Below are 121,973 nucleotides of genomic sequence, written 5' to 3'. Positions count from 1 at the left end.
TACAGAACTAGACTGATATACTATCGGTAGCACGAAAGCCTCCGTGCTATCAAGTTTTTTTTAATAATGTGATTTTCAAATCGACGATCGGCTCCGTTAAACTTGATCTACACTATTGAAAGTATTTGAAACTAAATTTCATAATTTTTCGATAATATTTGGCTAGTGATCAAAAGGTCTCAAAATTAACAATTTTAATGACTGATGTTGTCCGTTTATAAATTTAATGGCGTAAAATAATTTAAATCTGATGAAATTTTTATAGAAATTTTTTTTTACTACTTAGAGTAAGATTAGTACCTCTGATCTTAAATTCAAGTCTTTTATCATTATTTTTTATAATATTTTTGTTTTCAGCCGTTCATTTTTAGACTACTCGTTTGGTAGATAAATAATATCGAAAAATTATGAAATTTAATTTTCAAATACTTTGAATAGTATAGATCAAGTTTAACGAAGCAGAACGTCAATTGGAAAGTTGTATCATTAAAAATAACTTGGTTGTACGGAAACCTCCGTGCTACCGATAGTATATCAGTCGGACTCTCTCTCTCTCTCTCTCTCTATGCATATATAGTTAGGTTCCTACGATTTCAAAAGTACGTAGGTCTTCGTGATTATATGTTCTTTTTGATGATGGAGTATTTAATTTGACGATCGGCTCCGTTAGACATGATATACACTATTAGAATTATTTAGAAACTAAATTTCATAATTTTTTGACTTCATTTGTCTAGTAAAGGACTAGCCTCAAAATTAACGACTGAAAATAAAAATCGAAAGCATTGTTCTCGCTCTCGCTGTTAAGTAGAATTTTTTTATTAAGTTCTATGTAATTTAGAATCTTCTACATCGTTGAACTTACAAACATGCCACATCGGCCATTAAATTAGTCATTTTTGACCCATTTGATCACTTGATAAATGATGTGAAAAAATTATGAAATTTGGTTTCTAAATAGTTCTAATAGTGTAGATCATGTTTAAGGGAGCTGATCATCGAATCGAACGTCCCATCATCAAAAATAATTTATAAGTATGGAAGCCTCTGTACTTTCGAAAGCACAGGAGACGTACTCTCTCTCTCTCTATATATAGAGAGAGAGAGAGAGAGAGAGAGAGAGTTGAGCTAGAATACTATTAATAACAAATGGGCTTCGTTGCCACCCATTTGTTTTTGATGATAGAGCCTCCAAATCGACGATTGGCACCGTTGAACATGATCTATACCACTTGAAGTGTTTAGAAATCAAATTTCAAATCTTTTTGACATCATTTGTCTAAAGATCAAAGGGTTTTAAAATTTGTAATTTTAATGGTCGATATGAGGCGTTTTTTCGTTTAACGGCGTAAAGATATCCAAATCAATTGAATTTTTGTTAGAAAATTCTTTAAACTATTTAAAATAAGATTTATACTCTTGATCTTGATTACAAGACTCCTATCATTATTTTTAAAGAATATTCATTTTCAGCTGTTCATTTTTTTGTCCACTCGATGGATAAGAGAATAATATCGAAAATGTATGAAATTTGATTTCTAAACACTTCAAGTGGTATTGATCATGTTCAATGGTGCCGATCGTTGATTTTGAGGCTCCATTATCGAAAACAAATGGGTGACAACGGAGTCCATTTGCTACCGATAGTATTTTAGCTCAACTATATATATATATATATATATATATATATATATAACTAACTCACATAAAATCTCCTTTAAAATATAATGTTACTATGAAAGATTAATTACCTCCAATATTAATATGCTCAATGTTATTTTCTTCAATTTAAAATTCGGAGTGATCGTTATTTTAAATTACCTAAAGAGTATGTTTGTTTTACCGAAACTAGACTTTGGGTTGATATAGAATTCGGTGAAAACTTTTTTTTCCCGTTGTTTGTTCACATCGATTAAAGAGTGAATTTTATTAGTTCTGCTATTTTATTTTGGTAGAAGTATTATTAATAAACTATAATTTATATATAAATAATAAATAATTTAATAAATAAAAATAATATAATTATATTTTTATATAATTAAAATTTAATTGAAAACAACTAAATTATTTTTTTATACATAAATTATAGTAATACGACAATAAAATTATAAAGTAAAAAAATATTAATACTTAATTAATCAATTTTTATAATATTTTAATTATACAAACTAAATAAGAAAAATATTAAAAATTAACAAATCAATTTTTATCATAATTTAAATATGCTAACTAAATAAAAGAGTAATTAATATAATAGTTAAATATATTTACATATAACTATCTTTACCTAGTATCATAATTAAATATATTTTATAATTTTTTCTTCATCTTCCTTCACTATAATTGATTTTGGCCCACAATGGGCCAAAATTAATTACGCTATTTCAGATTAACTCGAATTTCGACCGTAATTGATCAGAAGTGATCGTTTATGGCAAAAACGATTTTTTCCCTCTTCACTTTCATCCAAACAAACATGCCCTAAAAGTTTTTACGGATACACTTTTTTTCTTTTAATTATTTTATTTTCCTTCTTGGGTCTTTTGGTGGATCATAGGCTCTCGTCATGCATATATATTCCACTTCTTTTTTACTTTCTTGCAAAGAAGAGTTAGTGTTATTCTTTAAAGCAAAATAACTAAAAACATTATTATTATTATTATTATTATTATTGTAAACCGGGTTATATCCCACTTCTTTTCTAAATATTGTACCAAATACGCTTTTATTCAACATGCATGTTTTGTAATGTACGACTTATGTAATGTACGATTTATAAGAACATGCGCACATGCATGTAGATCACCAATTCAATTAATGTACTCTATGGAGAAGCATAATGATTACAAAAATATAATATAAAATAAAAATTAAGAGCTAGCAATTCTATATATCTCCCCAATCATCTTTTCTTGTAATCCTATAGTTAATTTGTTCGTACGTACTCTCATCAAAGGCCATAAATTTCACATGATCAGTTTTTTCTTTAATACTGAAAATCTAACAATAATTGGCTAAACCCGAGAAGGATTATTGTTATAATCTAGTAGGAATTTATATAGATTAATTACAACCCAAAATGGGCTAGCTCCTTAAGTATAGCATTTCTCAAAAAAACAAACGCTCGATCGTGTGGGCCTAGTAGTAATTAATTAGATGTGTACATATCTTATCGCGCCCCATGTGCATCTTAAAAGAGAAGGGAAAAAAAAGAAAAATTCCGAAAGTGAATTGCTTGTAGGCATAGCATTATATATTATATACATTGTTTTTAGAACACACAAGTGTGTAAAGAGAGAGAGAGAAAGCAACAGATGTTGAAAGATCATAGCGAAGAACCTGCTTCACATGGTACTTAATAGAGTTCCCATTGATGTGCGTGTGGAGTGAAATGCAAGAGCATTTGGTCAAAAGAATTAATGGGAAAATGAAATGAATATATAGGGGTTGGGATGGGGGGGTTGGAGAATAAGTTTTTATTTGATGGTAATAATTGGTGTAGCATAAAAATGCATGAAAAAGTTGAAACAGATTAAATCTGATCGAAAAAAAGCCAACTAAGACTAGTTCTAGATTTGCGTCAAGCAAAACAATCACGTATAACCGACCCTAGAGCAAGTGACAAAGGGTTTGGTGGTTGGTATCCGAGACCCAAGTTTGAAACCTAGTTGATTCATATTTCCAGCTAAGTTTATTTCTAAATGAAATAAACGAAGCGGGTAGCATGCTACATTTCTCTCTCAAAAAAAAAAAAAAAAAAATCACGTATAACTTTTTCAGTACTCAGGTTTGTTAACTTTTAATTTTAAAGCAACTTTAATTTCCAGTTAGTGTTGGAGGCCAAAATATAGCTTTACCATCTATTTTACCTCCGAATCTTCAAATTTTAGTCGTTCATGTTTTTTTTTTTTTTTTTCTTTTTAATGAATGAAACGGATGACGTGCTATCTTTTTTTTTTAAAAAAAAAAACATTAATTGCATTTGGATGGTCTTTAACAATAATAAGTTTTTTTTTTAAAAAAAACATTAATTGTATTTGGATGGTCTTTAATAATAATAAATTCAGCATGTGTTAACTTAACTTCCTGTTGGTCGACAAAGAGTCCACAAAATAAGCCCCAATTAACTCCCATAATTAATATCATCTAATTAAGTCCTTGGTTTTCACCTAATTTCTACTTAGAAATTCTGAGTACATGAGAGTTTGGTAATTCACACAACAACTACAAGAAAAGGAATAATTAAGAATTATGAAGCATAAAATGTTAAGTGTGACATATAAATATATAAATATACATAAAGCAGCTAGAAAAATTTTAGCTGATTGACTAAATTCTGTATGAAATAAAAAAAAAAAAATTCATACACATTATAAAAAAATAATTAATTAACTAATTAAACAAATTAGGTTTGAAAAATTAAATGGTTTAAAATTAAATGGTCTATCGAATAGATAGCTAAAAGTTCGGCATTTGGGATTTTTTTTTTCTTTTTAACTTTGGTGAGAAGCTAAAATATGAATAGCGTTATTCCAACATTACTTTCCATATATGAAAAATCTCCAACCATTGTTGAAGAAAAAATGACTGAAATAGACACCGAGAAATGGAATATAAATTCAAGGAGAATGGTAAGGAATTTTCTCTTTTTTTTTTTTGGGATATTGTGATTTTCATTATTTTTCGTGTGAGGATATTTATATATATATAGAGAGAGAGAGAGAGAGAGAGAGAGTAGGACTGCTATACACTTATGAAAATAGAGCCTTTCGTATTGATAAATTATTTTCGATAATGAAGCTTTTGAATCGACGATTCACTCCGATATATATGATTTTGAGTATTTGAAATGTCTAAAAAATAAATTTCGTAATTTTTTGAGATCATAAGAAAGTCTATTAAGTGGGTATAAAATAAACGATCAAAATTGAACGACGTCCTAAAAAATAGATGATTGTGGATCATTCAGTTTAAGATTGGAGTTAAAATTGTCAATTTTGAGATCTTTTGTGAGTTCGGCTACTATACTCTTACAAGTACGATCGGTTCTTATACTTATAAGTCGTTTTCAATTATAGAGCTTTCGAATCGACGATCCATATCATTAAATATTATCTACAGCATTTAAAATTAAAAAAAAATCAAATTTTATAATTTATTGACATAATTTGTCTTACGATCAATAGCTCATAAAATTGACAATTTTTAATGGCCTGTATGACATACTTGCTAGTTTAATGGTGTAAAAGAATTGGAATAGATTGAAATTTTGATAAAAAATTCTATTCACTGCCTAGATAAAGATCAATAACTCTGATCTTAAATTGAAGGATCCGATCATCTAATTTTAGGACGTCGTTCGATTTTAACTGTTCATTTTATGCCCGTTTGATAGACTTTATTATGATTTCAAAAAATTACGAAATTTATTTTTTAAAAGTTTCAAATACTCTAGATCATATTTAACGGAATGGATAGTCGATTCTGAAGCTCCATCACCGAAAACAATTTATGAGTATGAAGGGCTCTATACTCATAAGAGTATAGTAGCCCTACTCTCTCTCTCTCTCTCTCTCTCTCTCTCTCTATATATATATATATAGGTAAAAGTATTTTTAAATACCATTACCTAAAGGCCATTTTTATAATAACACCTCTAAAACTTTATTTTTTTCTATTAACATGAATTTTTTAAAAAATTTCTTTTTATTCTAGGTTCAGATCTAAATGCTTAAAATTCTAAGCAGTATAATACTACTAACTAGTGGCTTTTATGAACACGACAAATCCATGCAAAAAAACAAAAAAAATTATTTAAAATGCAGAATAATAATCGAGCGCACTCAAAAGGATCAGGCCTCAGAGAGTAGGCATATGAGAAGATTTACAATAACTTAACTATGAAGTACTTGAAGACATATGAGAAAACGCCATTTTTATGTAAAATATATAAATTGATTAGTTAAAAACTAAGCTCTAAAATTGGAGTTTATAACAACTAATTAAATGGATCATGCAGCTAATGGTCACTGCTAGTATATATATAATTGAAGGGAATCTTGATTGGTTGGTGGTTAGATCTTATCACTCACCATGCATGCAACTAAAGATTGGTATGTTGGTGGGGAACCCCCATGGATGTAAGCATGTTCTTGCAAACAAGAGAACCACAACTTCATTAACTATGATCTTAACTCACAGTTCCTACAATTACTTAATTGGCAAGGGAAATAATTTGGGCCACCCACAAATGGTCCCCTATGTGTATATATATATATATATATGTGAATAATAATGCTGGTATATATGTTCGTAATCTTGCGTGACACTTTGAATTTTTGCACTGCAGAAAATTTAATTTGCTTTTATGATCGCGTCCTATGAGCTTGACTTTTAGTTCATTGCGGAAGTTCTAATTAATAGACATAATTAATCACAAGATAATGTTATATTTTGTTTATGAGACGATTAATTTTGTTCTGAGAAAGTAAGTTAATTATAGAGGCCGCGTATACTGTGCTGTTGTACGTAGACTAATTATTATCTAATAATTTGGGTAATTTATTTACGTCTTCTAATTGTACTTCTTATTTACAAACTACACTAAAATTTTTGAGTAAAGAAAAAAAAAATGATAATCGAAATAGAACCAGAATAAGTTATCCAATCTAATGTGATTGCAAGTAGAAAGTTTGATTTTTTAGGTTTTAAAATGCCTTGTTATCCATGATTTAATTAGTAGAATAATATAATTTACCTACAATGTAATTAATTTATCGAGTAGGGTTACTATATACTCTTATGAGTATAAAGCCTTTTATAGTCATAAATTATTTTCGATGATGAAGTTTTCGAATCAACAATCCACTATGCTAAATATGATATAGAGTATTTGAAACTTTTAAAACATAAATTTCGTAATTTTTCGAAATCATAATAAAATCTATCAATCAAGCAGGCATAAAATGAACGGTCAAAATCAAACGACGTCTTAAAAATGGATGATTGGATCCTTCTATTTAAGATCGGAGTTATTGACCTTTATCTAGATAGTGAATAGAATTTTTTATCAAAAATTCAACATATTCCAATTTTTTTACACCGTTAAACTAGCAAGTATCTCATATTGGCCGTTAAAAATTATCAATTTTGTGAGCTTTTGATCGTAAGGTAAATGTTGTCGAAAAATTATAAAATTTAATTTCTAGAAGTTTTAAATGCTCTAAATAATGTTTAACTGTATGGACCGTCGATTCAGAAACTCTATCATCGAAAACGACTTATAAATATGTGGGCGATCATACTAATAAAAGTATAGTAACTGTACTTGTGATTTATCTTATTCTGATAAAATAATTTGAAGATCGAGTATGATATATTATTCTAAATATTTGACCACACTTCTTATAGTCTAAACATTCAAATTTCTTAATCGAATTAAAAAATTATACCGAACGAAAATATTTATTCATCCAAACAGAAACTTAAAATTTTCGGCGCCATAAATACGGATACGGGCACATCAACAAATAGTCATTAGGAAAGGGATAGGTGGGATGTATCTTCAGAGGTGGCATGGATTGATCCTAATCAGAATCAGAATGTACTACCATATATCTGGTATGGACAGTCCCCAATCCCCATTCTCCGTTTTTAATGCTCGGCAACAAACCTAGTTGGTATCCGAGACCCAAGTTCGAATTCTAGTTGATTCACATTTTCAGCTAAGTTTATTTCTAAATGAAATAAACGAAACGGGTAGCATACTACCCGGCAACGAACCAAGTTGGTGAGATCCGATCTTCGGAAAAACTGCAAAAAGGAAACATAAAAATTTTAGAAAAAACTTCATATAAGTAGTAACCCTCTAAAAAGTTTAGTTAAAAAATGGCATTGGAAAAGGGCACGGAGGTTTTTGTACTCCTTAGCTGTTTTTGATGATAAAATTTTCGAATCGACGATTGGCTCCATTAAATTTGGTCTAGTGTATTTGAAGTTTCTAAAAAATAAATTTTATGATTTTTCGATATCACTTATCTAGTGATCGAAAGAATTCAAAATTAATGATTGAAAATAAAAATTTCACAAAAAGTGGTGATACAGCATTAAATTTTTCGATTGCTGATATTAATCTTGGTGTATATAGTATAAAATTTTTTTTATTAGAACTTCATCAAATTTGAATACTTATATAAGTACCATTAAACTTGCAAATAACACACATCAATCATTAAAAATTGTTGATTTTGAACTCTTTAAATTATTAGGTAAATAATATCAAAAAATCACAAATTTTATTTTCAAGACATTTTAAATATATTAGATCAAGTCTAACAGAGCCGATCGTTGATTCGAATGTTTTATCATCGAAAATGATTTAGAAGCACGGAGGCCTCCGTGCTCCTAATAATTAACACATGTACAAGACCTCTCTCTCTCTCTCTCTCTCTCTCTNTATATATAGTGGATTGGTATGCTTATGGAAGCACGAAACCCTCCGCACTATATATATATATATATATATATATATATATGCTCCTAATAGCATACAAAACCTAGCTCAATTTCTCGCATAATTAGAAGCACCGAACTAAAGCTTTTGCTAAGCTCGGAATCTTATAACATGTACTTTCTTAAAGGGTAGCAGAAGTTTTAATTTTTTTTAAAAAAAAGGAATTGAGATGTTTGTTTTGTTGTTTAATGTTTTTTTTTATTTTAGTATTTTATGATATTAACTGTATCACTTAGGTATTATGTGATTTCTATGTTAATACCTTACGACATTAACTGTATCTCTTCGATCCGTTAAATTCAATTCGTCATATACCATACACATGTTTGAAGAGTCCCTGACACAAAAGATGCGATCATGTTCTAACAGTAACTGTTGTTTTCTAACAGGAGGTTCTTAGTTGGAGTCCCTTCGGATTCCTATTAGTATTAATATCTTTCTACTTAAATCAAGTCTCTTCGGTTTCCTAATAGTATTAATATCTTTCTACTTAAATAAAGTCCACGTATTAAATCTATAAAACATATACTTTAAACCCAAATGTGAGAAAGAGAGTGTTGAATGTGAATATTCAAAATACTATTCTCTAGTAGCTCAAGCTTTTGAAGTAGAGAGATTGTTTCATATAATTCAATATGCGCGATACATAACAGTTTTAACGAAAAAGATAACGGAGATGCTAACGACTGAAAAAAAGAACAGAAACTACATAATACCTTAAGTAGTACAGTTAAGATCACATAATACTTTTTTTTAGAAAAAAGGTACTATGCTGCTACCTTCATTTATTGGAAATCTGAACTAGACTATAAGGATGAGATAATAGGCCTCAGTCGAGACAACAAAAGGAAAAAAAGAAATGAGGATTAACAAAACACAAAGTAGCTATTTTGCCGAGATGAATTCCTCCAACAGGTTCTTCAGATAGCTGATCTTATTCTCTGCTGAAAAAAAATCCGCATTAATCTTTCTACATGGTAAAAAAAAAAAAATAATAAATCACAGAACATTAATCAAAAAATAGCAAGCTACGTACACTGTGAGTGTCTGAAACTTTTCTTTTTATTTATTTATATATTTATTTGTGTATACCAGAAGCTTTTGGTACTGAAAAGAACGGCAGTTTAATGTAGAAGCGAAAATAAGTAAGACAAACGTACGCTGAAATGCCAAAACAATGAAGAGCCGATCCATGTATTTAATCAAACCACCGAGTGGACGGTGGCCATTAATAGAGCTTACTTATTATACTCTGTCCTTGCTCATAAATCTCCCCTACCCTGATCTTATGCCTACTAAAACCACAAATAGTTGTCTACGTGATGTAGCTACACAAAACTACAAAAGTGGATCTAGCTTTGTTGAAAAAAAGAAAGAAAAAAAAAGATTGTGCGGTTCGCGATCGCGACAGTTTCGTAACTCTGGGATCATGCATGTGATTGTGCTAGATGACCGAACGCAGGATTTAGGGTCAGGTTGAGATTGCATGGAATGCATGTTTCATGTTTTCGTACCAGAAATAGCACGTTGTGTAAATTGTAAAGGTAAGCTAAGATATGATTTCTGCAATCTTACAAAGAAGGCTTATTATTTCAATGCGCATGTTTTCTCTACTCTCTTGAGTCAAATGGATCTTAACGTGCGCCCTGTTCGTAGAGTTGCTTTTGTGATCGGCCAACTTCTCGTGTGCGTCAGGCCCGTCGGCGGCTAAGAGTGGATCAGACGGAATACGGTGAGAAAGTAATGTTCCTGGTACGGGTTTTAGCAATTAGGAGGCTTCAAAGATAATAAAGTAATCATTCTAGAATGAGTGGCATGGGATTCAAAAAATTTTATATCTATCCCATCATACCCACTTGGACCGGTCCTAATTTTTAGCACTTTCAAATTGTTAAATTTGATATCGCTTTCTCGTTTTATTCTATCAAATTTAATTCTGGGCGAAGATCTAGGCTAGAAATTTCACTAGTACAAAAATTGCAACTTGGGCCGACCGGATTCAACTGGTCTGATTTTGAGTCCACCTACATATAAATTGGGCCGCGGATGTCGGCCCAGCCCAACAAAATTGGACTCGACCTGGGTTTCCATTTGCCCTCACCAAACCAACATTTGTCTGGATCAGCCGCCGCTACCTCGATTATATGATCGGTTTAATCGGTATCCTTCTCGGCCGAAATGTCCCAACCCAAATTTGGTAACGAGTGTTTGTGTGATCAACTGACATCTTAAACAAATATATATATATAGAGAGAGAGTCCGGCTACTATACTATCGATAGTATAAATCTCTTGATGCTATCGAGTCTTTTACCGTTAAATCTACCATTTAATGATCTCTACTCGTTAGATTATACTATTTAACCAAACCACCCACTCAACCCTAGGAGATCACTATCATCCTAACCGCACATCCTTTCGGGTCCGTTTGGTTCACGCTATCTTTTTAAGATTTCTAATAATCCAATAAGAATAAAAAAATATAACGGTGTTTGGCTAAACGCACTAAGTAATCTAGTTGGTAATATTGGATTTATTTGGGAATGAGATTCATCCCAAAATACTAATCTCATTCCTTTGAGGGAGGGTGGGTATCCTCATATTAATGGATTCGGGTAATCGTAATATGTCTAATCTCTTTCTTTCTCCCTACCTGTCGGCTAGTTCGTTTTATTTTTCTTTACACTCTAACCTCATATCTCTCTCTAAACTTATATTTTTCTCTCTAAACTTCAAATCTTTTTCTCTCTCTAAACTAAGCTCTCTCTTTTCTTTTCTTTTTCTAAAATCTCAACTCTCTCACTCCCTCTAACCTCGACTCTATTTCTCTTTCTATTTCTTTAATTATGCTCTCTCTATCATATATTCTCTCTCCCTTTTTTTCAAAAAGGATGTTGAAATTTTTGGTATCATTATCTAAAATTAATTAAAAAATAAATAAATAATTGTATATTTTTTGTAATCTTAAATAACATAACTAAATAGTATGCCTGAGCGAACCAAACACAGGAATGACACATTCTTAGTATAATAGGATTAATAGGAATAAGATTCTCGGACATCTTTTTATTCCTAGTAATCTTTTATAGTGCGAACCAAACGCACCCTTCATGTTATCCAATAGCTGAAAACTTGATAACACTAAGAATTTGGTACTATCGATATAGGAGCATAGTTCTATATATATATATATATATATTTGCGGTCACCTAACCTCAACTTATATTGCAAAGAATCCAAATGGGCTAGGCTAGACCATTAGGACATGTTTGGTTCATGATTAGAATAGGAATGGGAAACGGAATTGGGTTGCTTTGGAATAAGAAATGGAATGACGGATTATCTAAAAATGTTTGGTTCATTATTGGAATGGAAATCGGAATGAAAATTTAAAATTTTTGAGAAAGGATTTTGATTAAGAGAAAGAAAAATGATGAAGGGAGAGGAGATAGATGTTGATAAAAGATGATTTTGAATAGTTTACTTTGAAATGAGCCAATCCGGAATTCAAAGCTGGATTGGATAATAAATGAATTTGGCCATTCCCATTCCAGAGTGGAATGAAAATCGGAATTCGATTCCTATAAAACAAACGGTGACTATCGGAATCCATGAATTTCATTTCGATTCCATAGTCTAAAATAGGTGAACTAAACGTGCCCTTAGGCTAAATCCGAAAAATGACAAGAACTCGAATATTCTTGTAGTATATATTTGTGATCGATTTTTGACCTAATATTTAAGATTATAAATGTTTCTGGGTGAGAATCATGCCGATCTTTGTTTATAACAGAAAATGAAATATTATTTTGAGAGAGGACCATGCCAATATTTTTACATTAATTAATTAGCTAACGGTTATTATTTAAAGATTATAAATATTCTTATTCCCACTAATTCAATTTAACTATTCAAATACTATTTTTCTTATTTTGAAAATAACCTAATTTGCATCTAAATATAAAATTGGTCAAGTTTCTATTTATTTCAACAATTGTATCTACACCAGAAATAAACAAGAACAATTTATTTCCGAACCAAATGATATCTAAGTGACTAGAATCATATTTGGACTTGAATCTTCTTCTCTCTTGAAAGGACGGAGCTGGATCACAATTTAGGTATAAGTTGCTGAGTTTGGGTCGAACAAATTTATAATATCTAAAATAATTAATGTACTTTACTCACCAAAAAAAAAAAGAAGGAAAAACACCAATCTACCTAACTTTATTAGGCATAGAGCCCGAAAAATTTGTGTAAAACAAACTAAATATTACATGTTTAATGTACCAACTCTTCTTAAATAGGGTCTTAGCACCAAAAATAAGATTTTTATTGTCTATGAAGGAACAAGAATGATTCAATTAAAAATTAATTTCATACAGGTCCTGCAAATATATTTCTACAAATTTCAACTTTCATATATCATTCCTACAAAAGTTTTAATATTTTCAAATATATCCATATCGTTAAAATTCGTTAGTTAACTATAAGTTAAATACTTAAGCTGGTTGGTTTTTGACATTTTTATCCCTCTTATGTTATACTGTTATAATTTTTGGATAAACATATTTGTAAGGCAAAATTGAAAAAATATAAACAGTTTTCTAACGATTTTCTAACGATAATAAATCAGAAGGATATATTTGAAAATATTAGAACTTTTGTAGAAACAATATATAAAAGTTGAACTTTATAGGAATATATTTGTCGTTCACTATATTTGTAGGGACCTGTATAAAATTAATCCTTCCATAAATGATATTTGGATTAGTAAACAAATGTAATATGCTTTTAATAAACAGATTTAATTTTGATCTGTCACATAAGGTGCAAAACTAGTCACATCAAACTTTCCACAATGCTATCCCCTTTTTTTTTATCTCTCCTATTATTTAATTAAATAATTATATTCCTACAGCTTGTGTTAATTGTGGAGAATTGTTATTTTGTTATTATCATAAGTTCTGTGAATCATGGAGACAAATTCAATATTCTACATGCACACGCTGCATGAAGGTGACATTTGACTTTGACATGAGCATGATCTCAACACTCTCCTCCTCTTTTTCTTTTTCTTTTTCTCTCATACTCTTCCTTCATTTACTTTTTTTCTTTTTTCTTTTTTTTTTGTTTCAATCACAAGTTAGATTATTTTGTTTGATCACATTGCTTCTTGGTTATAAGTAAATTATTTTCTTTACACCACTTGAGTAAGTGAAAGGAAATTACTCAATAAAGACTCTGTTTTTTTTTTTTTTTTCCTACTCTTTTCTAAATTGCTTTTCTTATAAAGCGTGATTTATAAAAAAGTCGCTAATAATACAATCTCGTAAAGTTGAAGTATTGTCGACTAATATAAATCAAACAAATTGAAAAATTAAGGAATCGAAACAAAATAATTCATAGTTCAGAGTAAGTTCTATACGTTTATATCTTTCTGAAATTTACTAAAATTATATTACTATTACAATTTTACTTATAGATAATAACTCAACTGCTGCATATCGACTTATAAGTAATGAAGCGTAAGTAAAAATTCAATTTATAGTCAAAAAGTGTAATTCTATTGTGAAAATAAGAGTTTGGTTATAATGCCATCGATAGTACCGAGCACTTGGTGCTGTCAAGTTTTTTTTCTTTTTTTGATTATTTTTATCCGTTAGATCATACTATTCAACCAACCACCAAGTCAATATTAGAAAATCACTATTATCCTAACCGTACATCGATCGCTTCATCTAAAAACTGAAAATCTAATAGCACTAATGTTCTACCCTAGTTCGTGAAAATAATCTTACATATTCAGTAATCACCTCTTATACAAAAAAAAAAAAAAAAAAAAAAACATTCCTTTTCTCCATGTATAATTTTACCATCCCAACATATAAATAGTAAAATCTACAAGCAAGTTTCTAACTGCGAATTTTCAAGGGTATTATTAGGAAACACGCATTTTAACCCCTTCTCGTGTTTCTCGTTCGCATGCGTGGCTCAAGAAAGGTTCTTAGAAGAATCAATCAATCAAGTAAAGCTAATAAGGATAAAAAGTAATAATGAATGAATAGAATTTATCTGAATTATAAATTACTTTAAATTATTTATTTAATTTTTAAAATTTTTAATTTTTAATTTTTAATATTTTTTAATTTGAATTGACCAATGGTATTTTAGTTTTAAAATTTAAATTTATTGTTTATTTGTATAGATTTAATTAGTATATTTTATGCAATTCTCGTAACTATTAATTTATTAAAATAATTAATTTTAGTTTTAAATCAAAAAAATATTGAGTGATTCAAATTAAATAATTTAAAAGAATGGATGGTAAATTTAAGAGTTAATTTCATACAGTTTTCTGTAAATATATCGAATAACAAATATATTCACACAAAGTTTAATTTTTCATATTTATTCCTGCAAAAGTCCAAAGTTCAATCATACTCAAATTTGCCCCTTAATTTTTTACCGTTAGATTACTATTGATTTTTCAACAGAAGATAAATAAAATAATATTTTTGCTATCATAAATATGTCCCTTCAAAAGTTCCAACTATTAGGATTATACAGAAAAATCCTCCTAAAAATTTTCAACAGTCGTCTTCTTCCGCTCTACTATCACAAATAATATAAAATAGATAAAAAGGTTAATTTACTCTATTCACTAATCAGGTTTGAGTATTTTACCTGTGGTTAACTCCATTTTTCTTATTTTAAAAAATTAGGACTTTTGTGGAGATAAATATAAAAAGTTAAACTTTGTAGAAATATAACTGTTATTTGATATATTTATAAAAAAAACTGTATAAAATTAATCATAAATTTAAAATAGTCTAATTTTTTAAGTAACTACTAAATAATATTTTCAGAAAAAAAATCATGTAACTATTACGTATGCTGACATGTGGGCCCCACATTTTTACACGGCCCCACACGTGACATGTCCTCCTCCCCGTTCCGTTAGGCAGGGCGCGAGGAAACTTCCTAATAAGATGACTCAAATAAAAATTTTAAAAAAATACCAAAAAATAATAAAAATTTAAATAATGAAATATAATAAAAACAAAAGGTGAAAGCTTAATAATTATGCCTAATATATATATATAGTACAATAAAATTGTGGGTCCAAATGTTGTTGCCTATACCGTGGTGCACCGTACACCGATTTCTTTAAAATTAAGCTTGGTTATAAAAATTTTATTTGTACTTTAGCCTTATACCTCAAATACCCTCTTGTATAAAAAAATTATATCAAGTGTTATTATTATGCATTTTATATCTATCTCAAATAAGTATAAAATATGAGATATTGAGTTTGGTTGTAAAATCATATAAAATAAGATTGCAGGTAATATTAATTAACTTGTTTTATATAATAAATTTTTTCTCCATCAAATTAATTTAGCAAAATGTTAGAATTTAATAGTTTATTCCAAACTTTAAATTCCATTGGCATTGTAATATGGTGAAAATTAATACAACTCAGTGCCGAAAAGCAATTAAGATATTGACTAAAATGTAGGACAAAATTTTGGTTTTTTAGCTCAAAGTTATGTAGAGAATTTTGTGACTCTTTGATCCTACTAAGGAATATAATATTATTTGATTAAATACTATTTAATAAAATATTAAGAAATTATATTTTGTTTTTTTTTGAAATAATATTAGAAGGAGATTGTTTTGACTTTTTTTTTGTCAACTACTTTATCGGTGTCTGCCAGTAAAAATAAAAGTAATATTCATTAAATGACTGTTAAAATATATTTCATAAGGCCCAATAGTGCTATATATATATATATATTTTTACAATAATGTAAATTTTCAAAAAGTTACAATTATTGAAACATTTATTATTTACATGTTCCAAATCACATCTAATGGTTTATTTAACCAAAAATATATGTGCCGGTTCTTGGCTGACGTGGCGGACCCGGTCCACGCACCAAGTCCAACTCAAAGAGTGAAAAAAAGAAAGGGTCCAACGAGCCCAGATCTCGATCGTTGGATTGGTGAGCCACGCATATACGCCACCAATATCAACCGTCCAACCATAAAGCTAATAATAACACAGAAATTGCACCCTTTAATTGGACCAAGTCCCACGTTCCTCTACGTGCAAACCACAACCTCGCATGTAAGAAAATGTGGGACCCACACATGTTAAATTTTGGTGTCAAATTTCTCGGTCTCCTCAGAGCACGAATTTTTATAACACCAAATAATAATAATAATAATAATAATAATAATAATAATAAATATTTTCACATTTATTTTTCCTGTTTTTTTTCTTTTTTTAAAGGGATAAACTTTTTTTTTTTCCTCTCTATATATAAGGGAACGGTGAGGGGCTTAAGCAGCAAACGAGATCTCTCTCTCTCTCTCTCTCTCTCTCTCTCACTCTCTCTCTCTTTGGGTTTTTGCTTCTTCTTCGTGCTTTTGGTGATTCGGGCATTGCAATCGTTGAGGTAAAGACGTGATAATCACAAAAAAAATTCGATCTTTTTCATGTATTTTGTCAAATTTATGGTGGAAACTTTGAATGGGTTGCGTTGACTATGCCTTGTGGTGGATTTGGTTGTGTTGTATTGAGGAATAGTTTGATTTTGGATATTGAGTTCTCTTTTGGAGCTTTTTGAGTTCAATTTTGGGGGGCAAAGGATGAATTTTTATAGATTTTTCGCTTTGTGGAATGGAGAACTTGGGTTAAAAGGGTGAAAAAGGAATGATTTTGTTATGTGTGTAATGTAGTTTTCTAGATTTCTTTGTATGTTCTTAAAGTTGGGTGGTCTCTCTCGTTCTCTCTCTCTCTCTCTCTAATTTGATTCAAAGTTATTCAATGAAATTAGTGGAAGGAGTTGTTTTCTGTTTGTATTTTCCTTTGTTTTGATCTTGAAGCTGTGATATTAACGCCTTACATGTTATGAATCTGCATTGTGTAGTATTAAGTTATTTATTTCGCCACAAAATTTTCTGATTCTTTCTCTTTCTCCAAAAAAAATTCTCTGATTTAGTTAGTAGCTTCTTACTATTCGGTCAAATTCTTTTCATGAAGTTGAATTTGTAAATTAGATACTCATGTGAGCAGATGTTTTATTTGGATGGTCTTTTTGGTGTTGAAATAATACTCTTGCATGTTAGGAGCATCAATTTCGCCAAAAATTGCAGTTCAAGTTGATGATAATAGAGATTGAATGGTTTAAAAGCCACTCTCAAATCTATGGCTGTATGAGATCCTTCTTATTAGTTTTTATTCTCTAATTTGATTTGGAGTTATATGTGTCAAGTTTCTTGATCTTTACTTCATGAAGGCTGTAGAGTTGTGTTTTGTTTCCTTTTTTCCTTTGATTCGCAATCTATGGTGACTTTGTTTTATTGCCTTTTCTATCTATAATTTCTCTTTGATGCAAAAATGATATAATCCACCGCTTGAAAGTTTAGAGTTGTCGTATTCGTTTCCGTTACGAATTAGTTCGGAATTGTCGTACTCACTTATATTATGGCAACTTACTTCATTTACGCCACATACTGTGATTTAACTAAGAATTATGCTCCATTTAAGCGATGTATGGTTGGCTTTGAGTGATAGAAAGGGATCAGTTGATTGTTATGTAGATCAATGTCTTAACATTCGGCTACCCATTCTGTTCATCGTATTGTGTATGATAAATTTTGTTACTCTTATCTCATTCAGTTGAGTAATTTTTAAATTGTAAACTACAGAATGGGGGGCGCGGAAAATAACGGAACCAACTACGGCGAGTACACCTACGCAGAGCTAGAGAGGGAGCCCTACTGGCCATCAGAGAAGCTGAGAATTTCCATAACAGGCGCGGGTGGATTCATCGCGTCCCACATTGCGAGGCGTTTGAAGAGTGAAGGGCACTACATCATCGCTTCCGACTGGAAGAAGAATGAGCATATGGATGAAGACATGTTCTGCCACGAATTCCACTTGGCGGATCTCAGGGTGATGGACAATTGCCTGAAGGTCACTGACGGTGTGGACCATGTTTTCAACCTCGCGGCCGATATGGGCGGGATGGGTTTTATCCAGTCAAACCATTCGGTGATTATGTACAACAACACCATGATCAGTTTCAACATGCTCGAAGCTGCGAGGATCAACGGCGTGAAGAGGTTTGTGCTTTCTAGTAGCTATATGTGGCTCTTGTTTTGTATCAGGTTAAATTTTGCTAAAGTTTGCTTCTTGTGCAGGCTTTTCTATGCCTCGAGTGCCTGTATTTACCCTGAATTCAAGCAATTGGAGACCAATGTGAGCTTGAAGGAATCTGATGCTTGGCCCGCCGAGGTTCATTGATCTTAATCTTTTTCAATTCTGCATGATCTTTAAAGTTCACAAAGAAAGTTAACTAATTCTGCGTTATGCTGTGATATGTGTAGCCTCAAGATGCTTATGGCCTGGAGAAGCTCGCAACTGAGGAACTGTGCAAGCACTACAACAAGGACTTTGGCATCGAGTGCCGCGTTGGGCGTTTCCACAACATTTATGGCCCATTCGGAACATGGAAAGGTAGTTCATGACCTGAGTATAGAGCACGAGCGCTTCTTTCGCTTGACTTTTTGAGCAGCTTCTCTATTCTGAAAAGCAGATGTTAAATGTTTCGCAAACAAAAAGCTCAAAAGTCACTCATGTGTCTTTCTAGATATATATGATTTCACCAATGTCGATATACATTAAAATACTCAAAACACCCTTGAAAATAATGTTAGTGCACTTGAAAATGCACTAAATGCCCTCCAAAAGGGCATTTTTGAGTAATTTCCTTTTCTATGCATGAACATTTATGACAGTTCAAACATTTGAGGGTCATACATAAAATTTTGGTGTTTTTGAGGTTTGCCTGAAATTAGTCCAACAAACAAAATCCTGAGCTTTTGCTACAGCATGAAGCTCAAATAAGCTTTTCAGGCTCTAAAATTGAAGTTCGAATTTGGTGCTTCTTCCTCTGCTGTCGCAGGACGCAGCAAAGATTTGAATGTAGGGAAAAGGAAAAAAAAAAAAAAAAAAGATGCAGTGCTTTTTCGAATATGCAGAAGCTTCGACTGCGCTTATCATTGTCATACTAATCATGAAGACTTTCTGTGATTTTTCTTCATAGGTGGGAGGGAGAAAGCTCCTGCTGCTTTCTGCAGAAAAGCTCTCACTTCTACTGACAGGTTTGAGATGTGGGGTGACGGACTGCAGACTCGATCCTTCACTTTCATCGACGAGTGCGTCGAAGGCGTCCTGAGGTAAACAATTTATTCTTGCTGTCTAGATTCTCAGATCATTGAGAAAAGGGCCTTTTTTTTTGGCAAATTTCACCCTGGATATGTAAGAAATTGTGTAAATACTTCTTTAAAGTTCGTATTTATGCATGCCATGCTGCTATCGCGGTATGTGAAATATAGTTTTCGTGTGCATGACCCTGGCAAGAACATGAATGAAAATAGTACATATGGTTTGCAAAGGCATATTCGCAATTACAAAACTTGTATATATTTACAGGTTTATTGCTCCTATATTCTGATTAAAGTTTAGTTTTCGTGTTACTTCGAAACCTAGATATACCATATTCAAGAAAAGAGCTTCCTCTTATTATTTTCAATTTTCTTGTTATTTTGATTTTGTTTTTCAGGTTGACGAAATCGGATTTCCGAGAGCCGGTGAACATCGGAAGCGACGAAATGGTGAGCATGAATGAGATGGCTGAAATAGTTCTCAGCTTCGAGAACAAGCAGCTTCCCATCCATCACATCCCCGGCCCTGAGGGCGTCCGAGGCCGCAACTCCGACAACACCCTAATCAAAGAGAAACTTGGTTGGGCCCCGACGATGAAACTGAGAGTACGCTCGGAATCTCCTCCTGTTAGATATAAAAATATTTAAATACCGTTCTCCACCGGTTTAAGCTTTTAGAGAATAACGGTTGTTTCGTATTTATTTAATAAGTCTTGAATTCTTTCAACTTTCTCGATCTTTTTACATCGGCTATATTGCATTTTGCTCTTCGAAATTTATATTTAGTTATGTCTCTAAATAGCTAACATGGCTACATTTTGTAATCCCTTAGGATGGGCTAAGGTTCACATACTTCTGGATCAAAGAACAAATCGAGAAGGAGAAAGGTCAGGGGCTCGACATCTCCGTCTACGGCTCGTCCAAGGTGGTGCAAACCCAAGCGCCGGTCCAGCTGGGCTCGCTTCGCGCCGCAGATGGAAAAGAGTGAACCCTACATATTACTGAGCTCACCAAGTTCTCTATTTGGTTCGAGCCATGTAGTTTGCGATCCACCTTTCATTTGAGATGTTGGCTAAACTTGCGGTGGTATTCGTAGTTAAATTTATGTTAAAATTTAGCAACTCCGGTTAAATGAATATGTTCTTCTCCTGTTCTTGAGCTCATGCCTTAGATGTTTATGGTGGTATTGTTTTTTTTTTTATATTTAATTATTACTATGGAGGAGTAATGAGATACATTTATAATGAATAATGAGCTTCAGTGTTGATCTTATTCCATCTTTTTGGCTTTATGTGGTTATGTAAACATTTCAATATTTCAATGATCCTTTGTTTTATTTTGTTTAATTTCTTGGATATTGCCCATACATATCTTTGATGCAATTTCTTTTTGAGAACTTCTCAGATCTCTTTGGACCATTTGATAAAGTGACTGCATGAGGAAACATGATCACTTATTTTGTGGATGTGCTCTAAATTTGATATAGACATATAAACTTTTTACTTTTTATGTGGATAAGCCTCTCACTGCATGTGCCCCAAAGAACATAAAAGAAAAGGCCAAAAAAATAATCTCATTAATGCACACTGTATAAAATGCTCGAGACATAAATTATAATAAATTAAAATTTGAGAATCAAAATACGGCATCTCATAGTTTGATTGGCCCAGCCCACAGATGATGTGGCGCACTTGGTCTATGCAATAGTTTGGCGTTGTTGGCCCAAAATAATGGGCCGGGCTTAATTGGGGCCCAACACAAGTAGGCCATTTTTTAAACGCTCGGTTATGAAAAGGTAAAAAATGTATGGAGACCCCTCAACTATCGAACATTTTGAAATCAGTGGCTCAACTTTAATTTTTTCTATCGAGACCGTCTTTATTTTCAATTTTTAAAATTAAGTTATTCTAATTATTTCAATTTAAAATTTGATAAAATTTACTTTATTAGCTATTAATTATTCATCAGTTCACTTTTAGTTATTAAAGTGTAATTAAATTATTAATGAATTAGATGAAATTCCATTTTTTTAAGCTAAAAATTAATTTAACTCCAAAATATTGAAAGTTAAGAGAGCCTCAATTAGCTACTCATTAAAAAGAAGGTAGAAATGTATGGACACCCCCTCACCTATGGAACGTTTTGAAACAGCCCTCTCAACTTCTATTTTTTTTTTATTGAGACCCATCAAATTTAATATTTTTTGAATTTTTATAGTCAGTCAAAGTTTTTTAAAAAAATCACCAATGTCTAATAAATATATTAGTTATTAACTATTCATTGATGTAATTTTATCTTCTAAAAGATGATTAAAATTATTAAATATACTAAAATCCACTAATAATAATAATTTGATAAAATTCCCAAGTTCAAAAAGTTTAAAGTTGATGGGGCCCTTTCATAATTCCTTATTATTGAGGGTCTGCGTACATTTTCACCTTAAAAAAATTAGAGAGCAAAAGTAAAAGACGATGATGAACCTTTTTAAACGATACACATAGTTGAGGGGTGTTCGTACATTTTTACTACAAAATCGCCAACGAAAGCCGATTCGACCGTCGCTTTGATAGGGGAAAAAGGTGGGTGAGAGAGAGAGATAGAGAGAGCTACGATCCTTTTCTCCCGACTCGCTTCTTCGGATCTCTTAGGGTTTCTCCCCTCGATACCGCCATTAATTTCTCTTTACTTTGCTCTGATCTCTTCGCTTCTTTACTCAATTCGCGCTTCGTGCTCGGATTTGGTTTTTTTTTTGCGATTTTTTGAGGATTTTTTGTGATTTTTGGGTGGATTTTAGGGGGAGAAGAGGGGGAGTGGGAGAGCGCGATGGCGGGGAAGGGAGGGAAGGGGCTTTTGGCGGCGAAGACGACGGCGGCGAACAAGGATAAGGAGAAGAAGAAGCCGGTCTCCCGGTCGTCGCGAGCCGGTCTCCAGGTAAACCCTAGTAGATCGCCTCTTCTTCATCATCTTCTTCTTCTTCTTACTTGATGTTTGAGATGTGGGGGAATTTGGAGATTTGTCCCAGGAAAGTTGGGGAATTGTGGGTTTGTTCGTGTACAGTTCTAGCTCTCAAATATGTGCTTCACTGTTCATGTAATGTTCCAAACGTTACAGATTTGACTCTACTAGTTGACTAGATAACTAATTTTTCACTATCACGACCGTTATGCACTTGATAAGAAATTAACTTTTTAAGTGCTTTTCCAAAAGTTAAAGGATTGAGGATTCACATAGGAGGGAATGAGAGATGGTGGGAAGACACTAGATGTGAAAAATAACAGTAAAAAGATTTTTATTATAAGTTAAACAGTGATTTCTATGGAAAGGCCAACTTTAAATTATATTATGTGGTTAAAATTAAGACATTTGAGGGAGTAATTAGCAATTTCACTACTTCGATGGCATGGATGGATGGGAAATTATACCTGTATTGAGACATGACGGCTAAGAGTGACTGATTTGAGGAAAAACAACTCATTGACATATTGATCCTGGCTGACTTTTTTTTTAAAAAAACTTTTGTATAGACGGGGCTTGTTTTCTCTGGTTTCCTGTGTAGTTGTAATAGAGATTAAGGAAAATAGATACCCCATAGAAGAACAGTAATAGATCAGGGAAGCGCTCATAGGTTGACATTCAGCGAGTTTTGATACTAAAGCATATTGGTTGTTAGTAACGCTCTGCTTGACTGCCTCGAACCCTAGAATTCTAAGCATTTGGAATACAAATTATCTCAAACCTGTTGCTTGGAACCATTAGTAAATGATATTTTAATTGATGTGAAATGATCTTGTGGCATCTCATTGTAGAACTAACCCAATCATGTCATTTGCTGTTAGTTATTAAATAATAATAGCCCCAGAGTGCTGCTTCTTGAAAAAAATCATAGTGGCTTTTTTACAATTTAAAAGGGTATTTAAGTCAATTCCAGTTTGTTCCAAACAGAAATATTTATTTCTTATACAAATGAAACTGAATTCCTACAAACTGTTTGATTGTAATCGGTGTAAAGATTGTGCTTTCTCTTGGGTTAAGAATGGCAGCTGCTTGTTATCATTTTACTTTACGAGTTATGACCTGACTTTCTGACTTTTCCGGCATGAGAGGTCTTGTCTCTTTACTGTCCTGATCTCGTCTTTTAGTTCCACCTTCTTTCAGTTGTTTCCATCGTATCTTACTTTTCAGATTTCTTTTTTACTTGTTTTTTCACGGACTGAATTCTTGGTTGTAAACTTGGAACGTAGTTCAGCTTGTGGTTATTAACTATCTTGGATCTTTCGTATTTCGGCGTTTAGTTATGCTGAGGGAAAATACAACATGATTGAAAATGAGAAGACATTGATTTGAAGGAGCATAAGAGGGAGATGTAGCTTTGTTATTGTAAGTTTAAATTGAAGGCTAGAGGGCAAACAAATGAGAGACAGTGGATGACAGCCAGCAGTTAAAGGGACATTTGGCAAAATATTAGGCTGCAGGTGTTGTTATAATAGGTGGAGGTAGGGATGGTATGGGTATGGTTTAGTTTAGGAGGTAGGGATGGTAAGTGTGCATTAGGTTTAGTACTTGTTGTAGTTCAATGTCGTTCTTTTGAGAGATAACACGGAGTGTTTAAGTATCGTGACGTAAAGGAGAATCCAACGTATAACTGTGAATAGGGCAAACATGTAAATTCTATTGATGTATATTCAAGTACTTATGGACGATGATCTATAATGACTTATAGTTTACATCTTTTCCATCTACTATGTATAGTGATTCCTTAGTCAGTCTAGTAATAAATCTTATGGTTTTTTAGTTGAGCTGTTGAAAACTATAAATTTAGGGTATTTGGTAAAATTGGATACAACCTGTAACATTCATTGTATTTTTGAGTTAGCTGATATCAACCTAAAGCTAGCCTAAAACTCTTTTGGCCATCAATTTTATAGATAAAAAGTTGTTTCAGCCGTGTAAAACCTATTCATGAAGAAATAATCTGAATTAAGCAATTATTCATGTGAGATCAGTTGATCTTTGGAAGGGGTTACAAGCATTTTGAATGTTGCACTAACATCTAGATTTGAAAGACCCGTGTTAGGGAGGTAGCACCCATCTAATTAAATGGTCCAAGTTGACCTGTAAAGATGACCTATTTGAGTGGTCAAGTGATTGTAGCCAAGATGATGGAGCCAAAGTGCTGTTGCGGTACTATAGCCACAGTACTGTAACACGGATACTGTAGTGCGAGTTATTATAGCAATGCAGTGGGGAAGGAAGGGAGAAAAAAGAAGCAATAGAGAAAGAAGAATAAGAAAAGAAAGAGAAATACGCGGCCAAGCAGGCTCAGATAGAAGGAGAAGAGACGGCCAATCCACGCTCAGAGATAAGATAGACAGATAAAACCCAAAATTATGAAAATTAATTCATCCAATAGACACCTTGCAAGGCATATTTTTAATTACTTTTAGCTTATCCCCAATCTAAACAAATCCCTTAATTTCGGGATTTTCTTGTACCTAATAAACTTTATCTTAACAAAAATATCCTCTCTAACCTATTCAACAAACTTACCAACAAAAAATAGCACACCCATATCAATTGTATATATATATGTATGATTTGACTCGATATGGATCAAAACTAAGTCAACTTGGATTTGAATTACATAACAACTTCTTGTTGGCCTTCTTTAGACAATTGACCCTTTTTATCTAAATTTTTTCAAATGTGCAAATTTGAGAGTACAAAGAGGTACAACCTTGTTACCATATATTAATTATTCCATTTCATCTGAAACTTATAGCAAGCAGAACTATTTATCTTTCTTAGTCATAAGATTTAACTATCACCAATCACCAAATTAAGAGGAATTAACTACTGACAATTAGACAGTGTGGTATCTAAGATTTTGGATTTTTTTAAACAGAATTTTAACGACTTGTGATATTTTACTTCTTCAGGATGGGGGGTGTTGAAGTAGGAACTAATTGTTAGTAGAGGATGTAGCATGAGATTGAGATAAGCGCTGTAGCAGTCAAGGGGAGAAATACTATAGAGTGGAGGATGGGGTAGGGGGCTCACAATATTATACAATTATTTTACAATCTGTCTTCACCTGTCTGGCACTTTTCAGTCAATATGGGGCTTTCTTAGAAATTCCAATGACCTTATATTATCATCTCTATACAATTTTAATTTTGATTTCGTAAGGTGCTAATTGCTTCTGCTCAGATGACACTGAAAAATCAAAATCATCATTCTGCCCTTTTTTGAAATTTTTTTTGTAGCCACGCTTGAGCCTTATTGATACCTAAATCTGGCACGTATGTCACACGATCATCATGCTACCCATACGGACCCCCTTTGCTAAAGGAGCTTATATGTATATATATATCTTCTTTTGGCCTTGTCAATCATTAGCCTCCTGGCTACATGACTTTATTTTGTTTTCATTCTGTTTTTTCATTTCTTTTTATGAATAATTCTGGAGTGCAATTCAAATCCTCCATTTTTGCTGACATATGCTGAACTGACCTGGTAAATCTCTGGCTATATGCTGCATTGTAGGGAGTGTTGGGAGTGGATTTAAAAATCAATAGTTTGTCAATCATTCATGGATTTAAAAAAAAAAAAAAATCAGAAAATATTGTGACTAAGATATATACTAGTACCTACCATTATCACCTCCAGGTAGGAAGCAATTTTTTATATTTGTTAAAATTTTCCAATTGCTGCTTTGCATGTTTCACTTCGTTCTGACTAGTTAATTTTCACTATTTCCTGTTTAACTTTTTCTTTCCTTTGGTACCTGCAAATTTGCAGTTCCCAGTCGGGCGAATCCACCGTCAATTAAAATCACGCATTGCTGCAAACGGACGCGTGGGGGCTACCGCGGCAGTTTACTCTGCTGCAATACTCGAATATCTAACTGCAGAAGTGTTGGAACTTGCCGGAAACGCCAGCAAGGATCTGAAAGTGAAGCGCATAACCCCCCGCCACCTCCAGCTGGCGATTCGAGGAGATGAGGAGCTTGACACACTCATTAAGGGCACCATAGCTGGTGGTGGTGTTATTCCTCACATTCACAAGTCCCTCATCAACAAGTCATCCAAAGAGTGAGGTATAAACAAAAGTTGTTTTGATGTTTAATCTGGGTTGAGCATTGCCTTTTATGTGAAAGTTTGTGTTTTCTCCAATATCTAATTGTGGAACTTTGTGTAGCTCTTTTATTAGAACTTAGAACTAAAGGTAATAGTAACTTGGTTTAGTTTATTTGTCATTCGTATTGTGAACCGGTAGCGGTTCTGTGGTACATTGGCATGTAATTTCCATTAACTTAAGTTGTTAGTGCTCTTTATAGTTTTAAGAAGTGCTCTCTTTTAGTCTAATTTCTAATTCTAGTAGTTATGTGTGTTGTTATTAGAGGTCGAGGTGGTAGTAGCTTAACATGTTTTAGCCTCATTTGAATTGTGTTGTGAAATATAGTGCCTAGTGCTAAATTATTGTGCAGTGTGACTGTAGTTGTGACTGTTTTATATAGCCTCAGCAATTGCATTTTTTTTTTCTGGGTTTTTTTCCTTTTTTTCCTCCTTTTCTATATTAGCACTCTATATACTGACAAACAGTAAAGATTATCTCAAGTTCACACTCCATATGATACAATTGATCAATATGCGAATATTTGGATTCTAACAACTCATCTTTTTACCTCACTTCTTTGTCATGAATGGGCTTGGGAAGTGCTTAGGAAGAGTCGTGTATCTACTTAGGTCAGAGTATGGTTACCTTCAACAACATAGGAAAATTCGAAACCTCCGGAACTTTACAGCTGGTGGATAGATTCATATCGACAAGAGACCAATACTATGCTTGTCAAATTAGGTGCTTGTACATGGAGAGAGCATTAGTTTCTATGTGAAAGCAGTTTTGGATGAACACCTATGGTGACTTTTATGTGCACAACCCAATATAGCCTTCTCTCTCGTCAGAAAAATACAGTAAAGCTAATAACTAAGGTTGAAGATGGTACATGTTCTTCCCTCAACCTTTTGATTCAAATAAAGGCCTGTAAGTTGTAACTCAACCTTTACCAACTTTTGGCTATCGTAATGTTATGTTTTTGGATACACCTTATGCGACTTCCAACGATACTCTTTACGTATTAGTGGTGTATCGAAGCATGTCTGTGAATCTATCAGTACACATCATGTGTGATTGCCAGCATATCATCAGTCTTTGAATGTTCGCATGATTCTGTGCAACCTGGGCATGTTGAGGGTATAGTTGATAAAACGTAGACAGTTGCTATCATGAACATCATACACATGTTCATGTGCAAATGGTATACGAATCTCAATGCAGTATCTTACAATGCATGTATAGTAATCTTCCTCATTATTCCCCACTGCCCTAAACCCAATAGGAAGTATTTGTTGGGATCCTGGTACTTGCTTTGATATCAGATTTTGAAACCCTTATGCGACTTCCAACGATACTCTTTATGTATTAGTGGTGTATCGAAGCATGTCTATGAATCTATCAGTACACATCACGTGTGATTGCCAGCATATCATCAGTCTTTGAATGTTCGTGGGCATGTTGAGGGTATAGTTGATAAAACGTAGACAGTTGCTATCATGAACATCATACCCATGTTCATGTGCAAATGGTATGCGAATCTCAATGCAGTATCTTACAATGCTTGTATAGTAATCTTCCTCATTATTCCCCACTGCCCTAAACCCAATAGGAAGTATTTGTTGGGATTCTGGTACTTGCTTTGATATCAGATTTTGAAAATCCGTAATTCGCTCTGATACCGAATGTTATAGTTTCGGTACCGATTGTTGAAATTTTACAACGAAAGCGTCAAATCGAATTTGTCATAAACTCGTCACTTCAATAAAAATTGATACAATTACAGAGAAAAGAAAATTAAATAGAATGTGTACGGATAAAATAAGATTTATTAAAATAAAATTTTGTAATAAAGCAGATCAAATTCGAGTTTTTTTTTTGAATCTCTTCGGGACTTCTCTCGTCTTTTATAAATCTAGAAAATTTCTCTTGTTTGTTGGACGCATCTGTGCACTAGATGCATGCAACCACGACTTTCCGGCTATGTTCCAACATAGCCGTACGGGGGCCGGAAGCGTCAGCGTGCGCGTGCACACCCTGTGAAGCTTCAACTTGACCGTACAACACTCAGCCGAGGTTTTTCACAATTGCAAACCATGAAGCTATATACAAAGCTCCCCTAAAGCATTACCCCAATCTTTTACTATGATTAGAACTTTCATTCTAATTAATATTTAAATTTATGTTAATTTATTTCTAATAGATTTAAATATTTATTTTAATCTAATTAGGAATCATCTACAAATTCTAACAAAAACTTAATAATATTGTTCCTCTCAACACTTTGGATGGAGTATTTCAAACCCTAGAAGAGCCATGTGCTGTGGGCATGCCCTATCATATTATATATATATATATAGTAATTTTGAGGGAGTAAAATATAGTGGTGGTTCTTATACTATTTTAGCTTTGTCACTTAGTTCTTCTTTACTTAAATATTTTAGTTATTGAAATTATATATTATATGAGAAAGAAAGTAACTTTTCTTATAAGACGACCATTGACTTGATAAATAACTACACTGTCAAAAAAATATTTCATTACAAATGAAGTTTAAGAACTAAAGTTGTATAAATGAAAAGTACATGAATCAAATTGCAATATGGAGACAGTTAGTACATGAACTACCCATACATTTTACCCTAATTAGAAAGGGGTTTATTAATCTTTGCCTACACTTTCTCCAAGCAAGAGAGAAATAGAGTAGAAAAAAAAAATTACAAAACAACCACTTAATCCATTCAAAGAGGTGATGATGCAAACATGGGACCTTTTTGGCCCTCATGTTTTCTTTGCTTTGTCCTCATTAGCTTTCACAGTGAAAAAAAAGAAAAAGAAAAAGAAACCCTACACTCTCACCATCAATAACAGCAGAGGCTGCAGGATGAGGGGATACATGAGATGGCCCTCACTCCCCCATCAGTCAATCACAGTCATGTTTATATGTGATGCTATAATAGTTTATTTCCTTTTTTCCTCAAAAGATTCCCTTTTATTATTATTAACTTTGCTTATGTCATGCATCTTTCCATCGCATGGTCATTAAAGGATGGAAAATACTAATAAACATACACCTCCTCTGGAATATATATATATATATATATATATATATATATATATATATATATGTGTGAATTAAGAAGACAACTCTATAATAAAAAAAATAAATAAATTGTGATAGTCATACCGAGTAATCTGGTGTTGCCAATCAATTAAATTATTTTTTTAAATTTATTCATTTCATCGTGATTTATAGAAAAATATTTTTATAGTATATTTTTTAAAAGAATAGAAATGTTAATTTTTAAATAAGATGATATAGGAGTAATTACTACCCGTGGACTTCTTCGTCATTAAGATGAATAATATATATATATATATATAATATAATATATATATATATATATATATATAATATTGATATTTATAATTTTTTTTTCCCCATTGGTAGCAATGGAAAAAAATTAGTACGAAGCCCAAGCTAACAAATAAAGCAGAGAGAAGAGACACATGGATTGAATTAAACAACCCGAGAACAATAATTTATTATGTCCCTATTCAATTTTTCTTTTGATTCGAGAATGCATTTAGTTGACCTAAAACATGCACTTTTAAAGTTAAGAGGATTTAACGAGAATGAAATTTTAAAAAAAATTTTATTCTGAGACTCCTACTTTGATTTTATGTTAAATAAAGAAATAAATGTTAAAATATTTATAAAATTTAAATTGGTAGAGAATATATAATACTTAATTTAATATTTGCATCTTCAAAAGAAATCTAGCTTGAAGTGGTTGAACTAGAGTATAGTATTGATCCAATGCATACTATATTCCTTCTTGAAGTGAGAATTCCATTACCAAGGTTCTAACATTAATAGTACATTTTTGGACTGCTATTTTGACCATATATTAACTGATGAAGTGTTCTACAGTGAATGAAGGCATGGATATCTTATAAGAGATTTTTTTTTTTTTTTTTTTTTTTTTTTTTTTTCTGAGAGACAGAAAGCTAATGAGTTATCTATCCAGTTTATTCATTTTTTATAAAAAGTTCTATAAAAAAATTCAGTAAAAAACGTAAAATAATTAGACTTTGAACTTGTGATTTTCGGTACCAACCATTAAGTTTCAACCAACTGTATCATATAAGGTCGTTATCTTTAGAGAATCGTTAATATCAAAATTTCATGATTACCATAAGGCTATTGTGATCATGTGATAATATATGTTTATTACCAATGTTTTAAAGTCAATCATAACTAAGTGTTTGGCCATTGGATTAAGAGATGTGCATGTGGTTAAGATGATATGGGCCTCCTAGGATTCAGTGGGTGGTTGGTTGTATAGTATAATTTAACGGGTAAAAATGATCAAAATGGTAGATCTAATGGCGAAAAATTTGGTAGCACAAAGTGTTTCGTACTATTAATAGCATAGTAACCGAATTATATATATATATATATATATATATATATATATATATATATATAGAGTTGAGCTAGAATACTATCGAAAGCAAACGGGTTCCGTTGCCACCCATTTGTTTTTGATGATGAAGCATTCAAATTGACGATCAGCACCGTTGAACATAATCTATACCACTTGAAGTGTTTAGAAATCAAATTTCATATATTTTCGATATTGTTCTCTTATCCATCGAGTGGACACAAAAATGAACGGCTGAAAATGAATATTCTTTAAAAAATGATGATAAGAGTTTTGTAATCAAGATCAAGAGTATAGATCTTGTTTTAAATAGTTTAAAGAATTTTCTAACAAAAATTCAATTGATTTTGATACCTTTACGCCGTTAAACGAGAAAATGCCTCATATCAACCATTAAGATTACAAAATTTGAAACCCTTTGATCATTAGGCAAATGATGTCGAAAAGATTTGAAATTTGATTTCTAAACACTTCAAGTGGTATAGATCATATTTAACGGTGTTGATCGTCGATTTGGAAGCTCTATCATCGAAAACAAATGGGTGACAACGGAGCTCGTTTGCTATCGATAATATTCTAGCTCAACTATATATATATATATATATATATTCTCCGGTTGACTTACCACCGTGAACAAAACTGATAACACAAATTCTAGTGTATTAGATTTCTTTTTTCATCTATCAATTTACTTTCTAACCTATTTATCAAACTGTTGTACTTTTGGGCCTGATTGATTGGACCATGACTACACAATAATTTTTCCTTTTAGAAATATCTTATGATGAAAACAGAGTGTAATTTATATGTTAATTAAACAGGCGCGACTTAACAAAATAAAAAAAAAAAACCTAGATGTCCTTATCTTTAGTACGATCACTACAAAAAAAGAAAAAAAAAAGAATTTTTTTTAATATTTCACGACGCTTAAAAGCATCTCAATATAATTTAGTGTTATATTTGAAAGTATCGATTAAAATATCAGTAAATTAAAAATTGTCATATATATACTAACATATACTAACACTTATACCAAATATCAATAAAATATATACATGCACTTTAAATCGTTAGAATTTTTAAAATCTTGACGCTTTAAAACATCAAAAAATTAAAAATAATAATAAAATTTATTATTTAATAAATTAATTTCATACAATAGAAGGTTTATATAACGATGCTTTTTGAAGCATCGGTATTTGTTATGTCGTAGAGACGCTTAAGGACGCTTTTCTTCTAATGTCGTTTAAAAAATATCTTTATATTGAAATTTTCTTATAGTGTTCACAAATGAGTTACTTTTAATCACACTTTTAAACATGAATTTTTAGTTTAAAAGTACTTGGTTCTTATATTTGGTTGATCTAATTTTAATCTTCTGAAACATATATATATGGCAGATGGGAAAGAACTGCATCACATTGAGTCGAAGAAAATAAATAAGTTTAGATGCTTTTCTTTCTCTAAAAGTAAAATTCCCTGCATTTTGTAGTTACATACCTTTAACTATCTTTGTTTACTTTTTATTCATACCACATGCTCTTCAATAGTTCATTTAGCAAAGAATCTTAAATTAATTGTTAATATTAGATTTTTTTTTTTACAACTTTATTGTTACAATAAATAATTAATTAAAGGTTTTCTCTGTGAATTTTTTTTTTTTCCTTCTTATGAGTGTCTCACAAAGAGGGTTTTTTTTCTTTCCTTTCTTCAAATGTACTGTATATGTATTGTTGGAATGTTATAAAAAATGTATCTGTATCTTTTTACTTGGAAATTTTGGGTAATATATTACAATATGTGTTTTTGCCAACATACCTAAAAATATATTTCTCTTTAAAGAGCTCTGTCAATTAAATATATACACATATTCCATTCATGCCACCAACCACTTTATATGTCATGAAATTAATTCCATGATCTCATACTTTACTCACAGGAAGGATTATATTTCAAGTAAAATAGAGTGCCATTTTAGACCATTAATAATTCCCCAAAATGTCAAATAATAGATTAATTAATGGGACCCCTATAAGGTTGGTTAGCTAATTGTGGCATTTTGATGGTCACATATTCTTTAGGCTATAATTCTATCAATAGCGTATACTTAATTCTTTTAGCTAAAATTAATTTGTTGAAGGGGTAGGTTATATATTAATTAGCCATAATCCAAGATGTTGCCCATAGTTAATTCACAAGAGTTATCCTGCGTTGAACCTTGACACCAATTAAGGAGGGGTTTGGTTCTTTGAAAAAGTGTAGAAAAAAAAATTTGTCGAGAAAAGAAGTTTTCATAGAAAAGCTCTTTTTAGTTTTTCGTCTGTTTATTTCTAAAAAAGTTAGCTATTTTGGAAAGATTTTTGCCAAGTTTTTTAAAAAATTAGTATTTTCTTTTTCACATTTTTTTTTTTTTACAAAAGTAAAAAGATTAGTTTTTCATAAAATCTGGAAAGAAGCATTTCAAAATAGTTAGATTTCCTTAATTTAAGAAATAATATTTTATAGAATATTTTAACCCTTATATATATATTTTTTTTTTATTTTATTTTTTCCATGAAGGGTGCATGTTTTGTTTTTGCACCTCATAGTAAGAACATGCCACATGCTAGCTTTCTATTTCCAATACCAAAGACACAATGCAATGTGGAACTCTTTGTTTAAATATAATAATGAGGGCAACTCATACAAACCCTAACCCTAACCCTAGCCTAGCCAAAGGCTATAATAAACCTACCATGCATCTTAAGTACTACAAACAAATCTATTGGTGGCCTTGGTAGGAGTGTGTGCATATGCATAGATGTGAGTACTAACCCAACCATAAAAGCCTCCCTTATGATGGTAATCCCACTGCCATGCATGCATGCATCTTCTTCCCCCACCATTAATTCCACTAGCTAGATCTCCAACAAAAGCTCCTACAAGACAAAATTAAGATCAAACACAAAAAATATTGTTGTTGAGTACGTTAGATCTCCTTGGTTGAATGTGGATCACAATTTTAACAATAAGAAGGACTAGCTAATCTCATTGTAGTACTCCCTAGAGTAATATATATTCTATTCCAAACCCATGCCTAGGCCTAGCTATGTTTATTTCAATCCATGGTACAAGGGAATGTGAGTAATAGAAGATTTAATTAGAACTAATGCCATGTATAGCCTTATTACAAAAAAAAATTCCCAATCTAATCTCCTTTTAAAAAAAATTCCTAACCTAGCCTTCTTTTGATAATTAGAAAATAAAAGATAACTTTAATAGTATTTATATGCTAATTAGGAGAGAGAAATTTTTTTCTCTCTCTCCTCCCACCCTACTAATATTTAAAAATAATTAATTTTTGTTATAATAATATTAATTAAAAATTAATATTTAATAATAATAAATATTATTATTACTGAATGTTTTTTTTCAGAAAGATAGCATGATGCTACCCTCTTCATTTATTTTTTTTAGAAATAAATTAATTTAGCTGAAAGTATGAATCAACGAAAATGTGAATTAACTATGATTTAAACTCAGAACTTCAAGTACCAACCACCAAGCCCTTTACCACATATACTAAATACTAGTAATAATAATAATAATAATAATAATAATAAAATTATCATTCAGTAATAATAATATCATTATTATTAAATATTAATTTTTAATTATTGTTATTATTATAAGAATTAATTGAGAGGAAAGAGAGAGAAAATTTTTCTCTCTCGTAATTAACATATAAATGCTCTTAAGCCATTTTTATTTTCTAATCTATCAATAGAAAGGCTAGATTGGGAATTTTTTTAAGTAGAAGGCTAGATTGGGAATTTTTTTTCTCCATAAGGCTAGATGTGGCATTAGTTCATTTAATTAGAGCCCTCTTTTTTAAAAGAGAAGAAATAAAAAAAGAAAAATGACAATGTGAGCAATAGTCTCTCAGAGTTAAAATAACCTAGAATACAATATAGTTAGTGAGATCCACATTTTTACATATATAGTACAATAAATTGATATAGCACCTAACAACACTATTGCTTGATTTTGTTTTTGGCTCATTTTAGACGTGGCATGCTACATGATCATCAAGTTTTAGAAATTAACTACATATTAGACACAATCTATGTAAGATAAATGTCGTAAATACCTCTCAAAATAATTATTAATTATGTGATGATTTGCATATGTGCGTGAAATATTAGCATGTCAGCATATGCGCAACTCAAAAGGGTGATATATATATCTGTGTACCTATAATGCATGTATGCATGATATTCTTTACATATATAATGGTACTTTTCCACTTTATATATATATATAATTTTATTATTATTATTTTTTTGTGAGGACTTTATATAAGGCTAAGGGGAGCTTACTTAGAATATTTCTGTGAGGGCTAAAGTGGGCCGAACCGGTTTGAGCTTTTATCAAGGGTGGGGTGGTCAGTGGTGCACGTTGGAGCCTGCATGTGTGCATGTGGGAGGGATCAGAGAAAGAAAAAAAAGGAAGGGGGAAAAAAGCATAAAATAAAATAAAAAGAGAGAAAAGTTGAATGAGAAGTACTACATATATAGGGGGAAAAAGCCACAAACTAGTCATCTTAAGTGTGCTTTTTATAAAAAGCTTTTTCATGTTGTCGCGAGATGCATCTAAAGAGGTTCATGTAGTGGTGACAAGACCCATCTATGAAGGAAGGGAAAAAAAAAAAAAAAAAGATGCACAACAAAGTAGCAATGGTGATGTAGTGATGCTTGAATAAAGTAAAGTAAAAAGTATGTTGTACATATTTGGGTAAAGACCTAACTTTTTCTTCATTGAGATCTTCTCAATTGTTTAACTAGCTTTTCTATCAAAGATATATAGAAACAAAAAATTTGAATCTGAGCCTTTTTTTTTAGTCTCAAAACATCCATTTGGTTTCAAAATCACACTTTTTAAAAAAGACTTTTTGAGTCTCAAAACCACTTCTACTTCTCTACACAATGGAAGCTTTATATTTTTTTTGTTTGTCAAACGCTTTACTAGACACGACTGAAGCTAAAAATAAAAACTGTGCCAAATTATACGAGAAGTTTGTATTTTTATTTTTTCACATAACCATAACGGTTTTATATATACTTGAAGTTTTAATATATTAGAAGCCAAACAAACAAATTCTCTGGCTCCCCACTATATGTTATAGTACTGTTTGATAAAATATTCTTTGAAAGTATTATCATGAGAAATAGTACTACATCAAGTTTGGAGCTTCCATTTTCAAACATCAAATTAAATTAATCACATTTCAGCTCTCCCCGCACCGATTTATTGAATTGCCAATTAAGCACTGTTAAAAGCGACTGCAATTAACTGAAGACAAAAACAAAAGCACTGGGGCTAATTAAGGACGTCAAACATGGCAGTAGATTTTTTGAGAGATAGGTAACACGCTACCCGCTTCGTTTATTTCATTTAGAAATAAACTTAGCTGAAAATGTGAATCAACTAGGATTCGAACTTAGGTCTCGGATACCAACTACCAAGCCCGCCCTTTGCCACTTGCTCTAGGGACGGTCAGTAACATGGTAGTAGATTGGTTATTGAATAATAATAATAAGCTTGGTTAGCCCACAGGAGGGGCAAGGGATTGATAGTGGGGTCCTTCCCCCATCCTTTTGCTTTCCTTTTTGTCTCATTAGGGTATATATATATATGTAAGAGCTTCTCCTATATACACATGAGGAGGATGTGGTGTGAGATCCAAATTAAACATATGCCAGGCCACCACCCCGGCCTGAACTAACGCTTCATCACTATTTATTTAGCTTAGCCTATGACTATACTTTGGTTTGTTGATGCTAATTATTAATCTTAAAATTCGAACGATTAAAAATACGCAATTAATTCACTTAAAGCATGCAGAGGTATCGTTCACGAATCTCGCTTGTGATTCGGTTTAAATTGGTGAGCCTTTTTGAAAATTTTGTATTATCTGAAAGCTCAGAATGTATTTTATTTGGTATTTTATAGTTATTTTTTTTTCTTTTTCAAAAATATTATAGATAAATTATCTATCGCTTTCTCGTACATCTTTAAATATTACTAATAATTAATTTATTGTTTCAAACAATCAATTCTATTTTAAAATAGAGTCTTTAAAATAAGTTTATTAAAATATATATATTAAATTATTTTTAACTTTTTTTATTATTTTTATATGTATTTTAACTCTATATTGTCAAATTAAATAGAATACCTATTCTATTATTGTCAACCAATACACTTTAACAAAACTACTGGCTTTTAATAAAATACTATAAAATTTATCATATCGTACAAAAATTAAAAAAATAATTCAATAATTTCTTAAAATATAATACCTTATGTAGGTGTGATTTCCTATACAGTAGCATTACATCATTTATGTATTAAGCCAATCAATTATTTTAATAAAAAAACACAATAATTATCTTTTAAAAAATTTATAATAAAGCCGATTTATTCTATAATTGATTGCGACCATGATGATGCAATGCTTCTATCATATTTTAGATTTTTCACTTTTATCAAACAACCCCTTAAAATGTGTGTTTTAATTATTTTTACATAAAAAGTTTACATTATTGTTGTATTTTTATTACTCTATTAAATAAATTTAAAAATTCAAAATATTTAAATATTGAATATATCGATACGAGAAGAGTACGTCATGAGCAAAGAGTATTGCGTATCACTTTAGTCACATCACTATTCTAGTAGATGCGAAAAGATTTGGGGATGGTGTAAAACTGTACCGTAAATAGTTATTAGTGTGACGCCACTAAAGCGTACTCTCTCAAGCGTTACCTTCTAAACTCTTTTGTAAATTAATTTTTATACAATAGTAATAGAAAAAATACAAAATTTTATTTAACCTATAAAATTATTTTGATCAATTTACGTTAAAAAAAAAAATTTACTAGTTTTGAATTTTTATAAAAATAGATCATCTTTTTCAATTTTTTAGATTCAGATCGGCCAAGCAAGTAGTGCAAGTCTGTAAAAAAAAAAGTATATTGTTAGTGAACGGTGTACTCCTGCCGTCAATGTTGCACAACTTGCTTGGCCGTTTGGTACCGTTTTGCAGATGAACGGCTTGCCTCCCTTCTCCCTCATCCACTTCCAGACCTTCAAGCTATGTCACTCCCACACGAAAATATTTCCTGTGCTAACGTCGAACACGGCATACAGTGCTAGAATAGTTGTCAAACTTGTATGGAGAAGAGTGCTGGAATAAACTCCCTACGCTTCTTACGGTTTAGAAAAAAAACTACCTAACTGTCTTACGGGGGAGTGGGATATTACCCTGATGAGGGAGAAGATTGAATACCAGCGTTGCACATATGAGCGGTGGAGTTTACACTGGTGTACTGACTGCAAATTGCACTGTTAGAAGGGTTGTTGCACCATTTTTTTTCGCGTTGCTCTTTCGTGCTGCACTATTATTTCTATTATCAGCCGTATAGTTTTTGTCATATAGCTTCGACATATTTAATTTCTAAAAGCCGAATAACAAACACCGAAGCCGGCGAATAGTGTGGCCGATTTGGTTCGCATTCCGATGAGTGGAAGGTTGCGTAACCACGCTTCGGGCGCATTTAGTGCCCGTCCCGGGACCGTAATTTGTGATATACGTATCTGAGCAAATACGAATGAGGCGAATTGAGACTAGGGGCATTTTGATCAGACGGTGAAAAATTTGACCCAAATCTGCAAAATCGAAAAATGTAGCCCACTTTTGTGAAAACTCAAAACTAGTGAATTTTTTATGCAAATTAACAAATTATTTTTAAGTATTTATTAATTTTTTAAAATTGTAAGTTTACTGTCTAGTCTTTCAGCTTATTTAATTTAAGTCAGTAAACAATACTTTAACTTCAAAATTAAAAACAATTAATTATTTAATAAATTTATAATTATGTATTTGAGTAAAGCATGCTAAATAATTTATAAAGATAAATAATATATTCAAATTTTAAAGTCAATGTGTCGTCAATTAACTCACGTCTAATAACTTGAAAATTGGATGATAAATTAATTTTTTTTTAAAAAAAATAAAATAATCAGTTCAAAACAACTCACAATTCAAACAAATTATATATGTTTTCATGCATGATATATCAGTATATCAGCACATTAATATTTTTCTCATATGCCCCATAAACTACAAATATGGGACCGTTTAATTGACACACAAATTGTTCCATACCAATTTATAACAGCTGCTTAAAATGTATATATTTTTTATTTATCTTGCTTTACTTATTTTGCTTTATAGTTTTTAACCCGTATGAAATTAGTATTAATCCAGCTCATGCAGATTAATCAACTCATTAATTTGATACGTGTCCTTTGTAATTTTTATATGTTTGAGAATTGCAAATGACAAATCATATTCATTGAATGCGAATGAAAATTAGACAAAAAATATGTTAATGAATCCATCATTTAATAGCAAGTTTTAATTTGTTACTACAGCTATATACTATAACAAAATAGTATCCAATAAAGATAAGATAATTAGAGTTCGGCTACTATACTTTTATGAGTATTGACTTTCTTATACTCATAAATTTTTGGCTCTTAAATTTATTTCATTGATCATTTCTACCTGTTATATCATACTATTTAACCAACTACTCACTCAATCCTAGAGAACTACTATCATTCTAAGTGGGGACCACCATCATCCTAACCACCCATTCTATCAATCAACGGTTAAAAATTTAATAGTACAAGAGGGTCTGTACCCGTAAGAGTATGGTAGCCCCAGCCCAGATTAATTATATTATGCTAATAACAGTTGTTTAAAAATAATATACAATAAATATTCACAAAGTAGTCATTATTATTTATTGACATAGTAAATTACACGTAATCTAGAAATGTTATTAGGTGGATTCTGGCTAAATTCAATGCACTTTAATCGTCCGTAATTCTAAGCATAAATACCGAATTTATCATCTAGAATAATGCTTTGTCCAGTTTTACCAGTTTTTTGCTTATGAGCTGCCACTTAATACACCAAATTAAATTTCAAAATGTAAAAATGTTCAAAACCGACACGAACTATTGACCAGAATTTGACTATCTAATTTTTCAAAGTTGTAATTTTACTATCAAAATTTTTATTTTTTTTTCACTTGAGTCAGTCAACGAAACTTTGATTTCAAAATCTGAGTCAAAATATCGTTTGCTAATTGAAATCGAATAAATTAAACAGTTGAATAATTAAATCAAAATTTTGAAAGGTGAGGTAATCAAATCCAAACGATCCATAATTCAAATAAATTTCATACTTTTTTGACTTTTCAAATATCACTTAATAAATTAAAATTTTAATAAAATTTAAAAATAAGTATTTAAACTGACAAATCAAACCTGAGTTTTTAACCTAACTCAATTTAATTTTTGGTACCATGAAATTGACCAGGACCTACATATGGTTTGGACCGAACCGAACACGCTCACTCATTGGGGAGCGAATTAACCACACTACATTTATTTATGCATTTATATATTTATTTATTTATTTATTCTACAGTGGTCAACGTGAAATGGTCGGCGGGGCCACAAGGACAGTTTCGTCCTTTTAGCCTTTTTGAGAAAAAAATTTAAAATACATAAGTTATATTGTTGATATGATGTTTATATTAATTTTTTTTTTAATTCATCAGGTCCATCATAATTATTAAAAAATATTTTTATTATACTGTGTATTAAAAGAAAAAATATAAATGGTTAATTATTGATGATATAGTGTAACTGTAATATAGTAAATTTCGTCTCTTTTGAAACTGTTTTAATTTGGTCTTAGCTCGGAAGGCAAGTGGGTCCTCTAATCCCTCACGAACGCTGGTGAGAATTTTTCTCTCCCTCTCCCTCTTTCTCTTTCCCCTACATAGAATTCCTAACTATTTTATATGGAATTCAAAACAAGTAAAACTAATAGGACTTTTTCGCAAATTAATCTTCATAATAGTAGAAAAATATTATCTACACACTAGGCGAATTTACTAATACAAGATACCATTCATTCAATAGATGAGGTGTATTAGTACTTCGAACCTTTGCCTAAATTTTTTTTTGACTCTTATTTTTTAAGTGAAAATATTTAATGCCCTATAACAAAAAAAGTCAACTTAATCTATTAAAAAAAAATAACAAAATATTAAATTTATTTTAAAAGAGTAATGTACAAATATAATACTGTAATGTACAAATATAATACTAAGAAAAGTTAGGAGGTATTCGATAAAATTATTCTAAAGTTTAACTATGAGCAAGCTTAAGTATACTCAAAAGAAAACAAAAATGCTCCGGATGCCTCAATAGGAATGTCAATGGATATGAATACCCGAAATATTATCCGAACCCGAATTCGAATGGGACGGATTTATCCGAGTTAAACGGGTATAGATTTGGTTATGGGTATAGAAAATAAAAATCCGACGGATATGAATACGAGTATGGATTTTGTATTTACCCGACCCGAACCCGAACCCGAACCCAAACACGAATAAATTATATATATACATACTTTATTTTTATTTATTTATATAATATATAAAATATTTAATAATTTTTATCCCTTAGATCTTCATTTAACGGTATGGATTTTTAAAACCGGCCGGGTCCGAATCCGGGTCCGGGTTTGGGTTTCGAATTTTTGGTCGGGTACGAATATGGGTATAGATTTTTAAAATCCGCCGGGTTTGAGTACGGGTAAGAATTTTAATTTGGTTTTCGGGTTCGGGTTCGGATTTTTAAAAATCCGACCCAAACCCGACCCGTTGAGGGCGTGGGAACGTTTTCTGGCTCCGAATCTGTCCTCAGGACTAGGGGTTTCTAGTAAAATTTAATATTTATCATTATCATAAAAAAGTATAAAATGCACTGATTATATTGCTGATATGATGTCCTCAATCAATAGAATTGCTCTCCTGAATTCACCGGTCTCATTATGATTAATAAAAAAAATTATTTTATTTTTTTTAAAAAAAATATGATTGATTTATTACTGATGATGATGTACCTATGTGGTGCAAGTGTGTCACTGGACCGGTTCGTCATTTGAGCGAATACTCGAGGGCATCGCCGTAATTTTAACCTCCCACGGCTCTTTATAAGGCCCTCGAAAGCGGGAGCTTTTTAGAGCTCGCATACAAGGCTCGTGTGAGCGCGACACACTGGTACGAAGCAAAGAAGAAGCCGAAGGCGCCGAAGAGTAAGAGAGAGAGGGTCGAGAACTCACCGGAGAAGATGACCCGCGGCGGCGCCGGCGCCGCAGGAGACGACGACAACCTTGAGGCGCGGATTGAGAAGCAGATGGGATGCATGACGGGGTTCCTTCATCTAATCGATCGCCACCACATCCTCTCCGGGAAACGCCTCTTCCCCTCCGCGGTTGGTTTCTTGATCTCGCCCCTTCTCGATCTAGGGTTTTTGTGCTGTGCTTTGATTTGGGTGGTTTCGAGGATCTCTAATGGCGGTTTTTTTTTGGGGGTTTAAAGATCCCCGGGTCGACCTCGCCATCGGAGCGATGCGATTGCCCCTCCTCGCCGGAGAGCCGGCCCCCTCCTTCGTCCCCGGCGAGGTTCTCAGCGTTCGAGTTCGAGGGGACGAAGACGCCATGGAAGCTTCGGGAAGCTCCTAGGTTCTCCCTCGACAGCCGCCTCCGATCGGACTCCGGCGGCGAGGGGCGGCTGCGCCGGTCGCCGAGCGTCGTCGCGCGGCTGATGGGGCTGGACGCCCTCCCGCCGAGCGCCGCCGCGGAGTCGAAGCCCCCCGAGCTCCGGCGATCGGTGTCGGAGTCGCGCGTCCCGCGGGATCCGGCGCACCGCCGGTTTCTCGACGCGGGATTCCCCAAGAAGCACTTTCCGGATAAGCCGATCCCTGGGGAGGCTAGGGTTACCAGAGACGCGAAGAAGCCCCTACCCCTACCCCACTCGCAGAAGCTTCCGCCGCCTCCGTCGATCCAGAGGAAGAGCTTCTTCGACGCGGAGGACATATTCCCGGAGCCGAAGCGGAGCAGCGGCGGGTCGACCGCGCTCTGCGGCGAGATCGAGCGGCGCCTCCGGATGCGGGGCATCGATGAGCCCGCGAAGGATCTGGAGTCATTGAAGCAGATCCTCGAAGCTCTACAGCTCAAAGGCCTCCTCCACCCCTCCAGTCCCTCCCACCACAGCCGCAACCTCATCTTCGATCCTAACCCTAACCTCAACCTCCGCCGCGCCCCGATCGTCCTCATGAAGCCCTCCGCGTCGCCTCCGAGCAGTCCGAGCTCTCCGTCGACGAGGCGGAGGTCGCATATAAATGCCGAACCCTCGAGAAACTCACATCCGCAGCGTGGAGTCTCCGCCGCCCATTCCCCCAGGAGAGTTGGATCGGACCCCACCACCGTTCGATCGCCGAGGAATCGAAAACCATCAATAAATAGGATACGCTCACCCGCGGAGGACGATACCGCAGTCTCTACCGCCACCCCATCCCACGAACTCAATCTCCAGGTAGTAGTATTTTATTATATTAGATTCTATTCCCCATTATTCTCCCACATTTCGCGAATTTTAAGGAATCAACGGACGGTGGGGATGCGTTGCAGAGGTCGAGGGAGGGGGAAGAGTACAACAACGGGTCGGGGCGGAGCCTCTTGGAGCGTTGCGATAAGCTGCTGAGTAGTATAGCGGCGATAGCTACGACCGCGGGGGCGGATCAGGCTACCGCAGCGGCGGAGCAGCAGCAGCCGAGCCCGGTGTCCGTACTCGATGCCTCGTCGTGCTTCCTCGGAGTAGGCGAGGGCTCGCCCTCGCCCTCGCCCTCGCCCTCGCCCGTTTCCGCCACCGCCAAGCGCGCCATCGACTTTGTTAGAGGTGAGAGTCACTCGCAGTAAGAGCGCGTGATAAACGAAATATTTCGTAGATAATATCGCGTTACGCATTGTGCAGTGTAATTAGTAATTAGTGATTAGTAGAGAATAATATGTGTTTTAAACAAGCGTTGCTGTTCCATTTTCCATGTTGTGTGATTTAGCCCTTAAATTTTTTTTTTGTTACTTCTAATTCATTGGTCCATAAAACTGTAAAATGTTGCACTTTAATTTCCGAATGCGACAGTTAACGAAGTGCGGGTAGATTTTAGGTGAAGTAGAGAAGGGCATAGGAGCTAAACTGCAATAATGGGGTAGCTAGGGGACCGTCAATAAATTTTTCACCCGTTTCGTTAAACCATGCGCAGCTTAAATTTTGATTAGTGCTAGGTATTTACATTCTCACTTGCGGTTAACCAACGGTCGTGATTAACGTGTGTACACAGATAAGTTGGCCCCTTATTGGGAGGAGGACCAGTGGAGCCGCGAAACACAGACCGTCGGATCGGACCCCGGAGAGGGGGGGGTCGAATCCGACGATCAGGAGGACTACATCTACGTGGCCGAGATCGTCCGAGCGTCCGATCGGCTCCGCGGCCCATCGGACGCCTACGCGCTGCTCGAGAAGCGCCGCCAATGGCCGCCCTCCACGCGTCCCCGCCGCCGCCTCCTCTTCGACGCCGTGGCGGAGATCCTCGACCGGATGCGGCGCCGCCACGCGTCACCCTGGGACGCCTTCGCACGCGCCGGAGCGCCCCTCCCCCCGTCCGCGCCGCGCTCGCTCGTGCGGCACGTGTGGGGGGAGGTGCGGCGGATGCGGGAGCCGGTCGCTGCGGCGGGAGGCGGAGAGGACGTCGACGAGGTCACGTGCGGGGCGATACGCAGGGACGTGGCGGATGACGTGGCGTGGGCCCGCCCCTCCGCCGAGCTCTCGGACGCCGTGCTCCGGATCGAACGGCTGATATTCAAGGATCTCGTCGCCGACACCATCCGATGCCTCGCTGACGTGGCGTCCCTCCCTCGCGCGCACCTACCCCGTCGCAGGCTCGTCTTCCCCTGATCTCTCTTTCCCACCAAACACCTTAAAAGAGAATATAAAATAAATTTTTTTTTTTAAAAAAAGAAAAATCTCATATATATATATATATATATATATATATATATATATTAGAGGTTATTATAAAACGCAAGCGAATGAAGAAATCAACGGCCGGGATTTTACACGACTGCATGATGAAGGGGGCTGGCACAGGGATCCGGGATTAATTCGCACTAGGGTGGGTCAAGTGGCCCAATGGGCCCAATTATGTTTGCATCTAAGTTCCTCGTCAGGGGCCCCTTTTGAATTTTGGTTTTAATGTAATCTCAAAATATTCACGGAGTTAGTATGACATAGTCTACAAACTGAACCCGGATAAGGCACCAGTAAACATTGTCCGAGGCTTCGATGGGAAATATAGGATTTTGTTCGTGTGTGTGTGTGTGTGTGTGTGTGTGTGTATATATATATATATATAAGTACAAGATGATGAAACGATCTCCTAGGCCATAGGAGATGTTTGGAAGGTTAACTAGGAAGGATAAAGTGTCTTCACTGGAACTAGACTTTGTACACGCATTCACTTTAACATTCGGAAATTAAATTACTACTCTGGTTGTTATGTAAGCCTTAAAACATGCTCTGCAACATTTTTACAAATTTACATCGTATTCTTATTTGATTGATAGAGTGAACATCGATCACTAGGAAGTGATGGTTGTGATTTACAAAACACTGAAATTTGTTTGTGAGCATATATAGTATTTTTCGACTTTTAAGTGACTGATTTTGAGGTCGGAGGTTTGATCTGCCTCGTGCTCTCCGATCAGATCCAGTATATAACCATAAATACATTAGGTTCCTAAGGGGTTTTCAGGCTGCATCCAGGGGTAGCGTCACTAAACAACAGCCGGAAAATGCTTCCGAGTCTCTTCTACAATGTTACTCGGTAGTTAATATATTGATAAATTTTTATGTAACTTTTGGAGTGAGTGTATTAGCCAATTTAATCCCTCTACATTAGTAGTGTCTACAAAGTAACAACATATAAGAGTGTCATTAAGAGAGACATGTAGCAGTACTACTAAAGTTGAGATAAAATTTTTAAGCACTGGGAAATAGTAGCAGGATTACATTTTCTACAACTCTATGCATAGAAATTTTCTGTGCACGGAGGAAATTCCGTCGCTCTGGTCCCTTTTGATAGCGTGGATAAACAATCGGGATCAACTCCATGTGAAAAATCTATGCTGTGCGCAAGTATCAGCGGTAGGATCAATCCTGTGTGCCGCACATTTGTGTTGTTAATTTGATTCGAAATTGCTGCAAATTAGCAATTTGTTAGCATTTTACTTAACCCAAACTTGTTGGCTTTTATCATTTTATCACTTCATGTATTAAGCATGTAAATATTTTAGTGCATTTGCATAAACACACACAAAAGTAAGGCTATATATATATATATATATATAGAATTGAGGTAGAATATTTTTAGAAGTATCAACCCCTTGATGCTTTTAAGTTTTTAGCCCTTTGATCCACTCCTTAATTACTAATACCTCTTAGATCAAACACTATTCTATCTATCATCATCTATTACCATCTTCTTAACTCTACATTTCTCCATCTAATGGTTAAAAATTCAAAAGCACCACCCCCTTGGTGCTTTTAAGAGTATTCTAGCTCAACTCTATATATATATATATATAGAGAGAGAGAGAGAGAGACACACACACACACACACACACTGGTTACACTGGTCCCTCAATGTTCTTCTCTTTGCTCTATTTAAAACTTATAATATTTTATATTCTGCAAATACTTCTCTTAAAACAAATAATCATAAATGCATTGACTTAGAGAAACAACAGAAGAATCAATCTTGATCCATTAGCAAAAGAATTTGAATCATAATCCCTATTTGTTGGCTTGCATTGGAACTCACTGTTTCAAATTCATAGATGAGAAAAAGCAGGGGTAGGTTCTAGTGCTTTTGGATACTGATGATAACGAATTGTGGAATCTTGTAGAAAAAGTTAGTGGAGTCATCTCAGATCCTTGTAACAGTACAATAATACTTTCTTTATTATTTTTTATTATTTTACTTTTTATACAGCTTCTATCTTTAGGTTTCTCCCTCTAACACCCTGGGAAAGAATTATAAATTTTCCATTTTTCTGAAATGAACTTATGAAGATTCCATACATCTGACCTTGTGGATAGAACTAAGTAGAAAAAAATCTACTGTTGCTGAGTAATTGTTGAAATGGCATAATAATACTATTTTGAGGAGTTGTGTTGAAATACTATTAATAGTATTATGGTCTTTTTACTAAATTTATTATCTTTCGATGAAAAATTTTAAGGTTTGAATGATAATGGTCCCTTACAATTTACTGACGGTTCTTCTGGGATTTAGTGGGGGATGGGTAGAATAGTATGATCTAAGAGTTGGAATTGATCAAGAGATAAGATCTAATGGTGAAAAATTGGATAACACCAAGTGTCTGGTATTATTAATTGTATTTCAGTCGGACTCCTATTTTGAGATATCGGTTATATATCCCTGCTCAATAGTTGAAAATTTGATTTTTTAAGACACGTTTTTCAGAAACTTTATTTCTTATGTTACTAAAAAAAATTTGTCGCCATTTGGAAAAATTAAAAATTATCGCAATTTTTCCGCATGAATTGGATGCATGTCCAACTTATGAATGAAGAATATTTTAGAAGAAACTGTATTTTTGCTGAGTATAACTGTTTCCACACTCTGGAATTTAATTCGCAGTTTTTTTTTTCTTCTAGTGGTACTATACTTGCTTAAAATAATATTATATTGTTATTAAAAAAAATTGCTATTTAAGGTGTTTGGATCATTCCAAGCTATCTTGAATTTTACCAAAGAAATGCCTCATTTTTACAGATGGTGGGAGCTGAGTGGCTAAGATGTTTTACTTTTACCATATTCCAAAATTTCATAGGTTTGAGCTCTTTTTCCTGTTTACCTCAAAATTTATATAGGGATGGGGTTGCTCTGTTGTATGTTTTAATATTACAAAAACCATCCAAATATCTTTTCTGGAAAAAGATGGAGAACTAGTCAAATACCCAAGTTTTAAATTTTTAATAACTATTCTACTTTTACAAGGTTCCCAAAGAGGGAGTTTTATGTAAAAAAGTCCTTATGTATTTGCCACAAGGAAATTTTAGATGGCATTAATGGTTTATTAATATTTTAACAGTAACCATCATTGTGGATCATAAAATTTAGTTCGAACAATAAATATTAGCTAGAACCAAGGGCTTCTTTTACATAAAGGGCAAAAAATAAAGGTCGTTCTTTGTGTAAAAGTGATCTTCTATATACCGATATGAAGTCTCTTTGTATATTTTAACTTTTTGGTTCATCACTTGGAACAATTGACCCCATGTGTTTGCTTCGCCATGCCTGCAAAAAGTAGAAATATATAATTAGATCATTTAGGAAAATAAGATTTGGTACATATATATTTATGTGTTTGTAATGTAATGTTCTACTTTTTAGTAAATAAAAAAGAATATAATTTCATTTACATAGTGTTTGGTAACATGGTTGTTTCAGTGCTGGATCATCTTCGGGGGGTTCTTGTCCAAAGATCATCTCACAGCTCATGTCTTCAAAATCTGAAAGTTTTTTGGAGGGTAAGATACACAGCTTAACTAACATATTAATAGAAATAGAAAAGAATTCTTTAAAAAAAAAAAAAAAAACAAAAAGAGTACAGTTTCAAATATATTACCTTTGCGTGTAATGAAGAATCTGATTCTTAGCTAAAAATAACCGATATGTGAATTAGTTGATCCTTTTGTGCCCTAGTAATTAATTTGGTTACCATTGCTAGAAATTCTTTTACTGTTGTTTTAAACTAAACTGCACATATTATTTGGTTTCACCATACATTATATGGACATCTTATGCTGCAAGTGCTTGTAATGAGTAAAAGTAGATTTTGTATTACATGAGATCAAGGTATATTGGTTTGTCCCAAAATAAATAAATAAGTAAAGTGAAAGAACCCGTGTATATATTCTGATTCATTGGAATGGATTATTGGAATAATCACATGTGGCTCAGTGAACAGGCTTCTCACACTTTGTAGGATCTCAATAGGAGGCAAAGAGACTCACCTTTTTCACCATATTATATATTTTAGTGACCTACAGATGGTGTTGCACCATTATATCATGTGTCTCACTTCGATCTTTCCTGTTCCCTTAATGGTGCATGGGCCCCTCCCTTCACAAGAGCAAGCCTTCTTTTTCTCAGGTAGCTAGCCTTGTGTAAACCCTAGATATAGTTTTACTATATTTGGCAATAGTAGATGCTTTTGTTTAAGCTGGTTTACTTTGACATAGTAAGTTAGATTCAATTGCCCTATCAATTACAAGAAATCTGGGAGCTCCGAGGGTTTCGGAGAGATAAAGCGATCCTCGCTAGCTTGCAGAGAGATCAGGTAGCCCCTCCTGATCAGTAGGCGATTTTTTTGTCTCACTGAATGATATTGTTTTTCAGGGCACGGTCGTGCGCCGTTTGCGATGTTCGGACGGTGATCTCAAATTTGAGAAAGTTGTGAGAAGAAATTTTTTTGACAGATTAGTGGGAGAATAAGAACTTACTAGGGACCATGTTGATGGGCATACCAAGAGAGTCCTGTATGAATCTCTGAGAAGGGATCTTGCACATGTTTCTACACATTCCCACACAGTTGGTGCTCTCCAAAAACCTACAAACACCTCTCAATTGGTAAAACTTATAGGGGTCTATCATATATATATATATATATATATATATGTAGGGAAAGGAATAAAGAATAATTCTAGTTATTAATTTCATGCATGCCACTCATTGTGACTTTGATGTTACCTGCATTTGGGGATGTAGACCACATTTTTCTCTCTCCTCCCTTCAACTTCTGACTCCCTGACCTTATTTCGTAACACCACAATCTCTCTCTCAGAACACATCCAAGTTCATACAAATACTACAGCATCATTAAATATGTTTTTACACAATTATGAACTAGATTAAAGATCTCTCTCTCTCTCTCTCTCCTTTCCTTTTACTAAACAAGAAAAGTTTTCCCAATCAGATATCTTTTTTGTCACTCACTGTTGTATATGTTTGAGTGTTTAGTACTATATGCTTTGAATGAAAATGGATTTCTAAAAAATGAACTACTTTTCGTGAATACTATTTTGTATTAATCAACTGAAATACGTAAGAAAATGAAGATTTTAAGATCATATGAGAAAATTTAGCCGAGTATACCTCGCATGGTCCAACTAGCCAGGCGAAAAATATCGTCGTGAAAGTGGCGAAGAACTGCCTCGATAACTTTGAAGGCGGTAGCAGGAATTTTATCTGGAATAATTGCATGTAAGTTCCTAAATTTTAATTGTTAGTGCTAATCATGGTGTGAAAAACTAATCAACAATAGAGGATTTCAACTTTGCATGCTTTAGCATCACATAATTATCTCTTATTAGTTATGAAATTATTGTGATGTACTCTAATTTCAAATAGGGTATTTTGTTTTTCTTTTCCCCCCCCTAATTGTAGATCAAAAATTTGATAAAATGTGCTGAGACCCCTCAAGTACCCCTCAAGTAGGGTACGTTCCAAAACAGGCCCTCCACATTTTTTTTACTTTTTTTTATTTAATAGTCGAGGATTGTGTTACATTTGTTAGATTTGATGGCTCTACATGCATAGTAAAATTCTCGATTATTTGGGTAAAATCACGGAAGTCGGAAAAGTCGGAAGTTGAAGAAGGGGTGTCAATAAAAAGATGGTGTAATTCATTTCCAACTTGCCTAAAGTTGAGGTGGTCTCCATGTAAATTTCTATTTTTCATATATATATATATATATATATATATATATATATATGAAAGGCACATATAAAAATTCAGAATTTGCAAGGGTGCATATGTAAATAAATAGCACTTAGAGCCTGTTTGTGTGACTTTCTAGGGGGTTATCCATTTTAGGACTATTCTCATCCTAGCACGTTTAACTCTCTTAATTTTTTGGGCCTACCCACCATCCACACCCATCCTAGAACTATTCTTATCCTAACACGCTTAATTTTCTTAACTTTTTGGGCTTAGTCACCATCTAAAATGCTTAAGTCGGGTTAAAAGTATTAGCCTTATTATATTACATATATAGAACTATCCGGGGTCTCACATTTTCCCCCTCTTTAAGCCCTGACGTCCTCGTCTGGTTCAGACTCATAAGTATCAGGCGATGTGAGACTCGTCTCGCTAGCCTAAAACGACTTTGTGGGGTAGCTGCGATCTATCCATAACAGTCAATAGTATGAGAGCCTCGTTCTCCCCGCCGTATAACCCTGACTCAGCCGAGACTCATCTTACACTTCCAGCTGGTAATTGGCTCTGATACCAACTGTAACGCTCCAACTTTTCAGGGGGTCACCCATCCTATAACTACTCCCGTCCTAACATGCTTAACTCTCTTAATCTTTTGGGCCTAGTCATCATCTAAAATATTTAAGCCGGATTAAAAGTATTAGCCATATTATATCATATATATAGGACTATTTGGGGTCTCACAGTTTGATTCACGATTTGTAATATTCCTGTAAGCTTCTATATTTTCGGTAGAAAACATCCGAGTCATTACCATTCAACTAATGTTAGATAGTTGTAAAACGTGTCAGCGAAGTAGTGAAATCATTATATATTTCTAGATAGTAGGAATACTAGATTATCATTAATTAAAAGACATTTTCATTTTCACGCCGGATGAAAATTATTAATTGTTCATTATTAATAATGTATCGGTTTTTGAATAACCTCCAAATCCATCTGGCTTGATATTGTTTGTAACAAATTTGCTATTTCATATATAAAATATGCAATATTTTTAAAATATTACAAATCTTGAACCAAACGGCGGCCCTTTTTAGAGTATTGCATATGTGATTACATCTATTAGCTGAGTGGAGGTTCTGTTGAATGTGTTATTGTGGGTCCTTTTTCTCCTCCCCTGGTCACTACATTTGTGCGTGGGGTGTCCTGTTACAAATCATGGTGGATAACCAACCAACTTGGGAGTATCTAATTTGATCTACTCCTCTTTAGAGGTGAGGTTTTTGTTATAGTCATGTCATTTCAAAATTTGGAACTCTATATTAATCTCTTATTAAAAATAAGAAAATCAAATCCAAATGATCAATTTTTAGAGAATATTGTAAAACTCATTCTAATTTTTCGATAGTATTTCGCGACAGTTTAATCCGACGGGCTTGGTGCATGCGCATAACAGTTGATGCGACTGAATTCATGAGCATCTCTGGTTTGATTCGTGCAGTTGTTCTTTAGTGGATATATACCTGCTTAAGTAACCATGACTGTTCAATGTTCATAACACGATACTGATAGTAACTATATATTACAAAAGGCGAAAATTAATACACGAAAAGATTTACCATCTCCAGTATGAATCTGGGAAAAGCGTTGCTGAGCGATTCGATCACCACCTCCTGCTGTCTCGCAGCGTCGAAGCTCCTTGAAACCATGATCGCCGCCTCCGTCAAGCTCTCGTAGCCGTCCTTCTCGCTCCTCATTCCTAAAAGAACCAAGTTTATAGTTATAAAAAAAAAGAGAAAATACGTTCTGCGAATTTCAATACATGAAAATACAAAATTAAGAAACTGGAGGAAAAAAATCATTCATGTAATACTCTAAGGTATATTGATATTATTTTTTTTTAAAAAAATTGTTAGAATATTCTTAATCGAAGCTTAATTATACTAATTAAACTTTTTCCTTGTAGAAGACCTATATATATGAAAATGCTATCAAATCATCATTGTATCTATATTGTACTATTAGACCTCATCATTACTAGGAAGAGATTCCTTAAACACGTACTACACCACTCAATCTTATAACCACAAGTGTGTGTTTGTGTGTGTGTATGTATATATTCCAATTAAACTTAGGTTTAATCTATGTTAATCAACATAAAAAAAAATTAACTAAAACTAACCTGATATTGAATAAAAGTAAGTTTAAGCACCAAAAACAACAATAATAATAATAATAATACAAACCTGCAGTCTCTTGTACACTACTGGATAGATATCGGATGGCGAGGCGGTCGAACCAGTTATCTTTGTACACCGTCCTCCTGGTCGGCCTCGCGATCACCGCCTTCGCCGGCGACAACAAAGACTTGGGCTTCTGGGTCGGCCTCCGACGGCCAGACGCGGCTTCTCGAGCCGGTTTTCGGCTTGTCGGAAAAGCTCTTAGGCCCCCGTATGGGACTAGGAGGGTAGTTTCCATTGAGAGAGAGAGAGAGATATATATATATATATATACAGCTAATTAAGCAGAGATATATAGAGTTTTATGTGTGAGAGATCTAGTTTATGGGCTGTTATTATGCGCTACAAAAGAAAGAAACAAAATGGTTCAAAGAGCATCTCGGAGAGTGTAGTCGAGAGAGGAATCATGGGGATTGGCGTTGATATATAGAGGAATGAGCACGAATTTTGACGCCATCTTAAGATGCCTCCACTTTGTCTTTATAGAATTGCGTTGTTTTCCATAAATAAGTTTATGTGCTTATAATAATAAATTAATTACATGGCCGGCACGGATAAACAAGTAACTGAGCACCGTCCGATGGTGGATGAGTCGTGATCAGTGTTTTGCTTTGTACGATCGAATTGAACCGAAATACGCAGGTTGTAGCAAATTACTACGACCTGGTTTGCAAGGGATCTGCGAACAGTGGTCGAGAACTAAATGCGTTCTTCGCGAGCAACCTAACTCAGAAAAACGTACCGTATATACTTCACATTTACGCCGTACATTGAAAACCTCTTTCAATTCGTTGCTATTGAGATTCTCAGGTAAAATAGAGTTAAAAAAATGCATATAAAATATACCTTTTTATTTTTCAATTTGCAAAAAATATTATTGTAATTAACTTACTGCGATACTAAAAATACGATATGCATGTAATATAATATTTCCGTAATTTTTATTTCTTTGATAGATGTGATGGGATAATGGACTCAACTTTTACCCTTCACATTTAATAAATTAAATATTCTTTTTTAATTGTAAGATATTATATTTTTATTTTTTATCTTGCTCTTGGCCTGCGTTTTTTTATATTCATTATGCACGTGACATATTCTAAAATATTTTGCCATCAAATCGGTCCTCACCAGTAGAGAAATTATAGCTTGGTATGGCCTTACACGTAACGTGCACTGTATGTAAATTTTGATTATTAATATCTTAATTTAAAATTTACTTTAATAGATATGATCTTCACCGTCAAACACAGTGTCCAATTCGTAAAAAAAATTAAAGATTTCAAATCTAATATTATAACATAAAACAACCTCGAAATTAGCTGTATAGAAACATATTATTTAAGTTTTTTTAAAAAATAATATCCATATTTTATAATTTATATTATAAATCTTTTAAATAGTATAATACACGTCCAATTAATTAGATTTAAAATTTAAGATTTACTAGATGTACACCTGGTGCAGGCAATAGTTCCTCCTTTTAAGAAAACCCCTTATGTGCGTCCCTTTAGGTAAGTACGATTTTAAGTTAGGTTCAAGTCCCCATCATCAATAAAATTATGAACCTATGAGTACTTTCTTAGAGCCGATTCAGATTGAAGGACTAAAATTAATGCCACCAAACAAGTTGTCAAATGAAACCAAACAAGCTGCAGCAACTATACTGGCCAACAATAATTCTGACGAAATAATTAAATTGCTATCAAACTTTCAAAGACTAAAAGGGCGTGTTTGAAGAGCAATCTCGCAACTTCGCGCTCGTCACGTGCGAAGTCTGAGTTCCCCTATAGAGAGAACTCGACGAACTCGACGTCTACCGTGGGGTGGAGCTGCGTAATAACAAACACACCCTAACTCAAAACCTAAACTCGATGATCAAACAAAATAATTGTTGCAATTTCTTTTCTTTTCTTTTCTTTTTTTTTTTTTTCTTTTTCGGGTGTTTCCTCCAATCGATCAAATACAAACGCGGTGTGTTCATTTCAGTGTATAAAATTAAAAGAACATGCTGGAAGCACACGGAAAAACCAAGCTCCCAGCACTCTTTCAACGACCGGGTTCTTTACGCAGACACCCTTTAGAAATCATCTATTTACATATATATACCCCTGCCAAGTTCCGGGTTTTCATGCATGCGAAAGAACGCCTCAGCTTACGGTAGGAAGTCGAGCAATTCTCGGAGGATGTTGGTTCTGTGTTGCTGCAGGTTTTCGAAGAGCAGCATGTTATACATGAAAATTCAGGTTTTACAGGGGTACGTACGCAATAGGATAAGTTTTCAGGCGTGAGAATCGAGTGCCCAAACCGTCGTTTCCGCTCAGGCGGGTGTAGGATTGCCGGTGACTCTCTGTGCAATCCACCCGAGCCCGTCGTACAAACCCTCGCCGGTGAGTGCGCAGCACGCCTGGATGTGCCAGTCATGGTTCTTGATGCTGTGCAGGGAGAGGGCGTCGGTGATCTCTGCTGGCGACATGGCGTCCTTGAGATCCTGTTTATTGGCAAAGACGAGAACGACGGTGTGCTCAAGGTCACCGTGCTGGAGCAGTCGGAAGAGCTCTTCTTTCATGATCGAGATTCGAGCACGGTCCGTGCTATCTATCACTACGATGACCGCGTGGGTCCCGCGGTAGTATGTCGTCCATGACGGTCTCAACCTCTCTTGGCCTCCTAGATCCCAAACCTGGGTTTTGGAAAGTTAGTATTTGATAATAATCATCAATCATTTGCTATGACTAGTAGAAATTGAAGGGTTTTTCTTTTGTTTTTTGCATAAATAAATGGTTCATATGTGTGGAATCGTGCAAATATTCTCAGAAAGTTGGTTATATATGTATGCTAAAACAGTTTTTGCATAGACATTCTAGGCAGGTGCAGACACGGAAATAACTAAGGTTTCAGGAGGTCCACATATATGCAACTCTGCAAGGGTAATTGCTCAATTTCACATATTTGGAGTATTATATCCAAAAGTCAATTGAAAATAGCCACGTCATTATTTGTACAAGACTAAAACTGAAAACCCACAGAGAGACAGATTGATTCATTGACATTGGATGTCCTTCGTTCAATCCTTACGCAATCAAGTCGCCGTCTATAAACTTGGCTATTCATGTAGTATGATATTTCTAAAGATCATAAACCATTCTGGTCAAAGAAAAAATCGAAAGGTTTTTTTTTTTCTAAGTTGTACTGTCTAGCCCTCTCATAAGAAATTATTGCTTGGACCTGGTCCACCATATAAGCCATGGACCATCTAGTGAATCTGCCATCTATCCCATCTTTACTTTCAATCCTCACAAACAAAGTTTTTGACACTACTTTTTTAATATTGGAGAATGAAAATAAAGATGGTATCGATGGCAGATCAATAGGCAGTGCATAGCTAACATGATGGACTATATCCAGGCGATCATTTCACCCTTCGTTCGCGGTTGTTGTTCCACGCATTTCATGACATCAAAACTTTACATAAAAGGGATCTAGCTAAAGGAGACCTATGATAAAACGACCATTCAAACAAAGCTCCCGAATGAATCAAACCTCGTGATCTAGCTAATTCTAATAATTGTCACATGTTTCACCACACATTCAGGTCTACCTTATGATATCAATTCTATAAAACAAGCATGAGATTATGCTTTCTTGTTTCACAAAGGTAGTCATAGCTTGTTTAAGAAGAATTTATCAAAATAAAGCTTGACAGTTGAATGTTCATTCAAATAGTCACAAATTTGACAATCTCTCTATAGGTGATTGCGACTACCTGCTTTAAGACTGGAGTCTAGTCCCTTCTATTTTACATCTCAAGCCCAAGCAAGCCACATAAACTAGCAACCCTTAAGGAGTAAGTTCAAGCATTCAACTTTTAGCTCTTTATCTATCAAGTAAACTCATGCTGCTCAGTGCGCATAGTGTCACTCAACAAACTTTGAACAGCTTAAAGTTGAATATAGAACTATTGGAAGCTCTAATTCGTCAAATGAAAAGAAGAAACCATTTCATATAAAGCCTTACAAACTAAAAACTTCTGGCTAAGCAGAGAGAACACCATTGCCCTAACCAGATGAAGTCAGGTAATATTCTCCACAGAGACTTTAAACTGGCAGGTGCACTAGGAGCGGACAAAATGGCTTTCAATATGCAAGTGAAAAGATGGCCACTTCTTCACCCTTGTTTGGCTGTTCCTTGAAAAGTCCTCAATGCCGTTAAATGCAACGAAGGAGGTGAATAGTAGGTGGATCAGTAACACAACAAATTATAGACTTTGTGCAATGTTACTAGCAACGAGATGGAAAGAAGAAGAGATTTATACCAAAAGAGAAAACATTGAGGAAAACGAGGAGATCTCCGACATAGGAAGGTGTTGAGGACATAAATACATATGATTCAGTTGATCATTCATTCATTTGGAATTTGGATACCAATCTGCAAACTTGGATCTATTAACTTGAAAAGAGATCATCAAAGTTGATTATAATCCATATGCATTTATAGCACTTAATTAAGATAGGACATTTCGCATCACACCAAGTTGAGTATGCAGCAGGTTCTGCTACTGGAGCAAAATAATTTTGAGCCCTACGTCTTGAATACAACCGAAGTAATGGGCCAAGAACTCAATCCTGCCTTTGTTTTATTTCTGGTGTGCTCACCGGCCTGATGGGTCTATATTACCCCCTTTCCCTAAACACACTCTTTCAACAACCAGATTGAAGTTTGGATTAATGAGGATTTCCTCAGGTAGCTTGACAGAAAACATAATACTTCTATCAATATCTATTGAAATGTAATCGTGTAGAATCAATAGTTTCAACCATTGCCTATTTACAAGAAAGACAAAGCATTTCTTTTTGGTAGGGAATCAGATAGATAGAGAAAACTAGAGAAATTGCAAACTCGAACCCAAAACAATACAAGCCAAAGTTAGAGTTGTTACGCAAATATGTGGCAAGAATAGTTTTCCAGTCATTAGAATGACCTTGACACTCTACAACTAAATCTGGAACTATGATATAAGTCCTTGAGTCCTTACTAGCAACATTTTAACCACGACTGCAGCAAACTAAGTTTCCACATAGTCGTCTCCCTCTTAAAGCACCATATTACACTTCCTGGTCAATCTCTTCCTCTCTTAAATCCCTCTGGATGTCAATCCACGAAGTTACACCATATTACACCATATTGAAGTAGTGTAATGAACGTTGGCGCATTTAAAAAGGGGGGAAAAAACAAACAAGAGGCATATAGTGGAAAGCAGAAAAACAAGAAGGGAGAGTTTTAGAGGAAAGTAGAACTACAAATACTAATAGTAACAACAGGACTTCCATTGAGAGAAGAGGTTTGTCGTGTTATCAGTGCTTACACTCCTCAAATAATATCTAATTCACCAACCAGGAATTTGGTGGTGCAGATACACATTAATCAATGAAAGAGAACATAAAAGCGAAAAGAATATACAGAAGCACATGTACATGGTTATATAGGCAAGACAAGTAAGAAAGGAAAAATATTGGGATTAGAGAAGAATAAAAGAGTGAAATAGGACAAATGATTCTAGTATATGATTTAAGATCTTACTGTAATTACAACGTCTATTGTTACTGATAGATGCTTGAAGAACAAGAATGAAAATTTATCTGCTTTTACAACACTAATGGCATATGAATCACAGATAAATAGACTTTTGCTTGCTAGAGGAACAAATATTGTAAGATATAGTAGGAAGATCCTACTACAATGTAGGTCAACAATGTAAAAGATATAGCAGAAAGATCCAACTACAATTTAGATCAACAACGCAACGCATATATGTAAACACTAAAAATTAAGATGACTACAAAAGAAAGAAATGATCTAATTAGATGGGGGAATTCAAGAGGAGAAATGATTAAAACACTGAAATATCTAACGAAATAAAATAAATGTGGAAAAGGATACATTGCTAATCATATAACAAAAAATTGAAGAAAGTTATATGTTTTTAGTGTTGGACTAAAGCAGCAAGTGTAAATATCTGCACTAGCCAAAACAGTTGACCTATCTAATTTGGCAATGGGATGTCTTAATCCAGGATGATTGGAGAAAATTTGTCCATTTGAATTCAAAATTTGAGAACTTGCAAACTCGGACCCAAAATGATACAAGCCAAAGTTAAGAGTTGCTACGCAAATATGTGGCAAGAATAGTTTTCCAGTCATTAGAATGACCTTGACACTCTACAACTAAATCTAGAACTATGATATAAGTCCTTAAGTCCTTACTAGCAACATTTTAACTGCGACTGCAACAAACTAAGTTTCCACATAGTCGTCTCCCTCTTAAAGCACCATATTACACTTGCTGGTCAATCTCTTCCTCTCTTAAATCCCTCCGGACGTCAATCCACGAAGTTAACCAACACTTTTCGAAACCATATTTCCGTTTTATATCTTTTCATGGTTCTCTCTTCCGGATCCAGCACATGATCGTAGCCTAACCTCTTAGTAATCAAAATAACATTATATCAAGTATTCCAAATCTCCTATAAGCTCCTCGTCCATCACCAAAACCTGTGACCATACATCTCAAATTCCCATTCTGACAACAACATAAAGCCTACGCACACCTAGATCTATAAGAAAAGCTCCAAATTCCCCCCTAATAACCATTAAACGAGAAGATCCTACAAAATAAACGCTCAAAATCATAAAATTTGCAGGGAAAGAAAAAACATGGATGGGAACAATGAACGAAAAGCGATTCGCGCACCTCGAATCGTATGTTCTTGTAAACGACCTCCTCGACGTTGCTCCCGATGGTAGGGTTCGTGTTCACGACCTCTCCGAGGTGCAACTTGTACAGCGTCGTCGTCTTTCCCGCGTTGTCCAACCCCACCACCACGATCTTGTACTCCTTCGCCGGGAACAGCATGAACCAGAACCTCGATACGAAGGCTCCCATCTCCCACTCCCGAGATCCGATCAAATCGTAATCGATCGAAGAAGATCTTCGAAACCCTGTTTTCCGCAGCGGATCTAGAGCAAATTAAAACGAGAGGCTAGGACGAAGCGATCGGATCTCACCTGGCGATGGGATCGGGGAGCTTCGGGGTGCTCTAATGGCGGAGATCGGAGGGGTTTTCTCTGGTCCCTTTCGCGTAGAAGCGTGAGGAGAGGGACCAGAGAAAACCTAATTCGGATGAGGAAAAAGGCACTGTGAATTGGAACGGAACGGGAATATATTATATTATATATATATATATACAAATGAGGTGCGTCGGAGGAGGAAACGGAACGGGATTTATTAGTCTCGTTGTCGGAGCCACGCTGGCGCATTGACGTGGACGTTTCACGGATAGCCACGTCACGTCACCGTAATTGGGCCCATTTAAGTTTATAGGCCGAGAAATTAAGCCCGACATCTTGAAGAAGAAGGAACTAGACGGGGTTTTTTTGGGTGGGTTAAAAATCGGCCCAGTGAGCGATTTCGTTGCCGAATTCAGAGTGGTGCACTTGGTGAAATACCCATTTTACCCCCACTCTAAACCTGTAGCGCAAAACAAACACCCAACCAATCAACCGCCACCTCATTTGGATAAAAAAGAATTTTTTCAAACGGTTTGGACTCGACGCCACGTGTCGCGACGTGGGCCTCCGCCTCCTGTAGAAAAATCTCTCCCTCGTCCTCCTTCTCAGTTTCTCTCACAACACTTCATTCGAGAGAGAACGCACGCTCATCACTCGCTCACTCCCTCCCTCCCTCTTCCCCCAATGTCGGCGGTGCACTTTAGCGCCTTACCCTACTCCCGCGCTAACCTGCGCCTCCCACGGCGCCTCCTCCCTCCTCTTCCTCCTCCTCGGTGGCGGCGCAACCTCCGCCCTCGCTTCGCCGCCGCCTCCGGCGATGGCGGCGGCGGCGGCGACTCCTACCTCGACATGTGGAAGAAGGCCGTGGAGCGGAGGCGCCGATCCGAGGAGTTCCGCCAAATCGCCGATCGCTCCCAATTCCTCGGCGAGAACGGCAACGAGGACGACGACGAGGAGATGGAGGGGGGAGAGAGCTTAGATCGTCAGACGCAGCGATTTAATCGGATCCTAGAGGTCCCTAGCAAGGAGCGGGATCGGATCCAACGGCTCCAGGTCATCGATCGCGCCGCCGCGGCCATCGCAGCCGCACGAGCGCTCCTCGACGAGGTCCCTCCTAACGCTTCCTCGGAGGAGATGGCGTCTGACGCCGTCGGATCGGGATTGGACCGTCTCGATCGCATTACGAATGTTCCAGATGGTTCTGCCATTGGAGCAGCTCCAAGAAATCCAGGTATATTAATTTGAAGGCAATAAGATTATAAAACACTAGCTCTTTGGGTAAATTAGCAACTGCTCAATGAAATTGTTGTGAAGTTTCATTTAGGTCACTAGCCATCCGTAATTGCAATCGAACCGTTGAATTTTGTATTCTGTCTCAATTGGCGCGCTTATTCAGAAGGCGATGTGATGTGGTGTTGATGTGGTAGGGATGATGCCGCAGCATCATTTTAAGGCCATAAAGAATCAACTGTTGAGTCGGCACCAATCATCTATTGGGGATGATATGGCAATTACTGCATTGCGGAATTTGAACAATGTTTGACGGGTTCATTCCGTTTAAAGATGGAATTAGCAGTGCCGTGACTTAATTGCAAGAAATTGAAATTCAGTGGTCTGAATGAAATTTGGCAATAAGTTCGATGAACAGGGCAAAATTTACCTGAATTTGTGAGAGAAGTGAATTTAGCTATCATGTTTGCTTATCTCACATTTAGTGTTTTCCTCTATTTGAATGTAATCAACCATATAAAGCTTTCTAATATCAATAAAAGTATTACGCTCGAGGTAGTCAAATCATACTCCATCTGTTGCGATGTAGTACTCATGATAGTTGTTTTGATATTTCCTTGTTTAAAGGAGTTACCTCTATGGTAGTTGAGAACTTGAGATGATGTTTTCCTTAGATTAGCAATTCAAAAATGGCAATTAAAGATGCCGCAACTGAATTATTCATTGGTGCTTAGAACTCTGATTCAGAAGTGGCGATTAAGAGATAACATATAATGCTAATATTTGTGGACTGACTGTTCAGATTTCTTCTTTTTTTTTTAACTTTAGTACCAGATAATTATTCCCAATGATTTCTTTCTAGCTAAATGTAGTATCACAATGCGTACATAAACATATACTATAGATCTTCGGAGTAGTTTTGTCATCTAATGCGACATGAGGATCATCAACAAAAGAAGGTCCATTTAAAGTTAAATATTAGGTCCTGTCACAGATACATGAGGTTGGCAATTATTCTCTTAAACACTTTGCTGGATTAATAAACAGCAAGGTGGCTTAGCTATTATCACTGATCATAATTTGTCTCGTATTGGGTTTTTGGCTCACCCATTTTGGACTCTAATTGGTTGATGAACCATGTTTTTCTTTCTCCTTTGTTTCATTCACTAATAATAAGCTCAAATTGCATTCCTCTTCTCTTCCCATTTACTTTATCACTACCACCTAAAAAGTTAAAAAGAGTAAATATGTTAGTTATTTCTCTAGCTCCCTGGGCATGAGATCATTTCAAATTACAGAATTATCATATTGGCCAGCGCTGCAGGATAGCAATTCGTCTGCTTCCAAGCATGGAACTCCTGGACCAGATTTTTGGTCGTGGTCACCGCCACCAGACAATCTCACTAACTTGAAGCCAGCTCGGAAATCAAATGGACAGACATATCCATCCAATCTACTGATGGAAAAGGAGAAGTCTCTCAACTCACTACCTATTCCCTTTGAGAGCTCCTTAATCGAAAACAAGGGTGACACTCCTCTTCCACCTCTTCAAACGCTCGTCGAGATCGATACGCTATTTTCAAAACATGCAGCAGAGGCCACCAAAGCCCTTGATAAGAGTAATGAGGCATCGTCGCCGTCATCGTCATGTGGAGTGAACCTGGATGGTTCAAGGTGGTGGAAGGAGACAGGTGTAGAGAAGAGGTCGGATGGGGTAATATGTAAGTGGACATTGACTCGAGGAGTTAGTGCCGATGAAGCTGTTGAGTGGGAAGATAAGTATTGGGAGGCTGCTGATCGGTTCGATTACAAAGAACTGGGTTCTGAGAAATCGGGACGTGATGCCGCGGGGAATGTTTGGCGGGAATATTGGAAGGAATCAATGTGGCAGGTTAATCATAGTTATTATTTTTTTAATTCATATTACATACTATATGTAGTTAAATTAGAAAAAGAAAAGCCCGGTGTTTATTAATATTGGAGAATTATCCAGATACACGGAACAAATATATATAATAACTGAAAGGAATGATTTTATTTCGATAAAGGCATGTCTATGACTTGCATGACAAAAATAGGAACCCCATTTCAAAAAAAGGTACTTCTATATCACAAAGGAAACATATTAGTAGAAATATTTGGTAGAAAGAATGATATGTTGCTTCAGAAGAAGCTTTCTCTTTAGTGGAATTTTTTTGGTTGGATATTATTTTTCTTTGTTATCTTTCAGGCTGTTAATTGAGTTAAGCTGGATTATCTCAATGAAGTATTAGACACAACAATCCCGTCCTTATTACTATTTACGTTTCTCATGGGAGATTTGTTTTGATAAATAATTACAATGTAACAAACGGATGAAAAGTTTTCCTGAGCTTTTTCAAATGATGTTTTAATATGTATGTTAGAGTGATTATTACAAATGCTATGCTATCATTGTGATGCCAAAATTCTGAGTTTTTCTAAATGGGACTTCAGGATCTCGGGAGCGGGCTTGCGCACATCGAGAAAACTGCGGACAAGTGGGGTAAGAATGGAAAGGGGGATGAGTGGCACGAGAAATGGTGGGAGCATTATGATGCCTCCGGAAAGGCCGAGAAGTGGGCACACAAATGGTGCAGCATAGACCCGACCACGCCATTGGATGCGGGCCATGCTCATGTCTGGCATGAGAGGTACGAATTCTATCTTCTCCTTATTACCATGTAAGCTTTCTCGTCTAATATCCGATCTACTTAGTTGCGCAAAGCGAAAGAACAAAACAGAAATTGTTGTTTTAGCACCAATATAGCTCTGGGATATCTTTTGCTCATGAAGTTGGTAAAAGCACGGTAATTTTAGGATTAATGTTTACTCTGTAAAGAGCATTAAGCTTTAGTAGCATCTTTTTGCAGGTATAGGTGATTGATTTGGTGTCTGCGGTTAGTTCTCTTATTTATCTTCTTTTCTCCGTTAATACTCTCTCGTTTTACCTTTATCTGTTAAAGAAAAACATACCGTGGTTTCCTATGCGGTTATCTCATTTTGCCATTACAAAAAGATGAACTATCTTGACTTAGTCTTTTCTTAGAAATTCAGATGCTAGGTCCTTTTCCGCTTTCGACTATTGACTTGTTGACTTGGTGTACTTCCTGTGGGCTTAGCATACTAGCTTTTGTTCCATCCTTTGTGCTCTTTGCTCCTTTCGGTAAATGGATTCTATTCGAGTGTTGACCCAACTAAGCTTTATTCAAAAAGGGGGTGAAAAAGAATGGGACCATCTGTGTTAGCCGTAATTAGCGAATATCAAATGTAGAGAGACAAGTAACTCCTCCGGAGATGTGTGATCTGATCAAGGAGATCATACAGAGCTCCTTATTTGAGAGGCAATATATAAAATTTGATATTCATATATAGCAGAACGAGTAACTTGGATATGCCTCACCCTCTCACACTAATAACCTAACAATTAAGATATTCAATTCGTAATTCACTCTTTCCACATAGGTTACTGTTAAATGATCAACTAACAAGTTAAGAATTGGAATTAACTCCCACAGTTCTTAACAGTATTATGACACCCGTATATGTATGATGTTTCTTTTTTTCTTGTTCGAGAGGGAGACACTGCTTTTTCCATTTCGTCATAGACGCTTCGGACATTAGATGTTCATTTCTTTTGGTTGCAGGTGGGGTGAGAAGTACGACGGGAGAGGCAGCAGCATGAAATACACCGATAAGTGGGCGGAGCGGTCGGAAGGCTGGGGCGGGCGATCGAAATGGGGCGACAAATGGGACGAGCACTTCGATTGCAACGCGCACGGGGTGAAGCAGGGGGAGACGTGGTGGGAGGGCACGCACGGGGAGCGGTGGAACCGCACGTGGGGCGAGCGGCACAACGGATCAGGTTGGGTCCACAAGTACGGGCAGAGCAGCAGCGGCGAGCACTGGGACACGCACATGGAGCAGGAGACATGGTACAAGCGGTTCCCGCATTACGGATTCGACCGGTGCTTCGAGAACTCCGTGCAGCTTCGAGCTGTCCGCAGGACGCCCTTTGATGATACTGCGTAGAAATCTAACACAACAATTTTCGTTATTACCAGAGCAAATACAAAATCAGGACCCATCCGCAGTAAACATTGATGAGAATCTTAATACGTTGTTGTATAAAGAAGCTCCGTCCACAGGGAACTGCGTGCAACCTGATATGTAGAATTGGGAAGGCTTTCTCAATTTTCACAGAAGCGTACATGCAGCAACACATGAGAAACTACGACTCCTCGGTAGCAGATATTCATAGGTTTGTGTTCTAACTAAAGTATGCAAACAATTCCCTTCTTTAGAATTGTTTTCTATTCGCCGGTAAAGATACAGTGATGGGATTTGGGTAGTTAGTAGTTACTCGTCCCATATGCATACACGTTCTCTAATCACACGCACATACACGTACACGCACACGCAAACACGCTACTACTTCCGAACCCAACGCGTCGTAGGGAAAAGTGAGAAAACCGCGTAGAAAAAATTCTTCATAATCACACATGTGTAGTGACAAAAAGAAAAAAAATATTTAAAGAAAAAACGCGTGTCACGTGCGACCTCGGAGGTAAAAGCAGACCAGGACCTGGTGGGATCACGTGCGCTCTCGAAGTGGGGAGACGCCGCGCCGCGGCGCCCCTCGCGAGGACGCAACAGATGGTAAGGGGGCACGTGACCGGCACGTGCGTGGATATCCCCTCTGACCTGCCGGCATGCATATTTGTTTCACCTAAATTGAATTTTGGCTTGAAGAAAAATTTGGTAAAAATTATTTCTTTTTCACGTAATTATGAAAGTAAAATTTTATTAGTTCTGCTATTTTATTCGGTAAAAACTGTATGATGTAAAACTATAATTTGTATACAAATAATAAATAAAAATAATATAATTATATTTTTATATAATTAAGATTTAATTTAAAATAACTATATTATTTTTTATACATAAATTATAATAAAACAACAATAAAATTATAGCGTAAAAAAAATATTAGTACTTAATTAATTAATTTTTATCATGTTTTAATTGTACAAATTAAATAAAAAATATTAAAATTTAACTAATAATTTTTTATTATATTTTAAATATGTCAATTAAATAAAAAAATAATTAGTACCATAATTAAATATATTTAAATATAATTATCTTTATCTAGTATATTATTTTATTATTTTATTATTTTTTTTTTATCCTAATTGATTTTGGCTCATAATGGACCGAAGTGAATTATAGTATTTCAAATTAACTCGAGTTTCGATCGTAATTTATTTACGATGAATCAAACAACGATAATAATCGCCTATGACGAAAACAACTTTCCAATTCTCCACTTTCACCGCACTCCCACCCAAATAAATATATATGCCCGTAGCGACAGCTGCGCAAGTGATGACGTGGCGTGGTCGGTGCGGTGGGACGCGCAACCTCCTGCGGGAGTGGGCGAATCAGAAGCGGCCAACGCTGTGGGGCCTACGCAAATGCCGTGTGGTGGCAGTGGAACCGATCCGAAAAGTAAAGTCAAATATTTTAGGATTTTTTTTTGCTCATATATCTCTCAGTATTATTAAAAAATTTAAAATTTTTTATATCTATATTCTTTAAATATTCTATTAAATTTCAAATTCTATTAGTTATTAGTGGTTTATTTAAAAAAAAATAAAAAAAAACTAATAAGCAAGTCTGGTCCACCAAAAGTATATTAGATATTCTTACAGTTTTAAATAATACATTAGATATTATCCCTTTAAACTGTAATATGACAAACAAAAAACATGTTAAACCACACGACCATAAATTGAAGTTTGTGCAAAAACTATTTGAATAATTTATAAATGGTAAAAAATCATATTTTCCTTTTATTTGAAGAAAAGAATAACCCTTCCTTTTTTATTTTAAGAAAAGGAAATACTTTCCTTTTTTGGTTAAGAAAAAAAAAAGATATATTTCCTTTTCTAAATGATATAACCATATGATGATTTAACAACTACTACTTTCTCTAGAAACATTGTTCAAATTTGAACATTCCCAAAAGAATCAAGTCCTTTAAAAATTGTATGTGAAAAAAGCTTATACTGATGACAAACCAAATCCACATGAAAGATAAACAAGCATAAAAAAACAAAAAGACTAAATAAATGCAATTTAAAATAGCTATAGATGGATTAATTATTTCTTCACTTATGGTTAGTACTACATTTATAAATAAGGATACACATCATGATATATACATCATAATAATTTGTATATTTGTGAGTATAATTCATATGGACTAATCACTTTTCTTTTCAAGTAAAAAAACAAATCCATTATTTCACTCTTTAACTAATCTAATTCATTTCTTAATTATAAGATTGGGTCAATTGAGATAAATAATTATTAACTCAAAATATTTAATAAAGCAATGAAAAAAAAATTAAATAGAGTTATTGTTTTTTTTTTTAGAGATAGGTAGCATGCTACCCACTTTGTTTATTTTATTTACAAATAAACTTAGCTGGAAATGTGAATCAATTAGGATTCGAAGTTGGGATTTCGGGTACCAACCACCAAACCTTTTGCCACTTGCTCTAGGGACGGTCGGTTAAATTGAGTTATTGTTGATTACTAAAAAGTGTAATCAATGCGACAATCCATTTGAGTACCTCTTTGTAATGTCCTCCTCCATGGAAGATTTGAGGAAAGGAGATGTGAAACAAGAAGGGAAAGGGATGGAAATGACAAAAGGTTGAAAACAAAACTAGAAAGTGTTAGGCTGTTCACACTTGCTAATGAATATTAACCTTTCCTTTTATTGCAAAAAATTAAAGTAGTAATGCCACATATATAATCTCCGTATTATACGTGCCAGTCAGATATTAACATACCTTTCTATCTTGACATTCAAAATTATATACCAAATTTTTTTTAAAAAAAATAAATATAAATATATAAAATTGACTTATTAACTATATTTTAAAATATTTTTTTAATTATGCGCGCGACTATTTTTAGGAAAAATACAGTTTTACTTGGACTAGTGATCACAAAGTCAAGGCCATTAATATTCAACTTGAACTTAAAATTCCCACCCTCTCCCACCTCTTTTTTGGCCTCCAAATTAATATAAAAGGACTTCAATTGTTTCTCTCTTCCTACCTCTCAATTTCAAGGATCCTTCTTATATTATCTCACTCTCTCTCTCTCTCTCTCTCTCTCTCTCTCTGTGTATCAATCCCTCTCTTTTCTAAACCATTTATCTTAGCTTTAAGTGTGTAATTTTTGCATGGATATCCTATCACAGGAACAGATTAGTGTGTTCCAAGAGGCCTTCTTGCTCTTTGACAGGGATGGAGATGGTATGTTCTTCATTTGCCTTTTGCTGAATATATTTTGAATTTCAAAACCACAAGATTTCCTAATTCTATTCTAGTTAATTAAAATTATTGTTAATTTTAGTAAAATGTTATTCTTAATTATATAAGAATTTAGCCACTATTATAAATATATCTTTTATTCCACAAATTTAGTGTGGTAAATAATGGGGAAGTTAGAATTTTTTTTGTGAGAAAAATATATTTCATACGTACACCATTTTGATTTTAATGAAAGTCGCCGTTTTATTTTCGCTCGTAGATATAGACAAATGGCCGTGCAGGACGAACTTAATCTTTTTCATTTTTGGCTTAACATTTTTTTAATAGAAAAATGGTTCCTTTGGATTATGTTGTGGGAGTAATTAATATAAGCTTCCACTAGAATTTTGTTGTAATTGATTATTGTGAAATTCTTTTTTTTTTAAGGAAAAAAAAAACACTCATTTCTTTTTTCTAGAATTACTGTTGACTTTTTCAACTTTTGTTGACTTTCTCTTATAATCTTCTCGAAAAGAAGTTCTCTTCACTTTTGGATAATAAGAACAATTATATAAATTGTCTTTTGATGGTTCATCTAATAAATAATTGGCCCTCTTAATTTTGTGTAATTTTTTATGAATGCAGTAACTAACTTAACACGAAAGCTTATTAATTTCCAAAACCATGCATGTGTTGGTCTTAGTCCATTGCTGCCCATAGTTTAGCCACAAAGGAATGTTATACGAGTCCACTTTGTTGAAAAAAATATATACCCAAAAAACCATAACATATTATTCCCTTTCACCGACCGTACCTAACGCAGTAATTAAGCTAAGGGTTTAATATATAGTTGGTATTCGAGATTTTAAGTTTGAAGCTCAGTTCTTTTATATTTTCAGTTAAATTTATTTTTAAAATATAAATATACTGGAAAACAACTAGCAGTCGAGTAATAAGTTTTTCGACAATCATGCGTAAAAGAATCCATTTATATGGCTATTTTCTAATTAAAGTTTTACATTAATGCTTTTTTTTAGCCAATAAATTACACACAGGGAGAAAAAGAATAGCGGTAAATCATTTTTCTATGCTAGGATCTGATAAAATTGTTTTTTTTTTTAAAAAAAAAAAAAAAAACTGTAGGTTGCATCACCAAGGAGGAACTAGACACTGTCATAAGAAGAAATTTGGGCCAAGAAGCAACAGAAGAAGAGCTCCAGGATATGATAAGGGAGGTTGATGGGAATGGAAATGGGACCATAGAGTTTGGAGAGTTCTTGATCCTAATGTCCAAGAAAATGAAGGTGATAAATAAATACAAATCCTAAAAGGGTTCTCTTGCAATTATACCCTTGCAAATATGAAATACCTCTACAAAAAGTATATATGCAAAATTGCACAGACACCCCTGTGAAACATAATTTACATTTTGTTTTGTTTCTTCTTTTATTTTCCTTGCAGGAGATTAATTCTGATGAGGAATTGAAAGAAGCTTTCAAGGTTTTCGACAGGGACGAAAATGGTTTCATCTCAGCCACTGAGGTGAATATCCTGGATATAGATCATATATAGTTGCATATCATTTTATTACAAAAAAAAGTTAAAAAAAAAAAAAAGTTGACATAGTTTTGTATTAGTATTATACTAATCTAATAATAGTGTTGATACGTACCAATAATCCAAATCACTATCTAAACTACTTATTGATCATACATATATATAATATATAACCATGTTTAAGAAATTTACTAATATTATGATATATGTTTTTGGAAGCATATATACATATATATGATCAAACACTCATTGTAAACAAATTATACATTTATGTGTAATTAAGTTACTAAAAGAATATCTTAATTAAGATCATCTGATTATCATCATGCTCTTATTAATAATTTGTTGAATTAATAATACAGCTGAGGAATGTGATGATCAATCTTGGGGAGAAGATGACAGATGAAGAGGTTGAGGAGATGATCAAGGAGGCCGACGAGGACGGCGACGGGCTCGTGAATTATCAGGAATTCGTGCGGATGATGACGTTCTAATCAACCTATAATTCAATGAATTACACTAATTGTTGGCAATAAAAAATAATTCCAAGTTTATTTCTTGTTTTCTTCTTTTTTTCTTTTTCTTTTTTTTGTGATGTTTAAAATACTATACATGTTATTGATCTCTGTTGCACATGAGCCTATATATGTATTCTGAGTAGTTTGTGATCGATCAGTTAGTTTTCAGCATAGAATAACAATTGATCATTGGTTAACAATGTATGTTAATTTTTTCATTTAAGAGGAATGCAATGTTGTTATTTACTTGTCAATTCACTATGTTATTTGATCTGAATAACTCTAGCATGTGAAATACTCAATAAGTTTGTGCTCGGGAAGAAACAACATTAAGTTTGTGCTAATAGGAGCACGGTTATCATGAAACACGACTTATACGTACGGAGGCTTCCGTGCTTGTAAGTTATTTTTGATGATAAATTTTCGAATTGGCGATCAGATCTGTTAGACTTGATTTAGCATATTTGAAATATCTAAAAAATAAATTTTATCTTTTTTTTATATTATTTACTTAGTGATCGAAAGGTTTAAAAATAAAAAAATTAAAAATAAAAATCTTACAAAAGTATATNATATATATATATATATATATATATATATATATATATATATATATAGAGAGAGAGAGAGAATTTTGCTATAATACTATCGGTAGTAAATGGCTTGTTTTACTATCGATTTATTTTTGATGATAGAGCTTTCAAATTAATGATCAGCACCATTAAACATAATCTAGACTATTTAAACTATCTTGAAATCAAATTTCACGTGTTTTCAATATTGTTCTTTTGTCCATCAAGTGAACAGAAAAATGAATGGTTAAAAATAAAAATGCTTTAAAAAGTGGTGATACAATTTTTATATTTAAAATCTAAAATCTAGATCTTGGGTTAAAATACTTTTAATAGTATTTTGACCGTTTTGTTAGTAAATTTATATTCTTTAGATGAAGAATTATAAAGTTGAGCTGATAATAATTTTTAATAAGAGTTTACAGGTCGACCCCCCAAGGGATGAAAAGCTGTACCATGCATTGATTCGGTCACACATAGAATAATATTAGTAAAGCAAAACACGAAAAAATTACAATAAATTATAATTTGAGGACCAAAATGTCGCGCACCGCGCATTAATTTAGCTAAAGATCGGTCATCCCATCTCCATCCATTCTATTTCAACTTTTTATAAATACAACCACCAAATTAGTAATGATAACCTTTTCGTAAATTTGGGACAGATGGTCGGCTAGAAAAAGCTTTTATACGAAAAAAAACAGTCTAACGGAGTTAGTTGGATGTTGGTGGATCGTTTGGAGGGTCAGAAATGACTTTATCTTTAAAAAAACCCAGCCGAGCCCGGGAATGGCGGTCCGCAATCTCAATCAGCTAGTGAAGGAGTGGGACTCACTGCTCCCAACCTAAGTGTGTGTGTGTGTGTGTGTGTGTGTTTTTTTTTTTTTTTTTTTTTTTCTTCTTTTAGGGGCCCGGGCTGCCCCACTCTTGTAGCCTAGTTCATTTCTTTAATGAATGAAGCGGGTAGCGTGCTACCTTTATCTCAAAAAAAAAAAAACCTTTTCGTAAGTTAAAAATAGATACATCTTTCCATCTCCATTTATCCCATCTTACTTCAATCTGAAAAAACTAGCAGTTGCAGCATTTTTATTTTTATGTTTTTCCAATTTTGCAATTTGATTTAGACACATGCCCGCTTACCTTGACGAAAAATTAAAAACACTATTTTGCTTACAAGGATCACCTAATTTGTATTTGTTGAATATAAAACATAAAAAAAAAATTCTTTTTTGGTAGCTTTAGCTTTTGGAAAACAGCAATTATTTTACGTTCTTGAACTCGGTATTGAAACAGGAGTTTTAAGTCGATGACTTGAAGTTATCAAACGGTTCCGACCCCAGACTTGAGAGGAAGTGTTCAAACAACATTCTGTAAATGTAAAAAACTTTTCTTAGTTTAAGTTTGCCTTTTCGGCACGGTTTAATGGCTAACAAAGAGGAAGGTATGTCCCTTTTTCGATCTCAATTTGAATTTAAATCTACACAAGGATTACTCTCCTTTTTACTTTTTTAAGTAACTGCATATGAGCAGCCACAAACCCTTTATTTGTTTCTTTTCTTTTTACTGTTAGTTGTTATTAATTATTAGGGATCAGTTTAATATGGAAAATAAATGGAAGCATTCAATTACACTTGGGATTTTTGCAGTTTCTCTTCTGACTTAAACCACTGGCTCTAGAAACTGCAAACTTTCTTAAAAATAAGTTGTGATGTTAATATACTTTCTTTTTTTCCTGGTTTTTTTTACTTTTAGTTTTTGGAAGGAAAAGTACATTTTCTAATGTACATAGCAGGGTCACAAATGCTTAAGGAAGAGTTCTCCCACCTGTGAGATACACTACAGGTTCTATGGATCACCTCTCTTTTTTCTTTTTTCTTTTGGTTTTTTTTTTTTTTTAACTAGCAAAATTGTTTAGTTTGTTAAAGAATAGGATCAGCATACTCTTTGATGAATTTAGTTCTTAGTTCTTAGGAATAGTTGCACATGCCAATTATTTGTTACTTCCTTTGATAGATTACACAAATTTATCACAAGATTTGTTATTACTTTCTTTTTTCACATTATCTTTCCCCTTTTTAGTAATGCATGATATTTATATAGGACAGATAATGTTAACGAAAGTAAACAAGAAAGAACCCAAAAAAAGCATCCACATCCTCTCTCCTTTTACAACTCACACAATCATCTGAACATAAAAAAGATATAAAACATAAAAAGCAAAATAAAAAAATAGTACATCAATTTAATTTGAGTGTTATTTCTTTTTGAATGTAAGACACAAGGATAATTTTGAGTATTATGAATTATTCACACGAAAAACGTTCAACTCTTCAACATTCGATTTTTAACAAGATAAGAAACACCAATCTTCTGTTTTTAACACTAGAGATTCACAACTTACTATTTGACGCTTTGTTATTTCTTTTCTAGAAATAAACTTAGCTGAAAATGTGAATCAACTAGAATTCAAATTTGGGATCTCGGATACCAAACACCAAACCCTTTGCCACTTGCACTAGGGACAGTCGGTTAATATTAATACAACAAATATGTCACATGAAGTTATTTGATACATCAAAATTCACTGTCTATATACATCAAAGGGACCTGTATACAAATAAAGAAAGAGTTTAATCGATATACCAGATCTGTGGCCTCAATTCTCTGCTCAATATTTGCTTGTTGGCAGCTCGGTAAGTGCAGATTCTTTTTCAGCTTTGACATCACTGTTTTTTTTAAAAAAATTTCTCTTTGTTGGTATCATCTATGCATAATTTCAGATAAAATCGAGGAAATGTTGCATGTTATAATTCTTCACTTGGTCGCAAATAACATGGAGCTTGAATAGAATGTGAGCTGCATTGAGTTCGTTTTCGCCATTCTGCTCTCCGATTGGTTGATCACTTCATCCAATCCAAGTGTTCGCATTTGATACTTGTTGCATCTGATCAGTGGTAATTTAATTCTGACCTGTAACTTATGCAATGTAAACATACGCATGAACTATAAACTAGAGCTCGAATATTTTTGGAAGCACCAGGAAGGCCGGTGCTTGTGCTTTTTGGCAGGTTTGATTGCTTTTGAGATCTGGGCGCGTCCTCTTGAAAAGAGCGCACAAGAGATGCACATTTTGATATGTGCTCACCGTGTGCATGCAATGGATCTCAAAGGAAGTTAGGCATCGGTTGATTTCCTCACTAGTATTTGATCAAAGATATATGAAACTGCTTCATGAATCAGGCATCTATTTCGAGCACAAATATTAAGGTTCCCACTGGAAATAAGGATGTCTTAAGGCTTCATCAACACTTAATCGGTCCTCCTGCAAGATGAGGCAAATAGTTAAAAACAACTTTTTTCCTCTTTTTCTGAACTGTGGTTTTCAATGATTTGAAAAAAAAACTGCAGGTGCCTTAATATAAGTAGAAACAAAAGCAACTCGGTTTACCGCATCGACAAAGCTAAACAACATTTACCGGATGCCAAACTAGAAGCTGACGCACCAATCTTAATGCCCAAACATTTGGAAAGCTGGGAAAAAGTGAGAAAAATAGAAGTGAAACAATAAATATATATATATATAACCACTATGGCACACGGATGAATATTAAAATGGCTTAATACGGTTTAGAAAGGGCAAACCCCAATCTTAGAGGATCTCTAGTCTTCACTTGATGTGCAAATGACTCTTCAGAACATTTCCAGGAAGCAGGCGAGACACCGCTCTAAAAGGGGGAAAAAAAGGGAGGCGGGGTTATATGTGCTAGTGTTTCTTAAAATAATCAAGGTACTATTGTTGGCACCGATGCATGATGAGTCCTTTTTAATGCATACAAAACACAGGAAATATTAGATAAAATGAAACCATGATCACTGCCACCGCCTTACAATGCCTATTCGGCCAGGCTTCGTTCTTTTCAGGAAAGCAAAAGCCATATTCTGGAGGTTTTACTGTTCAGAAAAGATGGTAGGTGCTTCTTCGAACAGCACAGCTGCCAAGGTCCAGCATAACAAGCATGGGCATAGCAAAATCCAGATCTAATCAACTTCAAATGTTAAGAAAAGAAAATATGTCAAGAACTCTACAGAGTTGGCATACAAAATCCTGTATCGTGCGTTAACTGTTCATACTTTATGGAACAAAATCTAGCTGCCTTGGCATAAAAGGACAATCCATGCCATTTAGCATCAAGCAGGAATAATTCTTTGTAAAATTTATATGGCAACATGAATGTGCAATGGAAGGACTAATCATCATCTAGTACAGATAAGGGTCTAAAACAGCTTTCTTGGCATGAAAGCATGCAGGACTGTTCTCAATGGTCAACTTTGGGAATTCATGGGAATAAACTGATGCACATTTTCTCCTTTTAAGAGAAAATTTACAGTATCAAAGTAAGAAAAGAAACGAGTATACTCACTTGATCAAAGGCACTGCCGCTCTGACGATGGTGTGAGGAGATCCCAGGAATTAAAATGCACAACTCCATGTAGGATCTTAATCTAGCAACAAGCATGGAGAACAAATTTTAAGGACAAACATTGCAATAATTAAAACTGATGACAATGTTTAAATCATGTTCAAAAGATGAGGAGAGCTGCCTTGTAGATAGTTGTCCTGAAGAGAAACAAAGAGAACTTGACAAGTAATAAGGGTGCGACTACACTAACTGAAATCAAATACCAGAAAACTCAGGACAAATAGGAGAACAACACAAGTGCCTAGGGCATAACTTCACTGTAAGTCCAAGATTAAAATGAAAAGCCTCCATTAATGAAAACACATTTATAAAAGTCAGCTGAAAAATAACTTTTTAATTTAGACAAGGCCACCGAAACCAAATGGCTTGTTCGAATTCCTACAGATTAACATCTTACTTATATGCAAGCTCCTTTGTTGGTTCACTCCAGCCTTCAAGATGCTGATCCAAAAGAGCACGAGTGCGGTCGCTAATCTGGAAAACATGAGGGGAGCCTAAGATCAACTCTAGCATCACAACTCCAACACTCCACATATCATACCTATCAAATATTTGAAGAACATAAGAACACTGGTTTGCATGACTTAATATATATATATATATAGAGTCCGGCTAGTATGCTATCGGTAGCACAGAGCGCTCCGTGCTACCAAGTTGTTTTCGATGATGCGGCTTCCAAATCGACAATCGGCTCCGTTAGANATATATAGAACTAGGCTACTATACTATCGGCAGCACGGAGCGCTCCGTGCTACCAAGTTGTTTTCGATGATGCGGCTTCCAAATCGACGATCGGCTCCGTTAAACTTGATCTACACTATTGAAAGTATTTGGAAACAAAATTTTAGATTTTTTCGACATCATTTGACTAGTGATCAAAAGATCTCAAAATTGACAATTTTAATGGCCGATGTGGTGTGTTTGTGAGTTTAACGGTGTAAAACGATCCAAATGCGATGAAAATTTTATAAAAAATTCTTTTCACTATTTAGAGTAAGATCAGTATATCTGATCTTGAATTTAAATCTTTTATCATCATTTTTTATGAGATTTTTATTTTCAGCCGTTCAATTTTAGACTACTTGTTTGATAGGTAAATGATATCGAAAAATTATGAAATTTAGTTTCTAAATACTTTCAATAGTATAGATAAAGTCTAACGGAGCCGATCGTCGATTTGGAAGCCGCATCATCGAAAACAACCTGGTAGCACGGAGCGCTCCGTGCTGCCGATAGTATAGTAGCCTAGTTCTATATATATATATATATATTATTAATGTTGAAATAAAATGGAAGAAAGAACAATTAATTTTGTTAGGATCTACTCCAAACAGTTTAAGGGAAAGATAATGAACTGGGCTCCAGTGCCATTAATAGCACCTGCCCCCTGGTGCTATCAAGTTTTGGATTGGATCCACCTGAAGATATGCAAGACTGCATCTAGGAGCCTGTTTGAGCAGGAATCTTATGTCCATCATCAAATCAGTGTACATTTTGATGCACGATTTTGCAGGTTTTGAGGTGAATTCCACACACTGAAAGTTGACAGTAACAAAGGGCTGCTGCTATTAATAGCAACCCAATCCAACTCAGTTCAATTTAGTTGAAAAAAAAATGGCATACTTTAGTCTATTACTCTTTGGCCCCTGAAACCAGTTTGCATTAAGTAAAGCTTCTGGAGGAGTGTACTCAAAAGTCTGTTCAGATCTGTGAAACATAAACATCTCAGATATAACTCAGTTAAGTTAGAGAGCAAACCAAGCAAGCATATAAAATATAATAATCAAACTTCCGTAGGACTACTGTAATTGTTTTCTACCTGGTTGGCCCAGCTCCATACAGATGCTTCACAGTGAAATCATCAATGGCACTTCCGAAGTCAATTATACGGCTATGCATTGGGGGAGGGAAAAAAAAATTATATAAAAGATTGAGGTCAATAAGATAAAGGCACAGCAATTCCCAGATATGAATGTGTTTTCAAGTGCAAATTAGTTCCATGTTTAATGTACAAAAGTTTGTAAAAATAAAAGAACATATGGGAAAGGAGTATGTACAGGTTCAAATGATATTGCTTTTTTTTTGTCGGAATTTCTCTCAAGCATCTTCCAGTGTCCACATCTTCAAAACATAAGATCATGTTTTCTTCAATGATAGGGGGAAAAGAAAAGATGTTAGCATCTCCATTTAATTCCTAAACTGCAAGGTTTATGTAAAATTTGTAAAATGATTTCAAGAAGAATAGCTTATGGGCTTCATGAACTAAACAATACTTATAAGAGGACATGAGGAAAATGTTCGTGTAGAAGGTGGCATCCGTGGCAATACTTAAGATAACTAATCTTATGGTCATTAAGCCAAATAACTAACATGATAATACTAAAAACAGCATAACAACTAACGTGTAGTAGCTAAATTTAAAACTTCTTACAAAAGAGCAAGTGCAAAATCTAAGTAATATAGCATACAGCATTGTAAATTCACCGTGAATGCAACTAGTAGCATGTACTAGGACAGCAGCTTAGATTGCACCACGCTGTAAATATATAGCTCATGACCAACATTACACCCCAACTATTGTCAATGTCAGAACTACCCGGCAAAAGAGATGCTTAATTACAGGATTTATATCCCAAACTTTGTGCTAATACAGGACATTCAAAATGCATAAGAAACAACGAAACATATGACTGATGGAGAGGAGAGGGAAAAAAAAGAAAAGAACAAACTAATGGCCTATTTGGATGCTGGGACAAGTTATCCAGTGATTACTTCAGTATAAGTATTCTCTATTGTGATTACTGCCTAGGAGTTTGATGTGCAATCAAAGTTGAAAGGCTTAATATAGACAAGGACGCTATTTGGATGCCACTGGATTAGTATCTACAGCATTTAAATTTTAAAGTTTTTTACTTTCGTCAGTAACCTATCACTACACAAATATTACTGAAAAATTTGCCAAAGAATGTTACATCTGTACCTGGTTTAATATCTCTATGAGTAATATTGCGGTCATGACAAGCCTTGAGAGCCAAAAGCTACAACCAGCAAAAAAAGATTACAATCATACATATGCTGATCGCAAGCCTGAAATAGCCAAAGGTACAGTACCATATGAAATTTGGTAATTCAGGCTACATTTCTCAGTTCCAGCTAATCTTTCATCTTCTTACAAGAAAAACACGATTTCCTCTAAAAAGATAATATTTTACATGGTGATGCATGCCGATTATACTAGATATGACATAATAATTTTGATTTAAACAACAATTTAACTCAAACTACAACATTATGTGCAACAAAGCAGAATAAGTATTCGCCCATCCCTTTATTATCTCTAGCAATTAGATCATGGGAAGAAAAATTTAACATATGTCCTAGGCAAGCCAACAATGCATATGATGCGACATTGGACATAACACCAAGCGGTGCACGGATGAATGACATGGTGCACCTGGTGCAGGTAATAATTTCAGCCACAATTAAGGGTGACTATGTAATCACAGAAAAAAATTAGCAAAGACATACCAGCTGCCATATCAGATTTTGCATTTCCTTTTGCCCTGCTTTTGTCGTCCTCAACCAATACCACCAATTGGATGGCTGTAATACCTGTATATATCTGGCCCTTTCCTCCCTTTTATCACCAGTAACTAACCTTGTTTCCTCAGCTGTATATATAAGCTTTGACAATGAAAGGCCTTCATTCTGAAAGACAAGCCATATTTCCCTTGTTTCTGACTCAAAAGATTCTATAAACCTAGCTATATGTTTTAGGCCTTCTTCATAATGAACACCCATCACTCTAAAGTTTTTTGCATATTTACGCATGGGGTGAAAGATATTTTCCATCTCATCAACTGATATATTCATATGTAGTGAATCAGAACAACCAAATTCTAAATCTGCTTCTGTCGCTGGCCAACCTCCGAGAGAAAAGGAAGCATTTAAGAAAACTTCCCCAAAGTACTTTTCACGCAGTCCACTCAAATAAGCAGCAGTTCCTCTCTCTACCTGATGCAGAAACAAAAAACTATCTCATATAATTTCATAGTATGATGTGAATGAATTTATTAATAAATCAATTGAGAAGTGATACAGAAACAGGAAAAACAGAAACTATACGCCCCCAAACTTCTAGCAGTAATCAGAAGCAAGTCGCATCAATAAGAAGAAACAACATAAATAGAAGATATCTCTCAAAGTACCCGCAAAGAGTCAAAGGATATTATTATTGCTAGATAGATGGAATCAAAAATCAATGCCCTAAATCACATGTTTTTACAATATGAAGGAAATGATTACTGCACACATAATTTCTTCTCACATCAGAGAATAATCATTTGCAACTGTCTACAAGTAATGAGAAAAGAGAGATAACTTCCTTTACTTGGCTTACCATTATACGCTTCAATATGAATAAATCGCCATCCCCCAAATTAATAGAAGAATTTCTACATGATGAAGTTGTGTCTGTATTCATGTTGCAGTCTAAATGTATATGACTAGCAAAATGAGATAGATTTCTATGCACATCACCATCTTGAGAACAATTCCAGTGAAATGCCAGCCAAACTTCACCATAGGATCCACGATCAAACCTTTTCTTCAATTTATATCTGATTTGAGGAAAATGAGGAAAGGTTGTACATGAAAGCAAGAAAAAAATTAATAACAAAATGCTTATCTTAAAACAACAACATTTGTCTAGAAGTGTTTCATAAATGTTGTCGTAGACTCATAGTTAGTGCACCTCATCAACTTTAGCCATTTTCACTTCTTCATACTAACAATTACACTATCAGAGGAAACGTGCTCTTTAAAAGCCACCTATTTTAACCATCCATCCAGAAACTCTGCTAGCTACTAATCATGGAATTGATGAAATGTGAGCTTGTTGTTTAATAACACAGAGAGTATGCTGCAACTTCATTGTGCTCACCATCAAAATAACAGTTCATGTACACCAGAATTTTGCTAAGAGTCAAAGAAGAACTTCATATTAAAAATCATCCAAATCTTAATTTACTGAATTATCTAGGTTACAAAAGAGTACCTGGTATTAGGTATCTTGTAGCCAAAGGAATTTGGACTTCTGGATTTGCTGTCATTAGACGGAAGGGAATCAAGCAAACCAACAAACATTGCGAAAATTTCAGGGCTAGTGCACTGGCCTTTTTCTATATCTTGAAGACCAAAGTGCCAGCAAAATCTCTGATCCTTATAAAGTTCTAAAGGCCTTGCACCTGAACATTTTTTTCAACATCAACGATTTGCATGCACATGAAAGTAATTTTCTATTCGATTCAGAGAAGACAAAAGGAGTCATTTCACATGCTGCATAGGTAATATCTGATGAATCATACAATGCTGCATGAGAGCTTTAAATTTAACAAAGTTCTGCTGGAAAGCAAGTCGGCAAACAAAAGGTAAAATTAGGCAAAGGAATGATAAGCACCTCCGGCTCTGTTTGAAACGACATCTAAAGAAGTCAAAATAAAAGTGGCAACCTTCAGAATGAGATATAAAAGAAAAAGAGCAATATCTGATGCCATGGCATATCAAACTATTGCCTCTTCTTATAAGAGAAGTAAAAGATTTACTAGTCTGCTAGATAGCAGGGTATATTCAGATAAACAGTATGGTGACTTGAGGACTTTGTACATAAAAAAGTTTTTCCTCTTTGGAACTTGCACACCTATATATACAAACCATCAATTTTAAAGAAAAAATAACTGTTGAATTTGACATAAAGATAATGTCCTCTAATTCTCAAATACAGAAACTGAAATTCCATCACCAGAGCTTAAAATAATGTATCAACTGGAAATAATTGAAACAATATGAGAAAACCTGACTATGAAACTCTTCTAGAAAGCTATAAGAATGAGTTTTTAGAAAAATTAGGTACTACTAAGAGACCATACAGACTAAACTGAGAACCGATTCTTACTAGGATTTGATAAAACAGGTTCAGGTGATGTTTCATTTAAATCATGAATGTCATCATTGTGATGAACCTCTGGCACTCGGAATATATAATCCATATCCTCATTGAGATTCTCAGATAGATAAAAGCACCCAAATCTCTTACATTTAGCTTCAACCTACACCAGAAGAAACAAGAACAAACTGGTCAACATGAAGCACAGGGTAATCTACTTGAATTAGAATAATTAATCCATAATGGAGAAAATGTTCAGCTTATATAACTCAACCAGGCAAGTAAATTAATAAACATCTCAGTTAGCAGAAAATTGAGAGAAGTATAAGTAAGATGCTTGCATAAGCTGGCATTCTCAGCAAATTAAATCATAGCCATTTAAGGCTCACATCCACAGAAAGTGAAAGCACAATAAGTTCGAAACCTTAACAATTCTCACTATTTCAATAAGTATATTATGTACATAATGCAAATGTGACAATTGTGATCTTACCAAGAATCGCTGAAACTTTGCTGTGAGATTGTCGAAGTATTCCATTGCTAAGATACTTGAACTAGTTGCATCAATTTCTGACAAAATATAAACAAGTATCAGCAGAAGACAAGAAGTATTGTTTGAGTACAGAGTAAGGAAAGGATATTTCAAGAACATGATGCGTTTAGTCAAAAAAAGAACATTCAAATGGCATGAAAGAATGGCTTCTTCCTTAGAAAGTTGAGCAATCATGATGTTGTTGGGGATATACACCCACATGGGGCTATTTTACAAAACTCTCAGAATTTATAAATAGCAACTCATCATGGTTGAAAACCTGGGCTAACTGCAAACTGATGACCTCAGCCAACTACTGGAAAACTGAATAGCATAGTTAAATGAAGTGGTGAACAAACCAACAATTGCAATTCATTAGTACAGTCAGATTGACAAATCCTGAATGTTGATTACAGTTCAGTGGTACCTTCATGTTTATTTACCCTGTAAACTGAGTTAGTGGGCTACAAGTCACACTTTTCATAAACAAAAACTGAAGGATCAAGCTATAAATAATGGATATGACTGCAAGTATAGTATGCAAGCTCACTAGCTTTTATACCAAAAGAAGAATTGGAGACCAACATATTTAATAGCATATGGAGTATGGACACCGCCAAGAGGAAAGCTCAGATTTGAATTACCAATTAAAACCATATACAATATGATAAAGATATTCAAACTTCTTGTATAATACCTGAAATAGTCTCCAGTCCGAAAGCTACAACATCAGAGGATTCCTCTAAATCATACCAATGTTTTGAAGCAGTTCCAGAAATATCATCAGACCCTAGAGGAACAACAACAGTTGCTATGTTGTCTATTGTACCTCTGTCAAATGCAGTATTCACTATAGGATGGGCCAAGTGATGTTTTACTATATGAGAAGACTGTAATTTCATCTTGAATCTCAGGTTTTCGTGCCATAAAAGATCGCAAACTTCTTGGGTGGTCATCTTTTCAAACACCCCATCAGAAGCAGCAACAAGATAAGTATCATTCCTTGATAAAGATTGCCAACCTGTCACCTCCGGTGTGGATATGACACCGTAACTAGAGCAAATTAAATATAACAAAAAATTAGAGCCTTTAAAAGGTTAGAAAAAGCTATACCAAGCAATAAAAAATTGCCTGATATTGAGCATAAAAAACCTAGACTGTTTTAGGACTTTCCAACAAGAGCCAGTTGGCACACTACAAGTAAAAAGTATGTCAAGTAATAAGTTCCGCAAATGCTATCCATTCTTCTATCATGAGAATAGATCAGTAGCTGTATCGGGCAGACCATTGACTGTTGAACTATGATATTCTGGGTTCTTGCCAGCTGCATGGACAAACACAGATTTCTGCCTACATTTTGTAAAAGAAGCATCAAGCACTATAAATTGTTTATAGAGATGGGGCTTGTAATCCATCCTTTTTTCCTGGCTGGTTGTCGGGATGTAGAAATTTAGGTGCTTTCCACATTGTAGGATACCTGAATCAGTGGCTAGAAGCATCCTGGTGGTTATTGCTTCTTTGTAGCTCCATTTGTTTTTTACTGTTTAAAACAACTCAGTATTTTTGCACACTATGGGTACCATAATCATAGTTTATAAGCATCCCCACTAGTTATAGTTTCTATTGTGGCGTCTTTTGGTTTTCATGCTTATTAGAAAATATCATGATGAGTCAACTTTGTATGCATGGTAGCTAGTGAGAAGTTTAGCTTTTTTCCAAACCTTGCATGTACATGAACACCAACTCCTAAATTTAGACCTCTCACTAGCTGTGAGTGCCGCACATGCAAACTTACTCATCAACATTCCAAGGCCCATTCGGAGGTACCTGCGAAATAATTTTCAGAGACTAGAACCATACCGTTTGTATGGCACGTCACCAATAGCTCGAGATAGAGCTAGCTCACCATTAACTCGAACCACACCAGCCCACTCAAGAACAAAACCGCCAGCAGCTTCCACTCGGCTTCTCTCGTCCTCTCTATCAGGGTGATGATCCTCTGTCAACTCCTTTACAACATATGCCGGTCCATCATAGTTTGACAATTCCAAGTCGGCCAGCTCATCTGTAGAAGGAACAGAATCTCTCTTTCTTTTTTGCCTCTTTAACAACGACCACTTACCTGCTATAAGCAAACTTTCATTATTAAACAAGAAAATAAATTCTTTTGTGCACGTGAAAGCACATACTCTCAATTGTACTATCAACTCCTATGGGAGTCACAAGTAATTGATTTGCAGGATATTTTTGTCTAATGAAAGAGTAGCTGCTTTTCAGAAAATAGAAGAAACCTTTTTTATGATGAGAAGAGAAGTCTTCTGAGCACAAAAAAGCCTTTGAGTCCCCTACATTAGCAGCTAAAATCTGGCCGTCAGCTATAAGGACCACAGTGGCTGTTGAACCAGACTTGAGATTTTTCAGTGTGGCTTCCTGCATAAATTTAGACAAGGAAGCACTTCTTTCATATATGAAGTTGTGTTTAAACAAAAAAAACATGACAGATAATGACTATTGATACTTTCCTTGGAGAATGTTGAATCAATATCATAAATCGTTCTCAACAATGATTCCTTTAGTACCTCCATGTGGAATGCCCCGTCAAAAATACTAGGCAATATCAAACTAGAGCTGCATTCTCAGAATATTAGAAAGTATTATAGTTGGCTGTAAAAATATCAATCACAAGCAAGAAAGATGATGACTACATTATTGAGTACTAGAATTGGTTGCTTACATATCTGAGAACATTGTTTCAAAAACCCAATCACAACCATCAAGTAAAGAACCAGATGCAGAAGTCGAAAAAGTAAAATTTGACTGAGTTATATAGCACAAAAAGTCTGCAATTCAAAGATCATAGACAACAGCTCACAACAAGGTTTCATTGTTGGGTTTCAGCAGAGTGTCTTTCGTAGGAAATAAAGAAAAAGCACAAGAAAAAAACATCACACAGAACATAACAAATAAAAAGGAAAAGGAACACCAAATGGACACCACAATCCAACATTCTTTTTAGTAGAAAGTGTTCAGACAGAAAGTGATAAGTGAAACCACTTCAGGGGAAGAAAAATAAGGTAGTAAAACTAATTAGCCTTTTCGTTTCTAAACAGATGAGCTATTTGAAGGGCATTATGCTTGTCAAAGCTACAATCCTAGAAAAAGTAGTAAAAATTTAGGTTCTCATCTTTTAGCATTATCTGAGAATATAGTAGATTGCCCAAAGAATGTCTAATAACTAATAAGTAGTTAAACATACCTTTCCCAATCTATAAAATGAAAACTCTGCCCTCTGTTCACATTAAGAACCTGCTGAAGCAGATTTTCTTGGTCAAATGTCAACATTTCTTTGGGTCTTTTCAGCACAACAGAATATATCCCGTCAAGGAGAAAATACACATGTAGCAAGAAGTACTCCAGCAAGAGCATAGAAGCCATGTCGCTGGCCTCAGAACCATTATGACCATCAAATACAGCTACCATACCGAGATCTACCTCCTTAATCCCTGTTCTCCCTGTCCAATTAAAAGCTCATGAGATAAAGATGATGAAGAATTGAATGCAATATACAATACAAAAAGGTGCATCTGTTTTAAATCATAAGGTAGTCCTTTCTCAACATGATCATTAAGTTTAAGCAACAAACAAAGTTATACAATGTCAAAAAAGGGAGGAAAATAAAACCCACTAGTCCATGTTATTCAGAACTATACTACAATCCACATAATTGAAAGATTTCCAGCAAAATCCAGCTTTTATTACCTAAAAATTTACCAGTTCTCATTCTTCACTTATTTAGGAGCTCCGATTTCTCAAAATAGACAAATTATCAAATACCCTACAAATTTGTAGTGTTCAAACCCGCTACATCAGAAGAGCAAGTTCACTTTTCCACATAAAAGAAGCCCTCCCCCAAATTTCACCAAAGTCGTAAAGATATTGTGGGATATTTTAGTTGTTTATTCTAATAAAAACAAATTGCAGTACTCCTGTCTGCTGTAATGTACGTTTTAGAAATCAAATCATGATCTAAATTATTGCCAATGCCATAATTCTGGTAGCGATAATGAAGTGGTTTGGATTGACTTTGAGGCTAACTCAATGTCTCAGCATGATTGAGCTGAATACACACACACACACACAAAAAAAAAAAAAAAAAAAAAAAAAAAAAAAAAGAGGTAGCTTTTTTATCATTTATCTTCCCTTGTATAGTAGAACCGGACTACTAGCCTCAGAATTAGATGAATCACTTCCAATGAGAAGTCATAAATCATAGCAATAATCAGGAAAATTTGGTAGGAGCCAATCAAGGGGTGCAAATTGAAGGGAGTTGCATTCACCGTATTGCAACTTAGTCCCCAAACTTTTCACTTTATAAATCCTACTCCCTAAACTTTCCTACGAGTTGCAATTGCATAACTGGCTTCATTTGCTTAAGGACATTGAACATCCAATGGAGCTAAGGATGCAATTACAAAAGGTACAAATATATTGCACCCCAATTTTTTGATTTTTTTTTTTATTTGAATGATTTTGGTGAATTAAACAGTGAAACAACAGGGACTATCCAATGCATCAAAGGATTCAAACCCAGATTTTTACGAGGGGATTAGGGTACCGATGAAGGGGATGCGAATGCCGAGGGCGCAGAAGGTGCGATCCTCCTGGGAGCGGCGCCGCCCCTGGTGGGCGGCCACGTGGCACCCCCGCTGCGGCGGCGGCGGCGGCGAGGGGCGGCGTTGGAGGAGGGTCCATCGGGGGCACTGGGGGGAGCGGAGCACGGCGGGGGCGCCGCCCTCGTTGTACACGGCGACGCACGAGGGCGACTCGGCGGCGGAGGGGAGAATCGACGCGGCGACGATGAGGAGGAGGAGGAGGAGGAGGAGGTGAAACCCTAGGGGGAAGGGGATCCGCGGGGGCATACGATGCGATCTCCGGTTCCGCGGAGGTGGCGGCGACGGACTCGTGCTTCGATGAGACGGGGTCGGAGGAGGGAAAACGAGGTGCGGTTCGAACCGCGGTTTTTAATAAGTGGCGGTGGCGCAACCGGGCAACCCCGCACAAAACGCGATTTGGAGGGAGAAACTGTATATATATGGACCTGGTGCACCATGTCATCCATGGACCACCGAAATTACATGAACGACCTTTCCGACTGTGGGCCAATTACGGCCGTTGGATGATGGTCCACAGCTTACGTGGTGGACTTCCTCTAGGCAATTTTTATTCCCAAGTGGGCCGTTCCTGGCATAATTTCAGCCCACAACATGCCAGGCCTCGTCCTCTCTGTTTTCTCTGAGACAATCCGGCCCGTTATCTGCATTAGAAAATGGGCCAACGGCCCAGATTCTTCACCCCTACTCTTTTTTTTTCTTTCTTTCTTTCTTTTTTTTTTTTGGGGTACAAGCGTCGGCTTTGCATGCTTGATGGAATGTTTACTATACAAGTGCAGTTTCCGTTGCTTTAAAATTCGAGCATAGCATAAAATATACAACAGTTTTAAATGTCGCACCGCAGGATAATTTGATAAATGTTATTCATAGAGATGTCTGATATATACATCATCTATTCTAAAATGAGGTGTAAAATACACAACCTTTTTTTTTTTTTTGAGAGAGAGAGAGATAGATAGCACGCTACCCGATTCGTTTATTTCATTTAGAAATAAACTTAGCTGAAAATATGAATCAATTAGGATTCGAACTTGAGATCTCGGGTATCAACCATCAAGCCCTTTGCCAAACCAATATAGTACCTTATAAAATATTTTTTGCTTTTATATAATAGAATTTAGAAAATCACAACTCAATGGAATGGAATGTGTAATATTATTATCACTTATTAAAAGAAGAAATAAAAATAATTATTATTACACTTTTTCCCAAAACATGCCCCGGCACGTGCGGGTGGGACCCACGTGCTGGAGACCTAGGGAGTAGTGAGGTGGTTGAGATGTCTTAAAGAAAACAGTGAGTTATCACGGAATGGAAATATTGCCTGTACCAGGTGTACCAAGTACGTTTCACGGACCAGAATAAACTCAATTTCCGACGTCTCTCAAAGCGAGAATGCAACTTTTATTATAATATATTTTTCAAAAATTACATTTGTAAAGTTATAAATTTTAAACACCAAAGCTTTTATAAATTAGATGATGCCTTTTTTTTTTATTATATCATCAATATTCGAACTACTTAATGTCTGGTATGGATTTTCAAAATTCATTATTCCATATGTGCAGTTTCTAAAGCTATCTAAAATACTCGATATGTTACGTCCAATCTGAATCCTATTTAGACTCGAACCGGATCCGATAAAAAATAAACAAAATACGGGTAAAAAATTTATTTATTAAAGTTTCGAATATGGATCCGAATATTTTATATCCATACCTGACTTCGACCCGAACCGAATCCGACTTTTTAATGGATAGGATTCGAAAGAGTTTTCAAATCGGAACACAGACCCAGACCCAATGAAATATCCGATAGTAAATAATAAAAAAAAATTAAAGTTGAGGGATCAATTTCAATAGGATTTATAGATAAAAGATTTTTATATATTTTCATCCTAGCGAAAATTCTAATTGTTCTATTTACTCTTTTTTTAATTTTACTCATTTTTTTAAACTCTACTAGTTGTTTACTGCTCGAATTTTTTTTTTTTAACGAATTTTATTAGACAGGGTGTAACTAATTAGAAAGCAAATTTTTTATAGCAAGAGATTTATGATTTGTCCATAAACTGTTAAATAAAGTTTATAAAAAATATATGCACATGATTATCCATACCCGATCTAGACCTCTGATCCGCATTCAGTTTTAAGCAGATTGTATATGAGTAGTCACAATTCAGACCCGCTCAAAATAGACCCAGATGGTGTATTATTAATTTAAGTATCCAGATCCGGACCCAATCGGAAGTTAAATGAATAGGGTATATTTTTTTCTACTCGTTTTTTTTTTCAGTATACGGATACATTATATCAACTATTCAGATCCGATCAGGTCCATCGACACCTTTAGCAGTTTCTTTTAAATATTTGGGAGGATATTTATTAGGTCAATTTTTAATTTTAAAATATTGATCCTTATATAATGGGAGCTACACCTGGTTTAATGAATATTCTTAGAGAGGGTGAGAAAGAAATGTAATTGGTGGTATCATGCATAGAATAGCGGATGATCGGTGGAGACACGAGGACCGCTTGATCACCGCTCATCAAAGAGCAGGGGGAGACGCGAGCCGTTGGATTGGGTCGTCGCACCTTCGCGTGGCCCAGTTTGAAAGTAAGGGAAGTGTGGCCCCCACATGGGCCTCAAAATTCGACGAATCACACGCGTAAAAGGGGTTACACACGTAAAATTCCTGTGTATCGTCCATTTAAACGTACTATAAAATAATCCTTTAAGAGCAATGCCAAATTTACACCTTTTTTTGTACTTATAGTTGATATATATTGCTCATAATAACAATTTTAATTAGTTTATATAATTTGAAGTTGTCACGTATATTTGCCAACCCGTATAGAAAATAATAATATTGTAAAGCGCCAGAGTAAATTTTAAAATTTTTAATTTAAGAAAATGATTTAGTGTTATGAAATTTTACGTGATTCATTCAAATCGGACTACATCCACAGACACGAAAATATCAAATCTACTATCAAATTAAAAAAATTACAAAATTTGTCAGAAATGATCAATTTATTACAATGAGCATACAACCATCCAAATAAGAAAACCCTTATTATATTGCTACATCTTCTTCGAAGCATCTTCAAATTATGAAAATCTCGCTTTGTAATGTTTCTTAAAACGCCTTCAAACAATCTTAAAAGCTTTGTAAGAAGAAGGAAAGAGCTACTTTTCGAACTCTCTCTTTGCACCTCTCTTCCTTATACTAAAAAAAAAAGGGAACCCTTAAGAGCAAAATAAGAACTCTCGATCTGAAACCAAATAAGAATTTCTCTCGTAACATTATTTGGTCCAATATATTAATAGATCAACTAAAGCCCAAAAAATCACCGACTGTCTCTAGAGCAAGTGGCAAAGGGCTTGGTGGTTGATACCCGAAACCCCAAGTTCGAATCCTAATTGATTCACATTTCCAGCTAAATTTATTTCTAAATGAAATAAACGAAACGAGTAGCATACTACGTATCTATCTCTANTACGGATACATTATATCAACTATTCAGATCCGATCCGGTCCACCGACACCTTTAGCAGTTTCTTTAAATATTTTGGAGGATATTTATTAGGTCAAATTTTAATGTTAAAATATTGATCCTTAGATAATGGGAGCTACACCTGGTTTAATGAATATTCTTAGAGAGGGTGAGAAAGAAATGTAATTGGTGGTATCATGCATAGAATAGCGGATGATCGGAGGAGACACGAGGACCGCTTGATCACCGCTCATCAAAGAGCAGGGGGAGACGCGAGCCGTTGGATTGGGTCGTCGCACCTTCGCGTGGCCCAGTTTGAAAGTAAGGGAAGTGTGGCCCCCACATGGGCCTCAAAATTCGACGAATCACACGCGTAAAAGGGGTTACACACGTAAAATTCCTGTGTATCGTCCATTTAAACGTACTATAAAATATTCCTTTAAGAGCAATGCCAAATTAATTTACACCTTTTTTTGTACTTATAGTTGATATATATTGCTCATAATAACAATTTTAATTAGTTTATATAATTTGAAGTTGTCACGTATATTTGCCAACCCGTATAGAAAATAATAATATTGTAAAGCGCCAGAGTAATTTTTAAAATTTTTAATTTAAGAAAATGATTTAATGTTATTAAATTTTACGTGATTCATTCAAATCAAACTACATCCACAGACACGAAAATATCAAATCTACTATCAAATTAAGGAGATTACAAAATTTGTCAGAAATGATCAATTTATTACAATGAGCATACAACCGTCCAAATGAGAAAACCCTTATTATATTGCTACATCTTCTTTGAAGCATCTTGAAATTCCGAAAATCTTGCTTTGTAATGTTTCTTAAAATGCCTTCAAACAATCTTAAAAGCTTCGTAAGAAGAACAAAAGAGCTACTTTTTGAACTCTCTCTTTGCACCTCTCTTCCTTATACTAAAAAAATAAGGAACCCTTACGAGCAAAATAAGAACTCTCTATCTGAAACCAAATAAGAATTTCTCTCGTAACATTATTTGGTCCAATATATTAATAGATCAACTAAAGCCCAAAAAATCACCGACTGTCCCTAGAGTAAGTGGTAAGTGGCAAAAGACTTGGTGGTTGATACCCGAAACCCCAAGTTCGAATCGATCCTAATTGATTCATATTTTCAGCTAAATTTATTTCTAAATGAAATAAACGAAACGAGTAGCATGCTACGTACCTATCTCTAAAAAAAAAAAGAAAAAGAAAAAGAACTAAAGCCCAAAATCAAGTAACAACTAACCCACTTCATGTGTTATTAAACCAAACTCAACACTACTGATGTAGTAATTTAGTTCATAAATAGCATAAATACTTGTCAACTAAATTCTTTGGATTGTACGTAGTTAGTGTCCTTGCATGTTCAGGCGAATATAAGGATATTTTAAATAATAATAATTGTGATAATTTGTAAAAAAGAAAAAAATATACTTCTCATGATGGATCTCAAATGTAGGTTAACCTAGAATAGAACAGGTCAATGTTTCAGAAGCAGCTAGCTACATTTGAATACCTTTATAATGTACAAAAAGTATCTTAAATTATTGGTCTCAATAAAAGTTATTAAAACTAAAATAATTATCAAAACTAGTTTTTTTTTTTTTTTTTTGGGTAGCATGCATGTATCAAGTTTTCAACTCAAACCCCTTGTGGTCAAGTTTCCAACTCAAACCCATGTGGTAGGGACCCCCAAAANAAAGCCCAAAATCAAGTAACAACTAACCCACTTCATGTGTTATTGAACCAAACTCAACACTACTGATGTAGTAATTTAGTTCATAAATAGCATAAATACTTGTCAACTAAATTCTTTGGATTGTACGTAGTTAGTGTCCTTGCATGTTCAGGCGAATATAAGGATATTTTAAATAATAATAATTGAAAAAAAAAATCTCACAAAAGCTAAATATCAAACTCAAAATTTTTAGTCATAATATAAAAATCTCTATTTACACTGCAGTTATCACTAAATAACTTGTCAGGACATTCAAAACATAAACTTAAATAACTTGGCTAAAAAATAAACTTAGGTAATCATCTAGATGTCCACTGGTTAATAAGTGTGGCATCTCTTGAAGCTCACAAAGGTTTAATTAGCTCAATGAATTAAACTAATAATCCAAGTGTACGTACGTAGAGAACCTAGCACCCATGAGTTTATGTGATTAGCAAATGAATTATAATGATATGTCAGGTTCATTGAGGTTTTTGGTTTATTGGTTAAGTGGTNCCTTTATAGATGCCCTTTGCTTTCACTTTGTTGGTCTCCTCCCTTGCTTTCTAATTCAATCCAACACACATCTCTCTCTCTCTCTCTCTCTCTCTCTCTCTCTCTCTACAATACACACTCTCTTTGTGTGTGTGTGTGTGTGTGTGTGTGTGTGTGTGAGAGGGACTTAACTTGCACACCATTTCAATTATATGGCTTGTTATTTGCACAAGTGCTAGCACTCTTTTGAACCCCACCACTCTCCATCAAAAAAAAAAAAAAAAAAAAAAAAAATTCCGGCGCCGCCGCGTTTGAACGCCGTCATGCGCCGCCGCCGCTGCAGCCACCGCCTCTCCTCCCCTGCAGTTTTCACTCTCTTCGTCGTCGCCGTTCTCGGTAAGAGTAGTAATTAATTAATTAACTAGCAATGTTCAACACTTTACGTACCTGCTGTTATATATATATGTACTGCTAATTTTTATCTCTCACTATTAATTTATTATAATTCGTATTATCCAACCACAAATCAAATCCACTATTTTTTTTCTTAATTTTATTTTTTGGTTATTTTCTAATAAATATCTTTGTTTTGTTTTTTTTTTTCTTTATCATCCTCAAAGGTAGCTCCTCCTTAATTTCCTTGTCACTTTCACTAATACAACTGGGGCTTTATTTATTTTCTTCTAAATAAACTGTAATTAGCACCTTTTGTTATTTTCTGCTGATTAATTAATGTTTTTTTTTTTCAAAAAAAAAGAAGAACCAATCAATGCTTAGAAAAGATCTTTTTTGCATTTGTTCAACAAAAATGAAATAGTCTTAAAAGTTTTGAAATTACATCTTTCAAAACACATATATTTATTTATGTAATACTCTATTAAAAGTTATTATTATTATTTGTATTTATACCCGTAGATATAACCCATATTTGCATGTATACTTCTCACAAATGATGAATAGCACATAAGCCCTTGGATAAAAAAAAAAACCCAAGAATGTCCCTTTGCTTAGGAACTTTTCGCACTGAAAATACGAGTTTTGGAGCGAATTTAGTTGATGCTTCCCTTTTAGTTCACAAAAATCAACCTTTGCAAAGCAAGCTTTTCAAAATATGCATAAATTTTACATTTTAATGTAAGCTATTTTGAGGGTGTAGATGTAAATTAAAACTTTTGAGAGGTCCAAATGCGAATACCCACATTTTGAGGGGCATATATGTAAAAAAATTCTAAATAAAAACATATTTAATTTTTTACAGGGAGTAGTGTACTGAATTGGGCAGTAGCGTACAAGTACGTTCCAAACACGAACCCGAACCCGAACCAAAAATACGAACTCCGGGACCAACACACCGCAGTTTGGCGGCGGCGGGTTCTACTGGGCCTGGGCTCGGCCCCTCCCACGTGCCGGTCCCGGTGCGGTGCGTGTCGCCCGTGTCGACCGGTCCTCGTCGCGGTCGGTCCACGCCGGGCCGTGCCACTCCTAGAGTACTATCCCGAAGTGTGGCGGTGAGCTCTACGTGCCATAAGAGAGAGTAGAGAGTTTAAGATCGCTGCGATATTTACATACACATTCTTGTGAATCTTACACTCTTGCGCATCAAAATGTCAATATCTTTTATACCACTGTTATCAATCTCTTTTTGTTTTTTTAGAATTAAAAGTTTTAATTTAAATTGGGTGTCTAAATTTTTTGATCGATGGTATAAGATTTAAAGATGTAGAAGTAGTATTTTGCATTTATGTGTATGTCCTTTGAAGTTGCAGTTTCTTTGTATATTGCAATTCTATCACTGGGTATGGAACAAAGAATATAATGACTTTTATAATCTTATTTTATCTAGAGTTAACTTACAAAGTTATTCTTTAATAAAATAATTATTTATATATTTGTTGAATTTTTAAGTAGCCTCGGTATTTCAAAAAAACGCTCTAAATGATACATTTTAATATTAAAAAATTGATAAAATTAGTATGAAAGTGTGAAATTCAATTCCGGCTGTTCAGATGTAAAAATAGAATTGCTTTTCTTTTTCTTTTTCTTTTTCTTTTTCTTTTTTGGGCTTGGAAAAGGCAAATAATAATACTAATTGTGTCTTTTTCAAAGATTTTTTTTTTTTTTTGGTCACTTCCTTTGTACAAATTTCCATTAAGTAGTTTTCATATTTCCACAGCTAAAATCTCAAATCCTAAATTTATTAACCAAAAAAAATATTTTTTAAAAATAAATTGAGCTGAAAATGTGAAGCAAGTAGATTTCGAACTTAGAGCCTCGAATATCAACCACCAAATTTTTTGTCACTTACGTTAAGAACGGTTAGTTTCACTACCGTAGTACTAGTTTTGTATTTTGCACCAGAACTAAATACGTCTAAATTTAAAATTAATGTTAGACTCACTTATTCGAAAAAATGTCATAAAAAAGAATTTGTTGCATGCTATAGTTCTAATATATAATAAAACATTAAAAACAAACTCTTTTCAATAAATCGTATTTTATTAATTTGGCAACTTATTTCGTTCATAAATGTCCAGGCGAATTTGAGATAAAAATAAATTGCTAAGGTGGCTTTTATAATTTAGCCCATTCGAATATATAGAGAGAGAGTTGAGCTGAAATACTATTTATAATATTTTGACTCTTTTACTATCGATTTTTTAGCCGTTACATCTTATACTTTAATCAATTTCACTTTCTAAATCATATTATTCAACCAACTATCCACTGAACCCTAGAGGAATCACCACTGAACCCTAAAGGACCACTATCATGTTAACCCTACAATTTTTCATCCAACGGTTAAAAACTCGATAACAAAAGAATCTAAATATTATCATTAGTATTATAACCCAATTTTATACATATATATATATATGGTGCTACTAAGATTTCGGCTTTAGATGGAGAGATGTACAGTTAGGATGATAGTTGTCAACTTTAGGACCTTTATACTCTTATGAGTATAGATCTTTTTGTACTTATAAGTTTTCAGCCGTTGGACGAAGGAATGCGCGGTTAGGATAATAGTAGTTCTCGGTTAAGATGATAGTGGTCTTCTAGGGTTAAGTGGGTGGTTAGTTGAATAGTATGATCTAACGGGTGAAAATGATCAAAGAGGCAGATCTAATGGCCGAAAATTTATAAATACAAAGAGAACTATAGTGATGCTAAACAAGTTTGCTACTATTTCATTTTACATGCTTAGATGGAAGATAAGACATGATAGCATCTTACAAAGTAGGTGGAAAATGCTATTGAAAGTAGGGGGAGAATGAGGTAAAAGAATGGGGACAACACAAAGATGCTGATTTGAGTGAGCGCAAAAATTCAACAATGGCTAGCTTAATTAGCGTTGTCACACACTATTTAGGCTTTGTCTATGTCTATTTGGGTGGCCTAACTTTTTCTGGATTTGACTTCTTGTGACGATTCCAATTGCTGGCGTTAAAAGAAAGTTTTTCTGGATCTTCTCATTTCTTGCCTGTTCGTGTATAAAAAATTTCTGCACGCGGTTGATGTGACAGAGATTTAATTACTAATTATATGTCGAAATTGCATAATGTGGTTGATGTGAAAGAGATCTGATTATTATTTACCAGAATAGCAGGATGCATCTACATCCCTATGTAAATTGGAATTCCTATTTATTTACAGCAGTTAGTATTTTATTAATTTTACATCTCCCTTATAATTGACCTTGCCATCGCCCATAGAAGTTGCAAACGAATTTAATGTTCTGAAAATAACTTTTATCTCCCCCAACCAAAATTTCTTCAACTAACACAGCAGTTGGTCGGACACATTTCTTGTACTACAGAAGTAGCAGATTCGTGTAATAATGAGAAGGAAAGCCCAGAACCAAGATCATTGATTTGGAAAAGTGAGAAATTAGGATCTAAAAATAGTAAATACGCATCCAAATCATCAAACACAAGCAAAACCAGCGTCGAGAATGAGCACAATTCAATTCAATACATCAAGAAATTTCGGAAAATCACTATCTCGTTACAATCTTCTATACGGCTGCTCTTGTGATCTGCTGTTTCTCACCGCATTTCTTTAAACAAAACGTGTCCGGATCGTATATATTTCTATTATCACAAGGGAAAAGAAACAAAAGAAAATAGAATCCGACGTAAGTTTCTGCCGTGAACTGCTACCCAGAAATGTCCAGTAGATTGCTTCGCATCGATTCGTGTTGTTCAGCCGCTGCTTCCGGTTTTGGAGGCGGCTGCGGTAAAACCTCATTCACTAATTCCAGCAACTCGGGAACTTCGTCGATGTCGCCCTTAACAAGTCGCTTGCCACATTCCTTTACAAGCTGCCAAAAAGAGCAAAGAAAAAGGAACCAAAGAGGGGTCGTAAGGCCCGAGTAAAAGGCTTGAATCTACAAATATATCGTCAACAAACAAGCATAACAAGCATAACTACGGCACTTAGCTACAAAACGAAATGGCGAGAAATAATCGCAGCTAATGACATTACGCATCTAATGCAGAACACTAATAAATAACTCGAATTAGAAAAGGTGCAGCACACTGAAACTTAGTAGTAAGTTATTTATTTATTTATTTATTTCACTGACTGCTTCCTTTTTAGAATGAACTTCTTAAGTTAACCAATAATAATAAGAGAAAAGAAGCCCGAGAAGCCCAACTAGGTGACACACCAATCGCATTGAATCCGAGATCGAGAAAGAAAAAGGGATTTGGCCAAACAAGGCCTTAAGTAATAAAATAAACAAGAGAAACAGATTGACTATAGCTTTTAATGTTGATTATATTTCATAAGCGGAAAGAATACGAAGTCCTATGACTTGTGCAGTAATGTGCTTGATTAGACTAAAAACCAAAGAGCAAAACACTTTTCGTCATATTCACTCAGTATTATAAAAAATCTACCTCTCTTTAGGCATGTGTGCTACAACTAAAACTTTCCTACTAGAGTACGTTAAAGAGGTTGGCAGAGTTAAATTTGAAGAAAATGTATAAAAACTTGACTTTACTTAATCGACCTATTAACAGATTGGAATGCAAGTGGTCTTAATCAAGATGGTAGATTAAAAAGATAATCAAAAACAGATAAGCCAAGGGACTATGTACATCAAGTCTGCAAAAGCTCTAAAATGATGACATCAAAGTAAAGAACGGCATTCCTTCTTCAGTATTTTGAAAACAATTGTGCTTTCAAAAGACTGGAAAACGTGCAGATTAGTACTTTGTCATATGGATGATATGTATTAGAAATCTAAAATTTCTAAAAGGCAACACAATAGAATTTTTGAAGCCAACAACAACAACAAGAGTATACCGCATATATTTCGGGTTGGTTGGATGGCCTCAGGTTGATTATGTTCAGCTTCTCAGCAGGCGAAAGCTTGAATTTCTCGCATCTTTCCAAAAACTCATCAATTGATTCTCTTGTTTGAGTGCAAGCAGGAGATTGGTGAAGGTATTCAAACACCTGAATACACTTATGGCATGCGGATAAGATTTCAACTAGAATCACAAATGTATCGAAAATGGTAAGAGGCTTCTATAAGTACATGTCTCTGCAAAGCCGCCTGTTTCCATTATACCCTTTGTAACATCTAAATTTTCATATATACCACTCGCTAAGTGCAGTTCTTTATAAAAATAACCTTATTAAAGTTAGGTTGTCAAGTGTATGAAATAACATTTTGAAAAATTCAGATTTTGAATTAGATAATTATGCTAACATAGTTTCACAGGTCTACATTTGTATAAATATGTAGAAGGGTATTAACCATTAAATTATTTCAGTCATAATTTGAGCAGCAAATAAAGAGCACACCTTGCACTCCGATGGCGCAACAGCACCAAGACATCCCATCGGATCACTAGTGGCGCCTCTCGCCCGTAAGAAGTCAAAAACATCGAAATTAGTGAGAACGCCAGCATTTGCTTGTTCACTGAAAGAAGTAATTAGTCTCTATTAACGGAAACACTACAAATCTAACATCTATCAGACAGGTAACGTTTAAAAAAGAAAAAAATCAAAAATTGTGCACATATTTACAAAGATAAAAAAAAAGAACAAAACAAAAGGGACTCTTTACTCACATTATCATCGTTGAAAGGTGGGTGATGAGCCTCAAATAGATGGCAACTGTTTAGAACCTACAAATGTGCGTGCTGCTTGAAATGGCTGAAATTTTAGCTCTATCTACAAAAGAAAAAGGAAAGATTAAGAGATTCATCCACTCTAGATAGAAAATTTTGGATATTTAAATGGTGCATCCTTCACGTACGAAGTGTTTGTGATGTGAAATTTCTCGGGGCAAACAAAGCCAATCGCAAAAGCCAGGTACAATTAGGCCGTTTTGCTTCTAGTGACAAGAACTTCCCTAATTTTTCACTCCGAAACAAAAAGAAATTGTGAAGTCGTAAAATTATTATGCATTTGTCCTTCAAAGTTTTATGTTACCAAATATATATCCCTAAAATTTTAAAATGTTACCGCCAATTGACCGCTAATTTTCACACTGTTAGAATCATTATGATCTTAAAAAAAAAAGAGATTTTTTTAACGTTTTTAGAGAATAAACTTCATGAAATAAAATAGAATAAATAACTATAATACTACAAAATATATTATTTTAAGAGTAGAATGATCATTTGCTATTCAATTGTTAAAATTTTTAACCAGTCAACAATCCTTGGTAAAATATTCAGGAACTAAAACCTTTTTTTTTTAGGAACATATGCTAAAATTCCGATCTTAGCAGGGACATATGCGCCCAAAATGCCACAAACGCTGATTTGGGGCTTAAGAGAGACCTCTTCCTCAAGAGTAACAGCTTTTCAATCATCGCCACAAATTTTAGGGCTTAAATCTATAAACTTAATCATAATAAGAGCGATCAAATCAAATGCTTACAATCTCAGAGAAATCCGAAACATCAGAGAGAGAGAGAGAGAGAGAGAGAGAGAGGGATTAGGGCTCAAAATCGAACCTTTATCTACGTCGAAGCTCGTCGAGAGGGAGGGAGAGAACGCTCGCTGGGAATTAATGGGGTTTAGGGTTTTTGTGAAGGGGGAGAGAGAGTGACGGGTAATAACTAGTACCAATAAATGGGCAAATTTACAAAATAGTCCCTTACGTTTTACCTACTTTCATATTTGATATCTTGATTTTACGATCTATTCGCGTAAATATGATCCACAATATTTACAGAATTTATTAATAAAACTTATAATATTTAAAAAAGAAATTATCTAGATATTAAATAGTACTAAAAAACGTAATGACGAGAAGGGAATATCATTGGACTGATAAGCAATAGATGTTTGAAATATCAATTAGAGAATTTAGAAATCAATAACATTTAAAAAAAAATTGTATAATAGAGATTTTTTTGGGGGCTAAATTAAAAAGAATCTCTCTGCCAATACTTTTTTTTTACTTTTTCTTTTTTTTGATTTTTGAAAAACTATATCTTGTCCTCTTAAAAATTAAAAAATTAGTGTTTTATTAGGATTACGTTTATATTCTATTGTTATATATTTTTTTTACCCAAATATTTTTAAAACCTTCATCTCAGATGCGCCTCTTCCTTCCTCACCAACGTCCTTGATCGCGCCGCCTCGCCTTTGCCCTCGCCCACCTCTCTAGCCGTGCTCACACACACACGCCCTCACCCTCCTCCGCCGCCTCGCCTTCGCTCACCTCTCTGCCTACATCCATCCCGAGTTTTTTTCTACAGTGATCGAAATGGAGGGACGACAAAGGTGCTGGAAGAGTGAGAGAGTAGATGGAAGAAATGGAGTCAGAGCTGGGGTTAAGAGAGGCACGAAGAATGAAGGAAGAGCAACTGCGGATGAGTAGGATTGGAAGGAGACGAAGATTCTGAAGGACAATTTAGTTATTTTGTCATCAAAGTTAACACTGTACTCATGTGAATATTTTTTATTTTTTAAGATGGCAAAGTATAGATTTTTGAATGACAGAGAAAAAAGTGAAAAATCAAATTTTTGACAGAATTTTTTTTTTTTTTTTTTGTAATTTAGCCCTTTTTCTTTCAAATATGTTAGTATTATCTTTCCTTCTTTTAAATTAGAAAAGCTATTGCATTAATAGAATTAGTTTAACTTAAGAGAATAAATTTATTATTTTCAATCAAATTCGATTAGCATCAAAATCAGTTCTCTTGATAAAGCTCTGCATATGAACATCAGGTGAACAACCTCAAATTAGCATGTGTTTCATGGGGAAAAAAAACAACAACAACAACAACAACAAAAACAATTATGAACATGTCTAAATGAATATTATATCACCATGAAAATGCAACATAGCAATTTTTTTATTATTGGCCCCAACTCTCAAACAAAAGCTATAGAAAAGCTACAAAAAAAAAAAATTACATAAAAGACACTAATTTATTTATAGAAATAAATATATGTGTATAAAATTATATGCTCACAAAAAAAAAAAAAAAAAATCGCTCAAGTTAATTTGTAGACATCATATTGCTTGAATCATGATGATCAACATCATTATGAGAATCCCCAGCAAATTATTTGATGAAAAGGAATCTGTTCAAAAAAAAAGAAGAAGATCAATTAAATGTCATATCCTAAAATTGTACACAAACCCTCTCAACCTTTTTTTTTTAATTAAAGCTCTCTTAATTTTTCATCTTTTTACAAACTGTTTTTATTTAATAGCTCTAGTTTCTATTAGTTGTTTTGCTACCGAGCGACTGAATTATTAAATTTGACAAAATTTTCAATTTTGTTGAGAATAACCACTCAATTACAAAGCATTAAAAGTTGAGAGGGCCACGTCAGAAACGGCGATAATTGAGGGGGTCATGTACATTTTTACCTTTCGGATATTCTTTTATATATATATATATATAGAGAGAGAGAGAGAGAGAGAGAGAGAGAGAGAGAGAGCTAGGCTGGTATACTATCGGTAGCACGGAGGCTCCGTGCTAACAAGTTGTTTTCAATGATGCGGCTTCTAAATCGACGATCGGCTTCGTTAGACTTAATCTACACTATTAAAAATATTTGGAAACTAAATTTCATAATTTTTCGGCATCATTTACCTATCAAACGAGTAGTCTAAAAATAAACGGTTGAAAATAAAAATCTCATAAAAAACAGTGATAAAGAATTCAAATTTCAAATCGAAAGTATTGGTCTTGTTATTGATGTTAAATATAATTTTCTATTAAATTTTCATCTAATTTGGATACTTCTACACCGTTGAACTTAAAAACGCATCATATCTACTATTAAAATTGTTAATTTTGGAACCTTTTGATCACTAGCCAAATGATGTCGAGAAATTATGAAATTTAGTTTCCAAATACTTTTAATAGTGTAGATCAAGTCTAACGGAGCCGATCGTCGTTTTGAAAGCCGCATCATTGAAAACAATTTGGTAGCACGGAGGCCTCCGTGCTATCGATAGTCTACCAGCCTAGCTCTATATATATATATATATATATATATAACTAAAATTATTTTTTTAAAAAAAATAATTTTACCTCCACTAGATGATTTACTAATATCAGAGAGACTAGACGGTGCAGGTGGAGAAGAATAAGAAGAATTTGTCATAGAGATTCCTAAGTCCGAACAGCTTGCTCCAAGAGAACCTGCAATCAAATTCCTCAAAATTAGTTTAGGGAAATAATTATAAGGTAATATATACATATATATATAGTTCATGTACTATCCTGAATTCTCGATATCGCTACTTAATCTCGCAATCTTTTTACTTCTTTCAGTTTCTAGCGTTTTGATTCCTATACATAGGCGTCATGTACACTGATACAGAACACAAGACACGACACGACTCCAGCACCGCGACTTCGTAACTTTCAAAAAATTGGAATACAGAAATAACATGAATACCGCTAATAAAATATAATATTATTAATATAATAATATATTTTCATCATATATAAAATATTAATTTTGGTAAAATATCATTATATTTCTCATATGAATAAAAGTTAGTAATATTTTCATTGATATATAATTCATATATTTTAAGAAAAAAAAACTCTCTATCATACATAATTTATTTATATTGTCAAAAAAAAATTATATGTATTCGTCAAATAGTTAAAATATTTATCATCTTACAGTATAAATACATAAAAAATAAAATAAACATATATATATATATATATATATATATATATATATATATATATATATATATANTATATATATATATATATATATAGCGAGAGAGAGAGAGAGAGAGAGAGAGAGAGAGAGAGAGTCCCGCTACTATACTATCGGTAGCACAAAGGCTCCATGCTACCAAGTTGTTTTCGATGATGCGGCTTCCAAATCGACGATCGGCTCCGTTAGACTTGATCTACACTTATTGAAAGTATTTGGAAACTAAATTTCAGATTTTTTTCGACATCATTTGATTAGTGATCAAAAGATCTCAAAATTGACAATTTTAATGGCCGATGTGGTATGTTTGTGAGTTTAACAGTGTAAAACAATCTAAATCCGATAAAAATTTTATAGAAAATTCTTTTCACTATTTAGAGTAAGATCAGTATATCTGATCTTAAATTTAAATCTTTTATCATCATTTTTTATGAGATTTTTATTTTCAGCCGTTCAATTTTAGACTACTTGTTTGATAGGTATTTCAAATGGTATCGAAAAATTATTTAGTTTCTAAATACTTTTAATAGTATAGATCAAGTCTAACAGAACCGATCGTCGATTTGGAAGTCGCAACAGCGAAAACAACTTGGTAGCACGGAGCCCTCCGTGCTACCGATAGTATAGTAGCCTAGCTCTCTCTCTCTCTCTCTCTCTATATATATATATATATATAGTTGAGCTAGAATACTATCGATAACAAATCGTCACTTTTGCCACCCATTTGTTTTCGATGATGGAGCCTCCAAATCGACGATCGGCATCGTTGAACATGATCTATACCACTTAAATTGTTTAGAAATTAAATTTCAAATCTTTTCGACATCATTTGCCTAATGATCAAAGGGTTTCAAAATTTGTAATTTTAATGGTCGATATGAGGAGTTTTCTCGTTTAACGGTGTAAAGATATCCAAATCAATTGAATTTTTGTTAGAAAATTTTTTAAACTATTTAAAACACGATCTATACTCTCGATCTTGATTACAAGACTCCTATCATCATTTTTTTAAGAATATTCATTTTCAGCTGTTCATTTTTGTGTCCACTCGATGGATAAGAGAACAATATCGAAAATGTATGAAGTTTGATTTCTAAATACTTCAAATGGTATAGATCATATTCAACGGTGCCAATCATCAATTTGGAAGCTCCATCATCGAAAACAAATGGGTGGCAAAAGTGCCGATTTGCTATCGATAGTATTCTAGCTTAACTCATATATATATATATATATATATATATATATATATATATATATATATATATTAGTTGTATGGGCTATGGATCGACATTGAATGCACATCCAATGAATGTTTATATCAAACACATATCCGACACAGACACACGATGCTTAGAAAAGCATTCGTGATGCATATATCCCTATACCCACTATGATAAAATCCCGAACCCAAAAGTACTATATATAGGTTTTCTCAACGCATGCATGTATGCTTAATTACGCTTATCCAATAATATTCTGAATGTTTAAATAAAAGAGGGGAACATTTTGATTTTGATCTACTTACATTCTCTGTAACAAGGGTACGAGGTGCTGTTGAAGAGGTTGTAGTAACCCTCATCACATTCACATTTGTAGTCGAAATACGACGCATTTACGCATTTGCCTCCTCCGCAATAAGCCCACAAGCATGCTAAAATATTTGTGAAAAATTAGAAATAGAATGTATATATATAGTCACTAATCATGTTTTAGAACATAAGTAAATAATTAAGTAAATTATGTTAAGTGTGAATCATACGATCAAAAATTGAGAAGTTGGCTGAAGGTGGTGAGGGGGAGGGAGCTGGAGCAGTTGATATCTTGGAGCAGGAGTAATTGATGCTACCTGAAATATTACAAAAAAAAAAAAAAAAAAAAAAAAGTTTAATACTGTAATGATCCGACCCCCTGTTTAGATTCTGCCACTAAATTCGTTGGTGTAGCACTTTGCTCTTACACTGCCGGCTAGTATTCGGAATTGTAACGACCCGACCCGACCCGCCCACACTATCGGCCCAAAATATTTAAGTTCAGTTATTATTACTAATGTGTAGACTTCATATTTTCTAATCATAATTATTTTTTTATCCGATGTAGGACTATTAGGACTTTACAAACACTATTTCTAAAGTTTGATTATCTTTTGAATAAAATAATTATAGAAAAAAAATTTCTCTTTTCGATTTCGATAAGCTAAATTGGATTTTGGATACCAATCGTTAAACTGTTTGTTACTTGCTCTAGAGATAATCGGTACAGAAAAAATTATAAAAAACTAAAAGAGACTAAAAGGGCTTAAACTTAGAATCTCCTGCGCGGACAAAAATAATTATTTTTTACTAAAAATTATGCTACTAAATAATAATAATAATAATAATAATTTAATATTTTGGAGAGAGATGGAGATGTTACAAACTTACAATTGGGGATGACACAAGGAAGGAAACGGAGCTCATCTTGGACGAAGTATTGGGACCACCCGGGATTGCACTTGCAAATAAACCCAAGCGTGTCATTGGTTGATGCCTCGCACGTGCCCTTCCCACAAGCCACGTGGCTACATGTCTCATCTATTTATTATTTCACAACAACAACAACAACAAAAAAAAAACATTTAAAACAAAGATAATAGGTAGATAAATAAATAAATAATCTTAAGACCGTATCAATTAAGTACTAAATATTGCAACCAAGTTAAACACTTTGTGAGAATCTTGCATATTGAAATTAATCAAATAATATATAAAATTAGCGAAAAGTTGGTTATTTTGTTCCGTGTTTGATTTATCTGAAAATTTCATGTCAAATTAAGATTTTTATCTTATGAATTGAGGTACAAAACAAACGTCTGGAATCAAGAATTTTTCTAGGACCGTGACGTGAATTAAAATTAAATGAGAAAAAAATTAACAATGTTAGAAATATGATATAACTCGAACTCAGGAGGGCCTTCTGCTCTAATACCATTATATTCTAAAAACGTGAATCGATAAAGACGGTGTTTAAATATTTTTATATTTAACGATCTATATTGAATGAAAAGATACAGTTTTTTTTTTTTTTTTGGGGTGGTTAACACAATTGAGTGAGGGGAGGGATTGATGAGAAGAGATGAAATTAAGATGAGGGGAAAAGATAAATGCATACTCAAGACAGGGGCAAAGAGAGGAGAGAGAAAATCTGCTGCTGCAGCTACTCTTTGTGGCAACAAAGGGTTGATGTTAGCTAATTGGAGAATCATCACCAACACAATTGCTTTTTCCCACCCCATCTCTCTCTCCCTCTCTCTCTTTGCTCAACTCAACCAAAACTAAACTTATTTTTATCTTGTTCTTGGAGAGAGAGAGAGAGAGAGAGAGAGAGAGAGAGAGATGGTTGTGGAAGTACTTTTTGGGGGGGGGGGGTTGACAAAGGGTGTAGTTCTAGGTTTTACTATATTGGTGTGGTGTGGGGGGGGGGGGAAATGAATGTAGTTATGATATGAGAACATAGAATAAGGGACTTTTGACTTTGAAGAGAAGAGGAATTTTTGTATTTATTTAGAATAATAAGTTCCCCTGAATTGACCTTTTCTTTTTCCATTCATTTATACACTTTTCTGAACTATATATTAATTCCAAATGGCCTGTTTTTTCCGCTTGAGTGGTACTGTTATGAGAAACACAAGATTAATTAAAATTTTTTCTAAGAATTTCATTTTAATTTTTAGTTGTAGCAAAAACTCCATACTTTTTTACAGGCTAAATTACAGAAAATTCTCCTATAAATATATGTTTTTTCACTCTTTTCTTTCTGACTTTCACAAACCTATAATTTGTTTCTTAAAATTTTAAAAATATTTTAAGATAGGTACAGTGTTAATAGAGAGATCAAAATGACCAAATTGTTCTTATTTCTTTTATAAGAAAAAAATAATTTTTAATATATTTTTATAATTTCGAAGTACATTTTCAGTATAAATTATAAAAATAAATAGAATAGTGATGAAACCCTAATAGAGTGGGACTAAATACGATAACTTGAAATATTGAGCGGGTAAAATATAAAATTTTGAAAGTTAAAAAGAGAACGCGAAAGAAAAAAGCATTTATAGAAATTTTTTTTATAATTTAGCCTTTTTTATTTGTCAATTACTCTATGAAAGACCATCAAATGAATCTACCTACTCTTTATTATACCATTTTTTTATATTTTAAAATTATTTACCTAAAAATATAGGTAAAATTAAAATATTATTCGATAACTGAGAACCACAATGGACAAATTTAGTTAGAATTTGGGCTCAATACTATCCGCTTTAATACTGTACGATACAACAATTTATCTCCATAGAGTACAACTACTGGAGAACAGTATTTTTATATTTTATATCCGAAAGAGGTGGCGAGAAGAAAATGGAAGTTTTTATTACACGTTATCTAGATGCTTACTTAGGTGCCGTGCATATGCTTTCTTAGTTCTAGGGCATTATTAAGTCAAACAAATGATGCATGTGAAATGGTTTCCAATTTGATGGGGATAATAATAATACTAGTTTATGTCTTTACTTATAGGTATTTTTTAATACTAAAATATAAAAAAATTTAAAAGAAAGAATTATAATTTTGGCTAAAAATAAAACTGATAACATAGAATTAATCGAAAGCTCCTCAATAAAGTATAATTAGAGGGCTCTCCTGAAGTTTCTTTTTTAAAACTTTACATAGGATATATCAGTGTGATCCACGCTCGAGGTGCAATAAGTCTAATATTTTGAAGTTATGGTCCGGGTCAAAATTAACCTGTTAGAAAGTGACATATACATATATATTATTATATATATATATATAGTTAATTTTTTTGACCAAATCGTTCCACTGAGAAGCTTCCGAATAAGACTTATTAGGACTACTTTGGTTCAACTGGGTTGTTCAAATTTGAAATGCCATGTATTAACAATCGAAAAGCTTTTGTTTTTTTCCATCTCTATGGTAACAGTTGCCGGTTTTGTTTAGAGCAGTTGGTAGTTACCCTAAAGGCTTTCAGGAAGTTAAGGATTTGAGCCCAGCTTCTACATGTCACAGATTACTAATATGTAGAATTCAGCTACTATCCTTTCAAGAAGACGGAGGCTTTCGTCATTCTAAGTCGTTTTTGATGATAGAAAATTTGAATCTATGATCGGAACCGTTAAAATTAATCTAGAATATTTAAAATGTCTAGAAACTAAATTTCAAAAATTTTAGAAATTATTTATGTAGTGATCAAAAAATCACAATATCAACCATTTTTTATGACCTATATGAGCCGTTTGCTTATTTAACGGCGTAGAACAATCTAAACAATTTGAATTTTTGATAGAAAAATTTTTATACTATTTAAATAATATTTGATAATTCCGATCATGAATTGAAAAAAGTTTAATATCTTTTTTACAAGATTATTCATTTTTGTCATTTTTTGACCCTTCAATAAACTTGATAATAAATTTTAAAATAAATAAAATTTAGTTTCAAACATTATAAATATTCTAGATTAACCTTGACGGTTTCATTCATCGATTCGAAATTCTAATCATCTAAAACGACTTAAGTGAATGAAGGTTTTTGTCCTCCTAAAAGGATAGTAGTTGGACTCCTAATATATATATATAGAGCTAGGCTCCTATGCTTTCAAAAGTACGGGAGGCCCCGTGCTTGTAGTTGTTTTCAATGATGGGACATCCAATTTGGCGATCGGTTCCGTTAAACTTGATCTATACTATTGGAACTATCTAGAAACCAAATTTCATAATTTTTTGATTTCGTTTGTCTAGTGAACGAGTAGCCTCAAAATGAACGGCTGAAAATGAAAATCTCATAAAAACTAGAACAAAATATATCATATTTCTTAAAAGATAGTTTTAAAGTGCACTAAACCTATAAAGATGTGGCAATTTGAACGTTTGCCGAGTGATACCGATAACTTTAAACAACTAAAACTCGGGTAAGCTAGTGATCCGTTTACTATAGCTTTTTATTATTTAAAATAAAAGATCCATGAGTTTTATGTGATCTAGTTCAAATTGCCTCAGCTAGCTGCTAAGCTTTCAGTGTTGTAGCTTTTGCTCGACCTTCATGCCTTCCGAGGCACGAAGGCTATCGTATCATCGGAGTGATATATATATATATATATCTCAGGCAGAGGGCATGAAAGCTTTCATGCCCTCCGGGGCACGAACATTCAACAAAAGCTACTATCCTGCAAGCTAAGCTGCTAGCCGAGGCAATCCATACTAGATGGGATAACCTTGATAGATCTTTGGTTTAAAATCTAAAAAAACCGTAGTAAATGATTCGCTAGTTTTACAGATTTTTTACTGATAAAATTGCCATCTACACCGTGTAAAAATTCAAGTTGCCACATCTTCATAGGTTTAATGTATTTTTAAATTATCTTTTAAGATGAATTGTAGTCATCGTTCTAGTTATGAAGGCTAAATTTTAAACTTAGGAAATAGTGACANGGTGAGTACCGGTACTCAACCACCAGTACCGATACACCGCCTATCCAGTACAAGTACCACCAACTTAGTACCTCAACTCGAGAGAAACTCATTTTGCACTTGTATTGGGTACCGGAACCCTATTTTCTGGTACTGGTATTCAATGCAATTTCTGCAGTTCCAGCATACTTAATACTTCGGAATTGGTTTTCGCGTCGGTTTGCACCGAAAACGCTTATTAAATACATTCGAAACTCACTTCTAACAATCCCAACGCCTTCAAGGCAACTCGAGGACTTCACTTATCACTCTCATACCACATTTTGATCAATTTGATCAATGTTAGCATTACGATTCGGGGATTCGATATATTACACAAATATTTATATACATATAAAAGATCTTCAAATCAACAAACAGTTACAAAGATAATAACACATTGAATCAAACAAACGTACATATACAACCAAAACAGTTTAAAAGATAACAACTATGTAGAAGAGTTGGATAACATCTACATCTACCAACATGATCTACCAACATTAGGCTCATAAACAAACGCAAACAAGAAAACCACATCACATTTTCAAACATTATATGTTCCAAAATTACAAAGAAACAAATAAGCAAACATTAGAAGCCACATGCATCTCACACATGATCATCTTAGTTTAGTCAAAATCCAATACAAGCACTGCACTTGGTTCTACCAAATAGCAATACAATTCAAGTTTATAGCAAACTATGTTCTACTACTACACAACTGGTTTGTAATATTAGCACGGAGATCCTCGCCACGTTGGAACTCATCATTTCCTCCTAAAAAATTAGATTCTTCATCTTCATTTTTAGCGTCCTGTTCATCTAGCTCGTCAGAAAATATATTATCATTGGTCTGATGACGGCGAATAAAGTTAAGTATTATACAACATGCCATAGCAATCAAACATTACACTTTGTATGGAAACGGTCTACATTGAGAATTTGAAACGCTTCTTCAAAATGTCAAATGTCTTCTCGACCACATTTCTTAATTGAGCATGCCGGTGGTTATACAAATATCGTGGATTTCGATGAACGCGGGGCCGTGTGTTAGCATCAAATTGACTAATATGGTAACGTCTTCCTCTATAGGGTGCAAAAAATCTATCTGTATTTGCGTATCCGGAGTCTACTAAGTAATACTCGTCTGCGAATAAGATAATTATCAGTTGTTAAGTAGTTCTGTATTATTAGTAATATAATCATATATATATATATATATATATATATATATATAGTTGGACTTGACTACTATTAGTAGCAAAATTCCGTTGTTGCTACCAGTTTTTTAGCCTTTGGATCAACTCTTTTCATTATTTTTAACCATTGGATTAAATACTATAACCCAGTGGGGACCACTCAACCCTAGGGGGACCACTCAACTCTAACTGACTAATATTATCCTGACCCTACAATTTTTCATCCAAGGGTTAAAAATTTGATAGCAAAAAGAGCGTATTACTATTAATAGTATTCCAGCATAATTCTATATATATATATATATATATATATATATATGGGTCCAGCTACTATACTATTATGAGTACGATCGATCTCGTACTCATAAATCGTTTTCGATGATAGAACTTCCGAATCAACGATCCCTACCGTTAAACGTTATTTACAGCATTTAAAACTTCTAGAAATCAAATTTTATAATTTTTTGACATCATTTACCTTACGATTAAGAGGTCACAAATTTGACAATTTTTAATGGCCGGTATGAAATACTTGCTCGTTTAATGGTGTAAAAGAATTGGAATTTATTGAATTTTTTATAGAAAATTCTATTCACTACCTAGATAAAGATCAAAAACTCTGATCTTAAATTAAAGGATCCGATCATCCTTTTTTAGGACATCATTTGATTTTGATCATTCATTTTATGCCCGCTTGATGGACTTTATTATGATTTTGAAAATTTACGAAATTTATTTTCTAAAAGTTTCAAATACTCTAGATCATATTTAACGGAGTGGATTGTCGATTCGGAAGCTCCATCATCGAAAACAACTTATGAGTACGAGGGCTTCAATACTCATAATAGTATATAATAGTATAGTAGCCACGGCCTATATATATATATATATATATATATATATATATATATATATATGTAAAAACACAAATTTTAAACTTGAATCTGTAGACGGACTCACTTTCCGGAGAGAGAAAATTTTCTTCTCCTGTATCGAACATTAAAAAAAAAAGTAAATATCGTAAGGTCTCCTTCAAAGTTGCAAATATAACTAATATCCCTCTAAACATACGAATCTACCATCAATATCCTTCTAAACATAAAATTATCACCAGTTTCTCTAAACCCTCACAATATTTTTCACTTTGGAGGGACGTTAATGAAATTACAACTTTTTGAGAGGATACGAAAAAAAAAAATAATCTATAAAAATAAGATTTTTAGTTTATTTATTTGAAAACCGTGCTTCAAAATAATCTACTTTTCAATTTTAAATTTATTTAAAAATAAATGAGACATGCATTACACGGACCCTTTAACTAGTTTACTACTTACATATAAAACAGAGAATATAAATTTTAGACCAGTTTAAGGACTCTTCCAAAAATGCCCTTCCCGTCAGCAAAGTACATCTATATTTAAAATAAGGGTTATTTACGTACACGTTCCTGTAAATATAGTGAATTACAGATATATTCCTGCAAAATAAAAATTTCATAAGTTGTCTCTACAAAAATCCTAATTTATGCAGATATATTCCTGCCGTTAAGGTCTGGTAGAAAATTTTCGTTAACCATGGTTATAATTCTTAACCATGGTTAATTATAATGTGAATTGATGGTTTTATCTTTCTTCCTCTTCCTCCTCTTCCTCTTCCCTCTTCCCTCTTCTTCATCGCCGGCGAGGGAGATGCGGCGGTGGCTGCGGCGGACCCTCTCCCTTTTCCTCTTCCCTCTTTCTCTTCCCCCTTCTTCTTCCTCTTCCTCTTCCTTTTCCCTCTTCTTCGTGGCCGGCGAGGGAGAAGATGCGGCGGCGGCGGCGAACCCTCTCCCTCTCCCTCTTCCTCTTCCTCTTTCCGCTTCCTCTCCCTATTCCTCTCCTTCTTCCTCTTTCCTCTTCTTTTTCCTCTGCTTCTTTCTCTTCCCTCTTTTTCGTCGCCGGCGAGCCCGACCCCGCGCCGTCACCGTCGTCAGCTCCGGTGGCCCGAAGAGAAAGAGAAAGAGAAAGAGAAGGGGAAGAGGAATATTTTGGAGGAATATATTTGTAAGGACAAAAAGTTCATTTCACAAGAAAACTGTTAAAAAAATTAACAGTTCACTAACGAATGTTAACCAGAGGGACATATCTGCATAGTTTAGGACTTTTGCAGGGATAACTTATGAAATTTTCGTTTTGCAGGAATATATCTGTAATTCACTATGTTTGCAGGAACGTGTATGCAAATAATTTTTAAAATAATCATTACAAAATAAACTTTTTAATTATTAATAGATGCGATTTAAGTTTTTAAACTAATTTAAATTTTAATAAACTAGACTTAACTAATTTACTATAAATTCTTCCTACTTTTCTATCTAATTAGTGGACAGATAGAATTTTTAACTTAAATAATTTGAGTTATCCAATCTACTTAAATTTAACAGATATTCCAATCTCCATGCCAAACAAGATAACTATAATTAAATTAAACATATTCATTTTACATCAATCAAAATTTACAAAATACATATGTAATTTTTTTTAGTTTTAATACTAGGCTTAATTAAAATTCTAATTATGATAAGAAAAGAAGCGGTAATTGTTAATCCAACCATCCCAAAACCGTTCCAGAGAATATTATTAAAATAAGTATGATGATCCAACTAGCACAAGAACTATTCCTAAGATCAATCAACTACATGCCATTTTATGCTGCTCAGCCAATCCCCTTATATACTTTTTCCGTATCTACAAAGAGTAGTAAAATAAAAAATTTTAAGGCTGAATTACAAAATTTTTTTTTATAAATATTTTTTTTATTTTTTATTTTTAATTTTAAAAAAATTATATTTTATTCTTTTAAAATTTTAAATTATTACATTTATCTCTTTCCATCACTATTCCGTCTATTTTTTATAATCTATATCAAAATTTTCTTCAAAATGACTATATTACAAAATTATTTTTTTTATATAAAAAAAAAAATGATTAATATAAAATTTTGAAAGCCAGAAAAAAAAACAGAGGCTTGTTTTGCATTTAACCTCATCCAAAAATTTTTTATAAATAGACCGACAAAATTTATATTTGTAAGATTGATCCTATTTTCGCCACGTGAGCGCCACATGAGCCTGACTGATAGCCCAAATTAAGTTGAACACGTGTTCTATATCCGAGTGGCGCTTGCGTGGTACTTGCATGACACGAAAATATAACCAATCTTACGAAATATAAATTTCATAAAACTATTTATGAAAAAAAAATTTCTGAGAGGATTACATACAAAAAATAAAAATAAAAAAATACTTATATAAGAAAGTATTCTCTAGTTTAACCAATTTTTAAAGTTCGCACATCTGTACCATTGAATGCTAGCTATATATAGTTCAGCTATAAGTTTCATACATTTTTCAGCGCAACAAGATCCTGCGCTAAGAGGGCACGTGGAGAGAAGGGGGAGGGCCGACGGAGGCGCGGCAGCAGGGGCAGTCGGGGTGGGCGGCGAGCCACGGGAGGACGCAGTCGGAGTGGTAGCGGTGAGAGCACGGCAGCCGCGTCACCCGCGTCTGCTCCGCCGCCTCCGCCTCCACCTCCTCCAGGCACACCGCGCACACCTCTGACGTCCGCGAGGACGTCCTCGCCACCGGACGCGCGCCTCCTCCTACCACTCCCGGATTTCGCGCCGGTAACTCCGCGGTCGCCCTCCGGCTCGGCCCCGGGGCTGCCGGCCGTGAGTTCTGATCCCCGCGGTTGTTACATGGAAGTCTGCTCCACCTGCAGAACAATATACAGAAACTTAACTGATTAAAATTAATAATTTCCTTTACTTATTTTATAATTATTATAAAAATTATATATAATATATAATATATATATATACTAATTAAATATATAAAATAGATACCTGGAGAGGCCGTGGAGCTTCTCCTCGAGGCGGATGCGCGCGGCGAGCGCGGGCTCCGCCATGGACGACGCGGCGGCGCCGCCGCCGCCGGGGGCGGAGAGTGGGAGGCGTCGCCGGAGCCGGCGNCCGCCGGGAGCGGATCGGCGCTGTGGTGGTGGTGGAGGCGGCGCCTCCTCGCGAGCTCTACGCCGGGGAGCATCATCTTCTTCGCCTCCTCTTATCCTGCGCCGAGCCCCCACACCCCCCCCCCTCTGCGATTGATGCTAACGTGCGCCGGTCGAATTAGGGCTCCTCCTCCTTTTCCTTTTTTCTTTTCTTTTTTTTTTTTCAAATTTATTTATTTTTTGATCTCCCCTCCCCCGTTGCCTCGCTCGCTTTAAGGTTCGTGGGGGGCTTTTTAAAAGGATGGAGGGTCGGCGAAATAGCTCTGCCTTGGGCGAAATTTCGCACGCAAGTTACGAAGACTTTTGACGCAGCGTGGAGGAGAGTCTTCAGTGTAGCGGTGTTATAGCTCTTCTGTGTCACTGACATGTGGGGCCCACACGAAGTTTCAAAACCGTGATATATAACGCTCACCCCGAATTTCTTTTTTTTTTTTATTTTTTTATTTTTTTTGGCGAATTGTTAGTGGTGAATGGAAGTTTCCTTCAGATTTCCTTGCCCAGTAGAATCTTCCACCGGATTCTATGTTGAATGCAGCAGTATTTTTATGTATTTTCAATATATATATATATATATATATATAAACAGATATATAAATAAATAAATTATAATTGAATAAATATGTGTGTAGTTTATTTATATAAATTGTGAGCGATTTGTCATTTTAAATGGGCAAAATAATTTTCTTTTAGAAGTTCTAGAATGATACATAATTTTTAAAACTTTAGTTTTAATGCCTGAATGTTAGAAAAGAAATTACTACCTGTACCAGATGCATTCCGTCAGTTTGTGTACTCAGTGTTGGATCGTGGTGCTAATCATAATTCCTTAAACGCGAGATGTTAGAAAAAGAATAATCAATTCACTTAAAGTGCTTTGACTCTGACTTGCCTAACTTGTTCTCTGCCATTAGGTAGCACGCGAGAATCAAAAGCGTGTCCTGAATCTGATATCACTTGTTGTATTGTAAATGCTAATCACAATTCCAAAAAGATTGAAATGTTAGAAGGAATAGCTATTTTACTTAACTTGAACATATACACGATTCTTGCATATTTTAAGTGTGATTCTACTCAACCCAGCTTTACGCTACAAGATAGGATGCCGGCCATGTAAAGCAAGGACGGAGTACGAGTTACAATTTCTCACGCCTGTAGGAATATTGTGAGGTCGGTATCTTAGAAAAATTATAATATCTTTTCGAAGCCCTTAAATCCAATATCTCAACTTTTTTTTTTTTTTTTGAAAAACTTATTGTATGCCACCATTAGTGAAACTGAATGAAGGATCCCAACAAATATGGACTTAGAATATGTGAGCAGAGAAACAAAGTATAAGAGGGAAGTGGATTAGCTCTTAGGTGGCTACTTGGTAAGCAACTTGGCTCGAAAGAAAAGATACCATCTTTTTCACTTTTGCACATTTTTTTTTGATGTTGTCTTTATTTATTATTCTCAAAAAATAAGAACCTCTTGCATATCTTAAGAATAATTTTTATAGCATGAGCTCTAAATTTAAGAAATATATAGAAGATTTGAATCCTCAACCCCGAGAGAGAAGAAAATTATTTGGGATAAAAAATTTAGCTAAAAATATGAAGTAACTAACTTTCGAACTTATAATTTTTTACTATTTACGTTAGGGATGATTAGTCCTGCTTTTCGTACTAACACTATAGCTTTAAACCATAAATTCAATATTTTTATATATAATAGTATATATATAATTCTTATGTAGCAAAATTATTTTAACTCAATGATGGGTAACGTTGGAAATGCAAGAGGGAACTAAGGATGTATGCTACATAAATTTTTAGAAAAATAGCTATGTAAACACCCCTTATAAAGATATAAATCTTACACTCTTAGATCCAAAAATTTATAAAATTTTTAGTAATATTTCTAAAATTTTTATAGATTAATTTTAAAAAGAAAAGTTTTGACCATTGTACTTTACCCTTATTTGGGGGGCTTTTTTTGCAATTAGCTCCCTGAAAAAAATTTATTTTTAAAGTAGTTCAAAGTAAATTTAAATTTGTAAAAATGATCCTGACCTTGCCACGTAGGCGCCACATCAGCGCCACGTGGATAGGTTGGGGTGTTAAGTCAAGCACGGTGAATCATTCACCGTGTTCAAACACGGTAAATGGTTCACCGAACACGGTGAATGGTTCACCGTGTTCCATACTTATCTTTTTCATAATACGTATATTTTTTATTTTCCTTTCCTTTTCCCAGACACGATGAACCATTTTACCGTATTTAGACACGGTGAATGATTCACCGTATTTAAATTAACTAACTGGCCTAACCCGGCCCGCATGGCGCTGACGTGGTGCCTACGTGGCAGGATCAGGACTATTTTTGTAAATTTAAATTTGTTGGGGCTATTTTTTAAATAAATTTTTTCATGGGGCTAATTAAAAAAAAGCCCTTATTTGGAAGGTGGGATAAGTATAAAAATGATGTGCAGTAATAAATAGAAAGTTTTTTTTTTTAAATTTAAAAGTTTTAGGCGTAAAGTGAAACTTTGTAAACGTTGGGGGACAATGTACAAATTTACCCACAAAACCCGAATTCCCCTCCTCTTTGTTTTTTATCTTTCGAATGCGTAAGAAGAAGTGCTTCTCCCAAATGCTTCCACGGCGACCTCGTACTATATATTACGTGTAAGCGACCAAGCACAAGAGGAGAACCTCTGTGTGTGTGTGTGTGTGTGTGTGTATGTGTGTGTGTGTGTGTGTGTCCAAAACCCTAGGAAGAGGAGCCCAATCGATCGGAGCTTGGGGTGGAGTCGGAGGAGATGGGCGAGGAGTGCTTTGCGACGCAGCTCATCGACGGCGACGGGGCGTTCAACGTGGAGGGCCTCGAGCGCTTCATCAGGGCCGTCCATCTCGCCGATTGTGGCCTCTCCTACGCCGTCGTCTCCATTATGGGCCCTCAGAGTAGCGGTGAGCTCCCTCCTCCCTGTTTTACTAACCCCTCTCTCCTCTCCTCTTCAATTTTTCCATTTTTGCACTTTTTTTTTTTTTAGCTTTAATTGGAGTAGCATGAGGTGTGTTACGGATTTATGATAGCAACTGATGCGTTCATTAAGAGAAAAAGAGTGTTTTTTTGGTGTTAAATATGATCCTCTCTTATTTTCCCATGTAAAATCACTCCTTTTTCCCATGTAAAATCACTCATTTTTTTCTTGTAGTGCGTATATGCGATTTCGAGTAATGAGTTGGTTGTGTCGAAAATTTGTTTTTTGGTATTAAATTTGTTCTTTTCTATCTTTTCCATGTAAAAAAATCTTTTTTTTTTTTGCTATTTTTGGTAGCATGGGGGTGTGTTGCTGAATTTTAAATTTGAATAATGCGCTAATTGTGGGAAAGGAGTGTCCTCTTAGATATGGAGTTTGCGCTTTTTATTCTTTTATTTTTTTAATGTTGTCCTGTTATTTTCGAACATGGAGATTTGTTTATGTGGGGAATCGTATGGTTTAGCATTGATTAACCATTTTGCTTCGAATTGTTGATATGCTGTGAAAGCTCTGATGTTGGGGGCAATGGAGGAAAAGAATAACATGTATTCTTGATGGAGTGGTAAAGGGAAGTGCAAAAGAGATGATCAAAGATGCTATCACATGATAGCTTTTCATGACCATGAGCTCTTTTTGTTAAAAAAAAGAAAAATAAACCAAATTTTGTATTACTTTGACTACTACTTTAGGCAGATAGGATGCTTCTTTTGTGCCCTTCAATATTTACACTTCTTGTTAACTTATTGACTCGCGTATTTAAATAATGAAAAAGTGGTCTTCTTTGTTTTGAGTAGGGAAAAGCACTCTATTAAATCATCTTTTCAAAACCAACTTCAGGGAGATGGATGCCTTTAAAGGGAGGTGAGCATCGATCCATGAGCTAATCCTTTATTTTCTTTTGTGGTTAAAAATATAATGGTAAGCTACAGAACACAGCAACATATGGTTCGAAATTTAGCAATTTACTGCTAGTGTAGTTGTTGTTGGGTTTTTGTAAGGACCGCCATTAAAATGCTGTTAAAAATTGGGCATGTGATGATCACATGACTCATTAAAATGCTATTAATAATCATTCAGTTTCTTAATCATATTGAATCTTTCAAGTTATAGTGTTTAATAAGTTATTTGACTGTCACGTGCCTAGTTTTTACGGCACTTCGATGGTCGGTCCATATGGGAAAACAGAACAGCTACCCCGGTGTGGCAAATTACTAACTTTCAACCACTGAGTAGTAAAGTGGAATCATGCTATACCATGGAGGGGACGGTCGTCTGTTTTTTTTTCTTCCCCTTCCCCATATTACATTTTGATGACATTCATTACATTTTGAGGCATGTTGCATTTCTTGCCATGCAGGAGCCAAACAACTAAAGGCATTTGGATAGCAAAGGGTATTGGTATCGAGCCTTGTACAATCGTCATGGATTTAGAGGGTACAGATAGTAGAGAAAGAGGAGAGGTTTAATCCTCATTTGCAGTTTTTCTCTTTCCTTTTCTAATGATTTTGGCATTCACTATTATTTAACACAGGGCTGCGTTATTTCTTTTCCTTTATGTGACATAATTTTGAGTAATATTTGATGGCTGCATAATTTCATTTTCAGGATGATACTACATTTGAAAAGCAAATCTCGCTCTTTGCTCTAGCAATTTCAGACATTGTTATGATTAATATGTGAGTTGATTACTGTTTTGTAGCTAACCTCTCTCCATTCTTCAGTGCTATTTTCACTGTAGAACTGCTGGTTTTTCAGATGGCCTTGCTCTTCTTATCGTTGTTCGAATTTGTGCAGGTGGTGTCATGACATAGGCCGAGAGCAGGCTGCTAATAGACCTCTCTTGAAGACGGTTTTTCAGGTTTTCTTTCCCCTTTTTTTCTTTTTGGTACCCAGAAGGCTCACAATTTTCTATTGTCGTTGGCGACATTTTGTTGAATTATTACTGTATTTTATTTTTGTAGGTTATGATGCGTTTGTTTAGTCCTCGCAAGACTACGCTGCTTTTTGTCATTCGTGACAAAACTAAGGTTTTATAACTTTTGATAGTTGATTAATTCTTAGAATTATATCTTCACTTTGTCTCCCAACCAAATATCTGCTTCAAATTTTTACATCTGGTCTTTTCTGTAGACTCCCATGAAATATCTAGAGCCAGTGCTAAGGGAAGACATTCAAAAGGTGCAATTCATATGCTTTTTTTTTTTTGGTTAAATTAAGAATCCTCATTTTTTTGCTTGCAGTGACATTGGTGTCTTATTTCTTTTTCCAGATCTGGAGTTCTATTTCTAAGCCAGAAGCTCACAAGGAAACTGCACTGAGTGAATTTTTCAACGTGAGTAATTTGGTTTGGTAATCAAGCAGTTGTAATATTCTTTACGAATTCTGAGTACTTACTTTTCTAATGTAAAAGGTGGAGGTTACTGCTTTGCCCAGTTATGAAGAGAAGGAAGAGCAATTCAAAGAGCAGGTATATAGCAAGTATTGTAATTGACATATCATGTTCTATCTTAAGGCGGCAATCATAATATCGACCACTTGCAAATAGTTGAGAATTAAATGTGATACCCTTAACATCTTATTTTGTTCACCGCACGCAATAAATAGGGAGTAAAATGTCAATTGGAGTACAATCATCCTTTGGAAATCAACTAAATGTGTCATTAATATTTCATTTGGTGGAAGATCTTATGAATTTCTTTTCTTTTATAATCTATTTTCTACAGGTTGCGCAACTAAGGCAGCGCTTTTTCAATTCAATTGCCCCAGGAGGCCTTGCAGGCGACAGACGAGGTGTTATACCAGGCTCAGCATTTTCTTTTAGTGCGCAGCAGATTTGGGCCGTCATAAGAGAAAATAAGGACCTTGACCTTCCTGCTCACAAGGTTTTTCTTAAATTTTTAGTAGTATGAAATACTTCCATCTGCACATATCACGATTTGCACTTTACGCATTGCGAGGACCTACTGATAACCTGTTAGTGTATTAGAAAATCCTGCGGCCTCTCTTCATGGAATGGGCTAAAACACCAAAGTTTGCAAACTAGTGGTTAATTGTAAGTTTTGATTATTAAGTGTAGGTTTTGATTATTAAGGGGTGTAAAGTGCAAATCACGGTATTTCCAGGGTGGGAATATTCATGTTAGCCTTCTTATTTACTCTTCTCTCCCTCTTTGTCCTTTTCTTTTCTGTCTCTGTAGGTTATGGTTGCTACTGTTCGGTGTGAAGAGATTGCAAATGAAAAGCTTGGTCGTTTGGCATCTGATGAGGTTTACATTACGCATTTGTAATCTGGTTCTCTACCTTTTTTTTTTTTTTTTTTTTTTGGATCTGCATTTTGCTAATGTAATCTTTGGAATGTGTAGAATTGGTTGGAGTTGAAAACAGCTGTTCAATCTGGTCGAGTAGCAGGCTTTGGGAGAAAACTTAGCTGCATCCTCGATTTTTACCTATCAGAGTGGGTCTCAAATTTCTGCATGCGATTCTCATTTAAATATTGAAATTCTATGCATCAAGAGATCATGTTGGAAGTAAAACTCTCTTGTTAATCATTTTTTCATGGTGACAAAGTCAACTAAAGCATAATGAGCTCTTCAGACCTTCAAATTATAGTTGGTTCTATTTTTTCATGAATTGCTTCTTTTCCATACAGCTAATTTCCTTTCTTTATTTGGTATGATTTTTATGTATATTTTCTTGTAGGTATGACATGGAAGCTGCCTACTTTGATGAAGGCGTTAGGACCGCAAAAAGAGAGCAGTTGGAATCTGGAGCCTTGAATGTGAGGGCAATACACTTTCTTACTTGATAAATTATTAGTATTTAAAAAGTATTAATATTTTAAATATTTATTTTTTAAAAGTGAGTTTGTATTTCTAACTGAAAAGAAAATTAGTGAAACATGTTAGGATTGGTGATATTCTGTTTATCGAACGTCAGTTGTTGAACCATGGAAATTTTGTGAATTTGCAGGATAAGGCAATATAGTTGGAGGAAGTTTTCATTTAAGCTTTTTGGTTTTTCTGGCTTAAATGATTTCATACAA

The 121,973-nt window shown here is 34.4% G+C and overlaps 12 protein-coding genes across 24 annotated transcripts in view; 6 read left to right on the top strand and 6 right to left on the bottom strand.

Moving 5' to 3' along the window:
* Nucleotides 16,828–21,029, top strand: LOC109718614 (GDP-mannose 3,5-epimerase 1). The gene is made up of 7 exons (XM_020244921.1): nucleotides 16,828–16,976; nucleotides 18,232–18,648; nucleotides 18,727–18,820; nucleotides 18,913–19,042; nucleotides 19,632–19,764; nucleotides 20,151–20,358; nucleotides 20,585–21,029. The coding sequence occupies exons 2-7, from the start codon at nucleotides 18,233–18,235 to the stop codon at nucleotides 20,738–20,740; spliced, it is 1,137 nt and encodes a 378-aa protein (XP_020100510.1). The 5' UTR covers nucleotides 16,828–16,976; nucleotide 18,232; the 3' UTR covers nucleotides 20,741–21,029.
* Nucleotides 22,337–27,116, top strand: LOC109718794 (probable histone H2A variant 3). Its single transcript, XM_020245193.1, has 2 exons — nucleotides 22,337–22,683; nucleotides 26,551–27,116. Exons 1-2 carry the CDS (start codon nucleotides 22,576–22,578, stop codon nucleotides 26,845–26,847), a joined length of 405 nt encoding a protein of 134 aa, XP_020100782.1. The 5' UTR covers nucleotides 22,337–22,575; the 3' UTR covers nucleotides 26,848–27,116.
* LOC109718967 (serine/arginine repetitive matrix protein 1) lies at nucleotides 42,309–45,287 on the top strand. Of its 4 annotated transcripts, none has more exons than XM_020245476.1 (4): nucleotides 42,309–42,719; nucleotides 42,827–43,822; nucleotides 43,888–44,185; nucleotides 44,628–45,287. In XM_020245476.1, the coding sequence occupies exons 1-4, from the start codon at nucleotides 42,576–42,578 to the stop codon at nucleotides 45,239–45,241; spliced, it is 2,052 nt and encodes a 683-aa protein (XP_020101065.1). In that variant the 5' UTR covers nucleotides 42,309–42,575; the 3' UTR covers nucleotides 45,242–45,287. The 4 variants fall into 4 exon arrangements, with proteins under 4 accessions (XP_020101065.1, XP_020101068.1, XP_020101066.1 ...); XM_020245477.1 differs by having other exon boundaries at nucleotides 42,310–42,719; nucleotides 42,827–43,825; nucleotides 43,918–44,185; XM_020245478.1 differs by having other exon boundaries at nucleotides 42,315–42,719; nucleotides 43,918–44,185.
* LOC109718965 (beta-carotene isomerase D27, chloroplastic) lies at nucleotides 48,081–53,878 on the bottom strand. Of its 2 annotated transcripts, none has more exons than XM_020245475.1 (7): nucleotides 53,340–53,878; nucleotides 52,713–52,852; nucleotides 50,529–50,621; nucleotides 50,124–50,185; nucleotides 49,901–49,983; nucleotides 48,794–48,883; nucleotides 48,081–48,668 (listed from the first exon to the last, which is right to left on the bottom strand). In XM_020245475.1, the coding sequence occupies exons 1-7, from the start codon at nucleotides 53,569–53,571 to the stop codon at nucleotides 48,628–48,630; spliced, it is 741 nt and encodes a 246-aa protein (XP_020101064.1). In that variant the 5' UTR covers nucleotides 53,572–53,878; the 3' UTR covers nucleotides 48,081–48,627. The 2 variants fall into 2 exon arrangements, with proteins under 2 accessions (XP_020101064.1, XP_020101063.1); XM_020245474.1 differs by having other exon boundaries at nucleotides 49,877–49,983; nucleotides 53,340–53,871.
* On the bottom strand, nucleotides 55,289–60,566 carry LOC109718521 (ADP-ribosylation factor-like protein 5). Its single transcript, XM_020244779.1, has 3 exons — nucleotides 60,398–60,566; nucleotides 60,084–60,331; nucleotides 55,289–56,016 (listed from the first exon to the last, which is right to left on the bottom strand). Exons 2-3 carry the CDS (start codon nucleotides 60,273–60,275, stop codon nucleotides 55,654–55,656), a joined length of 555 nt encoding a protein of 184 aa, XP_020100368.1. The 5' UTR covers nucleotides 60,276–60,331; nucleotides 60,398–60,566; the 3' UTR covers nucleotides 55,289–55,653.
* On the top strand, nucleotides 61,009–66,003 carry LOC109718528. The gene is made up of 4 exons (XM_020244789.1): nucleotides 61,009–61,631; nucleotides 62,947–63,521; nucleotides 64,106–64,302; nucleotides 65,296–66,003. Exons 1-4 carry the CDS (start codon nucleotides 61,085–61,087, stop codon nucleotides 65,678–65,680), a joined length of 1,704 nt encoding a protein of 567 aa, XP_020100378.1. The 5' UTR covers nucleotides 61,009–61,084; the 3' UTR covers nucleotides 65,681–66,003.
* On the top strand, nucleotides 68,833–71,285 carry LOC109718041 (calmodulin-1-like). The gene is made up of 4 exons (XM_020244033.1): nucleotides 68,833–68,982; nucleotides 70,123–70,283; nucleotides 70,441–70,521; nucleotides 70,899–71,285. Exons 1-4 carry the CDS (start codon nucleotides 68,910–68,912, stop codon nucleotides 71,028–71,030), a joined length of 447 nt encoding a protein of 148 aa, XP_020099622.1. The 5' UTR covers nucleotides 68,833–68,909; the 3' UTR covers nucleotides 71,031–71,285.
* LOC109718161 (probable inactive protein kinase At3g63330) lies at nucleotides 74,121–87,615 on the bottom strand. 7 transcript variants are annotated; one of them, XM_020244191.1, is made up of 20 exons: nucleotides 87,199–87,611; nucleotides 85,840–86,095; nucleotides 85,102–85,211; nucleotides 84,875–85,009; nucleotides 84,444–84,708; nucleotides 83,281–83,636; nucleotides 82,545–82,621; nucleotides 82,061–82,214; nucleotides 81,164–81,353; nucleotides 80,507–80,726; nucleotides 79,636–80,121; nucleotides 79,088–79,145; nucleotides 78,165–78,252; nucleotides 77,927–77,998; nucleotides 77,731–77,814; nucleotides 76,505–76,648; nucleotides 76,048–76,129; nucleotides 75,269–75,351; nucleotides 75,103–75,157; nucleotides 74,121–74,948 (listed from the first exon to the last, which is right to left on the bottom strand). In XM_020244191.1, exons 1-20 carry the CDS (start codon nucleotides 87,500–87,502, stop codon nucleotides 74,889–74,891), a joined length of 3,279 nt encoding a protein of 1,092 aa, XP_020099780.1. In that variant the 5' UTR covers nucleotides 87,503–87,611; the 3' UTR covers nucleotides 74,121–74,888. The 7 variants fall into 7 exon arrangements, 5 of the variants coding, with proteins under 5 accessions (XP_020099780.1, XP_020099781.1, XP_020099784.1 ...); XM_020244192.1 differs by having other exon boundaries at nucleotides 84,444–84,705; nucleotides 87,199–87,610; XR_002218391.1 differs by lacking the exons at nucleotides 74,121–74,948; nucleotides 75,103–75,157 and having other exon boundaries at nucleotides 75,292–75,351; nucleotides 76,505–76,581; nucleotides 87,199–87,614.
* On the bottom strand, nucleotides 96,885–100,055 carry LOC109717999. Of its 2 annotated transcripts, none has more exons than XM_020243966.1 (5): nucleotides 99,965–100,055; nucleotides 99,072–99,174; nucleotides 98,803–98,920; nucleotides 98,299–98,451; nucleotides 96,885–97,309 (listed from the first exon to the last, which is right to left on the bottom strand). In XM_020243966.1, exons 2-5 carry the CDS (start codon nucleotides 99,077–99,079, stop codon nucleotides 97,145–97,147), a joined length of 444 nt encoding a protein of 147 aa, XP_020099555.1. In that variant the 5' UTR covers nucleotides 99,080–99,174; nucleotides 99,965–100,055; the 3' UTR covers nucleotides 96,885–97,144. The 2 variants fall into 2 exon arrangements, with proteins under 2 accessions (XP_020099555.1, XP_020099556.1); XM_020243967.1 differs by having other exon boundaries at nucleotides 99,072–99,170; nucleotides 99,965–100,007.
* Nucleotides 101,419–106,481, bottom strand: LOC109718761 (protein jagged-2-like). Its single transcript, XM_020245164.1, has 6 exons — nucleotides 106,308–106,481; nucleotides 105,581–105,730; nucleotides 104,920–105,006; nucleotides 104,686–104,811; nucleotides 102,509–102,619; nucleotides 101,419–101,546 (listed from the first exon to the last, which is right to left on the bottom strand). The coding sequence occupies exons 1-6, from the start codon at nucleotides 106,429–106,431 to the stop codon at nucleotides 101,476–101,478; spliced, it is 669 nt and encodes a 222-aa protein (XP_020100753.1). The 5' UTR covers nucleotides 106,432–106,481; the 3' UTR covers nucleotides 101,419–101,475.
* Nucleotides 114,172–114,838, bottom strand: LOC109718714 (probable E3 ubiquitin-protein ligase RHY1A). Its single transcript, XM_020245094.1, has 2 exons — nucleotides 114,747–114,838; nucleotides 114,172–114,616 (listed from the first exon to the last, which is right to left on the bottom strand). The coding sequence occupies exons 1-2, from the start codon at nucleotides 114,806–114,808 to the stop codon at nucleotides 114,274–114,276; spliced, it is 405 nt and encodes a 134-aa protein (XP_020100683.1). The 5' UTR covers nucleotides 114,809–114,838; the 3' UTR covers nucleotides 114,172–114,273.
* LOC109718869 (protein ROOT HAIR DEFECTIVE 3-like) overlaps nucleotides 117,524–121,973 on the top strand; it is an 8,662-nt gene continuing 4,212 nt past the window's right edge. Inside the window, exons 1-13 of one of the 2 annotated variants that reach the window (XM_020245326.1) lie at nucleotides 117,524–117,858; nucleotides 118,727–118,793; nucleotides 119,290–119,392; nucleotides 119,538–119,608; nucleotides 119,727–119,790; nucleotides 119,894–119,959; nucleotides 120,063–120,110; nucleotides 120,202–120,264; nucleotides 120,343–120,399; nucleotides 120,656–120,814; nucleotides 121,129–121,197; nucleotides 121,294–121,385; nucleotides 121,631–121,709. In XM_020245326.1, coding sequence (XP_020100915.1) covers nucleotides 117,711–117,858; nucleotides 118,727–118,793; nucleotides 119,290–119,392; nucleotides 119,538–119,608; nucleotides 119,727–119,790; nucleotides 119,894–119,959; nucleotides 120,063–120,110; nucleotides 120,202–120,264; nucleotides 120,343–120,399; nucleotides 120,656–120,814; nucleotides 121,129–121,197; nucleotides 121,294–121,385; nucleotides 121,631–121,709 — 1,086 coding nt within the window. In that variant the 5' untranslated portion in view covers nucleotides 117,524–117,710. Of the gene's footprint in view, nucleotides 117,859–118,726; nucleotides 118,794–119,289; nucleotides 119,393–119,537; nucleotides 119,609–119,726; nucleotides 119,791–119,893; nucleotides 119,960–120,062; nucleotides 120,111–120,201; nucleotides 120,265–120,342; nucleotides 120,400–120,655; nucleotides 120,815–121,128; nucleotides 121,198–121,293; nucleotides 121,386–121,630; nucleotides 121,710–121,973 lie in introns of those variants that run through there. The other variant, XM_020245327.1, reaches the window with a different exon arrangement.

The sequence above is a fragment of the Ananas comosus genome, linkage group 12 (assembly GCF_001540865.1).
Source record: "Ananas comosus cultivar F153 linkage group 12, ASM154086v1, whole genome shotgun sequence".
Taxonomy (NCBI): domain Eukaryota; kingdom Viridiplantae; phylum Streptophyta; class Magnoliopsida; order Poales; family Bromeliaceae; genus Ananas; species Ananas comosus.
Note: the sequence above shows the minus strand (reverse complement) of the source record. Positions and strands in the feature narration are given on the sequence as shown.

Coding starts and splice junctions, on each gene's coding strand:
- LOC109718614 (XM_020244921.1), top strand. CDS start 18,233: ATGGGGGGCGCGGAAAATAACGGAACCAACTACGGCGAGTACACCTAC. Junction 18,649..18,726: donor AGGATCAACGGCGTGAAGAG/GTTTGTGCTTTC, acceptor CTTCTTGTGCAG/GCTTTTCTATGCCTCGAGTG. Junction 19,765..20,150: donor TGCGTCGAAGGCGTCCTGAG/GTAAACAATTTA, acceptor TTTGTTTTTCAG/GTTGACGAAATCGGATTTCC.
- LOC109718528 (XM_020244789.1), top strand. CDS start 61,085: ATGTCGGCGGTGCACTTTAGCGCCTTACCCTACTCCCGCGCTAACCTG. Junction 61,632..62,946: donor AGCAGCTCCAAGAAATCCAG/GTATATTAATTT, acceptor CATATTGGCCAG/CGCTGCAGGATAGCAATTCG. Junction 64,303..65,295: donor GCTCATGTCTGGCATGAGAG/GTACGAATTCTA, acceptor TTTTGGTTGCAG/GTGGGGTGAGAAGTACGACG.
- LOC109718714 (XM_020245094.1), bottom strand. CDS start 114,808: ATGGCGGAGCCCGCGCTCGCCGCGCGCATCCGCCTCGAGGAGAAGCTC. Junction 114,617..114,746: donor AAGCTCCACGGCCTCTCCAG/GTATCTATTTTA, acceptor ATTGTTCTGCAG/GTGGAGCAGACTTCCATGTA.
- LOC109718965 (XM_020245474.1), bottom strand. CDS start 53,571: ATGGAAACTACCCTCCTAGTCCCATACGGGGGCCTAAGAGCTTTTCCG. Junction 52,853..53,339: donor TAGTGTACAAGAGACTGCAG/GTTTGTATTATT, acceptor TGGTTCTTTTAG/GAATGAGGAGCGAGAAGGAC. Junction 50,622..52,712: donor CCAGATTCATACTGGAGATG/GTAAATCTTTTC, acceptor CAATTATTCCAG/ATAAAATTCCTGCTACCGCC.
- LOC109717999 (XM_020243966.1), bottom strand. Junction 98,452..98,802: donor TTGCGCCATCGGAGTGCAAG/GTGTGCTCTTTA, acceptor AAGTGTATTCAG/GTGTTTGAATACCTTCACCA. Junction 97,310..98,298: donor ACCAACCCGAAATATATGCG/GTATACTCTTGT, acceptor TCTTTTTGGCAG/CTTGTAAAGGAATGTGGCAA.
- LOC109718794 (XM_020245193.1), top strand. CDS start 22,576: ATGGCGGGGAAGGGAGGGAAGGGGCTTTTGGCGGCGAAGACGACGGCG. Junction 22,684..26,550: donor CGTCGCGAGCCGGTCTCCAG/GTAAACCCTAGT, acceptor GCAAATTTGCAG/TTCCCAGTCGGGCGAATCCA.
- LOC109718761 (XM_020245164.1), bottom strand. CDS start 106,431: ATGGGGTGGGAAAAAGCAATTGTGTTGGTGATGATTCTCCAATTAGCT. Junction 105,007..105,580: donor TCCTTGTGTCATCCCCAATT/GTAAGTTTGTAA, acceptor GTAATATTTCAG/GTAGCATCAATTACTCCTGC. Junction 101,547..102,508: donor TAGTAAATCATCTAGTGGAG/GTAAAATTATTT, acceptor TTTTTTGAACAG/ATTCCTTTTCATCAAATAAT.
- LOC109718041 (XM_020244033.1), top strand. CDS start 68,910: ATGGATATCCTATCACAGGAACAGATTAGTGTGTTCCAAGAGGCCTTC. Junction 68,983..70,122: donor CTTTGACAGGGATGGAGATG/GTATGTTCTTCA, acceptor AAAAAACTGTAG/GTTGCATCACCAAGGAGGAA. Junction 70,284..70,440: donor TAATGTCCAAGAAAATGAAG/GTGATAAATAAA, acceptor TTTTCCTTGCAG/GAGATTAATTCTGATGAGGA.
- LOC109718967 (XM_020245476.1), top strand. CDS start 42,576: ATGACCCGCGGCGGCGCCGGCGCCGCAGGAGACGACGACAACCTTGAG. Junction 43,823..43,887: donor CCCACGAACTCAATCTCCAG/GTAGTAGTATTT, acceptor GCGAATTTTAAG/GAATCAACGGACGGTGGGGA. Junction 44,186..44,627: donor CGCCATCGACTTTGTTAGAG/GTGAGAGTCACT, acceptor GTGTGTACACAG/ATAAGTTGGCCCCTTATTGG.
- LOC109718161 (XM_020244191.1), bottom strand. CDS start 87,502: ATGCCCCCGCGGATCCCCTTCCCCCTAGGGTTTCACCTCCTCCTCCTC. Junction 85,010..85,101: donor TTCAACATTCTCCAAGGAAA/GTATCAATAGTC, acceptor TTATGCAGGAAG/CCACACTGAAAAATCTCAAG. Junction 76,130..76,504: donor ACAAAGGAGCTTGCATATAA/GTAAGATGTTAA, acceptor GCTTGTTGCTAG/ATTAAGATCCTACATGGAGT.
- LOC109718521 (XM_020244779.1), bottom strand. CDS start 60,275: ATGGGAGCCTTCGTATCGAGGTTCTGGTTCATGCTGTTCCCGGCGAAG. Junction 56,017..60,083: donor ACAAGAACATACGATTCGAG/GTGCGCGAATCG, acceptor TCCAAAACCCAG/GTTTGGGATCTAGGAGGCCA.